The 143,309-nt window shown below is 47.5% G+C and overlaps 1 protein-coding gene and 1 pseudogene across 4 annotated transcripts; both read left to right on the top strand.

The window, feature by feature from the left end:
* The first annotated feature begins 5,405 nt into the window (after window positions 1-5,405).
* On the top strand, window positions 5,406-119,870 carry NCK2 (NCK adaptor protein 2). 4 transcript variants are annotated; one of them, XM_065929187.1, is made up of 6 exons: window positions 5,591-5,827; window positions 28,283-28,393; window positions 68,362-68,538; window positions 93,491-93,732; window positions 106,959-107,668; window positions 118,637-119,870. In XM_065929187.1, exons 4-6 carry the CDS (start codon window positions 93,507-93,509, stop codon window positions 118,829-118,831), a joined length of 1,131 nt encoding a protein of 376 aa, XP_065785259.1. In that variant the 5' UTR covers window positions 5,591-5,827; window positions 28,283-28,393; window positions 68,362-68,538; window positions 93,491-93,506; the 3' UTR covers window positions 118,832-119,870. The 4 variants fall into 4 exon arrangements, with proteins under 4 accessions (XP_065785260.1, XP_065785261.1, XP_065785259.1 ...); XM_065929188.1 differs by lacking the exons at window positions 5,591-5,827; window positions 28,283-28,393 and adding an exon at window positions 5,406-5,489; XM_065929189.1 differs by lacking the exon at window positions 28,283-28,393 and having other exon boundaries at window positions 5,590-5,827; window positions 93,494-93,732.
* Window positions 71,322-73,593, top strand: LOC136162881 (putative monooxygenase p33MONOX pseudogene; annotated as a pseudogene).
* Window positions 119,871-143,309: the final 23,439 nt, after the last annotated feature.

Consider the following 143,309-nt stretch of genomic DNA (forward strand, 5'->3'; position numbering starts at 1 on the left):
TTCTCAGCTGGTAAGTGGGGAGAATACACTGGTCAGGGACCCACCACAGTGACTCCTGGGTGAAGGCAAGCCTCAGGCTCAAAGGGGGCCATGTGAGGAGGGCCCTGAAAGGCCTACCACGGCACTGCCTTAGACATGCATCCACTGGGCTTCCCCCAGTGGGTTGTGAGGATCAGACAAAGGACTTGGCAAGTGGTAAGAACACAGTGAATGAGCAACTACAGCGTCAATAATAACTTAAGCAATATAAACAGCTAAAGATATATTACATTTAAAAAACACTATTTCCAAATTTGTTGTTGTTCAGTCTCTGAGTCGCTAACTCCGTCTCCTGCTTTGCAGGTGGATTCTTTACCATCTGATCCACCAGGAAGCCCCTTCATTTACTATAGTGCATTTTAAAGATGAGATATCAACTTGCAATATTTTTTTTTTAAATTTCAACTTATGTTCAAGCTAAAGGGGCTTTCTGGTTAATCCTCACCCAAAATGAAAATTTAATTTAGCAGAACAGCCTTATTCCTGAGGCACCCTGATTAACTGAGGTTTTATTATGAAACACAGAAATGTTTCATGTGTGATGTTCGTTCACCTAAAGGCAGATTTCAAAATGGAAATGTCAGTAAAATCCTCTTAGTTTTTCTAAAGTTATGGAGCTCCTGTTAAAATTTTTCCCATCTAAAATTAATTCCACTCTGCTGCTAATAATAAAAAAAATTTTTTTGAAGTTTGATCATTTTACTATCTCAAAGGAAGCTTGCTTCAAATTTTAAAGTTCTGATCTGTGTGTTTATAACCACAGGAAGTATTCCTTGGCAAAACACATCCATTGATGGAGGAATGCATAAAGAAGATGTGGTACATATATACAAAGGAATACTACTCAGTCATAAAAAATAACGTCATTTCCAGCAACATGGATGGACCTAGAGATCGTCATACAGAGTGAAGTCAGACAGAGAAGGACAAATATCATATGATATCATTTATATGTAGAATCTGAAAAAACAAATGAACTTGTGTGTAAAACAGACATAGGATCATGGATGTAGAAAATAACCTTATGGTTACCAGGCAGGGAAAAGGGGATGGGTAAATTAGGAGACTGGGTTTGACACACTACTAAATATAAAACAGATAATTAATAGGAACCTACTGTATAGCACGAGTAGCTCTACATAATGTTTTGTAATAACCTATATGGGGAAAGAATCTAAAAAAGAGTGGATATATATATATATATATATATATATATATATATATATATATATATATATGTATAACTGATTCACTTCACTGTACTCCTGAAACTAACACAACATTACATAAATTATAGTCCAAGAAAAAAAAAGATTGCACAGCACACTAATTTTCCTCTAATTTATTTTAATCCTAAATTGCAGTTGACTTTATGGTGTTGTTTTATCTGTTTTTCTTTAAACAATTAGATAATGCATATCTGTTTCCTGAAGTCCTGATCATTATTCAAAGCTAGAAGCAGGAGAATTATATTGATCAGATGGGGAATACAGCTTACTTTATTTGGTTTATATGAAATTGATTCTGTATTTGTGTGTGTGTTGTTTTTAAAGCTTAATCGTGTCTGTCCCTAAGAGATGGATTTCATGGGTTTCCAGCCAATCCTTTCTCGAATCTGAAGAGATAATGGAGATGTACTTGAGACTTTTGGTGAGAAATAGACAGAATGTGGATAAAATGAAGCACTGAAATCTGTAAGTCCATCAGCATTTATTTTGAAACTCCTTTTTTTTAAAAGTTTTTTTTTAACCTGGACCATTAAAAACAACTCTTTATTGAATTTGTTACAATGTTGCTTCTGTTTTGGTTTATTGGCCAAGAGGCATGTGGGACCTTAGCTCTCCAACCAGGGATGACCACGAATTAAACTCACACCCCTTGTATTGCAAGGCAAGTCTTAACCACTAGACAACCAGGGAAGTTCCTGAAATTCTGATAGTGAGTTCATCCAGTTTCAGTTCAGTAGCTCAGTTGTGTCTGACTCTTTGTGACCCCATGAACTGCAGCACGCCAGGCCTCCCTGTCCATCACCAACTCCCGGAGTCCACCCAAACCCATGTCCATTGAGTCAGTGATGCCATCTAACCATCTCATCCTCTGTTGTCCCCTTCTCCTCCTGCCTTCAATCTTTCCCGGCATCAGGGTCTTTTCCAATGAGTCAGTTCTTCGCATCAGGTGGCCAAAGTATTGGAGTTTAAACTTCAACATCAGTCCTTCCAATGAACACCCAGGACTGATCTCCTTTAGGATGGACTGGTTGGATCTTCTTGCAGTCCAAGGGACTCTCAAGTGTCTTCTCCAACACCACAGTTCAAAAGCATCAATTCTTTGGTGCTCAGCTTTTTTTATACTCCAACTCTCATATCCATACATGATTACTGGAAAAACCATAGCCTTGACTAGATGAACCTTTGTTGGCAAAGTAATGTCTCTGCTTTTTACTATGCTGTCTAGGTTGGTCATAACTTTCCTTCCAAGGAGCAAGCGTCTTTTAATTTCATGGCTGCAGTCACCATCTGCAATGATTTTGGAGCCCCCCAAAATAAAGTCAGCCACTGTTCCCACTGTTTCCCCTTCTATTTGCCACGAAGTGATGGGACCGGATGCCATGATCTTCGTTTTCTGAATGTTGAGCTTTAAGTCAACTTTTTCACTCTCCTCTTTCACGTTCATCAAGAGGCTCATTTAGTTCCTCTTCACTTTCTGCCCTAAGGGCGGTATCATCTGCATATCTGAGGTTATTGATATAAAGGCCTCTTTTCAGTCCTCTTTGCTAACGCTCACAGCTCTCTGTTCTCGTGGCAAACTCACAAAGGTCTGGCATTTCCATCCATCATTAAAGATGTATTAAGTGTCTGCCTTGTCCTAGGTCCAAGGGAAAAGGTGCTGGAGCCACAGAAGAGAATCTGACATGGTCCTGCCCTCAGGCTGTTTACATCTCAGCCAAGATGGATGACACAATGCAAGGGCAATAAAGCTCATTATACAGGTGGAAGACCCACAGCACTAAGGCTAGTTTTATAGCCAAACGTCACTTGAGGGCAAATACTATGACTTGCTCATTTCTGGCCTCCTATGGAGCACTCTCCCATTTAGTAAGTCGGCAATAAATATTAATTAAATGTAACCGAATGACCAAAAATAGAATTGTTTATCCCAAACAAACTAATTTACCCAACTTTTATGTTTCTGATATGGGCACTTTCTCTCTGCCGATACCCACATCTGAACACCTCGACACTGGAAGCCTGCTCTTTTCTGCCCCCACATCCAGTACTGTCCATTCCTTTTGAGCTTCTTCTCTCAACCTTCCTAGACCTGTTCCCATCCAGTCACACCATCCCAGTTTGAGTTATTACCTTTCTAAGTGTTCCAAACTTCTATTTTTATTAAAAAAAATTTTTTTTAAGTGTTGTAAACTTCTGACAGCTCAGCATTTTTTGGCACAAGCACCAAATGAGTTGTCCTGCCACCACGATGATGCCCACATTTAATTCCTGCTACTCTGGAGTTTAGAACCCTGAGGATAGATCCCATGCTGGGTCCTGCCAAGGCCAAGCTTGGGGAGAGGGAAGGAAGAAGTCGGATTGCAACAAGGTCTCTCTTTGGAGCTGTGTGATGCATGATGGCCTCTTGGCCCTGCCTGTGATCACTGGAGGAGGAGCTCGGTTAGGAAGTGTCATTCTGAACCTGATGAAACTCAAGAGATGATGATTCACCTAGAGGGATGGCAGACGAGCTGGGAGCTCCCTAGCGCTCCAGGTTTGAGAGTTAATCCCCGAACATCAGACCAGAAATATACAAAAAATGATAGAGCCTCTCTAAAAAGAAAGGTACATAATAATAAAAACAAATGGCCAAGGTTTGTTTTGGGTGTATGACTGTTGGAGGTTGGGAGAACTTGCCAGATAAGGACAGACGTGGGCAGGTCAGAAAGGTAGTGATATTAGATAAATGAACAGATAGATGACTGCATTTCAGGAAACAGCAGAAATGTTGAGTGCACAGAAAACTGCGTGGGATAAAGACTGAAAAAGAGATGTTGGGTTTTAGACAGGGAATGTCCTTGGTGAGTTTACAAAGACCCAGAGAAGGAAGAGGAGTTCAACTCCTGATTCAGTGAAGGTTATAAAGCAGAGGAGTAGCAAAAACTGGGTCAATGTTGTTATACCTATTTTGAGTAAACTAATTTAAAACTGGACCAGACCATTTACTATAAACTCTGCTTTCCTTCCTTAGGAAGACAAAGTTTTCACAAAACAACGGACTGAGGGAGCTTCTTTCTCAAGGATGTAGAACAGGTGGCTGTCTCTGACACCCTGACTTTGGACTGATGGTGGCTCAGTGCCCTGATCCCCTCCAGCCACTTACCACTGAGTGCTTCCTACTGCCTGGAAGTATGCCAGGGGCTTCCAGAGGAGCTGGGCAAATATCTCCATGTTGGATAGATTTTAGATAGGTTAAGAAACCCTTGTTCCACAGTTGAAGAAGCAGACAGTCAAACACTCAACTAGGACTTCAAAGCTATACTGGCTCCAGGGTACTTGTGTTAGGGAAGAGGCATTCATTCAGTGACATCACCTTGTCACCTGAGGAAAACTATGATTGCTTTAATGTAACGAGAGGCCAGGAGCCTAAGGAAGACCCTCATTAACATGGATCCGGGCTATTCCACCAGGATATCAGAATCATTTGAATTGTAGAATTTCCTTTGGGGAAACCACATGGGGGGAGATTGATGACAGACATCTGGATACCTGTGCCCGTTTAAGGAATCCTGTGTCTTGCCCTTCCTCTTGGGTTTCAATCTTCCAAGTGTGTTTACAGGTAAGCATGTGGCCAGGCGGCTGGACGGTCCCACCACCAGTGACAACTCCTGGGACCTACATTCCTGCAGTTCCATCCAGGATTTCGCCCCATGGGCGGGTTCGAGCTGGACACAGGGCACAAACATCGTGGTTTCCTCTTCTACTTTTAAGAACTGCTTCCGACGATAATGAGGGAATCAAAAAGTGTCTGGTTGGGAAAGTAAATAGATATGAGGCAAATAAATAAAAATGCCCAGAAGCAACTACACAGAGGAAGTGACATTTTTCTGTAAGTCACTTTTCTGATGGACCGCAGGCCTGCTCCGGCGCGGGTGCCGTGGGAAGGCTTCCGGGAGAGGGGGCGGTGGCCAAGCCCCAGGGCGTCCTGATAAGAAAATCAAACAAAAAGGGGATGGACAGACCACCCGCCGGTCCTTCGAGGCCGGATTGCTGCTGTTCTCGCCTCTCCCGTCTTCCTATTCGCTCCCGGGCGCGCAGGGTCGGACCCGGGCCTCCCCTCCCCTCGGCGCCCGGCACGGCCCGGCCCGGCCCCGCGCAGGCTTCTCCGGGCCGGGCGGCGCCCGCGTTTGAGCCTCGAGCCAGTCCCGGCGCCTCCCGAGCCGGGCCGCCGTGCGCGCCCAGGTGGGTCCCGGGCGGCGGGCGCGCGGGCCTGGGCGGCCCCGGCGGCGTCACTGGGCGGAGCGGAGGAGGACGAGGAGGAGGAGGAAGGGCGCGCGGCGGGCGCAGCCGGGAGGGGCGGGGGCGCAGCGGCGGGAGCGAGGCCGGAGCCGAGCGGGCCGGCGGGCGCGGGGCTCGGCGGCTGGGGTCGGCCGGGCCCGCGGGGTCCGCCCGGGCCGGAGCGTCGGGCGAGCGGCGGGAGGAGCGAGCGGCGCAGACAAAGAGCGGCGCCTGGGCGGGCGCAGGGCGGCCGCCGCCCGGGACCCGCGCCGCTGCCCCGGCCTCGGCGGGCGGCACGCGAGGTAAGCGGGGGGCGGGGGCTGGGGCCCGGGGGTCGGGGCCCGGGGGTTGTGGCCCGGGCGGAGGCCGCCAACTTGGGCGCCTCGCGGAGTTGCGGGGCAGCCGGGGCGGGGCGCGCCGGGGCCGGAGCCGGGGCTGGGGGCCGGGTCCCTTGCGCGGCCTGGCCTCGCGGCTGCTGGCACCTCCGGCTCGCCCCCTCCCCGGGTCCGGCGGGCGGGGCAGGCCTGCGCGGTGAGCGGGGAGCGGGGACCGGGGAGGCCGGGCGCGCCCCCGGTAAGGACCGCGTGGATCGCCGGCCCCGCGCAGGCTGGACCGGGAGGCGAGCGCGGCCCGCACAACTTCTGCGATCGGGACTGTTGGCGACCCCGCGCGGAGCCGCTGTCACTTGGCGTCCGGGAGGCTTCCCGCAGCCCGGGGCGCTTCGTGCCGGGCTCCGCGTCCGGCCAGGAATCGCCGGCCCCGGAAACAAAGTTTCTCACGATCGCGCTGCCCTGGTAGCTTATTCTGGGCGATCGAACCACCCAGAGGTTCTGGAAGAATTCGGTGTGTGATTGTAGGCGTAGACGGTAACTCCCCCGTGAGCGCATTCGGCGTGGAGCGAGTGGGGGGCGTGATTGCAAAGCGCTTTCGTGTGTGGACCGTGGCGGTCGCCCTGAAAGGGCTGCGCGCGTGCCGGGGCTCTAGGCTCACTGGCAGCTCGTCCGCGTGGCGACAAAGCGGGAGCCGGCGCGGGGCGGCCTCTGGCACTCAGGCCAGGTCGGGTCCCCTGTGTTTGCCTTTGTTTATTTTGCCAACAGGTTTGGGGCTGAGCCTGGCAAATTTGGGTCTGAGCAGGGGATGAGCAGGCCTCAGCGCTGGGCCCGTGCAGGCCCACTCCTGCCCTTGACCCCAAAGAAAGTGAACCCCCGAGAGGCTACGGGGTGTGGCCTGGGGGTGGGGAACCCAAAGGTATGGGAGTCCCCGCCTGGTCCCGGCCCGACTTCCTCCTCGGCCAAGCCGAAGGGATTTGGCAGGAATGAGAGTAATTTGGGGCGTGTTTTGTCCCTCTGCATCAGGTATCGTTAGCAACAGGGCTTTTCAAGGCTAAAAGCGACTGAAAATGAAATCAATCTGGGTGCTTTGAGTTGTCACAGCAGACCTAAACTTTGTTTCCAAACACTGCGCTTAATTCATTTACCGGTGTCCCCAGACATTATTAAACTGGTAAATTAATAACAGGCATCGAGCCTGGGCCAAGGGTTTAGTAAATAGGAGGGCAGTCGTGAACAGGAGGAGATGAAGTGAGTTCAGTTGGGAGACTGAGCTGTCCATGTAGGTTTTTAGATGGTGGGAACAGGGATTTCCCCAGATGTGGGTGTTAACCATGATTCTGAAGCATTGACCAGAGGGGAAATCCTACATTGATGTTTCTCCTCTCCAGGTTGATTAGATGTAGTATTGATTGATGGAGAAGGCAATGGCAACCCACTCCAGTACTCTTGCCTGGAGAATCCCAGGGACAGAGGAGCCTGGTGGGCTGCTGTTTATGGGGTCGCACAGGGTCAGACACAACTGAAGCGACTTAGCAGCAGCAGTGTTGATTGAAGAAAGTGGCCAGATCTTAGTGGTCCTCTGGCTGCAGCTAGCTGAGGCTGAAATTGGAAACTTAAAGCAGTGGTAAGCTGGTGGTAACAAAGAGGCATCATCTGGGCTCCAAGCTTCTCAGCTGCTCCCTAGACACGCTGCGGGATTGGTCCTGGAACATGGGATGAAGTTGGGTGGTGAATTGCGTCCAGAGAACAGGCTGACCCAGCACCTTCTCTCCCCACTTAAGGTGGGGCCCGACTAAGGTGATTTCAAGTAGCTGTGCTCACTTGTCAGGCTTTGAGGTTTTCTTTCTCACATGCCCTGCACTTCAGGTCTCTCCATCCCTCATCTCTTGGAAGCTGTGATGTTTCCCAGCCTCTGTTGTTTGCATCAGGCGATGACTGAGATTTTCCAGCAAACGCATCATATGTACACAGTATTTGAGAAGTGCACTATTATCCATGTTAAACATACTCAAAATCTTTCTTGTGTGTATACATACTGAATAACTTTTCATTTTTTTAATTTATTTTTCATTGTTCTGGGTCTCTGTTGCCACCCACTGCTTCCTCTTGTTGCGGAGCATGGGCTCTAGGCACACAGGCTTCAGTAGTTGTGTATGTGGGCTCAGAAGTTGCCGCTCCTGGGCTGTAGAGCGCAGGCTCAGTAGTTGTGGCACGCGGGCTTAGTTGCTCCACGGCATGTAGGATCTTCCTGAACCAGGGATCAAACCTGTGTCTCCTCCATTGGCAGGCAGACTCTTCACCTCTGAGCCACCAGGGAAGCCCTGGATTACCTTTTAAAATACCCTAAAGTCTTCTCGATTGTCTGGAATGACCAGATCCTCTTCCTTAGTCACTTAAGTTGCCCCAACTGGACGAGGCTGTGTTACACAATTCTCCAGGATGTGCTTGCTTGTAACTACCCAGCATGGCCAACAGTGAGAACCGAGGGCGAGGGCCACACATGTTTGTCCCACACGAAGAATGGAACTGAAGGCTGCTCCCTAGAACTGCATGGCAGGGCAGTGGACCATGTTTGGAAATCTAGTAAGCTGACTTTTCAAAAATGGACAGGAAACTCCCCACAGCTCAACCCCAAGGCTTACGAAATTAATTTTCCCATCCAGATGAGTGGCAAATGGCACTTCCAAATGGTTTCTCTTTCCTCAAATGAGTGATGGAAACCCCATGTTTTCAGAGACTCAAAGTGATACTGCGATGATACTGTTAAATGCTTGAGTTAAGGCAGCTTAGAAGGAGGTCAGGACAGCCTTTTAACAGTTTTGAAAGTATGCAGCCAAAGTAAAAATAGTTTATTTCTTTAGGCCATGTTAGTGGCACTGTTGAAAATTAGACTGTTTTCTTCTCCTGCATTTCCCTTTGAATGGATCTCCAAAGTATGTCAGTTTCTGAAGGTATAATCGACATTTGTCAATCATAACTGCTTCTTTCTCCCTGCCCTAACAACACACACACAAACACATTTGTCACAGTCGGCCCTGTGGATTCTTTGTGTTCTTTCCAGAAAATACTGACTGAGCACATGTATGTTGAATTCTGAGTCTGTCAGTCAGTCACTAAGTCTCTAGGTTCATAAGGTTTTGTTCCCAGTGCATCCAGGTCCAGACAATGGGAGGATTTGGTCTGGTGGCCTCTCTATTTGCGAAGTTCTCTGTCCAATGAATCATTTATAGTCCTGAACCTAAAACTAAAAAAAAAAAAAAGAGAGAGAAAAGGCAAGATGAAAAACAAACCCAAATGCATAACCCCCTGGTGGGATGACTGAATATTTAACTTTTCAATAGAGTGTCTGTGCATATTAACCTGAACTGGAAACTCTGGGCAGAGCGTTTGTTATCCTGACAGGGGAAGCTGGTCATTTAGTGTCCTTTTACTTCTTTTTATACCATTTGTGTCTTTAAACGTTTTTAAGAAAAGAAGCTTCATGTGCACTCAGAAGGGAAATACTGCAGTTTCTCTTTTTGAAACAGTTTTGTAAAGTGGGATGTTTTTGCTGTTTGGTGGTTAATGTAGATCTGAAATGCCGAAGTTGGATAAAAATAATAGATGCTCATGTTCCAATGATAGATTACAGTTTACCAATTACTTTCCCATTCACCACCATATTTAGTATTAAAAGAACGTGGTGACCTGGGCTCTGGCCTTGACATCAGTGTGAGTACCCCAGAGCCCAGGGACAGTGGCAGGGTGACAGAGCCCCCTGCCCTGCTCAGGAGGAGGAGGTAACCCCAAAGGTGCTGGGTGAGGTGGTCCTGGGGAGGCTGTGGATCTGCCAGCAGGTCCCAATGGGGCCAAGCATGTGGCCCCTGCCAGGCCTGCTGGTGGGACCAGGGTCAGTAGGTGACCTCATGTTCTGGTTTCAGTGTCTGAGCCTCTTTGGTCTGGATGGTTTCTGTGGGTTGAAGGGCACTTGTCCCGGTTTAGCATATGCATGTCCACTCAGACTGTCCTCACAGATCCACAGACTGAGCGTCAAAAGGAAGCTGATTTCTTGCCGTTCTGGAGGCTGCAAAGTGATCATCAAGGTGCGGGCAGATTAGGTTCTCAGTGAGGCTCTCTTCCAGGCTCCGCTGGCCGCCTTCACTCTGTGTCCTCAGGTGCCTGGTGTGTTTGTCCCTCTTCCTAGGAGGTCACTGGTCCTCTTGGGTTAGGGCCCCACCCTTCTAACCTTGTTGAACTTCAGTTGCTGCAGAGGTTCTGTCTCCAGATGAGTCACTTGGGTGGTGAGGGCTTCAACACTTGAGTACGGGGACAGTTCTGTCCACAACAGTCACTCTTCAAAACCAGGCTGATGCTTTTAGGGCATCTCATGGCTTCTGTCTCCCAAGTGCTTGCAGACACCACTGGGGCAGGAGGGGAGGGGTGACAGCTCAGTCCCTCACAGAGCCTCATACACCTGTGATAGGTGGACGCTGGGACCAGATGCTTCAGGTCTCGAGGAGAGAGGACAGCCCTGACTGATGCCCTTTGTGGAGATTTCCCCTTAGCCCATGTTGGCTCAGCTGCAGCATGGTTTTGGGACCAGGATCAGCATCAAATAGGAGCTATATGCAAGTGTGGAATTTTGTGTGGAGACAAAGGTGTTTCCTGTGGATGGAACCCATGGCCGGGAGCATCACTTGGACTGCCCTCTGACTGTGGGTCCACTGGGAGCCAGGCAGGTGCAGGTGGGTTTGGTAATGTCCACCCCGATCACATGTGTGTTTCTGGCCAGGGCCAGCATGAGCTGTTCCAGGTGGTCACCTGTGTGAGCACAACTGCAAACCTGTCCATTCATGACTCACTCGGTCATTCAAGTGAATCATGCGACTTCTCCCTGCTCATTTGCACCGGAAACTCTGAACATCTAGGCTGTGAATACTACCTCCTGACCTGCTGGCCTTTGGGTTAATGTCCCAGCATTGCCTCACTGTGTCATCCTGGATTCTCCCTCACCTCCTAGATCCCATATCTTATCAGTTTTACCTCTGAGGAGCTCTTCCATCTGAGCCTGAGGTACTTACTCCTCTCTTGCTGGCGCTGGCAGACCCCTCTGTTATTACCACCCTCGCCTGGTCACTGTGCCCTGGCACCCAAACCCAGCCGTGGTCCCAGTGTTGGCTCTCCATTGCCCTCACGTCAGTGTCACCGGTGCTCAGCATGGGCCTGCACCATGGGCTCCTCCCTGCTCCCCCAGCCTCTGCGTACACCTCCCACCCCTGTACACACTGAGTGAAAACCTGCTAGTTGTGATAACAGAATACCAGCGTTTATCGTCAGCTTATTTTTAAAGACTTGTGTACTTCGGGGCTGATTCATTGCTGCCCTTGTAATAACAGCCTCATGACACACAGCAGCTTTGTACCCCAAAACTATGCTGGACCCTTAAGGAGGGAGGAGAAGCTGGTGCCAAAAATGCTATGTCTTTTTTTAACATAGGGTATTTCCTGCAAACACCCCTTGAAGAAATCAATTGTTAAGAGCAGTGCTGTCCCCTTCAAATATACACATGTGAGTCACAGATGGGATTTCAAATGTCTGATAGCCACATTGGACTCCCCAGGTGGCTCAGTGGGAAAGAATCTGCCTGCCAGTACAGGAGACAGGGGTTGGATCCCTGGGTTGGGCAGATCCCCTGGAGAAGGAAATGGCAATTCCACTCCAGTATTCTTGCCTAGAGAATCCCATGGACAGAGGAGCCTGGGACAGTCCACGGGATCACAAAGAGTGGGACATGAATAAGTGCATAAACAACAACAGCAGTAACCACATTAAAGATTTAAGAAACAAGCAAAATTAATTTTCACAATGTATTCTTTTACCCAGTAGAGCCACAGTACTTTTATTGCCAGTGTTCAACGTAAAACCCTCTTAATGAGATGATGCACATTCTTCTGTTCATGTGCAGCCTGTGAAAGCCTGTATGCATTCTTCATCCGTGGCATGCCTCTTCCCTCCCCACATTGGGGTGTTCCTTGGCCCCTTGAGGCCGGTGACTCTATGTGGGAGAGCACAGGTCTGTACACTTTCATGATTCAAGCTTCATTTAGTCTGTGTTTTCCTAAGTTGAGATAGCTAAGAAGATGTGGTGAGAGCAACCTGGAATCATAATCATGGTAATTATTATTCTTTAGCGGAAAGGTATAATCTCTGTCGTGCTAAGGTAGACTGTAATATTCCATGTACTCAGGCAAGTTTAGAATACTAGAACCTGATTTGCTTACCTGTAATCAGAATGCTTGTATATTTTACAAATGTTTTAAAATGTATTTTGACTTCTAGAGGTTAAATTACCAATGTGAAATAACTGTTTTGGGGTGATAGTTTTCAGTGTACTTCTGATATATGTTAAGTACTTAATTTCTAAGTACAGAATCTAAAGTCATAGTTTTTTTTTTTAATATTTATTTGTGTGTTTATTTTTGGCTGTCCTGGGTCTTTGTTGGTTCTCCAGCTTTCTCTGTCTTTGGTGCAAGGGTTTCTCATTGCGGCAGCTTCTCTAGTTGCAAAGCACGGGCTCTCGGGCTCTCGGGCTCTCGGACTTAGTAGCTGCAGCGCACGGGCTCAGTAATTGCAGCTCCCAGGCTCTAGAGCACAGGCTCAGTAGTTGTGGCTCATGGGCTTAGTTGTTCCGAGGCATGTGGGATCTTCCTGGACCAGAGATCGAACCTGTGTCTCCTGCATTGGCAGGTGGACTCCTCACCACTGAGCCACCAGGGACATCCTAAAATAATAGTACTTTAGGAATCATTGGCTTCTTCCCTAACACACACACATCACACACATTGTAGTGATGGTAGTAATCATATTACACACAATATTAGCTCATTCAGTGCTCACAGAAGTTGAGTGTGGTTGCTTGCTGTGTTTCTCTTCAGAGATGAGAGTAGAGAGACCTAGCAGGTTAGGCTGCATAAGGTCCCAGAGCTGGTCAGCAGATCTGGAATTCAAATACACCCTGTCTGACTGCTGAGGCTCTGCTTCTATCCCATAAGCCAGGCCACCATCTCTTCATTAAAAGAAAAGACATAAACAGAGCTGTAAACTTTTATGATGGTGTAGGATTGGAGAAACATAATGGAGAATCACAGCAGTGGGTGGAGCTTAGGTGTCACTCATTCTGGACCTCTTATCAGCCCTGGACTCTGGAAGGACATACGAGCAACCTCGGCTGCTCCAGTGGTCCTGGCGGGTGTGCTCTGGAGGCGGTGCGGTGGTGAGCTTCCCCAGCCTTGCTGCTCCTCCCCCAGCCTGCCTCCTGAGCACCACAGGCCAGGGAGCCCCAGATGGACCCAGCTCAGAGCTGGGCCTCAGCAGTTCCATCACACCCCCCCAGCCCCCACCCCAGAAAGCTTCCAACTCAGATGGCTGGACCCACCCCCCAGAGTGTCTTCAGGGGTGCCTGAGAATTTGCTTTTCTCATGAGTTCTCAGGTGCTCTGGAGTTTTGGAAGACTGCTGTTCCAAGGTCTTGGTAGGAACCTTGACATTGACTGCCATCCTAGCCGAGGCTTGTAGTACCAGACCATCCTAAACTTCCCCTTCTGTTTTCGGAAGACCCTTGTGGCCCTGTGTGCTGGGCAGCCTCCCCTCGGGGCAGACGGAACTGAGGTATAACTGAGAGTCTGGTTCTGTGTGTGTTCGCACGTTGGAAATGCCGTGGTCTCCAATGGGCTGTAAGGCAGGCAGGCGCTCTTAATTCACAGGCTTAGATTTGCAGTCCAGCTGCTGCTCCTGTGGCATGTTCCAGGAGGAGTAGCAGCAAAGATTTATTTACTTAAACAAGCTTAATAATTCTCCCAGCTGCGGTGGGGGCGGCCAGCTGGGGAGGAACCTTCCAAGAGGGAGAGATGGGCGTGAGATGCTTAGTAAGGCACCAGTGGCTGACTCCTTGGACAAGCCCTTCAGCATCTGCATCCATCTTCCTTAAAGGATGTGCTTTAGTTTTGTAAGCCTGTGAGTTTTGGCTGAGCATTTAAGGATGTCTGCAAGTCAACAGGTATTTTAATGATGTTACTTGTGAGTCTGGGTGAAGAAGAAAAGAACAGTTCTCCATCCCTTTTTCCAGCTGGGTTTGTTTTTGTTGTTGTTAGACTTTTCTTTTTTTTTAAGAATTAATACAAGAGTTTAATAAGGTCACTAGATACAGACCTAAGTTATACAAATCAATAGCCTATCAGTTATACAACTAATTATAAAATATGATAGATGAAAAGTATTCATTTTCATTAGAAACATGTGTCTAATAAAATATATATTATGCTTCATTAGAATACCAGCTGTATTCATTTTGAGGACAGTCCCTTTAAAAACTCATGTCCCTGTTTTCAAATCTGTGTGTGTTGGGGGCAGGGACACGCCGGATTGGTGATGAAGAGCTCTCTTGTTGCTCTGAGTGATGGGAATCAGCTTGGAGACATGGGTGTTAAAAACCACAAGCTGCTTGAGTATTTTTAAGAGACCAAAAAATACCAAGGGATTCAGGGAGTTACTTTAGAAACAGTTTCTGGACATTGGATCTAGGTGAATAGTGAGTTTTCATCAAACTGCTTTTTTTTTAAGGAACATATTTAGGAACAGAATCTAGCAAGACAGATATAAGAAGACTTTTCCTTTCTTTTGATTCTTCTCTGTGTATTTTATGTTTGTGTGTGACTTCCCCACCCTGACTTCAGTCATCTGCCTTCCTTACCCACACTCAGATGGTTTTTCTTTAGGAGTACAGTTACCGCCTTCCATGGACCAGCCTGGATTGTATGTACAAGCTCTCTTCCCTTTATTAAGCCATCTCTGCTGCTTCATTTCCCTTCTTAGAGTCTCCTTCGTAGGTCTGTTTCATGTGGTTCAGGAGATAAGACTCAGAAGTGACTATAGAGAAATTATCCTCTTTAAAAAAAAAAAGAAGTAGGGGAAGGACAGCAGACCCTCTGCGGTTGTCATTGTCATGCTGAGGGGGACCGTCGTGGAACTGAGGCTCTGTTGAGGATCCCAGGTGAGGGCTCTGGTGTTTAATTGTTGCTGCTTGAACTTGTCTGTGCCTTGCACCCCCAAGCTCAGGGCTGAGTGGGGGGAGGGGAGGGAAGGGTGCCCTGCTTTCTGGAGGAAGGAGATCCTCTTTTTCTTCACGTCTCAGATCAGAGAGGGTTGTGATCATCAAGAGCAGAAAGTGTTTTCAACATAGTGCATCTTTCCATCTGTGTTTGGATTTTCTTAGCTGTTAGATTTGGTTTGAGAAATAAGTGATTCGCTTTTGCAAATACAAAATAAAAATACCTTCTCAAATGTTGATATTGAAAAAAGAAACTTGAGACCTGACCCACTACTCTTCTATATAAATTAGTGGTTCTCAGCTGGGGGTGGTTCTGCCCTTCTGGACAATTGGCAGTGTCTGGGGATATTTTCCAGTTGTCCAGACTTTCGAGTGGTCCTGGGGTCCAGTGGATCAGGGCCAGGGATACTGGCCCATCTTGGCAATGCACCCTACAGTCCCGACTTCAAAGGGTTAACTGTCCAAAGATGTCAGTATTTCAGCAGCCTTATTTTAAGTGACTACTGCTGTACTTGGCTTAAACCTCTTAGTTAATGGCCCATGTATTCTTTCATACAGTTGCCCTCTTGGAGATCATCCCCATCCCACCATCCCCGGAATTTTTATAAACATGAAAAATAATGCCTGTTTAGAAAGCTGAAGGCAAAAGGAGAAGGGGCGGCAGAAGAGATGGATAGATAGCATCATTGACTCAACAGACATGAATTTGAGCAAATGCTGGGAGATAATGAAGGACAGGGAAGCCTGGCGTGCTGCAGTTTACTGGGTCGCAAAGAGTCAGACACAACCTAGCAATTGAACAACAACAACAACAGAAAGCTGAAAAGTATTTATGCATTTCTGCAGTTAAATAGAAAAAGGAGAAACTTTAATTGACATATTATGGTTTATCTGTTGGTGGAAAAGTAGGGCGTGCATTGTTTTTTAAATGTTCTACTTCCATTTGGACCATAGAAATATGAAATGCTGATTTTGTAGGACACATTAGGAAATCTAGCTGAACTGTGGTGACAACTCATTCTCCTTAGACTATCCACTAACAGGAAAGTAATGGGGTCCCTTATTGATTGCTTATAGTAAGTAATTGATTTTCAGAGTTTGGTTTGGTGAAATATATCTATTTACTTAGGCTCAGCATCCTTAAAATTGGTGATGGTCTATAGAAAAAAAATTCTTTTGTTATTACTAAAGTTTATTAGGTTCTAGGTTCAGCTTACTCTTCTTCGAGCGAGTCACATCTGTTAGCTTTTGAGTGCTTTATTTCCTTTTTTGTAAGGTCTAAAATAAACTCTTCAGGGGAGAGAGAACGAAAATATCACAAATTAGACGTTATCCAGGGAAAAGGAAGGGGAAAATGATAATTTGGCTGTTAGTTTCTGAGTCTCAGGGTCTGGCTCAGGGCAGAGCTGCTTAGCTGCCTGGTCTGGACTGTGATATTCTGTGTACATTTTCTTTTTTTCCCTTATGAGCAGGTCCTGACTTGAGAAAGTCAGAGAAGCCTAGATATCCAGAGGGCGGCCAGTTAGAAGTTTTCTTGGCTTAATCTTGATCTGTTTTCTGTAAATCATTTCCTGTTGCCTTGCTCTTCCTTTTTGCTTGGTCGCCTCTTATCTGCTGTCTTCCTGTTCTGTTACCAGGATAAACACAGAATCAGCACTCAGGGCGTTTTTGAACTTTTCTTGGTGGAGGTGGTTAAAAGTACAATCAGTCTTTTCTGTCCTTAGCCTCCCATCCTTGTGGGCACCGAGAAAGACCTGTGAGAGAGTCGTAGTAACTCTTTGGAAAGACCTCTTAGACAGTCATAGTAATAAGTCTTTGGACAAGCTTGGAAATTTTGCAGTGGTGTGCTGGCTGGCTGGGTAACACTGTGTGTATCTAATTGTTGTGTGTCATTGTATCATTCAGTTCTGACACTGGTGGAGGGAGCAAGTGTTGTTACTTGGCCACTGTGGAGAGGGGAAGGTGAGGGGCACCGGCCTCAGGGACTGGCTGCAGGAGTCCTGCTGTCAGGTGATGCCCCAGCTCTAGAACTACGGATGCAGGACTTTTGTAGGGCTTTGCATTTACAGTATTGAAATCCCCTCCTTCCTCACAATAAACCATTTGCCTGAATGCAGTAACATCTTGACTTTTGATTACAACAGTGTGTGCCATGCCAAGTCGCTTTAGTGGTATCCGACTCTATGGACTGTAGTCCACCAGGCTTCTCTGTCCTTGGGATTCTCCAGACAAGAATACTGGAGTGGGTTGCCATGCCCTCCTCCAGGGGATTTTCCCAACCCAGGGATCAAACCTGTGTCTCCTAGGTCTCCTGCTTTGGCAGTCAGGTTCTTTACCACTAGCGCTACCTGGGAAGCCCAATTATAACAGGGGCTGGATTAAAACAGCCTCATCCTGAACTTCATAAATAGCTGGTCTAAATGTGAACTTGAAAGGTCTGGCTTCCTGTGGGCAGTAGAGGTATGCATGCTCTTTTCCACCTGCTAGTAGCTTTTTAAAAAAATTTATTTGGCTGCATTGGGTCTCAGTTGTGGGACTTAGGATCTTTCGTTGTGGTGCACAGACCCTAGCTGTGGTGCTGCATGGGCTTAGGTACCCCTCGGCCTGTGGGATCTTAGTTCCTCCACCAGGGATTGAACCCCTGTCTCCTAGAATACTCGAATACTTAACCACTGGACCATCAGGGAAGCTGCCCCGCCCCCCTTACACACACGGCTAGTTTGTCCAAGGTGCACAGCTCTTTCTAACTCCTCTGCACCTCTCTTTTGTGTTTTGGGAAGCAGAGGCTTAGTTCTGATGTCTTTTGTGTGTGTGTGTGCCTCTGCATACCCTGTTTAGGAATTGCAACTGTGCAGTTCCTTTTTCAAGAAGGGTCTTCAGAGCAGCCAGCCTGCGTGGTAAACTGAAGATGCTGTTCCTTTTTTGTGAATCTGGCTGGAGGACCACGTGTGTTGAGGACAAAGCTGCCTTCTCCCTCCTCATCTGACTCACAGATCAGATTACCCCCTAGTTAGCTGTCACTAAGTTGTTGAGTGGTGGCAGAGAGGAGCTGTGGCAGGAGCTACAGAAACACACAGAGGGACCAGACAGACCTGCCCTCAGGGAGCTTGTCAGCCAGCCTGGGTAACTTTACACGTTCATGATTGACACTCATTTCAGTTAACATGTATCCAAGATGAGTGTCTGTGCCTCTATGTGGGGTTCTGTGGGAGGTGCAAGGAAGACCCATGCAAAGTCCCCAGGCCAGTTAGAATTCATTTCAGATACCCCAGGGAGGGACTTCCCTGGTGGTCCAGTGGTTAAGGCTCCATGCTTCCACCACAAGGATTGCAGGTTCAATCAACAGTGGGGGAACTAAGACCTCACATGTCTCAAAGTGCAGCAGAAAAATTAAAAAAAAATTTTTTTTAAATAAAAAATCAAGTATTTCAGGGGGAGTGAGACAGTCCTGAGACTATAGGGTGTCTGCTGAGCAGGGATTGTTTCACTTGCTGGTGGTAAAGCTCTGTGGTTGCTGTAGCTGGTCAGCACCTGCCCTCCACCGACTCCCCCCTCCACCCACCCTTCCCAGGATAGTGCTGCCATCCAGAGTCTGCTTGAGGCCGTACTATCGGTTTACTTAGGATAAACAGATGGTTTTGGAGTCAACTAGTTTATAATTTGCAGATTATATAAACTCTGCTTACATGTGATTTATTTGCTGAAGACGTTTATCTAAAAAAATAGCAAAACTACTTATTGCTGCTTTTAGTGGAATGCTGGGGTCAGGAAGCCCAGTGATACTTCTAATTCCCTTTTTTAAGTTGATAATGTTGTAAATGCAGTATGCCATTACATTTTAACCTAGGACAGATTTATTTAGTCAAATAACTCCTCTGCCTGGATATGTAATGAGTACTGTAAGTCAGCCCGGGTCAGGCATTTTGCAGGTTTGTTTTTTATCCTGATAGTTTGTTCAAAGTGTTTCTTTAGTTTCTGTTGAAATGTAAACTGTGTTTTACTTCCTTATAGATGTTGGTTTTTTAAAATCTTTTTCAAATGCATTGTTTCTATTTGTTGACCTCTGCTGCATCTAGTACCAGATTGTTGTGCCCTGTTGACATTAAGGTGGTGGACCAGTCTCTGTGTGTCTGTTTAGCATCCGGAAATAATTGAATCCTTAGCATTCAAAACAATTCAAGTCATAATTAGTGATTTGTCCTTTTATTTCACACTGAACCCGTTTACAGTTCCTTTCACTTTTGATGACGTGGATTAGTGTAAAATAGTTTTTGTGATATACCGTAATTAATTTGTGATACACTGTAATGGTTAGTGTTTAAATAAACATAATTTGAGAATAAAGAGAATTTAATTTGCAATACACATTTTATGTTGCAATTTTAAAAATTGATTGGAATATATTGATTCCTGGCTCTGAGAGCCCTTAATAGGAGAGAATTTAATACATGCCAAATAAGTTTTTTTGAGTCTTGTTCAAGGGAGCAAGATCTCTTGTTTATCAGTTCGTGTATTTATTATTTTACACTTTGTGGTCCATTTATTGTTTTATTTATAGAAGTACACACAGGTATTCTCTGAAGAACAACAAGAGTTGTACAAAAATTCAACCATATAATTATTCTGTTGTGTTAAGCTAATCAGTGTTTATCTCCTTCTGTTGAGTACAGTTTTTATTAACTTTTCCAAAGTACATTTTGTAATTGTTAAAACGTATTCATGTTATGCTTTGCATGTATGGATTTATATATAGTATGTGTAGTTGTTTAGTTGCTCAGTCGTGTCTGACTCTTTACAACCCCACGGACTGTAGCCCGCCAGGCTCCTCTGTCCAGGGGATTTTCCAGGCAAGAATACTGGAGTGGGTTGCCATCTCCTTCTCCAATAATATGTACAGTACATATATATTTAAAAATAACCCTTTAATTTTAGAAAAGACTTAGATTTATAGAAAAATGCCAAAGAGAGTACAGAGTTTCCACAACCACCATCCCGTCCCCACTGTAAGTAGCATCTTCCATTACTCTGGTACATTGGTTACAACTCATGAACCGAGATTGGTACTTTGTTGTTAACCGAAGTCCATACTTTTTTAGATTTTCTTAATTTTTCCTTGATGTCCTCTCATGCCCCAGAATCCCATCTTGGAAACCAAGCTGCTTTTACTCATGGTGTGTCCTGAGGCTCCCTTGGCCGTGACAGTTTCTAGATTTAACTTGTTCCGATGGCCTTTTCAGTGCTGAGGGGGACCAGTTAGGTGTTTGATGGAATGCTCCTCAGTTGGGGTCTGTCCAGTGTTTTTCTCATGATTGGACTGGGCTGTGGGCTATTGCGTCCTGTCAGGGTGCATGGTATCATCGAGGCTTATCCCCACTGACCCTGAACCCCAGGCTGAGGTTGTGTCTGCCAGGCTGTCTACTGTGGGTCCTCTGAGGGGTGACCGGGTACTGCCCTGTCTATATTGAAGCCTTGGGAAGGAAGCCTGATGCCCTCGGAGGTCTGGTGGAGGGAAGTGGGGTCACATCCATGAACCCTGCCCTGGACATGTCAGTCAGGGCCAGAGGAAGGAGGTCCTTTGGGGCCAGGTTCATCTGAAATGTTTTTTTTCCCCATGTTGTTGTAATAGATATTTTCTTTTCTATTATTAGAGGAAAATTGCTTTACAGTGTTGTAGTGGTTTCTGCCGTATGACAATATGAACCAGCCATAATTAAACATATATCCCCTCCCTCTTGAGCACCCTCCCTTCCCCCATCCCACCCCTCTAGGTTGCCACAGAGCCCCAGGCTGGGCTCCCTGCACATGTGTAAGAGCAAGTGAGAGCGTGTGTGACAGAATGTCTGTGGACTTTGTCCAATTTGGGCAAATAAAAACCAGCAGATCTTCCTGGTTTTGGCACACGCCCGATCCTTGGTGCCCTGAGACGGACTCTTGGGTCCTTTGGGTCGATCCTGTGCTCGGGCGGACCCCTGTTGGGATGGGGGCCTGAGATCATTTTTCCAAGGGAGGAAGTGCTCTGTGGTGATGGAGCTCCCGCCGAGGTCTCAGCCCAGGGAAGGTGTGCTCCCTCTGTGGACTCAGCCTCTCTGGTGGCCCCTACCACCTGCCCAGTTGCTCTGACAGAGCTCCAAGTGTGCGTGCCAGTAGGTGTGGACCTGGGAACTGACTTGGGGAGGGCTGATCAGGGGAATAACCTTTCTCTTGGGTACAGAAAAGGTCAGGGTTGAAGGCAGCATCCTATTTCACTTTCCTGTTTGCCCCTCCCCTGCCCCCTAGTGATGGTATGATTCTGGGGAGGGCTGGTGGAAGGCCCCTTGTGGGGAGTCTACTTAACCGTTCTGCCCTCCCTAGAGTTACTCTGATTAGAGAGAATCACTTACATTTATTCACATAAATATAACCTGTATTGGTGCATTTTGTTCATTAAAATTGACTACAAATAAGCATCTATAGTGACCTTTTTTGGGTGTTATTTTCTTTAAGCCCATGCCTCTGTGTTAAAGTATAATTTACAATTTCCATTTTGACCTGTGGGTTTCTGAAAATTTTTTAAACCCTTTTTCTGAGTTTTTGCTTTGACCGACGTTATTTCTGTGAGTGTCGGCAGTCTGTGCGCAGAAGAATCATGTCCATGAGCACTCCCACTTTGTTGGAAACATTTAAGGAACTGGCTGGTCTTGGTTTTCTTCCTGGCAAGTCTGCTGGAAGCATCCTTCCTGTGTAAGAGCAGGGGTGCACAAGGTGATCTCTTCCGCTTGGTGGAAGAAGCCTTGCCAGATTCCGGAAGCAGGCAGCAGGTGGGTGGCAGAGCGTTAGCCCCAGGGGGCTGGTCCAGCTGCCTCCGCACCTCCTGTTACAGCAGCACAGGGGCCCCTGCTCTGATGGGTCCCGCTACAGCCCCACCTGAGTCTGAAATCTAGGAATTTGTTGAATCTGACGGCCCCAGTTCACCACATCCTGTGACATTCTGAGTGGTTCTCCAAAGTCGTTCTTAACCCAGGGGCCCTGCCCAGAGAGGGTGAACTTCAGGAAGCCTATGACCTTGGGGTGAAAAACTCACATTTCTCTCTTCATTGGGTATTAGCTGAAATTGTGTTTCCTTCCATTGGGATTGTACACAGTACAATCTCAGTTCACGGCCTTCTGAGAAAGAACTGGGGCTTTTCTATCACCTTGTGGTGGGTGCAGACAGGGTGGGATTCAGGCTGCTCTCATCATCCTTTATTACACCGGCCAGACCCTCTGGTCAGTGTACTAATGAAGGAGCACATGTTACTATAAGGGCTTCCCCAGTGACTCAGTGGTAAAGAATCTGCCTGCAATGCGGGAAATGCAGGTTCCATCCTGGATTGGGAAAATATCCTGGAGAAGGGAATGACAATCCACTCCAGTATTCTTGCCTGGAGAGTCCCATGAGCAGAGGAGCCTGGTGGGCCCGTCCCTGGGGTTGCAAAGAGTCAGACGCGACTAAGCCCACACGCATGTGTTTCTGTCTCCAGTTCTTCTTTTAAATAATACTTCAGTAACTGTCTTTTAATACAGTTGCATAAAATGAAAACCATTTCAAAGCATCCTGAGAAGGAGGGCCTGAGCCTCCCCTCCTGATGTGGGATGGGGTGTGTGCAGGGGGAGGGGCCAGGCTGATGGGTCTTGGGTGCTGTCTTGTCTGATGTTGGAACTGCTGGGACCCAGGCCTTGGGCCAGAGATGTTCCACATGGGCATCGTAGAATGTAATTTAAATTTACTGCCTCATGGAACTTCCTCTAGTCATGCAGTGCATAGCTAGAATCTGCCTGCAATGCAGGAGATGCAGGTTTGATTTCCCCCCCAGTGCATGTCATAAAATCCATTGCCTATAAGAAAAATCCAAAAATAATTTTAAATTCAATAAAAAGCCTAATCATTGCTTTTGTAAATTTATTTAAATTGTTATAGTGGGAAGGTATATATCAGTTTATTATCTAAAAAAGCTAAAGTAACTAATGTTGTGAGATTTGTGTTGATTTACTATTATAGTGTTTGGTTTGAATTGTGGATTTGGGACTTAGGGATTTGTAGTAACTTCTGGTATCAGGAAAATGTCAGTGACTTTTAAAAATCTTTTGCATGAAAGAGTTTGACTTCCTGGTTCTCAGGGGTTACAGCAAAATGGTCCTTGGAGTTTTTGACCTCATATTTAGAAGAAATATGTTATAAAATTAGAAATAGTTTGGGAAAAGTTTGGGCTTCCCTGGTGGCTCAGACAGGAAAGAATCTACCTGCAGTGCAGGAGACCTGGGTTCAATCCTGGGTTGGGAAGATCCTCTGAAGGAGAAAATGGCTACTTACTCCAGTATTCTTGCCTGAAGAATTTCATGGACAGAGGATTCTGTAGCTACAGCCCGTGGAGTTGCAAAGAGTGGGACACGACTGTGCAATGAACACTTTAACTTTCATGTTACAAAATTGGAAAGAGTTGGAGCATGGAGCTGTAAATGCCAGCTGCTGGGTGGTGTGGAGGAACCTTCTTCAAGCCTGAACAAGGCAGTGACAACCACTGATATTTACCTAACATTCCATCTGTTGTGTCTGATGTGATCTTCTCTGCGCCCCTGCAGGCTGCCTCATCCCTGTGTAAACAGGGAATTTATCCGAGCGCAGTCCTGGCAGACTCTCTGGAGCATTTTCCTATGTGGGTGTGTTATACTTGAACGCGTGTGTGGTGACCCTTGGCGGTGGCTGGCTGGGCATCTTCACTGGGCAGGTGAGTGGGGGTTCAGACACCTGGATCCCTAATGCACCCCCAGGGCTTGGTGGGCTGTGGGCTGCCAGGACCGCATCCCCGAAGGCACCACCCTGTTGTGCCTCCAGCTCCTGGCTGCTCCCTCCCTGGGAGCTGGATTATCATGGTCAGTTGCTCTGGTCTCCCCAGGGGGATTTGTGACACTGACAGGTAACAATCTGAAAGTGCAGGCTGAACACACACATGCTGAGTAAGATCTGACATTTGCAAACTTATCTTTTCTGGTACTCCTCTTTTTTGTGGGATTTCTTTTATTAATCAAGGCAACATACTAACTCGTTTTTTAAAAAAATTGTTTTCATTTATTTATTTGGCTGTGCCAGGTCTTAGTTGTGGGACACGGCCTCTTTAGTTGCAGTATATGGGATCTAGTTCCCTGACCAGGAGTTGAACCCAGGCCCCCTGCATTTCTTGGGTTCCAAAATCACTGCAGATGGTGACTGCAACCATGAAATTAAAAGACACTTGCTCCTTGGAAGGAAAGCTATGGCAAACCTAGATGGTGTATTAAAAATCAGGCACATCACTTTGCTGACAAAGGTTTGTTTAGTCATGTGCGAATGTGCAAGTGTAAAAGTTGGACCATAAAGAAAGCTGAGTGCCAGAGAACTGATGCTTTCAAACTGTGGTGCTGGAGAAGACTCTTTAGAGTCCCTTGGACTGTAAGAAGATCAAACCAGTCAACCCTAAAGGAAATCAACCTTGAATATTCATTGGAAGGACAGAAGCTGAAGCCCCAATACTTTGGCCACCTGATGTGAAGAGCCGACTCATTGGAAAAGACCCTGTTGCTGGGAAAGACTGAGGACAGGAGAGGAGGGTGACAGAGGATGAGACGGTTGGATGATGGCATCATCTACACAATGGACATGAGTTTGAACAAATCTTGGGAGGTAGTGAAGGACAGGGGAGTCTGGCGTGTGCCAGTCCATGGAGTCGCAAGGAATTGGACATGATGAACAACAACAGCAATAAGTGTTAATGATCCTATTGGCTTTATTCACTGATTCATGTGTCAGGCAGCTTTCCATCAACAGACAGAGAGGAGTCCTGGGGAGCTGGACAGAATGAAGGACTTTATGGGCAGAAGGGAGTAGAGACCAGGAGGTCAATTTGGATAGAGCGGGTTGGTTATTAAGGTCACTTTCCTGTGGGGGACGGACAGCAGGGGTCTGCCAGGCAGGTGACCTCATCAGTGCTGGTCACGTGATCCCTGATGGACTGAGTTCAGATTCTGTTTCTGGGATAGTGGAAACTGTAGTAAGTCTCTGTTTGGTCATGTGGGGCTTACACTAGGTGATTCCACTTCAGGGCCATGGCCCTGCTTTTAACAGCATAGAGCAGGGGTTGGCAAACTCTGGCCCTGGTGCCAAACCCACTCCCCACCTGGTCTTGTAAGTGGTCATATTAGGACCTGTCCGGGTTTGGCCATTTACACGTGGTCTGTGGTTGTCTTCCTGATTCCAGGCAGGGCTGAGTCATTGCCTTAGAAACTCGCTCCAAAGCCTGAGATATTTATCTGGTCCTTTTCCAGAAAAAGTCCACCCACCCTATGTGCAGGGAGACAGGGAGGTGAGGTGAGATCGGAGGTCTTCCTCCGTCACTTTGCTGGTTGGAGCCCAGAGCTTTTTCCTGTGATAAGAGACAGGGATGCTTGTCACTGGGGGTTGGGGGGTGGGGTTGGGGTGAAACTGCCCCACAACCCTGGGTGGTTCCAGCACATCACCTACAAACACTGAGTCTGTATCAGCTCCTTCTCCCTGTGTTATGCAGAGCCTCCCATCCTAGTAGCCACTTTCTTTCTACATGTGAAGATTGGAGATGCCCAGAGGATTCCAGGCCCTGAATTTTCAGAAATGAAGGCATTTAAAAATAGCACTCCACACACATACACACACACTCACTCACTCACTCACTAGAACTGTAATATTAGCTGCAAACACAAGCTAAATACCTGTGCTTAGTCATGTCCGACTCTTTGCAACCCCATGGACTGTAGCCCACCAGCCTCCTCTGTCCATGGGATTTTCCAGGCAAGAGTACTGGAGTGGGTTGCGTTTTCCTCCTCCAGGGGATCTTCCAAACTCAGGAATGGAACTCAGGTTTCTTGCATCTCCTGCATTGGAAAGCAGGTTCTTTACCACTGTGCCACCTGGGAACTCTAAGTTTTTAGTAATCCCATTAAGAAAGCAGAAAGAGATTAATTTTTGTAATGTATTAATTTAGCTAACACAGTATTTCAGCTTATAAAAATGACTAGTGGGATTGGTGATTTTTACATTTTTGTGTGTGTGTATGTGTGTTTTCTCTTTCAATCTTGTCTCTGGGACCTGGTGAGTCCCTAGAACAGGACACTGCAGACAGGCTACATCTTAGCATTCAGTAGCCATGTGGCCAGATGCTAGAGAATGGACTGGTCTCAGGGTTTCTGACACCAGCTGTATGTCATGTAATTTAGTTGAATTCTGATACCAGCTAATATCAGTTCAGTTCAATCACTCAGTCGTGTCTGATTCTTTGCAATCCCATGAACTACAGCATGCCAGGCTTCCCTGTCTATCACCAACTCCTGGAGTTGCTCAAATTCATGTCCGTCATGTCGGTGATGCCATCCAACCATCTCATCCTCTGTCGTCCCCTTCTCCTCCCACTTTCAATCTTTCCCATCATCAGGGTCTTTTCCAGTGAGTCAGTTCTTCGCATCAGGTGGCCAGAGTATTGGAGCTTCAGCTTCAACATTGGTCCTTACAATGAATATTCAGGACCAATTTCCTTTGGGATGGACTGGTTGGATTTCCTTGCAGTCCGAGGGACTCTGAAGAGTCCTCTCCATCACCACAGTTCAAAAACATCAATTCTTCGGCACTCAGCTTTCTTTATGGTCCAATTCTCACACCCATACATAACTACTGGAAAAACCATAGCTTTAACTAGATGGACCTTTGCTGGCGAAGTAATATTTCTGCTCTTTAATATGCTGTCTAAGTTGGTCATAGCTTTTCTTCCAAGGAACAAGCTTCTTTTAATTTCATGGCTGCACTCACCATCTGCAGTGATTTTGGAGCCCAAAAAATAGTCTGTCACTGTTTCCATTGTTTCTTCATCTATTTGCCATGAAGTGATGGGGCTGGATGCCATGATCTTAATTTTTGAATGTTGAGTTTTAACCCAGCTTTTACACTGTCCTCTTTCACTTTCATCAAGAGGCTCTTTAGTTCTTCTTTGCTTTCTGCCATAAGGGTGGTGTCACATCTGCATATCTGAGGTTATTGATATTTCTCCCAGCAATCTTGATTCCAGCTTGTGCTTCGTCCAGCCCAGCGTTTCTCATGATGTACTCTGCATATAAGTTAAATAAGCACGGTGACAATGTATAGCCTTGATGTACTCCTTTCCCAATTTGGAAGCAGTCCGTCGTTCCATGTCCAGTTCTAACTGTTGCTTCTTGACCTGCACATAGATTTCTCAGGAGGCAGGTAAGGTGGTCTGGTATTCCCATCTCTTGAAGAATTTTCCACAGTTTGTGGTGGAAAAGGTCAAAGGTCTTAGCATAGTCAATGAAGGAGAAGTAGATGTTTTTCTGGAATTTTCTTGCTTTTTCTATGATCCAGCGGATGTTGACAATTTGATCTCTGGTTATTCTGCCTTTTCTGAATCCAACTTGAACATCTGGAAGTTCTTGGTTCATGTTCTGTTGAAAGCTAACTTGGAGAATTTTGAGCATTACCTTGCTAGTGTGTGAGATGAGTGCAGTTGTGTGGTAGTTTGAACATTCTTTGACATTGCTTTTCTTTGGGATTGGAATGAAAATTGACCTTTTCCAGTCCTGCGGCCACTTCTGAGTTTTCCAAATTTGCTGGCATATCGAGTGCAGCACTTTCACAGCATCATCTTTTAGGATTTGAAATAGCTCAACTGGAATTCCATCACCTCCACTAGCTTTGTTCGTAGTGATGCTTCTTAAGGCCTACTTGACCTCACGCTTCAGGATGTATGCCTTAGGTGAGTGATTGCACCATCATGGTTGTCTGGGTCAGTAATCTTTTTTGTATAGTTCTGTGTATTTTTGCCACCTCTTCTTAATCTCTTCTGCTTCTGTTAGGTCCATACTGTTTCTGTCCTTTATTGTGCCCATCTTTGCATGAAATGTTCCCTTGGTGTCTCTAATTTTCTTGAAGAGATCTTTAGTCTTTCCCATTCTATTGTCTTCCTCTTTCTTTGCAGTGATCACTGAGGAAGGCTTTCTTATCTCGTCTTGTTATTCTTTGGAACTCTGCATTAAGATGAGTGTATCTTTCCTTTTCTCCTTTGCCTTTAGCTTATCTTCTTTTCTCAGCTATTTGTAAGGCCTCCTCAGACAATCATTTTGCATTTCTTTATCTTGGGGATGGTTTTGATCTTGGCCTCTTGTACAAAGCTCTGTCCGTAGTTCTTCAGGCACTCTGTCGGATCTAATCCCTTGAATCTATTTGTCATTTCCACTGTATAATTGTAAGGGATTTAATATAGATCATACCTGAATGATCTAGTGATTTTCCCTACTTTCTTCAATTTATAGGTCGACCCTATAGATGAAGGGCTTAGTAGATGCCAGATGTTGAGTCTGTACCCTCCTATGCTTCTGATCCACTGGCTATAATTTCGGAGTTCCCATGACCCTCTTCTTCAGGTTTGAGAATTTACTATAATGACTCTGGGCCAGGGAGGCACTTTATTATCAATGGTTTATTGCAAAAATGCATCTCAGCAGAAGCCAGAGGGAAGAGGGACATGGAGCCAGGTGTTGTGGTGCTGGTTGGGGTGGGCAGCGATGGTGGGGCAGAGTGTAGGCACCCTCTCTGGGCACACAGCCCTCCCAGCACATCAGGGTGTTGGCCAACCCATGGGCACCTAACTCTGGTTCTGGAGTATTCATAGCCCAATCTCAAGCCCCCTCCTCATCCTGGTGACCCACCTTCCAATCTCAAGGTTGGTTTTTCCTGGCCAGGCCCCATGCTCAACTATGGGTGGTGGGAGCGGGCAGCTCTGGGCCACTTCATTAGCATCAGCTTGGGTGTGGCATAGGGGCTGGTTACCAGTAACCAGAGACACCCCCATGACTGAGGCTGTGCCCACCTTCAGGGACTCTGTGTGGGACCAGGCCACGCATGTGTTTGAGTGACGTGGAGATGCCCTGCACTGCTTCCCGTCTCTCCTCCCTGGGGCCGTGCCCCCTCAGAGAACACCCCTCCTCCGTGGGACAGCTGACATGGCATATGTCACATTCCTCTCTACCCTCTGAACTAACCGTGCCTCTCACTCCCCCAGTTCTTGGTTCTCAGGAAGCAGAGGCAAGAAAAGATACAGTAACATTTCTAGGGAAGCTCAGAGATAAGTACAGCGCAGGAATTGTGACTCTGCTTTAATCACTTGAAGAATCATTCAACTGTGAAGGGGCTGTGGCTGCAGGTTTTCTGAGACATGGGAGGTATGGAGAAGCTGCCACGCCATGCGCTGCGTGTGGAACCCCGGGGTCGATTAGATCTCAGTCTGGGCAGCTCCTGTCCCAGGAGCTGGGCAGTCAGTCTCCTCCCTGGGTGGGAGGACTGTGTGCATGGAGGCACTGCCGGGAAAACTGGTTTAGGAGGAAAAGCAGAGAAAAGCTGGGATTTTTATTCCTCATGTAGGCTTCGGTCTGCCTTCCTTGTGTGACGTGTCCGCATTCTTAATGTTTACTTCTTAGCTCTTCCTTATGGTCTTTAAATCCAGGATTCGGGAAACAGTTCATATCTTCGTCTCCCAGGAGGACTGTGTCTCAGGCCTGTGGTCTTGCCTCTCGAGGCCTCGGTTGCCTGCACTGGAAAATGGGTTGTTGTGACTACGAAAATGAGGCTAAATGAGTAAAAGTGGAAGTCCAGGAGCTGTGTGAGTTGAACATAATTGCTAAAGAAATTTCTAAGAATCAGCATTTTTAAAAAATGTAATGTTTTACATGTGACCTGGGTGAAATTCCTTAAGCCTTAAGGGCATGATTAAAATTTCTGTTATTGGGGCTTGAGTTAGAAGTGGACCTAGTACTAAGCTCTAATGTTGAAGATCTTTAAAGAGTGGTATTTGTAACTGGCTTTTATTTTTCTGAGAGTTACAGCTACATCAGTGATCAAATGCAGTGTTTTTCCATAGCTAAGAAGTACTGAAACTGACTGTAAAATGTATGTGTGTGATCAAAATCACATCTAAAATAATTTCCTTGTTGATAGAAGGCTACAGAATGTCTATTATTTCCAAAGAGTGTGCTCCAGAAACAAGGGCTGCTGATTGGTAAAATGGGGAGGACCTGCTTTAGTGTTTGAGTCGTCTGTCACATCATAGAGGGCTGCCTGCCTAGGATATGGATGGTGATATTTAGGAGTCTGAGTTCATTATTTTACATTCAGACATCTTAATTTTAACAGGTCAAGAAAAATATGTTTGAAGAACATATTTTTAGCCTTTTTATTTGTTCAGATATTCAAGAAAGTCATTTTGGGGAAGTAAGCTATAGCGCTCGTCACTCAGTCGTGTCTGACCCTTTGCCGCCCACAGCCCAGCAGGCTCCTCTGTCCATGGGCTTCTCCAGGCACGAATACTGGAGTGCGTTGCCATTTACTTCTCCAGGGGATCGTCCCAACCCAGGGATTGAACCTGTGCCTCCTGCATTGCAGGTGGATTCTTTACTGTCTGAAGCACCAGATGGTTGGATGGCGACACTGACTCAACCGACTTGAATTTCAGCAGACTCTGGGAGGTAGTGAAGGACAGGGAAGCCTGGCGTGCTGCAATTCATCTTTGGGGTCACGAAGACTCAGACATGACTTAGGGACTGAACAACAACAGCAAAACCATAGTGCCTTAAGTAGATTTTTAGATGGCTGATAATTTCGGTTTTCTGTGTTGACAGTCCTGCTGTTAATATCACTGTCTCTATCCTCCTCCACAGTTTTCGTTCTGACTCTATAGGAAGAAACACAAAACTGAGTTATATTTCGGGTGGATATTTTAAGAGCAGTTTCCCATTCTTTCTCATCACATGGCTTCGGTGATTTATTTTAAATGTTATTTTCTTGTGAGGCAAGGATAATTTTTTAAAAGCTAGTGTTTCTTTTTTTTTTTTTAAAAGCTAGTGTTTCTTAAATAGAGGCTGTCTTAACTGGAACAGCTATCACAAAATAACACAGATTAGTGGAGTGGGGGGGGTGCTGAAGCAGTACACCTTTGTTTCTTGCCGTTCTGGAAGGAGACTGGGAGCCACAGTCAGGGGAACAGCTGATTTAACTCCTGGTGGGACCCACTTCCTAGTCTGTGAAAAGTGAAAGTGTTCGTTGCTAAGTCCCGTTCGACTGTTTGCAACCCAATGGATTGTAGCCCGCCAGGCTCCTCTGTCCATGGGGATTCTCCCGGCAAGAACACTGGAGTGGGTTGCCATTTCCTCCTCTAGGGGATCTTCCCGACACAGTTCAATTCAGTCACTCAGTCATTTCCGACTCTTTGCAACCCTATGGACTGCAGCACGCCAGGCTTCCCTGTCCATCACCCACTTCCTGAGCGTGCTCAAGCTCATGTCCATCGATTTGGTGATGTCATCCAACCATCTCACCTCTGTCACCCCCTTCTCCTCCACCTTCAATCTTTCCCAGCATCAGGGTCTTTTCAAATGAGTTAGTACTTTATATTAGGTGGCCAAAGTATTGGAGCTTCAGCTTCAGCATCAGTCCTTCCAATGAATATTCAGGACTGATTTCCTTTAGGATGGATTGGTTGGATCTCCTTGCAGTCCAAGGGACTCTCAAGAGTCTTCTCCAACACCACAGTTCAGAAGCATCAATTCTTTGGCACTCAGCTTTCTTTATGGCCCAACTCTCACATCCACGCATAACTATTGGAAAAACCATAGCTTTGACTAGACGGACCTTTGCTGGCAAAGTAATATTTCTGCTTTTTAATATGCTGTCTAGGTTGGTCATAGCTTTTCTTCCAAAGAACAAGTGTCTTAATTTCATGGTTGCAGTTACCATCTGAAGTGATTTTGTAGCCCAAAAAATAGTCTGTCACTGTTTCCATTGTTTCCCCATCTATTTGCCATGAAGCAATGGGGCTGGATGCCATGATCTTAGGTTTTTGAATGTTGAGTTTTAAGCCAGCTTTTTCACTCTCCTCTTTCACTTTCATCAAGAGGCTCTTTTGTTCTTTTTTGCTTTCTGCCATAAGGGTGGTGTCATCTGCATGTCTGAGGTTATTGATATTTCTCCCGGCAACCTTGATTCCAGCTTGTGCTTCATCTAACCCGGCATTTCACATCATGTACTCTACATGTAAGTTAAATAAGCAGGGTGACAATATACAGCCATGACATACTCCTTTCCCAATTTGGAGCCAGTCTATTGTTCCACATCTGATTCTAACTGTTGCTTCTTGACCTGCATACAGATTTATCGGGAGGTGGTCTGGTATTCCCATCTCTTTCAGAATTTTTCAGAGTTTGTTGTCACCCACACAGTCAAAGGCTTTGGTGTAGTCAATAAAGCAGAAGTAGATATTTTTCTGGAATTTTCTTGCTTTTTCTATGATCCAGTGGGTATTGGCAACTTGAGCTCTGGTTACTTTGCCTTTTCTAAATCCAGCTTGAACATCTGGACGTCCTTGGTTCACTCTTGAAGCCTGGCTTGGAGAATTTTGAACATTACCTTGCAATTGAGTGGTAGTTTGAATATTCTTTGGCATCGTCTTTCTTTGGGATTGGAATGAAAACTGACCTTTTCCAGTCCTGTGGCCACTGCTGAGTTTTCCAAATTTGCTGGCATATTGAGTGCAGCACTTTCACAGCATCATCTTTTTAGGATTTGAAATAGCTCAACTGGAATCCCATCACCTCCACCAGCTGGGATTAAACCCGCATCTCCTGCACTGCAGGCAAATACTTTACTGTCTGAGCCAGCAGCGTAGTCGCTTCCTTCTTGCTGTGTCCTTCTAAGGTAGAGGGAGGGCTTTGGCCTAGTCCCCTTCCTCTGAGAACATTTATCCTGTCGGGGGCCTCCCCCTCATGACCTCATCTAGACCTGGAATCACCTCCACAGGCCATCACCCTAGTGCTTAGGTCTTCAGCGTTTGCATTTTGGGGAGACATAAGCATTCAGTCTTAACAGGAGCTACTGAGACTTGCTGTGACTTCATAACCCTTTCTAGAAAAAGCATGGGCCTTGGTTTAACAAAAGCTAGACATGGCTCAGATGGTAAAGAATCTGCCTGCAATGTAAGAGACTCAGCTTCGATCCCTGGGTCAGGAAGATCCCCTGGAGAAGGAAACGGCCACCCACTCCAGTATTCTTGTCAGGTGGATCCCATGGACAGAGGAGCCTGGCGGGCTACAGTCCATGAGTTCACGAAGAGTCAGACACAACTGAGTGACTAACACTTTACACACTTGGTTTAACACAGTTCGCCACTGCTCCCAACGTTGCTTTCTTCCATCTCAAGTGAAAGCCCTTCTGCTGTCAGAGGCTCCCTTCTCCTGTGAGGCCCACCCACGCTCTCAACTCTGTGCCTCTCCTGCAGCTGTTGCCAGGGTTTCTGGCAGACTTGCTCCCTCCTGGGGCAGCTGGAGGGCCTAATTTTCCATCCCCTCCCTGCTGCCTTCCAGACACCCACTGCTGCGGAAGCGTCCAGGACTTCAGCTTGAAGCCTTGGGGAGATCAAGCAGGTGCACCATCCCCTGTTTGAAGCCTCGCTTGGAAGACCTGTTCACCGGCAGCAGGTGTCTGGTGGGGAGGTGTCCTGCTGGGAATGCTAATGCGGCTTGTAGAGCAGTTTCTCCTCAGCCTGTTGGAGATGCTTGTCTTTTCTGGCCCCAAGTTGGAGAACCTTGAGTGAGACTGTTGATTTTAATGTTCTGAAGGCCCAGCAAATACTCTGCCTAGTCCCCAGAGAGAACCTTTGGTCTGTTGACATGAACACAACTGTGTCGCACCCATCTGTTCGTGGTCAGTGAGTGTGACGCCTAGAAACAGGAAGATTCCTGCTCTCTCCCATGAGTGTGGGCAGTGTCGTGGTTCTCAGTTGTATTCGTCATGCAGTCAGCCATCCATCCCAGACTTTCCAGGAGGGCCTGATCTCCAGGCGTGAACCACCCACCCCCGCTCAGGGCAGCCTCATGTTTGGATGCCCGGCCACCCTGAGCCTGGATGTGTCACTGGGGGCTCCAATTTGGTCCCTCCCTGCAGAGGACACGGCAGGAGATGGCACAGCTGTGGGGCCTCTGAGTTCTGTTGTCTGAGTCCTCCTTTCTGGAGTCAGCTCCTCAGCCCCTCCTGTGGTCACAGAGAGGTCATCTTGGGGGTGCAGCCTCCCTTCTCTGCACCTCCATCTGTGGGCCCGCAGACCCCCTGAAACAACTTTCATTTCGGCATGTCCATCTCCAGGGATGCACTCGGTCCTTGCGTCCCCCATGTCTGGGGAACGGCCAGGGCCCATCCTGCCTCACTCACCCCACCCCTCCTCGGACGGCAGCCCCTCATCTCTGGTGCTCTGCTCGTGACCCCCCATGATGTATGTGCGGCCCGCAGAGCAGGTGTGTGCAGCCAGGTCCAGTGGAAAGGTCTACCCTGTCCCAGGTACAGCTCCCGCTGCTTCCTGGTCCTGTGATAGCGTCCCAGTCTCAGCATCTGGCTCAGCTCATGCAGGTATCATGAGTTGCCACACACTGGGTGCTTATAAACATGGGCGTTTACTTCTCACAATCCTGGGGGCTGCATGAGATCCCGGGGCCAGCTGTTCAGCAAGGCCTCACCCTATGTCCACTTGGTGGCGGGCGCTGGCAGCCCTTGGGGCCTCCTTTTAAGGCACTAAACCCCTTCATGAGGCTCCACGCTCACCACCTGATTGCCTCCCAAAGCCACCCCCCCCCCCAGGAATTTGGGGGGCACATCAGGGTTCATGAATCATACACTATGGCTTCCGAGCATGTGGTTATCTTTCCCTTGAAAGATTTCATGCGTCAGTCTCCTGTTCGACGCGTATGTGAGCATCTGCTCTCTGCTGAGCCCTGTTCTAGCTCTGGCGTCCTGTGAGGGGAGGAGATGCCCTGCTCCCCAGGCCCGTGCCCGACTCCTCCGAGGGTGGGTGGTGTTGTGGACTTCTCTGGGTAGTTCGATGATCTTTTGTTTAACTGGTTCAGTTTGTTTAGAAAAAAGAACCCTGGTTTGTATCATAAGAAAAGTACCAGAGACCCGAAATGAACCCCATGTCCAGGAACCCTAACTGACAGGTGTCTGTGTGAAGGCGGCTTCAGGTGTGGGGTCCTCCCCACAGCAACCCTCTATCTGCCCTGTGTGGTGATGTTCTGACCGACACTCAGTCTTTTCTGTTTGAATAAAAATAAGGCTGACGATGAATCAGAATCTGGTGGCCTGTCTGGGTAGGATGTATTGAAAGTGAAAATGAAGTTGCTCAGTCGTGTCCCACTCTTTGCGACTCCATGGACTGGGGCTTACCACGCTCCTCTGTCCATGGGATTTTCCAGGCAAGAGTACTAGAGTGAGTTGCCATTTCCTTCTCCAGGGGATCTTCGCAACCCAGGGATCGAACCTGGGTCTCCTGCGTTGCAGACAGACGCTTTACCCTCTGAGCCGCCAGAGAATCCCTAGGATGCTTGAGTGCTTGCTAAATGCCAGCTACAGGCCAAGCACTTGACTTATTTGATCCTATGTGTGTGTGTTTAATTGCTCAGTCATGTCCAACTCTTTGTGACCCCCATGGACAGCAGCCTGCCAGGCTCCTCTGTCCATGGAATTCTGCAAGCAGGAATACTGGAGTGGGTGGCCATTTCTATCTCTAGGAGATCTTTCTGACCCAGGGATCAATCCCAAGTCTCTGGCATCACAGGTGGATTCTTTATAGCTGAGCCAGCCTGGAAACCCCATGATTGATACACAGTATATAATCAGTAAAGCAACTTTTCTTTGGAATTGTGTGATTATCTAATGTAACACAGTTACAAAGTTTTATATGATGTGTAATTGAAAAAAGTACTTTCTGAAATTGCTACCAGATGAAACTGTTTAGAAATTAAGTTATGTCCCACTGTGCCGATATCCTGTGGTCTGATTTTGACTTAACTATATTTCATGAAAATACTAATCAGTGATGTTCACGTGCAGGGTGGGAGTGTGTATGTACCATCCTGCACTAAGTGATTTGCACTGTGTGTGGTGCAGGGGTGCCCGGTACCCAGTGGATGAGAATTTGGTTGGTTTTTAGATTCCTAAGAGAGAGTTTTGAACTACAGAGAGTGGTAAACCCCAGCAATCACTCAACCCCAGTGGTCATCTTCTGGGAACCAGTCTTGTCCCATTTTTGCCACCTCCTGCCCCTCCCCACCATCATGTTCCTATTACTTTATTGTAAAGTGGATTCCAGGCACATATCCATTTCTTGATACATTTTTAACCAGACTGCAATTTTTAATTTCAAATTGGTCTGTTTGAAATTAATTCTATTTCCTCCCACTTGTTTATTTTTCTCACATGTCAGGATGGTCCCTTTATATTATGTTCTTCATTGTCTCCTTTGGGTTTTAAACATTATTTATGGGTTTACAGCTTAATTTAAATAGCTTCTTCTGTAGACAAAGGAGCTGTCTATCTCAGGCTACCTTTCAGCTGAAGAATAATCAGTTAATTACACCCTGTTGAAAATTAGTTCTTTTCCCTCTGTGACCCTCATGCCTGGTTGGCCTAACCAGAGCACCACCCCCTCCCCATATATGAGCTTTATGAGCTGCACTGATTCACTGGAACTCTTTAATGTGAATGTTTTTTCTTTGTACGCTTGTCATGCTCATAATCTCCTTATCTGTGAGTGAGGTGGGCTAGCTGGTTGTCAAAAGTTCCCGTTTGGTTTTGTGGTCACAACAACAAAAACCAGTATGAGGCATGATTCCCCCCCACCCCCCACCGCTCCACGTTGCTTGGGGAGTTGATGACACCCACCCAGGATGTAGTTTGAGGAGAGTGGGCCCGTGGTGTTTTGCTTTGGCCTGTTTGGCACAGTACTGCGGGTGTCCCTGGCCCTGGGCAAGGTGGGCGTGGGGGCGGAGGCCACATGTGGCCCACCTCCCCTGGGAGTCCCGGGGTCTGCCCTGTTGTCTGGTGTCACCCGGAGCTCTCACTTCCCCTTCCTGTCCTGGGTGTGGGTGGGAGTGGGAGACGCCCTGCTTCTGTTCCAGCTATAACGGCCACACCTCCTGGATTTTCTGTAACAAACTCCCTTCCTACTGTTTTCTCTTCTTTCTGTAAGCATTCCAAATATCTTGCAATTTCAGCCTCCTCTGGAAGCAGCCAGAGAAATTTTGAGGGCGGGTCAGGACCTTCTGTCACTGGGCATTTGGCCGGTGGGCCATCCGTATGGTTGGGGCAGGGCCACCCAGCTGTGATCGCCGGCTGCTTCCTGCGCCTGCCCTCCCCTCCCCACCCACCGAGCATGTGGGTGTCCTTGCTGTCCTCTGGCCCAGAGAGGGAACTTTGATACTTGGAACTTGACAAGGGAAGGGAACTTGCGAATTTTCTCCACGTTTGGCCACTGAGTGACTGATGCAGTTTGGCTGCCTCCCTCTCACAGTCCCCTCTTGCAGGCCCCCTCAACCACCCAAGCTGGTTCTGGCACCCCTGTCCTGTAGGGCGACATCAGCTTTTCCCAGTTTCCAGGGATCTTAACCTTCAGATCACAGGTGACAGGTGCAGAGTGATGCACCTTCCTGGTCTCTTTCTGTTTCAACTCCACTGGGAGTCACCACTGCTGTCTGCCTTTTCCAGGTGACTTCTGCTCTACCCAGGCTCTGGGGGTTCCCCTAGGAAACGGGAATCTCTTGGGTATTTTGGACGGGGGATGTGTATGAACTGTGTATAGGACCGCAGCAACCATAGGGCAGGAAGAGTCACCCAGAGATGGAAACCAGAAGCTGCTGCTGTCCCTAGTCTGGGAGCAAGTCTAGGACCCCTGCCCTGGGTCACCAAGCAGGAAGCAGAGCTGTGGGCCACCCAGCCCCCACGACCCCAGCCCTGGAAGCAGCTGGAGCCTTTCTAAGTGGCAGTGGGGGCGGGGATGGCAAATGTGCCCTTCCTCTGGCCGTGTTGCACCAGGGCTGCTGTCCCACAGGACTAACCAGAATCCGGCTGGCAGGGACCTGGGGAACACAGCTTTCTGGTTTTCTGCCCTGGCAGCACAGAATGTGGCAGATGACCGCGTCCTGACACCAGCAGGCCACGCATGACTGGGGGGACACTCGAGGTGTGGGTGGAGCGAGTGAGTCAATGCACCTGCCTGTGGTGGGCGAGGGTGGCAGCCTCTGTGTGTCTCCCCCATGGGGTCATCTCCCCGAGAGATGGTGGAGGGTCCACTTATCCGCAGACCCTGCCCACCGGCTGGTGTGGACTCGTGAGCCAAAGCAGGGCTGGCACAGCCAGCCTGGGCTCACAGGTGACTACATGCTGCTCCAGTGTGGCTGGGCTTGGGGAGCTGGTCCTGGGAGCTGGTGTGCATGTTTCTCAGCTGGGTGCCAAGTGTGAAGACTCGGGGGCCTGTGGTTCCCCTGGCATGTCACATGATAGGTGGAGGGACAAGCTAGTCTTTGAAACCTTGGTGCAGACAGTTCACCAGCGACAGACAGGAAACAGCTTCAGGTGCCCAGAGGATGCTGAGGCCCCAGTTCTCAGCGAAGGGAAGGGGTTGGGGTGAGGGGTCATGAGGATCAAACCAGGGCAGGGGGCTTTCCTCATCCATCCACCTCTGGGTCCCCTCTGACTTGAGCAGCTGGCTCATTTCAGGCCAGACTCTGTGAGGCTCCCAGCTCGTGGGCACCTGCACCTCTGTCCTCCCCAGCAAGCTTGGGGAGGTGACAGCTGCTTTCTCCCACTCCCTGAGCAAGACAGGAAGTTGTCGGGGGGGCAGGTGTCTTGTGAAAGGATGTTGGCAGGGGACCCAGTGCAGGGCACGGCTTGTAGGGGCGAGGTAAGCTCCTGCCTCGGTCCCCCTCCCCGTGTGTATGGTGGGAAGGCCTCCACTGGCCACGAGGGGTGTGTGTCTGGCACTGACCCTGCTCTGAAGTCTGCCTCTCAGGCAGGGCAGTCAGCAGACCATCCTCCTCAAGGTGGAGAGTGCAGTCTGACCGGATGATTGTCCAGGTCCTAACCATGTGCAGGGGATGGGGAGAAGAGCAGCCCAGGGCAGGGGGCAGCGTGGGCTTGGGCAGCCTCCCGGTAGAGTCTGCATGCTCGGCTGGAGTCCTTGTACCGGGCTGCTGGATGGGAGGGAAGGATGCCCTTGTAACTGGTTGTGCACATAAACTGGGATAAAGATTATTTTTAAAAGAGCTTTATGAATATGCTCTAAGAATATAGTCTTCTAAATGTGGAAGTCTGGTTTTAGAATATTTGAATTGAGCAATTTTTGAGAAGAATTTTATTAGGAACAGTTAGTGTTTATCAGAATATCTCCTGAAGAGACAAAAATGCCAGCATTCAGGACTTTTTCATCTTTGCTAGTGCTAAGTTGCTTCAGTCATGTCCAACTTTTTGTGACGCTATGGACCATAGCCTGCCAGGCTCTGTCCAAGGGATTCTCCAGGCAAGAATAAGAGAGTAGGTTGCCATTTCCTTCTCCAGGGGATTTTCTCAGCCCAGGAATTGAACCCTCCTTTCCTGCCTTGGCAGCCGGACTCTACTCCTGAGCCACCAGAGAAGCCTGCTTTAGGATACTTCTTTTCTAATCACTGTATCGTCCTTTGTCAGAGTGTGGCAGCATCCCCTCTACCCCCTGCCAGGGGAGGATGCAGCGTCACAGCCCAACTAGGCGTCCTGGACAGTTTCGTCCCAGAGTCCAGATGCTGTGGAGCACAACGCTGCGAGCTGTCAGCCAGCTCGCAATGGAGGAGGCGGGGGTGGGGTGGGGGTAGGAGGTGGGGGCGGATCTCACCCCTACCCTAGGGGAGGGGGGATGCAGGAGGAAGAAGGCGGAGAACTAACCAGCTTTGATGGGCTTCCCTGCTGGCTCAGCAGTAGAGAACCCGCCTGCCAGTGCAGCAGACTTGGGTTCAATCCCTGGATTGAAAAGGTCCCCTGGAAAAGGAAATGGCCACCATTCTAGTATTCTCGCCTGGGAAATCCCGTGGACAGAGGAGCCTGGAGGGCTGTAGTCCGTGGGGTCACAGAGTCGAACACGACTGAGCGAGCTTGAGCATGAACCAGTTTTGGCTGCAGATCTCTTGATGAGTCCATGAAGTAAAACACACACACATCCTGGGCAGAATGTTTATTTCGGGGAGCTCGTAAATCTGTATCATGGGGTTAATTTTCTTTGCTGTAGAAAATGAGGAACTGATGTGAGAAAAATAGCACATGAAGACTACTGTCCAGGGGACCGTGTGTGATCAGACCCCCCTTGCCTCCTCATATCACATGTGTACCCACATACTTGGTGCTTGAGAACTCTCTGGGCTTTGTGTGTTTGCTATCCTGAAATGATTTAATTCGATTCTACTCTGACTTCCATAAATGACTCCTTCTGTTTATTTACTTTTGCCTTTCCCATATGACATGACATTATTTTAACCAAGCATGTTTTGAATGCACGAGAAATGAGGTGTACTTTGTTTTTTTTGAGGTATATGTTTTTTAATAGAAAAAATGTTCTGATTGCATGATTAATCAAGAAGAATCTTGAGTTTTACTGTAGAATATTTGGTAAGTTTCAGAAGTGAAATTTTCAGTATTTTAAACATTTGCTTCTCAGCCTCTAGGTAAGTTGGGGCCTCGTGTCATAAACTTGTAGATACCCATCACCGTGGTTTTATACTTTGGCTTCGTATGTGTGAATTTATGTAAAGGATGGTGCGCACACACACACGCATGCACACACACCCTTATTTTCATTTGGTCTCTGGTTTTAAACTCCTATGTCCATCCACATACCCTGCTTCTCCCGTGCCCCTCAACCTGTCCAAATGGGATTGGTAAGAGACCATGTTTCTGTCTACATGGGGACCCTTTGCGAGTGGAAGGGTGCTGAGCCTGCAGTCGCAGAGCAGAGGTGGCTGAGGTCACCAGCGTCTTGAGAAGCCGGGCCCTCCCTTCATCATCCACACGGGGCCTTTGTCTCTTGACAGCTGTGTTCGTGTGTCTTCCTGCTCCAGACCTTTCTCCCTCTCATCAGCCTCTTCACTGGGGTCGACCTTCTGATACATACACTTACTTCACCGTTCCATTTCTCTCCTGGAAGCCCTTGGGTCCCCAAGTCAAGGGGCTCCATACGCATCTGATTCTGCCTTATCGCCCACCAGGTAGCACCTGTATGGTGGGGTTCCACAGTGGTCATTCCCAGCCAGGAGGCGTCTGCCGACCCCTGACCACTGCAGATGCAGTTCCCGATACCTTGCCCACCTCCACTGCCTCCCTGTGAGCCTAAAATGGCATCTCCCCTTGGAAGGCTCTGCATGACCCCTGGGCCTTCCTTCTCCGGTTAATACACGTCATCTCCTAATGCCCCCACTCCGTCCCTGGGAAGTGGGCACCAGTGTGCTGAGGTCTGGTCCCCTGACCTGGAGCCTGGCCCTCTTCTTGGCACTGACTTTGGGCTGGTAAGGGTCTCAGTGCCTCAGTTTTCTCATCTGAGAAAGGGGCACAATAGTAGTAGTTAGTTCCTGGGATAGTTGTGAGGTTTATACAGAGCAGGGCCTCAGAGAGCCTGCTGCTCGGCAGGTGGTAACCCTGCAGTTGGTGCTGTCCGTGGCCAGCGGTGGCCGTGCCCTGGCTGCAGTGCTCGTCCTGCATACGTGTGTTTCTCCAGCTGCTGTCTGTGTGAGTGTGGGGACACTGGGAGCATCATCAGGCTCGAAGGCTTTGCTGAGTCACTTTGTGACTGTGCATATATATATATAGTTTCATCACCCTGTCGTGTCTGTTTTGAGACACCATGGACTGTAGCGCACCAGGCTCCTCTCTCTGTGGGATTTCCCAGGCAAGAGTACTGGAGTGGGTTGCCATTTCCTCCTCCAGGGGATCTTTTCGACCCAGGAATCAAACCCTTATCTCCTGCATTGCCAGACGGGTTCTTTACCACTGTGCCACCTGGGAAGCCCCGTATATATATGTACACGTATATTATTCCCTGTTTGTTCCTTACTGCAAATACCTTGAATTGAGATTCCACACTTGCAGCTAAGGATGTGAGCATACCTGAGTGACCTAACGACTTGAGGCCACCTGATCCCTTGAGCAGAGGGAGGGTTTCTGACGAGACAGCTGCTTTCCCAGGTTGGACGTGTGTCCCCTTCTCCTTGTGTCCTTTGTCCTGGAAGCTGGGGGCAGGAGTGGGAGGGGCAAGGAAAGATGACCTCATGCTAGCCAGTGACGTGACTGACTTGTAAGGAAGAGCCTCATCCGATGTAGAGTGAGCTGTGAGCTGGGGATGGGCTGTTGGGGGCCCACTTGATGGTCTCTTCCTCTGCCTCCCTCATCAGCATTTCTTAAAAACTTAATTTAAAAAATTGGAGTATAGTTGGTTTACAGTGTTGGGCAGTTTCAGATGTACAGCACAGGGATCCAGTGATGCATCACTGGTTTGGGATAGTTTGAGTGGGAAGGTTGCCTTCCTGCACTGGTTGTGGCAGGCAGGCTGGACGCACCTGGGCCCTTGTGCTGGGCCCTCCTGCTCGGCTCCCCAGGCACAACCACGAGGGGCCAGTCCCTCTGCCACACCAGTTCCCAGTGCCACGTCTCCCACTCCGGTGATGGTTGGGAAGAAGGCTTCTTGAGGACTCAGGAAGGAAAAAGCAGTCTTTTCCTAACTATTGAACTTAATGCAAATCCTACTTGAAATCTTCCTTGGGAGTGCCTGCTGCATGTAACATCCCGTGTTCCTGTCTGCCCACTCCTGACTTTATTAGTAGGCAGTGTCTGCTTTCCATACCTCTCTTTCTTTTTGCTTCCTTAGAATAGTTTCGTTTTCACGGCCAATTCAGCTCAACTCATATGATGTCTAATGTTAAAACCTGGTAACTTCTTAGCATTGGAGGATCCTGCCCATTGAAATTGTCTGGTTGCAGCTGTCCTGTCTGTGGAGAAGCAGCAACCAGGGCTCAGGGTTGGTGGGGGTGGGGAGGTATACAAGTTATGCCTCTTTTCAGCACTACTGGCCACAGAACACGCGTCCCCAGAGCTGACCTCAGGTCACCTGGGCTAACACAGCATCCCTGACATTCCTCATTGGAAGGCTCTTTTCCACGGGAGATGGGGCAGTATGCTGACCGCTGTGCTGCATCCATGGGTGGGGTATAAGCTGACCCTTTATTTCAAGGCATAACAAGCCCCACTTGCAACTGGATCTGTGAGCACAGGCAGCGAGCTGCTCCAGGGCAGGCCCTGTGGTGGGTGCCTCTGATCCATGGATGGAAAGCTGCCTTCCTGAGTTTTGTTGGCCAGTGTGTGTCAGTGGAAGGCAGAACCCTGAGAGGTGGTTGTCACCCTTCTGCGGTCTTCCCCGACACACTCTAGGAAGGATAAGCCTGGGTCTCGGTGGCTGCTGAACTTGGACCCAAAAGACGGCAGCAAGTCTTCACGTTGGGCTCTCTGTTCTTTAAGTTTTTTATGATTTTTATTTATTTATTTTTGGCTGCACTGGGTTTTCGTTGCTGGGCACTGGCTTTCTCTAGTTATGATGAGCGGGGACTACTCTTTAGCTGTGGTGTGCAGGCTCCTCATTGTGTGGCTTCTCTTGTTGGGGGAGCACAGGCTCAGCATTTGTGCATGGGCTTAGTTGCTCCATGGCATGTGGGATCTTCCCAGGCCAGAGATTGAATCCATGTCTCCTGCACTGGCATGTGGATTCTAATCCACTGCACCACCAGGGAAGTCCTGGGCTCTCTTTCAACTATGTTCTTTGAGAAAGAACAAGCAGGGTGGCGAGAGTGTGTCGAGTGCTGTTTAGAAGCCTCCAGGGTTCTCTGTCAGCTGCCTGAGCCTTCCTGGCCCCCAGTTCCCTCCCCTCCCCAGCCCCCCTAGGGAGCCTGTTCTCTATCACTCACTGGAGGAGGCTTCCCTAAGTCCCTTCTTGCAGGTGGGTTTGTTGTGAATGAACAAGGGTGTCCCAAGTCCAGGGGCATGGATGGCATGGCGTACAGTGTCTCCAGCTCCTGGTCAGCCCCTGCTCGAGGGAGGCTGTGCTCAGAAATGCCAGTGGTCACTGCAGGGATCAACTGCCCGGGGACTCAGATCCTTTCTAAACTGAGAGCCTGAGTTTGTGTTTTATGGGAACATCTTGTTACTGTTTAATGAGTAGGCACGTGCGGGTACATTTCTGTCTGCCAAGGATGGAGGCAGAGGGAGATGGTAAAATAAGATCTGCTCATCCTGGGATGTCTCCCTCTCCATAGGCATCTCTTCTCCCACAGGTGGGTGGAGATGGCTCGGGTAGGAAGGGGAAGAACACAGCGTCCCCTGTGATGCTGTTGGCTGATGGTCATTCAGGACCGCTGGGGCATGGGATTTGCCTGAACCCTGATCACTTCTGAAGGGTGCTTGGTAATCTGTGAAGTGCTTTGTTTTCTGTCTGCTCTGTGTATAAGAAGATGTAGGTTAGCAACTGCTGGTCCTGGCAACATTACTGTTTGGTCAATGTTGATACCTGGTTTTTCATACATACCCCCTGGAGGTGCTTTTCTGGACTCGCTCCTATTAAAGCTTTTATTTTGTGGGAGTGAATGATCAAACACTTCTTTTGGTGTTGCCTCAGAGCATTATAAATTCCAAAGAGCTTTGTTTTGTGGTCACTGAGTTGAGTGGTTATTGCAGTGGTTTTCTTTCCTTGGATATTTGAGATCACTGTCTGGTCCCAGGTGTTTTTAATTTCTTTGATCCATCTCTAAAAGAGACTGCTTCGTGTTTTATGTATGGCTTTACAGCTTTTTTTTTTTTTTTTTTTTTTTTTTACACTATTTATTTATTTGGCTGCTTCCAGTCTTAGTTCTGTCACTTGGGATATTTCCTTGCAGCACAGACTTAGTTGCTCCAAGGCACGTGGGATCCTAGTTTCCCAACCAGGGGTCAAACCTGTGTCACCTGCATTGTAAGGCAGATTCTTAAACCACTGGACCACCAGGGAAGCCCCTTACAGCCATTTTCAGAGCCCTCAAATGATTAAACCTGAAGAGAAAATCATTTGGTTCTTTATCAAATTTGACTCCTTGGTGCCACTTAATTGTCACTGGACTGTGGGGTGTCAGCCATTGAGATGGAATTCCATCATTCATTTATTTAAAATAAATAAAATTTATTAAAATTTATTTTATTTAAAGTAAACATATAAAAGAGTCCAGCTGAGCTATTTCAAATCCTAAAAGTTAATGCTGTGAAAGTGGTGTACTCAATATGCTAGCAAATTTGGAAAACTCAGCAGTGGCCACAGGACTGGAAAAGGTCAGTTTTCATTCCAATCCCAAAGAAAGGCAATGCCAAAGAATGCTCAAACTACCACACAACTGTACTCATCTCACACACTAGTGAAGTAATGCTCAAATATTCTCCAAGCCAGGTTCAATAGTATGTGAACCATGAACTTCCAGATGTTTAAGCTGGACTTAGAAGAACCAGAGGAACCAGAGATCAAGTTGCCAAAATCCATTGAATCATAGAAAAAGCAAGAGAGTTGCAGAAAAACATCTGCCTCATTGACTACGCTAAAGCCTTTCACTGTGTGGTTCACCACAGACTGTAGAAAATTCTTAAAGAGATGGGAATACCAGACCATTTGACCTGCCTCGTGAGAAACCTGTATGCAGGTCAAGAAGCAACAGTTAGAACCAGACATGGAACGATGGACTGCTTCCAAATTGGGAAAGGAGTACGTTAAGCCTGTATATTGTCACCCTACTTATTTAACTTGTATGCAGAGTACATCGTGAGAAACACTGGGCTGGATGAAGCACAAGCTGGAATCAAGATTGCTGGGAGAAATATCAATAACCTCATATATGCAGATGATACCACCCAAATAGCAGAAAGTGAAGAAGAACTAAAGTGCTTCTTGATGAACGTGAAAGAGGAGAGTGAAAAAGCTGGCTTAAAACTCAACATTCAAAAAACTAAGATTATGGCAATTCGGTCCCATCACTTCATGGCAAATAGATGGGGGAATAATAGAAACAGTTACAGACTTTATTTTGGGGGGCTCCAATATCACTGCAGATGATGACTGCAGCCATGAAATTAAAAGACGCTTGCTCCTTGGAAGAAAAGCTGTGACCAACCTAGACAGCATATTGAAAAGCAGGGACATTACTTTGCCGACAAAGGTCCATCTAGTCAAAGCTATGGTTTTTCCAGTAGTCATGTATGGATATGAGAGTTGGACCGTAGAGAAAGCTGAGAGCCAAAGAACTGATGCTTTTTTTTTTTTTTTTTTTTAATTGATGCTTTTGAACTGTGGTGTTGGAGAAGACTCTTGAGAGTCCCTTGGATTGAAACTACCATTGGTCGTCCTCATCTCTTGTCAAGCAAGAGCAGGAACATGCTGTTTCACATTTCTATGTATTTAAATGGCTGCAGCATGGATCACAGTTTGCGTAGCTCATGTCAGACTCTTCTGTTGACCAGTACAGAGCCTACTAACCTCCCCCAAAGTGTCTTCTTCTCGGGCTTTCTTTTTTTTTGTTGTCTTTCAGTGTTCTTTTTTTTTTTAAGATGTTTTTGATGTGGGTCGTTTTTTAAGTCTTTACTGAATTTGTTACAATATTAATTCTGTTTTAATTTTTTGAGTTTTTTGGGCCCCGAAGCATGTGGGATCTTAGCTCCCCAACCAGGGATCGAACCCATACCCCCACAAAGGAAGGCAAAGTCTTAACCACTGGACCACCAGGGAAGTCCGTCTTTCAATATTCTTTTCCCATAAAATGCATACTCTTCCCCCATTAGTTTCCCATTTCCTCTTCTTTATTCTAAAGTAGCTTACATCAGTCATAAACCATTGCCATTCAAGTGCTCTGTGCTTTGAGACAAAAGCCATCTGTACTAATTCTGTGTGTGTTTGATGGAGGAGAAGTGGGGAGGAGCCTGTGGATCTCTTGGATCTCTTGGTTACTGGTTTGCATTCTTAAAAGTGTGTTCAAGTTCCTTTTCATCATTTCAGAATTCTCAATGGGTAGTGACAAATTCCTATGTAGTACACGATGAATGTGAACTATTTAATGTATGTTCTCTGCCTGTCTGCCCCTCCTCCAGGCCTCCAGGCTTCTGTGCTCGGGCTGGTCCAAGGGCTGAAATTGTCCCACTTCATCAGCTGATTGACTGGCACCCCCTTCCCCCCAACCCTCTATGGGGTGATGACCAAGCCAAGGGTGCACTTGATCTCAGGTGTTCAATAACTTCTTTCATTTAAAAAAAATTAACCTATTAATATTTCTTTCAACTCAGATAAGAGAGTTCTTTTCCACTGAAGAAGTTTCCCAGGGTCAGGCTGATAAAGGTGATTCTTCTGCCAGAATTTGTTAATGCCATCCTATTAATATGGCCAATAGAAAGGTCTGAGAAACAACAGGTAAAGCATTATTGCCCATCAGTCTCTTCTGAGGATCAGGCTCTGAGGTTCTTAAATTTGTCCCAATTTAACCAGAGAGCTTTTTAAGACAGAAAGTCACCCCCCCAGCTCCCACCCTGCTTGGTTTCTGTCTCAGGAGTCCAGAGTGGCCCCAGTTATTTGCATTTCTAAGAAACTCCCAGGTGATGCTGCTGCTGCTGCTGCTACTGGTCTGGGCGTGGGTGGAGCCCCTAGATAAGGAGGAAGAGCCAACTTTGCACAGGTGGCTGTCGGCTCTGCCTTCTCCCTGCTCTGATGGGGGGAGTGTCTGCTCGGAGTCTAAATCATAATGTCCTCAGGCGTCCCTTAAATGCACAGAAACAGAGCTGGCTGGCCTTCAGACACCTCGGCATTCATTGCCTTTGCTGCGTGAAATGTTATCTCCTGTTGGTGTGGTGGGAGGAGTTAAGAGTTGATTTTTGAGCTAAATACATGACACCCAGTTCTTCTTCCTTGGAACCCAGAGGAGGGCCTGCATGAATTGATAAAAGTAGCTGTTAGGAAACTGTGCTCTGTCATGAAAACTGGTTGATCCTATGACAGTGACAGGCTCTCATCTCCTCACTTCCTATAGCTTGTATAATCGCTCACCTCCTATTTTTAGTGGCACTGCTGACTCAAAATGGGAACCGATGCCAGGCTCTGCCTCTCAGTGCCCTGTCTGCAGGGGGCTGGGCTCTTAGGCGGGTGAGGCCAGGGGCTGGCATGGGCGAGGTGGAAAGTGGATCCCTGGGCAGGGGGCCTGGGAACCCCACCACTTCCGCTGGCCCCCTGGGCCGCCACCCAGAGGAGCCCTCTGGGGCCCCTGTTTTAGGGCAAGGCTGCATGGAGTGTCTCACCATTGATGGGGGTCTCGCTGCCTCCCCCTCCTGTCTTCACTCTTAGGGGACAGCTCAGCACCAGGTGGGCTGCTGGTGCCTTTGGCCTCTGTTCTGGGCATAGCTGATGGAGGTGGAACCAGGTGGAGTTTGTCTTCAGCTGCTTGGCCCCTTTCTTTAAATCCAGGTGACTTGTGCTGCCAGCTGGTATGCAGTCAGGGCGTGGGTGGAGGATTGGCTGTTCAACTTTGGCCTCTTGAGTCGTGACCCAGGAGGGGTCTAGCCAGCTAGCTCATGCCCACGTGTCCACAGGAGTTCACAAAGAATCGGCTAGAACCCAACGATCCTGCTTTTGCATCAACACAATTATGAACCTGAGGATGGTTCTCTTGTCACTGGAGCTTGGCAAGTGGTGGAGGACTCTGCCTTGGTGCTGCCCCTCCAGCTCAGGACACCTGGGGCTCTAGAAATATACTGGGCCAAAGTGACGATAACTGGAAGGTGCTTGATACCGTGTGAGCCACCCTGAAACCCTGTGGCCTAGGGCTCACCTGTCCTGCACCTCCCTTTTCTCCTGGGTTAAAAGAAGGGCTTAGAGCAGAAGAGTTTTCATCCTTTCCTTTAGGATTTAAATCTAGTAATTTGTTAAGAGCGATGGCTCAGTGGTAAAGAATTCACCGGTCAATACAGGACATGCAAGAGACACTGGTTCCATCCCTGGGTCAGGAAGATCCCTGGAGGAAGAAAATGGCAACCTACTCCAGTATTCTTACCTGGGAGATCCCATGAACAGAGGAGCCTGGTGGGCTGCAGCCCATGGGATCACAAAGAGTCAGACACGACTGAGTGACTGAGCATGCACACACATGCACAGTTTGTAAGAGAACGTTGATTTCGTCTGGAGGAGCCTGGGGAGGTAATGTCAGTTACAGCCATGCTGTAAGGAGTTGGCCATTTTTCCTCTCCTCCCTATAACCTCGTCTGCCTTTGTACCCCAGACTAGTAGCGAGCTATGTGGACTTCAGGATGCCTGTCCTGAGGGACCGGCAGGAGCTGAGGGTGTGTGGGGTGTGGACTTAGAGATTGCACTTTATCCTTTTCATGTCCTTACCAGCCTGCACTTCCATCAGTAGTATCTTGAGTCACTGGGATGTCCTTACACTACTTGTACGATCATGTGTATTGTTTATTGTATGTTTTTATTGCTTTGTTTTATAAAGTGAACGTCTCCAGAGTAAGGAACGTGTGTGATTAGTTCACTTAAAGTTTGAGCTGATCACAGTGACCTCTGTAAGGAAGGGCTTCATGTAGGTTTTCATCTTTGTAATTTTATAATTCAGAGAAGTCAGAGCCTGGCATCCTTCCTGCAGCCTGTGACTGGGAGGAGCGTGCAGAGTCTGATCGGTGTGAATGTGACACAGCTGCTGTTAGTCACTGTTTTCGTAGGACACTAAATGTTTTTAAAAATTTTTTATTTTTTAATTGGAGGGTAATTGCTTTACAGTGTTGTGTTGGTTTAAGCCATACATCAACATGAATCAGCCATAGGTGCACATATGTTTCCTCCCTCTTGAACCTCCCTCCCACTTCCTGTCCCATCCTACCCCTCTAGGTTGTCACAGAACACCAGGTTGCGTTCCCTGTGTCACAGAGCCAATTATCACTGCTGCTGCTGCTAAGTCGCTTCAGTCATTTCCGACTCTGTGCGACCCCATAGACGGCAGCCCACCAGGCTCCCCAGTCCCTGGCATTCTCCAGGCAAGAACACTGGAGTGGGTTGCCATTTCCTTCTCCAATGCATGAAAGGGAAAAGTGAAAGTGAAGTCGCTCAGTCGTGTCCGACTCTGTGCGACCCCATGGACTGCATGCAGCCCGCCAGGCTCCCCCATCCATGGGATTCTCCAGGCAAGAGTACTGGAATTACCACTAGCGATCTAATTTACATATGATAGTGTATATGTTTCAGTGCTGCTCCCTCCATTTGTCCCACCCTCTCCTTCTCCTGGGCTTCCCTGTGGCTCAGTGGTAAAGAATCTGTCTGCAACGCAGGAGACGGGGGTTTGATCCCTGGGTTGGGAAGATCCCTTGGAGAAGGGAATGGCAACCCACTCCAGCATTCTTGCCCGGAGAATTCATAGACAGAAGAGCCTGGTGGGCTGCAGTCCATGGGGTCACAAGGAGTTGGACACAACCGAACGACTAACACACACACACTCCTTCCCTTACTGTGTCTACATCTCTGTGTCTCTTGCTGCTCTGCAGATGGGTACCTTTTTTCTAGATTCCACATACATGTGTTAACATATGATATTTGTTTTTCTCTTTTTGACTTACTTCAGTCTGTATAATGGGCTCTAGGTTCATTCACCTCCCTAGAACTAACTTAAATTTGTTCTTTTTATGGCTGAGTACTGTTCCGTTGTGTATGTGCACCACAACACCTTTATCCATTCCTCTGTCGATGGCCATATAGGTTATTTCCATGTCCTGTTAACGAGATGTTTTAATATCTGTTGTATATTCAGCCTTTGAGTAAATTCTTAAGGCTGTTGAATGAACTAATTTCACTTTGGGCGGGGGTTCAACCTGTTAAAAAGACTTTTTTTTTTCTTTTGGAAGTATGTTCAGCAGCAGACAGAAAGGCCTTAGTGTCTTAGCAGTTGACTGTAAACAGCAAGCTTCCGAGTCTGTGCAAGGTTCTGAGATTCCTCTGCAGCCTCCCCAGCCCCTTCCTCTTCCCAGTGAGGCCTTGACACCTGGAGGGAGAGGAGGTTCCCCTCGTGGCCCCCCCAGCAGCACAGTCTCTGTCTGAGCTTTGAGGGCCTTCGTGTATAGAGAGTATCCTGGAAGTTTCTGAAGGCCCTTCAAGCTCTCGCATTTTCAGATTCTCTTCATTCTCTCTCATTGCAGCATGGGATTTCTTAGTTAACAGGATAATCAATTCAGTGTCATTTTCTTAAGGTAGAATCAAAGAGGGAATCATGAATATGTCAGCTTCAGGACTCATCAGTTAATGGCTAGTCTCCTTTCATCTAAACTGCTGCCCTCTCCAGCGACTTTTATTTAAAGCAGACCCCAGATATCCTTTCATCTGAAACTATAGCAAATGTTCCACCAACAAAAATTCCTTAATCATACCAAGTAGGCAGTCGGTGTTCAAATTTTCTAGCTATCTCAAATATTTTATTGAAAATTCGCTTGTTCAATCCAAGATCCAAATAAGGTCTATATATCATTGTTGTTCAGTCACTAAATTGTGTCCAACTCTTTGCAACCCCATGGACTGCAGCACGCCAGGCCTTCCTGTCCCTCATTATCTTCTGGAGCTTGCCAAAGTTCATGTCCATTGAATTGGTTTTGCCATCCAACCATCTCATACTCTGCTGCCCCCTTCTTTTGCTTTCAACCTTTCCCAGCATTAGGTCTTTTCCCATGAGTTGCCTCTTCTCGTGGAGCTTCAGCTTCAGCGTCAGTCCTTCGAGTGAGTATTCAGAGTTGGTTTCCTTTAGGGTTGACTGGTCTGATCTCCTTGCTGTCCAGAGGACTCTCAAGAGTCTTCTCCAGCACCACAATTCAAAAGCATCAATTCTTCAGCATTCATGTCCGTACATTACAGTGGAATTATTTATTGATTTCTCTGCCTTCTCTCTCTCTCTCTCTTTTTTTTTTTTTCATTGTGGTTTGATTGGTTGGGGAAAATGGGTCTTTTGTCCCCACTTTGGGTTTCCTACCTGTGGTTTGGCATAGATGCACCCGGTTAGTGTTCTGTGCGCCCTTGTGTCCTGGAAGCTGCTGGCCACACGGAGAGCCGATTTTGGCAAGATGACTCTGTGATGTCGTGTGTGCTCCTGTGGAGTGAAGCTGAATCCGGCCTCTGTACCCTGATACAGAGTTAAATCTTGGAGACAGAGTTTTGGGTGAAGTGGAAAAAAATAGCTTTATTGCTTTACCAGACAAAGAGGGCCACAGCAGGCTAAAGTCCGCAAAACTGTGTGTCCTGCCTTGGAGCAGGTAGTGAGAAGTGTTGTGATCCTAGTTCAAAGAGGGTGTGATCAGCTCTGGACTTTCTTCTGATTGGCAGGTGGTGAGGTAAGTAGGAGTCAGCATTGTGTGGTTCCAAAAGGTGTGGGGTCTCCTTGTTTGTGGGCCACAGACAGTTAACCTCTCCCAGCTGGTGGGGGTTTCAGTGTCTGCAGAGCAGCTCTAAGGTACTGTTGTGTGTGTCCCTTGAGGAGAATCAGGACCTGCCCCAAGGCTGAACTATTGTTTCTTGACTGCTCCTCCCTTGTCTCTGCATCCCCTCGCTTCCCTGATTAGCAACTGTTTGAGCTTGCCCATTGGAACTCAGGGAGACCTGGAGGCTGAATGAAGCCTATTTCCTGTAATCAAGAATCAAGAAAGGGGGGGACGCAGAAGGCTTTCCTGCCCAGAAGTCCTGCAGGGTCCTGCTGGGTGTCGGGTAAATGGGAGAAGGCAGGTGTGGCGGTCTGTGCTCAAGCCATGATTCATCATTCCCATGGGATGCTGGCACTCAGCCCAGACTCCCATGCACACACACCAGCCCGTCTGGACAGCACAAAGCTGTGTCTAGGGGCCTGTTATACAGGGAGGTTGGCCCTTTATTTGGCAGTGTTCACAAGTAGTGTTGTTTCCCCAGTATTGTCATGAGCGAGGTTTCTGTTTGGTTTTAGAGAAATCAGGAGCTGTGGTTTCAGGAGCTGACCTCCTTGCTACTATGAGAACACCCAGCCGTGGCCAGTGCCTGCTGCCCAGGGTTGGTGGGGGAGGAGTTGAGGGGCTCCAGGCCCCTTCCTCTAGTGCCTCCCCTCCTAGCTGGGCTCCCTTCAGCAGAATATGGAATTTGGGGACCCTAGTCTAGAGACATGGATGTTCAGTGCTCCTGAGTTGGGCATTTTATCTGGGCCTTTTCAGTGGCTACAGGTGTAGACTTAAAAAATAGTCACAACCTAAAAGTTGAGAGTTATGTTTTATTCTGGGGGGAATTTTTAGGACTTCAGGAGCCAGCACCTCACGTGACCCTGAGAGAACTGCTCCAAGGAGGTGCGGTAGGAGTCAGGTGATAGAGAAGTTTGCAACAAAGGGCAGGTAGTCTGCACATCAAAACTATTTTTGTGAATTAAAGAAAACCAGGTATCTCCTGTTAAGGAATTTAGTGCTTTTCTGTGTATGGGAGGATGTAAGATTCTGGGCTAACTGAAATCTTTCCTTTCATATGCATCTCAGCTATCTGGGGCCAGCATCCTTCGTTTTTCACAACTTGAGTTCTTCAGAGCCTGTAGGGAGTGGCTGCAGCCTGGTAGCTGCTGGATAGCAGGTATCGTCCTCCTTCCTGGGCACCCTCCAGGCTCAGGAATTTGCGTTTGGAGGGCTGGAATCGCTGGTGGCTGTGACATCCTGGTTTACTGATATGGCAGGAAATACTTAAATTTCTCAAAGGTGGTTTCATTTACTTGTTTGTTTTGATTTTTTTTTAAACATAACCTATTGTAAATTCACACTTTTTCTAGTTCAAAATTAGAATTACAAGGTGTTTTAGTTCTTTGATTTTATACTTATATTTCTTTTCTCTTAGGCTGAAAATTTTTGTCGCTGGGAACATGAACATAATTACCTATTTGCTTGATTATCCCACTTTATTTATACACAACCCATAGAAATGTTTAGAATAGCTCCACCAATATTTTTACCCACACTGTGAGTAGTGAAAACAGCTGAAGATGTTTTTGTCCTCAGGGTTTATCCCACTAGGAAACTGCAGCCAAATGACTGTGTTTCAGAGTCTTCCGGAACAATTCCCCTGTGTGTTCATGCCACCACTTCAGTATATCATTTGGTTAATTTGTTTCCATTTTGCTTTTGATTTTTAGAACTTAAAAAATTAATATCAGTTTATAATTATATAAACCATTTTCATGGTTCCAGAGCCAAAAGAGGTGTCTGCAGAGAGGTCTGCTTTGGGTTCCTGTCTTCTCTTCTTATTCCTTCCATCACTGTTTTTAAAAGGGTTATTTTTCTTTTCCTCCTTTTATTTATAGCCTTGTAATGCAAAGTATGTACATGTCTTCATAAGTTAGATATTTGTTTTTAAATTCTTATTGGTGTTTAGCTGCTTTACAAGCTCTGTTAGTTTCTACTGTAGAGCCAAGTGAATCAGCTGTAGGTATACAAATATCCCCTCTGTTTTGAATTTCCTTCCCATTGAGGTCACCACAGAGCACAGAGTTGATTGCTCTGTGCTCTATAGTAGGTTCTTATTAGTTATTTATTTTATACATAGGATCAGTAGTGTTTATTTTTAATACTTGATGTTTTCTTAGATAAACAATAGCACAGTCTACACACTTACCCCAAACTGGAATTGGAAGATTGTCTTCTAATGACGAGGCAAGTTGTAGCTTAGTCAGTCATGACCTTGAGTTAAACTGAGTATGCCTGTTGATTCGGTTATTTTGGACTGGGTAATTAAAGCAACTAGGGCTTCCCAGGTGGTTCAGTGGTAAAGAATCTGCCTACCAATGCAGGAGACACTAGAGATGCAGGTTGGATCCCTGAGTGGGAAAGATCCCCTGGAGAATGAAATGGCAACCCACTCCAGTGTTCTTGCCTGGAGAATCCCATGGACAGAGGAGCCTGGTGGGCTGCAGTCCATGGGGTCACAAAAAGAGTTGGACATGACTGACCGACTGAGCATACACAATTACAGCAACTGCCGCCCAAACATTCTAATCATATTCCAAAATATTAATAGTTAGAAAATACATGAATATTTCTGTCTTGTTTTTGCTGTTGAAGAAAAAAAAAGGAAACTTGGTCTGTTTAATTTACATATATTCTAGTTCAGTGGGTCTCGGCCCAGTGATTTCATCCCCAGGGGACGTGTGGCAGCTTCTCAGATGTCTGGGGATGTTTTTGATCATTGCAACTTCAGGCGGGGGGAGCCCTCAGCTCCTGCAGTGAATGGGGAGCCCCCCAAGCCGAGAAGTATCAGCCCTGTGTCTGCCTCTGGTCAGAGCCCTGCACGATGGAAGGGGCCTCGAGACATTGGGTCACCCCCTACCCTCCCTCCCTCTCTCTCTGTCCCTCGTCCCTCTACCCTTTCCTTCTCCCTTCCCCCTTCCCTCCCCACTTCCTCCCTCTCCCTCTCTTCCTTTTCCTCCCCTTTCTCCCTTCTTTCCCAGTAAAAGTAGATTTTTACATCTAGGAGTATAGGAAGACCGTTCACAAAGAAAAGCCAGGAGGACACCAACGACTGTGCTTTACCGCCTCGTGTGCAGAGTCCAGCACAGCAAGCCCTGTTCCATTCAGTCTGGTGAAAATCACATGTGCACCCACGTGCTTTGAGGGAAGCTGATTCTGCTTCAGGACGGGTCTCAGGAAGACGGGATGTCTTGTTTGGTGCAGGCGCACGGACCACCACCTGTAGGAGAGTAGGGCTTGAAGTTGAGGTTGTGATGTGCTGACAGCACTGTGACTGCACGGTGGATCCTGACGTGCTGCCCGCTTAGAAAGATGACCATTCAGAGGCACATGTGGGTGTGGGCGGCAGTGGGCAGCTGGCAGTTCTGTGCCTCTTAGGACATTCTCTTGTCATTGACAACATTCCGCATTCCTCTGGGGTCGCTTTCCCATCTCTCAACTTTCCATGCCAGAGTCCTGTGAGATGCTCATTTTCACCTAACAAAGAGGGTGAGTGGTCCTGTCTCTGTGTTGTTTAGCGTGATGTGGATGGGGGGCTCACTCCTTTTCTCACATCGGGGACCCTGAGGAGTATCAACAAGGTGCCTGGCTGTCCCCAATCATTACCAGAGGGGAGCACCTGGCATGTGATCACAGGGCGTTGGAAGCAGGTGTTGGAGGCAGTCGTGTCTGGTCCAGTGATGGACTCGCTGGCCTCGGGTCTTAGCGTCCCTTCTGCCTGGGGTGATAGAGGAGGCAGGTGGGTGGTGCCCTTCCTCTAGTTTCTACATCGCTGCTCTTCCCCAGGTACTACCCAGGTTCCAGCAGGTCAGTTCACCCAGCTGCACAGGTCACTGGTCAGCATGTGTCTGTGGCATAAGAGCGCAGTATACAGGTTGATTCTGTGGAAAGAAATTAGTGTCTTTAGGAAAGTCAGACACTAAGGTGACAGCTCACAGGTTTTTAGCCCCGGGGAGCTGGGTTTATCTGATCATTTTGTTAAACCTTTGCCTGTGAATTTCAACTCTTGTGACTGCTCTGAGGGGACCCATGGGGGTGCAGAGCACGCTGTGATGGTTACGGGGTGGTCCTGCAGAAATAGCCCAAGTCACCAAAACTCCTTTTGATTATAACTTCATGGCCCAAAGGCACAATATTTATTGTCCTTTTTAGGCCCTTGACTGGAGTCTTATACAGCCGCCTCCCCTCCTCGTTCGGCATTTCCCCTGCCTCCCAAGGAGAGTCTTAACAAGCCTTGGACTCCGAGAACCTGAAGGGCTCACTTCTATTTCAGCATTTATACTAGCTCTGGGGGAGGCCCTTAAATATTGACAGGGGTCTGAAGCCATGGTTGATTTTTAAAAATTTTTTTGGCACAGAAATAAATAGTTTTTGCTGTTTTTGAGTGGTGGATATTGAACTCGGGTTGTAGGGCAAAGTGGTTTCCATGTCTTTCTAAAGAGGAGAAGCACGCACCTCTAGCAGCAGGTGGCTTTCTGATGGGGACAGGTGGGAGGCAGTTCTTAACCATTCCTGGGCAGGTGTGGGCAGCCACGCTCTGGACAGCCAGCCTCTCGGGCTTCAGGATTGCCAGGGGTGGTGGTCCTGGCCTTGCAGGATTCCTGCCCGGTGGTGGTGGGGGCATCTACTAGCAGTGAAGGAAGACATCATGGGTTCACCATCAGCCTCCTGTGATCAGACTTACGGGCAAGTGCCAAGCCTTTTGTAACCCTGATCAGTTAAGACAAAGCAAAGGGCTGTAAACGGCAGAATTCTGTTGGCGTCTGCCTTCCCGTAGAAACAAGATGCTTCTGGGATTTCCCTGGTGGTGCAGTGGATAAGATTCTGCCTGCCAGTGCAGGGGACTCCGGATTGATCCCTGGTCTGGGAGGATCCCACATGCCATGGAGCAGCTAAGCCTGTCCAACCCCTGGGTGTGCCCCAGAGCCCGTGCTCCACAAGAGAAGTCACCGCAATGAGAAGCCTGAGCACTGCAATGAAGAGTAGCTCCCCCACCAAAACAGAACAACACAACAAAAAAGAAACAGGATCATTCTAGAAGAGGAAACCAGCTCAGAAATCTGACACTGAAAACCTTTCAGTGTTGTAGTGTGGACGCGTTAGTTTATGGTTTTATAACTGGCTGAAGGTTCTGGCATAAACTAGAGGTTTCTGAGTGGTTTCATCGCCCTCGGTCAGGGCTGCCTGCAGGGTGACTAGTTGTGTTCATCTGATTCAGTTCATTTCCTAGGAAGAACCCATTACAACCCCATTTTCACTAATTTACGGTTGTAATCCATCTATTTCAGAGCCAGGATTAAATTATCGCCTACCTTCAGAAGATGTATATTTGAACTTAAGTATCTGTGGGATTTTCATATTCTGCGAAAGACAAAGGGGTGAAAGTTAGCTCCTTGTTAAGTTTTGTTTTCTTCTATTTACTGTTATTATTTTGTTAGAAAATTTTTACTGCATGTATTTTTTTTTAAAAGACAACTGAAACCTAACATCAAGGGAAACCTTCCTCCTGTCTCAGATACCCACATGACCTTACTGGAGCAAGACTGCTGCTGCTTGTGTGTACATCCAGTGTTCTGGAAATAGCTAACTACCAGCTTAACTACAGCTCCTCTGTCCATGGGATTCTCCAGGCAAGAATACTGGCGTGGGTTGCTATTCCCTTCTCCAGGAGATCTTCACGACCCAGGGATTGAACCTGTGTCTCTTGGCATCTAATGCATTGGCAGGCGGATTCTTTACCATTGAGCCAGCTGGGACTTTCCTGTGATTCAGTGTCTGGTGCTGTTTAATCAAGCTGTTCCTCTCCGATAGCATCTCAGCCATGTCCTTTCTGTCCATTTGACATGTACTGCCTGCATTCCCGGTGGAGCCGTGCCCATCCCCTTGGGTGGAGGACCATTGTGGGGAGTGATCGCTGGGAGTATGGGTGTCCCCAATGTGGGCTGTTAGTTTGATTCTCCCGAGGAAGGTGTCAGGTGCGTCCTGCCCTTGGTCACGGTCTATACCATGGCGTGGATGGTGGCCTGGAGACAGGTGTGTGGGGTTTGCAGGTGAGGAGTGGATGGAGGGGGGCGGGTTGTCCAGGCCTGAAGCAGAATGAGAATTCTTAAGAACCTGCAGCGCTGGACTGCAGGTGATGTGGAGGAGTGGACCAGGAGGGTCAGCAGGGGCACGTGTCTCTGCTTCCTCTCAGAAAGCCACCTGCCAAGTGTAGTGTGAGGGGCCAGGTGGGCTGTGCAGGTGTGAGGCTGCCTGTGGGGGATGCAGTCTCAGCCGGTGTTCTCACATCCAGAGCATCATCGGCATGTCCACTCTCTGCGGTGGACATCCCTGCTGAGGCCACATGTCATGTGCGGAGGCGATGGAGGATGACCCACAGGGGCCTGAGGTCCCCGCTTGGGCCCCTAGCATCTGCTCAGAGGGCTTCAGATATACTTGCAGAGTGATTTGTCTTGAAGTCTGTCCAGAAGAGAGAACTTTTAGGAAACTTGTCATTTTTTGACTTAGGAAGGATTTGCTTGCTGAAGAGGCCCTACAGGACCTTGCAGCTCCTCTCACTGTTGGGAGGTTAGTCTCAGGAAGGAGAGATGAGACCTGCTTTCTAGTCCATCATAAACCACCTTTATGTAAAACTATTATGTTCATATAAGACACTACTCACTTGTCTCCTTTAGAGATTTTAAAATTCTGCAGCAGATACCAATGGGTACTTTGGATGAGACACATCTACTTTAGAAGTTACCTAGAAAAGTTGAACTGAATGTTTTTTAAGCAAGTTTTCTTGCAGCAGATAAAGCAGCACTGCCGTGTCACCTCATGTCTGACCTCAGTCCCTCCCTGGACTGAATCCCCTAAGAAGGATGGCATCTGTGTTGTGCCTTATTTATATACAGTGTCTGCACAGAGCAGATATGTGTCACATTTCCATTGAATAAGTGCGACTTCCATTTATCTGTATCAACAAGGTGACTGATACTCTCTCCAAGGAAACCCGGTGTCTGAGGCTAAATGGCAGTCTCTACAGTGCCCAGCTGGAGAAGGAAATGGCAACCAACTCCAATACTCTTGCCTGGAAAATCCCATGGATGGAGGAGCCTGGTGGGCTACAGTCCATAGGGTCACAAAGAGTCGGCCATGACTCAGCGGCTTCCCTTCACTCACTTCATACTTTATCACTGGAGAAGGAAATGGCAACCCACTCCAGTATTCTTGCCCGGAGAATCCCATGGACAGAGGAGCCTGGCGGACCGTGGTCCATGGGGTCGCAGAGAGTTGGACATGACTGATGTGACTAAGCACGCACACACAGTGCCCAGCTGCTAAGATGTACACTGGGCTGTGCGTCTCCTGGAAGAGAGTCCTTGTGTCCTTTGTCACATGTGAAGGCATGGCCAGCCTCATCACTTGGGTGCCCCTTCTTTCAGACAGGCCTGGTGTTCAGATGCTGAGGGTTTGGAGATAAGTGTTCTTGATTCTGTCCTCCTCACTTTCTCTTCTTCTCTTTGCATCCCTTTGTTCTTACCTGGGGCTGATGTCATAAACAGCTGCAGGTGGTCTGATTAAGCAGGTCTCAGGGGGTTCTGTGTGCAGTGAACAGGCTGTAGGGAAGGGGAGCCCTTCCATTTCTGAAATGTTTGGTTAGAACACTCCTATTTCAGCTCTTCCACATCATCTGAAGATAATTTTTGTCTTTTTGTTCAGTCATTAGGTCATGTCTGACTTTTTGTGACCCCATACACTGTAGCACTCCAGGCTTCCCTGTCTTCCACTCACTCCCAGGGTTGGCTCAGATTCATGGTCCATTGAGTCAGTGATGCCATCCTGCCCTCAATCTTTCCCAGCATCAGGGTCTTTTCCAGTGAGTCAGCTCTTGGCATCAAGTGGCCAAAGTATTGGAGCTTCAAGATCAGTCCTTCTGTTGACTATTCAGGGTTGATTTCCTTTAAGATTGACTGGTTTGATCTCTTTGCTGTCCAAAGGACTTTCAAGAATCTTCTCCAGCACCACAGATCAAAAGCTTCAATTCTTCGGTGCTCAGCCTTCTTTATGACTCAGTTCTCACGTCTGTACATGACCACTGGAAAAACCATAGCTTTGACTATGCTGACTTGTGTCAGCAAAGTGATGTCTCTGCTTTTTACTACACTGTCTTTTGCTGAGCTATAAATTTGAATAATGAATCACAAGGTGCAGTGGAGGTTTAACTCATTCCCTAACTTTGTTCTGTCTTTGTGTCCACGTTTTCACAGAACAAGTTACATGCATGGAGACAGTGATGAATTTCAGGATTTACTGATTTCAAAGCATCCTCCTTAAGGAGTAGGCCAGGGAAACTGAATTCTGAGAGGGCTTGAAATCATGTCCTGTCTGTTTCCTCTGCACAGAATGGCATCATGGAGCCCAGTTGGTCGTTTCTCTGTGCATGTAAATGAATGGATCTCGGCCTTTCTTTGATGTGTACAGTGGATGAGGGTTGTTGGGGGAAACCTGGCTGCATGAGGAAGTGGGTTTTCTTTTTGCCAGGTGGCCGTTGAAATGTGTTTCCTCTGTGCCCAGTTGAAAGGCCGGGCATGTAGATTTTCATGCTCTTGTTTTAGCTCTGAAAGTGCTTACACAGCTAATCTGGCTTTTATGTTTATTTCCACTTGGAGCTCAGCGGGAGGCTCTTTGGAGATATTCGGACAGAAATGACTTAATTGGATTTCAGCCCAGATACAGCATTTGAATGGCTTTATGGATGGCATTAATTGGGCCGTTGCCATGGGAAGTCATCTATACATTTTTGAGCTTGAGAGTTTAGAAGTCCTCTTTGATTCATTCAGTCTCTCTCATTGGCTTTTTGCTAGTTTATTTGATCAATGACATACTCAAGAAAAATAAATTTATAGCAATAAAATGAAGACATATGGTTCGTTAGCAGAACCATCATTCGGTTTTGGCACGGGTGCACTGATTTGTGTTGAAGGCTCCGTGTTGACACTCAAGAGCTGGATCAGGCTGCGTGTAAGGAATTCAGGGTCTCTTGGTTTGAAATTTGGGAGAAGAGGATTCTAAACGCTAGAGCACTGAATGGTGCCATTGTTGTTCAGCCGCTAAGTCATGTCTGACTCTGCAACCCCATGCACTGCAGCACGCCAGGCTTCGCTGTCCTTCACTATCTCCCGGAGTTTGCTCAAATTCTTGTCTGTTAAGTCAGTGATGCAATCCAGCAGTCTCACCCTCTGCTGCCCCCTTCTCCTTTTGTCTTCAATATTTCCCAGAATTAGAGTCGTTTCCAGTGAGTTGGCTATTGGCTCTTCACCTCAGGTGACCAAAGTATTGGAGCTTCAGCGTCAGTCCTTCCAATGAATATTCAGGGTTGATTTCCTTTAGGTTTGACAGGTTTGATTTCCTTGCAGTCCAAGGGACTCTCAAGAGTCTTCTCCAGCACCACAGTTTGAAAGCATCAATTTTTTTGTGTTCAGCCTTCTTTAAGGTTCAACTCTCACATCTGTACATGACTACTGGAAAAACCGTAGCTTTGACTGTACAGGCCTTTGAGGGCAAAGTCATGTCTTTGCCTTTTAATACACTGTCTAGGTTTGTCATAGCTTTCTTTCCAAGGAGCAAGTGTTTTCATTGCTGCAGAGATTTTTTAGCCCAAGAAGGTAGTTTTTCCACTGTTTTCCACTTTATCCCCATCTATTTGCCATGAAGTAATGGGACTGCATGCCATGATCTTAGGTTTTTGCACCATTGTGTCAGATTCTATAGAAATCACTGAGGAAGTGTAAGTTTATTGGATGATGAATGTCTAATAAGAGTCATTCTGTCTAGAACCTGCCAGGTGGCTGAGCCATATGGACGGCAGCATGTGGAGGTCCCTTCCTGGAGGCACTTCTGTTGCCTTTGAATGGGGACGGTTTGATTATAAAAGAGCAATTGCTGCAGGAATGGAGGACATTCCTGTAGAATGTTCCAGAAGAGGGGACATTTGGGTTCATCCCTCCTGGACGATGAGTTGGTTTTGGCTGGATAAACTGCAGGTATGAATCTCTTCCTGGATGGTGGAGGAAATAGACATACAGGCACAAAAGTGGGAAAGTATCTGGCATTTGGGGAAAATGTGGGTGAGTCATGTTGACCATTTTCAGAATATTCAAAAGCAGCTAAATATACTTTAAAAACACAATGATATTAAAATTCATATTCAATTGGCATGATCATGAATTTGTTCTCTGAAAGTATTTCTTTTAACCATTAGCCACATACAGTTAGAAATGTCGTTTAGATCACCTGTGTGTCTAAGTTATCTCAGATGAGAATTCAGTGTCTATATCTTCCTTCTTTCCTGTCTTTCCTTCCTTCTGTCTTTTTCAACAAAAGAGGTTTTATTCAATAGTGTGATTTTGTGTTTAAGGTTTATCTTGGTCAACATGCTTTTTATTTGTGGTGTAATTACCTGGACAACAATGAAATCCTGTGGACACTTTGTAAAGAATGCAGGTGACCCTTTGCAAAATATTTTGTGTAATTGGACTATCCAGTTACGGCAATGAGATGTGTATATATACACAGGTATGTATATATAGGATTGTATACACACACCTACATGTATGCTGATTCTGAAAACCGTGGTTTGGATCAGTGGAAATGGCTTCAGAGAAACACCTATGATGCCTTTTGGAGGGTGGGGACTGTTGTATTAAGAGGCTAGCATCAAATATATACACAGAATCTTACAAAGCGTTAGAACAGGTGTTACTAATGTCGTTCCTATCTGTGAGAATTCTGAGGCAGTAACCGTAAAATTTAAATTCATATTAAGATTTGCCTTATGACTTCCTTGTCATGGTGTTTTAGATAAGTGTATTGATACATTTTTGGTCCCACATCATCAATTTTGGGCAATTCTCAAATCCACTCCTATGTGCTGAGCTCATGGCTACAAATTAGGGGCATCGAGACCTCATTACAACCGAGGACATGGAGGAATAGGACCAAGGTGGGAGGGGCGTGTGGGGGCTGAGCCGGTCTGGGACCCACGACCCCTGCCACTTTTTCTGGTCATGGGGTGTGTGGTCAACCCACTGCCGGCAGTTTTGTTCTCTTCTCAGTTCTAGAAGACTTGAAGGCAGATGTCTGCATTATTTCAGAACACAGAACCCTCAGAGCTCAGCATCTGACCAGTGACCCTGCTCCCCACACCTCCCCAGCCACGTGGCTGTTCAGAGTTAGAAATTCATGCTCTTTCTGCCCCATTTTCATTAATCAACTTGTGATCCTAAAACAGATGCAGTCCACTGATAACCAGTGTTATCATTTAAATCGATTCCAGCCCATGGCAGAAAAATCTGGTGGTTTCCTTTTCAGGACAGTTTTATCTTGAGTAAAAGTCCAAATTCGGTGGGACTTTCTGAAATGTGGACCCTGCATCTGGCTGCCAGCACTGAGCACTGGCAGGGCCACTGTGCAGGGGCTAATAAGAAGCAAGTGCTGTCCTGTCCCTGGAAGCATTAGTGTTGTTTTCTTCTTTTTAGTAAAAGGAAAAAGACAATTGCCTTTAGCTTGTCCTGCAGATTAGGAGTCTGGGCAGTTCACTGGGTGTGTTTTGCATGTTTATCTCACATACTCATGTACTATGAGGTTTGGTCATGATACTCATCTGGCATAATCCAAGAGTCTTGAGCTTATGTGTAGTGTTCCACAGTCAAACAGTGTAACTCAGTAATGTTTTTTTGCATTGACATCTAAGAGAAATAGTGCCTTTGTTTTTATTTATGTATGTATTTTATTTATTAATTTAACAATGTTTTGTTAATTTCTGCTGTATAGCAAAGTGACTCAGTTTTACACATATATATGTTATTTTTTATGTTCATTTCCATTATGGTTTATCATAGGTTTTTTTTAACTTTTTATTTTATATTGGAGTAGAGCTGATTAACAATGTCATGATAGTTTCAGGTGGACAGTGAAGGGACTCAGCCATACATATACATGTATGCTTTCTCCCCCAAACTCCCCTCCCATCCAGGCTGCCACATAACACTGAGCAGAGTTCCTTGTACTATACAGTAGGTCCTTGTTGGTTATCCATTTTAAATACAGCAGTGTGACATTTCCATCCCCAACTCCCTACCTATCCCTTCCCCCCATCCCTCCCTCCAGCAGCCATGAGTTCATTCTCTAAGTGTGAATCACAGGATGTTGAATATAATTCCCTGTGTTATACAGTAGGACCTTGTTGTTTATCCATCCTATAGATAATAGCTTATGTCTGCTAACCCCAGCCTCCCCATCTACCCCCATCCCACCCCTTGGTAACCACAAGTTTGTTCTCAGATTAAGGTGGCGTGTGTGGTCATGGACTTGCGTCTTAGAGACTATGACACTATCCTTCCCTGATTTGAGAGGCAGAAGCTGGGCTTCCATCGTGGCAGACACTCCAGACTGCTGGTGGTGACAGATGACCTTTGCCCCGGTTTGGAGGTTCTGGCCCTTTAGTGGTGATCTATGTGGGGAGGAAGAGTCCAGTGGGGCTCTGCAGTCAAGCGGGCCTGGGTTTGAATCCTGGCTCTGGGCCTGAGGGTCTGGTGGTTTGGTTCCTGAGCTGACAATGAGGTGTGTCGCCTGGGCTGCCATGAAGTTGGATGAGGCTTTGGTGAAGGTGGAGCAACAAACACAGTGTCCCTGGGACCTGTCCAGTAACTTCTGTGCTTCTGCGGGTTGGGAGGTAGAGTGCTGGTCTTCACAGGAAGCCTTTAGGAGACTCACGTCATCTGGGCAGTAGGCAGGGCTGCATGTCCATCCTGCCCAAAGCAGGGGGGTGCCCAGCCTTCAGCCTCAGAAGGTCATGAGCCTCTCATTAATCCTAAAGACTCTACTGCAGGGAAGGCTGTCAGTGATGGACACCAGCCCTGAATGGCCACGTCCACTGAGGTTTGGAGGAAACTGCGCAGGTGGCCCAGAAAAATAGCTGGGGCAGGTGCCATGGGGCACCCGGAGTTCAGGCAGGGCTGGGACAGCTGGTTTGGGTGTCTGGAGGCCAGGCCCGTGGGGACAGGCAGGGCTGCTTGGGGCCAGCCACCTGACCCTAGCACCCTCGCTGGTGTCCCAGCTGAATGCCACCTGAGACTGGGGAGAACCCCAGGTTGGGCCCAGGCTTTTCAAAATACACTCAAGAGAAAGAAAACCTCAGTATTGCAGAGAATTCAGATAGTCCTTTGGTTTTGCCATGGTAGAATGATTGGGGTCCAGATCATTGTGGAGAAAGGGGTGCATTTAGTATTTGTGTTAATTTCCTTCTACTCTGTCCTCATCTCTTTAATTCCTATGGGGAGATGCAAGTGGTGCTTGTGGGGAAATGCCTTTAAAGACAAGCTTGCACTGTCCCCTCCTGCCTGAGCAGGCTGTGAAATGTCCCCCAGTGACCACCTTGGCTCCAGTTACCTTAAACCTGGCAGTGTTTGCAGTCAGAGGTGATTTTCTACAAAATGTGTGCTTTCCTGGTGGGTTCTATCACAGGTTGTACTGAAGACCTGATCTGAAGTGCTTGTCCTTAACAGAGGCTTTGAATAGTCCACATTAAACATGGCAGTGGGTGGACTTCATAGAAACCCAGCAAGGGAGCAGTTTTGTCTGTGTTCACTTCTGAGGAAGGTGTGTGGTTCATGCACTGACACTTGGTCAATGGGATGCTTTTCTTGAAGAAAACACCACCCCTCCATCTCACACACTCGGATCTCAGGTGACCAGGCCATCTTTGTTGTTGTTCAGTTGCATCTGACTCTTTGCGACTCCGTGGACTGCAGCACTCCAGGCTCCTCCACTGCCCGGAGTTGGCTCAAATTCATGTCCTTTGAGTCAGTGATGCCATCCAACCATCTCATCCTCCGCTACCCTCTTCTCCTCCTGCCCTCAATCTTTCCCAGGGAGGCTCTGGTTGGAACCCCTTCACTGGCTAAGATCCTGGTTATCCACCTGGATGGCCACAGCGAGTGTCAGAGGACAAGACTTCCAGACCCAGGCTGTGGCGCTGGTGAGCTGGGAGGGAAGATAAATTCTCTGGCACTAGGCTTGCTGCTGGTGTGGTAGGTTCAGCTTTGATGCCTGTGTTCCTCACTCCAAGCCTGCTGTGGAGAGTCTCTGCCTCTCTGAGAACATTAAGTCCTGTGGCAAAGTGAATGTTAGTATCTATCCCGGGAGGTTGTTGGGAGGATTAAATCACACACACCATGAGAGCACCATGCACATGGGCAACTCAGCCAGCCCCCCCAGACGCCCAAGGGCCTTGGCTTGAGCTCTGACTCCAGGCACATTCACTTTTCAATGAAAATTTTAAAGCTACAACTTATGTCCAGAAGAACCCCTGAAAATACTAATAAAGAGGTGGTGTTTGTAGACACAGCTGTGTTTAGCCAGTGGGTTTCCCCAGTAAGTGGCATGTGTCAGGCCCACAGTGAGAAACTGGAATCCTTGGTCAGGTCTGAAGTCCAGATAGCAAAGCATCTGTTTTCTGTCTTGTTTCTGAAAACACTCGGCAGAGGGAAGGCCGCCATTCTGGTGCACATCTAAGCTCTCATCCGAGTCTCATATCCCCGGTATGTCGGCCCAGCACCTTTTCCTTGCGTTAAATCATACGTTAAAACAAAACAAAAGTCATTCAAACCCTTGAAATAATACCAGAGAATGCATAAGTGGAATTCATTTTTTAATCAACATTTATGAACTTGCCTTATAACATTTTTATGAAAGCCCTCCCTGAATTATCCTTTTCTATTTGACTAAAATAGAACTCGACTCTTCTGTGGTGTGTTTAATGATGTTATGAGTCATCATCATGGTTTGATGAATTAATAGATCTAATCCAAGTGAATGGTCAGGACAGATCCCTTCTGGGTTTGAAGCATAATTAAAGATGCCAGTGGACCCCCTTGGAGTCCACAGTGCCTCAGGGTCCCCTCAAAGGACAGATCAGGACTGAAAATAGGTACCCAGGTGTGGGGGCCATGAGGCCACAGCCAAGTCCCATAGCCGGGAGGGAGGGGGCTGCGGGTCCCCTCTATCGGCTCCTCCTCTGTAGTTTCCAGGATGCTGTCTTCAGATTCCTGTAGCGATATTTTCTTTTTAAAAATTTTTATTGGCGTCGAGCTGATGTACAATGTTGTGTTAGCTTCCGTTGTATAGCAAAGTGACTCAGTCATACATACGACATATGCATACAGTATAGCCTCTCTTTTTCAGATTCTTTTCCCAGATATGTCATTAGAGTATTGAGTAGAGTTCCTTGTGCTATACAGTAGGTCCTTGTTAGTATCTATTTTATGTACAGTAGTGAGAGAGAGAGTGTGTGTGTGTGTTCATCCCGATAAGGATGAAACTGTGGATCTGGCGGGGCCTTTCTCAGTGAATGGTCCGCGCAGGAGATGAAATCTCTATGTGGTATCCATGCTCTGCAATTCTTCTCCCTAATTAGGCTCCCAGATGGGCTTTTTGAATTTCCACTTGGCAGCTGCTCTTTTGTTTTCAGCAGGCTTGGAGGGCATGGGCAGCGGTATTGTGGGGAGGGGGCTAGAAGAGATCTGGGAGCGTGGGTCCCTCGGTTATCCCCAAAGGGGTCCCCACCTGCCCTCTGCCTCCATGTTGACCCAGGGTCTGGAAGGTAGAGCAGGGCAAAGGAGTTTTTGTTTGGGTCAAGGTCAGTAAATATAAAGCACATTTTTTCCTGGGGTCTATTAAAGATATTTGGAGAAGGAAATGGCAACCCACTCTGTTATTCTTGCCTGAGAAATCCCATGGACAGAGGAGCCTAGCAGGCTACAGCCCATGGGGTCACAAAGAGTTGGACACAACCGAGTGACTAAACAACAGCAACAACAAGTAAAAGTATTGGTTTCAGGCAAGCAAATAATCAGTTATTTCTCAAGCAGTAACTTAAAATCCAACAAGCAAGCTGCCCTGATAAACGGTCTTTTCTGTCTCTTTTCAGATTTCCTACGTTCCCTTTCTTCGAGCAACTTCCTGGATCGTCACCCTCTGCTGAGATTTGAGTTAGGAGAATTTGGAGAACTCTGGCAGCTTGGTGACTTCAGGTGCAGTCAGCTGAGGAGCTCACCCCTTGAGGAGCTCTGCGTTGCGTGTCACCTCTCGTAACTGGGCGCCGAAGGTGAGTGTGGTTTTCTGCCTGAGACAGGCAGGACGAGTGACTGCTTTCGCCTTAGATGCCCATGTTGCGCTTTATGTTAATAAAACGGCAGTAAATGTAGCTCTGATTTGTTGAGCCTTGTAAAATGTAAGTTGCCAAGGGATGCGGTTCAGAAATTAGACTCACTGTTCCTGCCTTGGTGCCTGGTGGCAGCAGCTAAGCTAGGAGGCAGGACCGTGAGTTCCTCCAACCTGTGAGATGCCTGGTGCCTGAGCTCCTGGCTGGACAGGCAGTCTTGTGTTTGTAGGAGATGGACCTTCTCTGTGTCACGTGGAATGGGTGTCCGGGATACATAGGAGCTGTCTTTAGGGTGAACTCCATCTCGTGAGGCTTCATCCTAGCTTGGGTGCTGGGAAGATAAGATTGCATCAGGGCATCAAATGGATAAGGGTTCCGAGGGAGGGTTTATGTGTTCCTATGAGAAATCTTCTTGTGTGTTAAAATCGTACTTGTGACACAGCTTGTGGCTTGAGATTCAGGGCTCCCAGAATAACAGGTACTGGACAAACAGATGTCTCTACAATAGGCGTTTCTCAGCCCTAACATGATTTTGGACCATTTGATTTAGATGATACAAGATGTTGGCTGGCGCTCAGTTCCTCTGGGGTCCTGGCTCTGACTGGGCTTTATGAGAAGGTTCAATTCACCTTCAGAATGTTGTCTCCTAAGTGGACGTTTGTTGTTCACTCACTCAGTCATGTCCAACTCTTTGCAACCCTGTGGATTGCAGCACACCAGGCTTCCCTGTCTTTCACCATCTCCCGGAATTTTGCTTAAACTCATGTCTATTGAGTTGGTGATACCATCCAACCATCTCATCCTTTGTCACCCTCTTCTTCTTTTGCCTTCCGTCTTTCCCAACATCAGAGTCTTTTCCAGTAAGTTCGCTTTTCTCATCAGGTGGTCAAAATATTGGAGTTTAAACTTCAGCATCAGTCCTTCCAGTGAATCTTCAGAATTGATTTCCTTTAGGCTTAACTGGACTTCCCTGGTGGCTTAGATGGTAAAGAATCTGCCGGCAATGCAGGAGACCTGGGTTCAATCCCTGGGTTGGGAAGATCCCCTGGAGGAGGGCATGGCAACCCACTCCAGTATTCTTCCCTGGAGAACCCCATGGACAGAGGAGTCCATGGCGTCGCAAAGAGTTGAACATAACTGAAGTGGCTCAGCACAGCACAGGATTGACTGCTTTGATCTCCTTGCTGTCCAAGGGGCTCTCAAGAGTCTTCTCTAGCACCACCGTTTGAAAGCATCAGTTCTGCAGTGCTCAGCCTTCACTGTGGTCCAATGCTCACACCCATACGTGACTACTGGGAAAACCATAGCTTCGACAATACAGACCTTTGTCAGCAAACTGATGTCTCTGCTTTTCACCACACTGTCTAGGTTTGTGGAGGAATAATACCCAGTTTATGAGCTTTTCTTCCAAGTCTTATTTTGCTTCTATTATTCACAAATTCCTTTATACTATTCTTTTTTTTTAAAAATTTGCTTTACATTAGAGAGTATAATTGATTTGCAATGCTGTGTTTCAGGTGTACAGCAAAGTGATTCAGTCTTACATAAATACACACATACACTTCTTCAAATTCTTTTCCTTGTTAGGTTATTACAGAATATTGAGTAAAGTTTCCTGTGCTATACAGCAGGTCCTTGTTAATTATCTGTTTTTATATTAAGTAGTGTATACATGTCAACCCCAGACTCCTAATTTATTTCTCCCCCTGACCTTTCCTCTTTGGTATTTGGGTTTAAACTATTCTTGGACCACAAAATCTCTTGGTTTGAGTGTTGTAGATTTCTTACTTTAATATAAATTAGAATTTATGTTTGGTCTAAAACTGCTACTCAACTTTTTGTTTGGTCTAAAACTTTCACTTGGTCTAAAACTGCTACTAAACTTTTTGTAAATCAGGTTTTTCTCCTCAACCCCCTTTTTGTTTTTGAACCACCTGGATTTCAGTTATGTTCCCCTTTGATGTGTGGCCAGCAGAAGGGAGTGGAGTCAATATGCTGTGTTTCTTAGAGTAAGATGGTGAATTCTGCTTTATTATTTCCTTGGAGCAAGCGACTCTCCCACCTATTTGGGGAAGAGGCAGGGCATCTGTTATCATTTCCAGGTCAGGTCCTGATTTGGAATTGAGAACCTGGAGCCCATCTCAGCAGCTGATCCAAACCCTCCTCCTTTCTGTGTCCCCATAAGTGACCCCAAGACTCCCTCTTCCAAACCACAGGACATTGCTGGCTCTCTCTGGCTTTGCGTCCTCCTGGGCAGTGGACAGCCATTCCCAGGTTTCTCTTCCAGACCTTATGTGAGTGGACGGCATTGGATGTTTCATGTCCAATCCTGGGAGGTTTCCTTTTCATAAAAAAATCTTAAAAAAAAAAATTTTAAAAATCTTAGCTATGACCACTCAATTTTTTAAATAGTCATTGAAGGGAAACCTATTAAAATTTGTTCATTTAGGTTCTGCCTCCCAGGTTGGCGTCTGGGACGTTCTGTGTCGCTTCAGGCACAGCGCCGCTCACACCATGGCTTGGATCCGGACTGCACAAAAACCTTTCGAGAGACGTAGGTCTTTGGAGCCTCTTTAGTCCCGGAGCTCGGGCTGCAGGCAGCTCCGCGGCGGCGGACGGAAAGTATCTCTTTCTAGGTTGTTATGGCAAAAACATGAAATACAGGGCGATGTTTGGCAGACTCTGCAGGGCTGTGCCAACGCTAGTTGTCTGTTGTTCTCAGAACCTCTGGAGTGGATGGACTCTTCCTGAGCAGTTTTGCTAATTTGCAGCAGCTGGACAATGCTCCTCACTGATAGCTGTCTGTCAGCCTAATCGTCACATCTTCTCTCTGGTGGCGGGGACTTGGCTCAAAATCTGTGTAGGAAAAACACCTGGATCCCAGTCTCTCAATGGCTTCAAGACAACCAGAAGTGCCTGCTCTTGAGCCTAGTGGGCCTCTAGGCAAGATGTCCCTGCCCATCGGGATGTACCGCCGGGCATTCAGCTATGATGATGCCCTCGAGGACCCGACACCCATGACTCCTCCTCCATCGGACATGGGCAGCATCCCCTGGAAGCCAGTGTTTCCAGAGCGCAAGTATCAGCACCTCGCCAAGCAGGTGGAGGAGGGAGAGCCCGGCGTCTCCCCGCGGGCCCTGGCCCCGCCGGCGGCCAGCGACATTGAGAAGGCCCCTGTGGTGAAGGCCAAAGCTACCCACGTCATCATGAGCTCTTTGATCACAAAACAGACCCAGGAGAGCATTCAGCGTTTTGAGCAACAGGCAGGGCTGCGAAATGCTGGCTACACCCCTCACAAGGGCCTCACCACTGAGGAAACCAAGTACCTTTGAGTGGGAGAAGCACTCCACAAACTAAAGCTCCAGAGTGGAGAGACAGCAAGAGAGGAGAGGCAGCCAGCCTCCACGCAGTCCACCCCGAGCAGCAGTCCCCAGTCCTCTCCTAAGCAGAAGACCAGAGGCTGGTTCACTTCTGGTTCTTCCACAGCCTTACCTGGCCCCAGTCTTAGCACCACGGATTCTGGAAGCGGGGATAAAGACAGAAGCTCGACCGATAAATGGAGCCTCTTTGGACCAAGATCGCTCCAGAAGTCTGAGTCAGGAGGCTTTGCCATCCAAGCCTACCGAGGAGCTCAGAAGCCTTCTCCAATGGAAGTAATGCGCGCACAGGCCGCCCGAAGGGCAGAGGAGCCAGCAGCGTCCAAGCCGCCCAAGATGGACATCCCAGCGACGGAAGGGATGAGACAGCTGCCGCGGGCCCACAGCCTCAAGCCCCGTGACCTGAATGTTCTCACACCCACTGGCTTCTAGAGCTTTCTGTCCCAGGGGCGCTGCATTGAGGGTGTTGAGCCCAGCTCCCTTTACCGTGGCTCTGACATAGGAAAAGTTTTGTCTTTGTGAAAATCAAACTGAGGCTAGGTGGAGACACAATTGGTTTTTGTGAAACATTAGTGCAAAGCTTGTCCTTGTGTGGAAAAGCCATTTTTGTATTGCTCTAGCTTTAGACTAAACTTGAGCAGTGATGTATGGGGACCTCCCTAGAACTTGGGCCACCACTTACTAGGTGACTGTCTGCGGTGTTCCAAAACCAAGGCTTCAGGATTCCTTCAGCATTGTCCAGGTGTGCATGGACAGACCACGGCGTAGGGACGTCCACGGACTAGTGCAGGCGGCTTCGGCCCTCGCAGCCGTGCTGGCGCTGGGTGCTCCGGTCTGCTGTTAGGGAACCCTAGACCCGCTGGAGATGTGGGTGCAGCTAGGAGCCAGCCCGGCAGGGACCCCCGTTTGTGCTGGCAGCAGCCTCCTCGCGTTCTGGGGGACCTCATGGGCCCCTGAGTCCCGCAGCCAGCCCTTCCTCTGGGACCTCTGGGGCCTGTGCTACGGGAGGGGTGCTTCTCTTCTGCATGTCACAGAACAAACACTAGTCTTAACATATCCTTTGTTGCACTTTACAGTGAGATTAATTTAACTTCCATTTGGTCGAAAACTTCCTAAGGAGAAAATTTAGTCTACTGGCTTGCTATAGATAAATGGATGTTAAACTTTAAAAAAAGAGGTGGCAACTGCGGTTTGGATATAGTCTTGAGGTTCATGTGAAACTAGAGTCACTCTATTTTGATTTTCTTGTTCAGGCTAGGGCTTTAAAATTTTTTTCCTGGGAGATAGAAGAATTAAAACATTTCTATATGCAATCATTTCCCCTCAAATGAGCCTCATACCTTTATAAACATGTACCTCACTGAGGAAAGGAACTGGGGAAGCCACTTTTTCACTTCTCTTCACTGTGTACATGTACAACCACTGTCTTGAACGCTGTCTCCCATTCCTGCTGTCTTTTGCTTTGGACGTTATTGTGTCTACTCAAGGAGCCGAGCTGACCTTCCCCCAGAGGCACCCTGGAGTCTCAAATGATCAGAATTAATTTATTTGTGTCTTCTGTTATGCTTGTATCTCTTACCTGTTTTGACAATAAAAATCCTTACTACTTTCTCAAATGTAAAAAAAAATAAAATACAAAAATAAAATAAAATTTGTTCATTTATAAGTATAGTCATGTATCAATCGGTTTGTTAGATTTCATGTGAATATAAGCTAGAAATTAGTGTAAATCCTTGAATCTGGTCAACAGAATTCATTAGTGATTCATCAGTAATGGAGTCTTGACATGAATTCTTTAGAAGGTCGGTCATGGGTGACATTAGCAGACTGTCTGGGTCCTCTTCCAGAAGGTCACAAGTCAGGGGGAGATCACAGGCTTAACTGACGAAGTGTTGATGTGTCCTGCATAAGTGCCCAGCAAGAGTCTGTTACCATCACGCAAACAAGAGGTGATGCCCGGTATCATGCAAAGGTACTTACAAAAATATTTGTATGCGTGTAATTTTAAATAGACTTTTAAGTTTATGAGAGACACAGCAAAACCCTGATTTTCTTATTAAGAATCACTTTTGTGGTTTTGAAAATGGTTCAGTGGGAAAATCAGTAGATCTGTCCTTTCACGTAATAAATATTGACTGTGAGCACAGCTGGATTCTAGGCTACTCTTCTTGCAGTGACTGTTTTAGCAGCTACAAAAATAGATGGAATACAGTTGTTTCTGACTCTCTTTCTCGTGGCCTATGGGGTGGGTGTGACCCTGCCAGCTCTGGGGTTGGGATGACCGCTATGCTAGGTTCTTACAGCAAGTCTCGGGTGCCCAAGGCAGGGAAACCGAGTGAATTTTACAGAAGGGCACTTGGAGCAGGGGCCTCATGGGGCTTAAGGCACAGGGCTGCTGCTACTGCTGCTGATTAGTTGCTAAGTCAGGTCGGACTCTTTGCAACCCCAGGGACTGTAGCCTGCCAGGCTCCTCTGTCCATGGGATTCTCCAGGCAAGAATACTGGATCGGGTTGCAATTTCCTACTCCTGGGGGTCTTCTGACTCAGGGATCAAGCCCACTTGCATGGCAGGCAAGTTCTTTACCATTGAGCCACCTGGGAAGCCCACGGTAATCAGTCTGCACATCATTTAAGCAGTAACAGGTGGGGACTGGCATATGCTGTTGGGTCAGTGGTCTTTGATGTGCCCACGGGAAAGGTGATGGTTTGGTCAGCCTGTCACTTACCTTGTCCTGGAGAGCAAAAAAACAGTGCCAACCAGGTAAGGTGCTAAGTGAGGAGTCAACCTCAGATACATTTCCACATTACTGGGCACCCCAAGTTGGTGCCGTCTCAGCTAGCCTTCCCTGGGGCTGGACCGAGGGGAGCAGTCTTGAGGAGGGATGTCAGCTGCATCTCTGGGTGACCTGAGGGGGCCCCCGAACCCCCTGTATCCAGGGCCTATAGTCCTTGCGCTGTATTCTTTTCTCCCCTGGACCATCCCTCCCATGTTGAAATTAAGGAGCCAGGTCCTGAGAACTCCCTGGCCTTGACTTTGCCTGATTTGAGGGGAGTGGAGATCATGGGAGGAGCGTGGAGACAAACCCCTTCCATTTCCACTGGAGTGAACTTAACAATATAGAGTCTGCCCTTGATTATTCCCTGGATAACTCAGCACTGACAGTGACTCACTATTGTTGGAAGCTGGCTGGTATTTCCTGGAGATGGAGGATGTGAATAGTTCATAAGTTGTGCTGAAGACTGTTTGAAAATCTACTTGAGGACTTTTTCAGGAGATCAGTCTAATGGGTGGAAGGACGTGGGTGTTATGCGGGAAGACGGTGCGTAGATGACAAGACATATGGGTACAGAAAGATAATCCAGACTGGATTTCACGCTGTGGCAGTTGCTGATGTGAATACCCAAGGTGTAAATGTCAGCATAGGCATCATTGTACTGACCTTTTCTGTTATCTTTTTAGTCTTTATTTCATTTATTTTTTCTCTGATTACTATCCTTCCTGCTACTAACTATGGGCTTCACTTGGTCTTCTTTTTCTGGTTCCTTGAGGTGTAAAGTTTTCTTTATTTGGATCTTGGGTTTTTTTAATGTGAGTTTTTATCACTCTGAACTTCCCTGCTAGAACTACTTTTAATGCATCCCATTAGTTTTGATCTATTGTGTTTCCATTTTAATTTGTCTCAAGATTTTTTTTTATTGAAATAGAGTTATTTACAATGTTATATTAGTTTCACATGTACAACATAGTGATCAATGTTGTTTTTTATGTGTTGTGAAAGTGAAATTGAAAGTCGCTCAGTCGGTCCAACTCTTTGCGACCCCCATGAACTATACAGTTCATGGAATTCTCCAGGCCAGAATATTGGAGTGGGTAGCCGTTCCCTTCTCCAGGGGAATCTTTCCAACCCAGGTATCCAACTGAGGCCTCCCGCAATGCAGGCAGATTCTTTACCAGCTGAGCCCTAAGGGAAGCCCCAAAATACTAGAGTGGGTAGCCTATCCCTTCTCCAGCGGATCTTCCCAACCCAGGAATCGAACCAGGGTCCCCTGCATTGCAGGTGGATTCTTTACCAACTGAGCTATCAGTGAAGCCCTTTATACACTGTACTTCATTTAAAATTATTACAGAATAATGGCTATATTTTCTTGTGCTATAGAATATATCCTTGTTGCTTGTTCATGGTAGTTTGTTTCTTAATGTCTCATATATTTTTTTATTTCTGCTTTGACCCCTTGGTTGTTCAGTAACCTGCTATTTGATTTTCATATATTTATGAATTTTCCAATTTTCTTCTTATAACTGATTTCTAGTTTCACACTACTGTGATGGAAAGAGATGTAATTTCATTCTTAATTTTATTAATACTTGTTTCTGGCCTCACATGTGATATTGTATATCCTGGAGAATGTTCCATGTGTTCTTCATAAAAATATGTATTCTGCCTGCCCCTATTGGGTGAAATGCTTTGTCAGTGTCAAGTCCATCTGGTCTAGTGTGTGTTTAAGTACAAATTTTCTTATTGATTTTCTGTCTGGATGATCTATCCATTGTTGAAAGTGGTATATTGAAGTGCCCCACTATTACTGTATTGTCTATTTCTCCCTTTAGGTCTGCTAATATTTGCTTGAGATATTTGTTGTCATTCAGTCACTAAGTCATGTCCAACTCTTTGTGACCCCATGGACTGTAGCACTCCAAGCTTCTCTACCCTTCACTATCTCCCAGAGTCTGCTCAAATTCATGTCCATTGAGTCAGTGATGCCATCTAGCCATCTCATTCTCCGTTGCCTCCTTCTCCTGTTGCCTTCAGTCTTTCCCAGCATCAGAGTCTTTTGCAATGAGTTGGCTCTTGGAATCAGGGGCTGAAGTATTGGAGCTTCAGCTTCAGCATCAGTTCTTTCAATGAATATTCAAGGTTGATTTCCTTTAGGACTGACTGGTTTGATCTCCTTGCAGTCCAAGGGGCTCTCAAGAATCTTCTCCAGCACCACAATTTGAAAGCATCAGGGGTTACTCAGTGTCTAGGGTTGGCTGTAGCCTTTGATGTTTTAGTAGATGTAGTGGCTAGAGCTGCAATAATTGGTTTAAATAATTGCCCAGTAAGTACTGAATGTTGCTTAAAAAAAAAAAAATTATCGTAGTGTTGATTCTACCACAGTTAACCTGCTTGTGAATCAGTGGAGGCAGATGTAAAGTACCAGGCACTTACCAGGGGCTTGACTCAGGCTTGGCCCCTCCAGGACACTATTTGTGACTGAAATACAGGTCTTATTACCCCCTATTGTATAGGCAGAGACACTGAGCGAAGATGGTTCCCAGGGTCGCAGAGTAGAACTCACAGCAGCATTCTGCCTTGCCCATGGTCCACTGCTTCCAAGCTGGTATTCCTTCTGCTTCCTGTCTCTGACATCCCACAGAAGTGACATGGCGGAGACTGGTATCGGAGTGCCTTCTTTAAACCAGGGACCCCTCACCGCTCTGAGAGATGAAACAACTTGGCCACAACCCAGTGCCCATAGGACAAAGTGGGCTGTGCACCCACATCTTTCTGACCCAGAGCCTTTCATTCTTGCTCAACAGTGAATTTTATTTATTTTCCCTCGCAAAATCTCCAGCAACAAAGGTTGGTTTGGAAGCCAGTCCCTTTGGAATCTCAAGGAATGCATGAAGGAAGCCTTTGGAAGGGGTCGAGGGTGGGAGCCAAGACATGAATCCCCCAGAGGCTTCCATTCCTCCTGAAGACCCCAGGGCCAGCTCAGCAGTCCTCGGACTTGCACTTGTGTCCATCCCAGGTGTGGCTGTGTGTTTGTGGCTCCCAGCTGACCATCTCACCTCTGAGAGAAGTCATTTGTAGAGGCAGAGGGACCTCCTACCCTTCCTATGTGCGTAATCATCCCAGGTGTCCGCTGCGTTTCCCATAGTACCTGTGTCAAGAGCAAAGCCACAGAAAATCAAGATTGATCATTTCTTTGTGCAGCCATGAAATCATCCTTTTCTGCTGGTTGAGGTGACAGTCAAAGCTTAGGCAAGCTTTGACCACAGTTTCCCTTTTTTGTCACAGCCAGTATGCCCCGGCAGTGTGACTTGCTCGAAGGCTGGACACAAATTGTTGCTGTTCAGTCTCTAAATCATATCTGACTCTTTGCAACTCCATGGACTGCATCTCGCCAGGCTTCTCTGTCTTCCACCATCTCCCGGAGTTTACTCAAGCTCACATCCGTTGAGTTAGTGATGCCATCCAGTCATCTCATCCTCTGCTGCCCACTTTTCCTCCTGCTCTCCATCTTTCTCAGCATCAGGATCTTTTCCAGTGAGTCAGTTCTTCACATCAAAGTTGGCCAAATTAAAAACACAAAAAGCAAACCCTTACCCCTGCCACCTCCATTCTTTTCCTTAGGAAAGATTATAGCAATGAATTCATAGCTTTGCAGTCATGTCTTCACTACTCTCTGAATTGTACCTTATAGTTTGCAAATGAATTTTCATATAAATTCTAAGATCAGGTGATGTGGCTATCTCCCCCCATTTTATAAAAGGTGGAAAAGAGCCTGAAGAGTTCACTTATTTGCCAGGACAGCCCAGCAGATGGTGACCCCTGACTCAGGGCTGCATGGGGGCTACGGGGTGCTGACAACACACGCGCTGTCTTGATCTCAGCGTCCCTGGACTGCATGTGTACAGTTCTAAGAAACAGGCCACTCCAGCCACTCAGAGCTTTAAATAGAGTGCTGCTGCACTTGAGTTTCCAAAATTAGGAGAGGTGAAGAGTTTTTCTTGGCATCCTTCCTCCAGAAAAGCAAAACATATTCGTCCTGTGTCTGTGTGTGTTGCCGGGTAGGGGAGTCAGCTTTTCAAAAGCAAACTAGACCTCAAATGGATAAATCTTTTGGAGGTAATGGGTGTGTTTATTACCTTGTTTGTGGGATCAAGGGTGTATGCATATGTCCAAGCTCATCCACCTATACACATTTAATACGTATCACTTCTAAGTGTACATCAGTGAAGCTGAGAAACGCTGAACTGCCATGGCAGGATGAGAATTCCTGTATGGACCCACTGCAGTGTGCCAGTCTGGAGGGTTTTTTGTTTTTTTTTGCTTTTCCTACACTTTTTCTGAAGTGTAAAAAACCGTTATGAGCAGCCTGATGGTCCAGGAACACAGTTGGAGGGTCACTGGTGGCTCCGGGGATCCTACCTTCTCCTGTTGCTGGCCTGTCTCAGTGCAGAGAGTGGAAAAGCACCTTGAGTTTTAGGTTTTTGCTGATCAGAATCGACTTTGCTGTTGGCTCTTATGGAAACTGGTTCCAAGATGTTGAGATGGTTATAAAATCATATTGAGTGGTATGGTATGAATCGAATGAGTAACTGGTATGAAAGGTGTAAATAACATGGTATGAATAACTAAGACCATGAAAGATCAGTTTAAGGGGAGCGGTTTTTGGTGCTGTGTTAACAAGCAAGACGGTAGCAGAAGCAGTTTTGAATGGAGTCCAGTAGCCCTCAGTGCTTGTTGAGGGGGGTGACTGTGTCTACCTGCTGGTCCCCGACTGGGGGCCAACCCTGCATCTCACTGTGAAATGACATCTGCCTTCTGAGCCTCTCGGAGTCGACTTTGACTGACAGTCACATTGACACCTGAATTGATGGAATTGGTGGAGGCTCTCTGGCCTGCCCTGGCTCTCCCACCTAACTGTGTGCAGACCTCCCCAGGCACAAGTGGGCAGGCCATGGTCAGGGGCAGCCCCCAGCTCACCAGGGGAAGTGGAATGCTTCATCCACAGGGGGCTGTTTTTGTAGAATGCTGCTTTCTTTCTGGCGCCCCCCCCCCCCACCTCGCCCACCACCCCACTGCCCAGGACTCAGGGAATGAGTGGGAAATGCAGGGAATCTGAGGACTGCCCCCAAGTCAGCCTCACTTTGGTTGGAGGGATTGGGCACAAAGAGCCTGTGCTCTTAATCTGAGTTCTTGGAGTAGATTTTGTGATGCCTACAGAGATAACTTGGTAGCTCAAGTAAAGCATCTGCCTGCAATGCTGGAGACCCGGGTTCGATCCCTGGGTTGGGAAGATCTAGAGAAGGAAATGGCGACCCACTCTAGTACTCTTGCCTGGAAAATTCCATGGATAGAGGAACCTGGTAGGCTACAGTCCAAAGGGTCCCAAAGAGTTGGACAAGACTGAGCAACTTCACTTTCTTTCTCTACACACAGATTTAATTTGCCAATGGAAAGTCTCAGTTTTTGATTCTCCAATGTTAGCTTCCCTGGTAGCTCAGATGGTAAAACGTCTGCCTACAATGTGGGAGACCCAGGTTTGGTCCCTGGGTCAGGAAGATCCCCTGGAGAAGGAAATGGCAACCCACTCCAGTATTCTTGCCTGGAAAATCCCATGGACTGAGGACCCTGGTAGGCTACAGTCCATGGGGTTGCAAAGAGTCGGACACTACTGAGCGGCTTCACTTTCACATAGATAACAGTTTGCCAACAAAGGTCTAGATAGTCAAAGCTAATGGTTTTTCCAGGGGGTCATGTACAGATATGAGGGTTGGGCCATAGAGAAAGCTGAATGCTGAAGAACTGACACTTTTGAACTGTGGTTCTGGAGAAGACTCTTGAGAGTCCCTTGGTCAGCAGGGACATCAAACCAGTCTATCCTACAGGAAATCAACCCTGAATATTCATTGAAAGGACTGATGCTAAACTCCAATACTTTGGTCACTGACAGGAGTTGACGACTCATTGGAAAAGACCCTGATGCTGGGAGAGATTGAATGCAGGAGGAGAAGGGGACAACAGAGGATGACATGATTGGATGGCATCACCGACTCAATGGACATAAGTGACTAAGTCGTGTCTGACTCTCTGCGATCCCATGGACTTAATTACTAAACAATAACAACAACAAGCAATTCAGTATCAAAAATACATATAACCCAAGAAAAACAGGGACCAAAATCAAAATGGATATTTGGCACCCACCCCCAGTTGTGGTGGGCTTCCCTGGTGGCCCAGACTGTAAAGAATCCGTCTGCCAGTGCAGGAGACTCAGGCTCAATCCCTGGGTTGGGAAGATCCCCTGGAGAAGGGAATGCCTACCCACTCCAGTTTTCTTGCCTGGAAAATGCTGTGGACAGAGGAGCCTGGCTAGCTTCAGTCCATGGGGTTGCAAAGAGACAGACATGACAGAGCGACTGACACTTGCACTTTTTCAAAGCCCCTCTTTAACTGTCAGAAGCAGGGCTGCTCTGAATCGAGCACAATTTCTGTGCTGCGGATGAGGCGTGGAGATGCCTCCTGGTACTGTGTCAGCATCCAGCTTTCCAGCCAACCCCACATCTTCCCAGGCAGAACTGCCTTCCTCCTGTCCTGGCACAATAGGAGGATCTCCACTGCCTCCCAGCCTCCCTGATGCTCACGTCATCGACCTGGCCCATTTCTGTCCATCTAGTGTTAAAAGGCATCCCCCTGTGGTCTTGAATCATGGACGCAGTGAGTTTTTCTGAGTTGATTCATCATCTGTGCTGTCCTTCTGGACAATGAATGACTTTGTCTCCACTTGCTTTCAACTGAGTTGTTCTGTTTCTTCTTGAACTGCCGGACTCTTTATATATTCTGGGAACCAGTCTTTTGTCTTTGTATGTAGTGGTTTCTTTACAAGTGTCCTATTTTTTAAATATTTTTTTCATGTGGATCATTTTTTGAAGTCTTTATTGGATTTGCTACAATATTGCTTCTGTTTTATGTTTTGGTTTTTGGGCCTCGAGGCATGTGGGATCTTAGTTCCCCAATCAGGGATCAAACCTGTACCCACTGCATTGGAAAGTGAAATCTTAACTACTGGACCGTCAAGAAAGTTCCAATTTCATCATATTTTTTTCTGTTTCTTTTTTCTATTTATTTATTTTTAATTGGATAATTGCTTTACAACATTGTGTTGGTTTCTGCCACACATCAGTGTGAATCAACCATAGGAATACATTTATTCCCTCCCTCTTGAACCTCTCTCCCACCTCCCTCCCCGCCCCACCCCTCTAGATTGTCACAGAGCACTGGATTGAGTTCCCTGTTTCACAGAGCAAATTCCCACTGGCTGTCTGTTTTACATATGGCAGTGTATATGTTTCAGTGCTACCCATCCAGTTCGTCCCACCCTTTTCTTCCCCCACTGTGTCCCCAAGTCTGTTCTCTCTGTCTGTGTCTCCATTGCTGCCCTGTAAATAGGCTCATCAGTACCATCTTTCTAGAGTCCACTTATATGGGTTAATATACGATATTTTTTTAAATCTTTCTGACTTATTTCACTCTGTATAATAGGCTCTCGGTTCATCTGCTTCACTAAAATTGACTCACATGCATTCCTTTTTATAGCCAATATTCCATTGTATATATGTATACCACTACCTCTTATCCATTCATCTGTTGATGGACAGCAGGTTGCTTCCTTGTCCTAGCTATTGTAAATAGTGCTTCAGTGAACATTGAGGTACATGTGTCTTTTTCAATTAGGTTTCCTCAGGGTATGTGCCCAGTAGTGGGATTGCTGGGTCATATGGTAGTTTTATTCCTAGTTTTTTAGGAAATCTTCTCCAATCTACATCCATAGTGGCTGTATCAGTTTGCATTCCCACCAACAGTGCAAGAGGGTTTCCTTTTCTTCACACCCTCTCCAGCATTTATTGTTTGTAGATTTTTTGATGATGGCCATTCTGACCGGAACAAAGTGATAACCTCATTGTAGTTTTGATTTGCTTTTCTCTAATTATGAATGATGTTGAGCATCTTTCCAAGTGTTCATTAGCCATCTGTATGTCTTCTTTGGAGAAATGTCTATTTAGATCATCTGCCCACTTTTTGATTGGGTTGTTTGTTTTTCTGGTATTGAGCTGCATGAACTGCTTATATATTTTGGAGACTAATTCTTTGTCAGTTGTTTCATTTGCTGTCATTTTCTTCCATTCTGAGGGTTGCCTTTTTACCTTGTTTATAGTTTCTGTTGCTGTGCAAAAGCTTTTAAGTTTAATTAGGTCCCATTTGTTTATTTTTGTTATAATTTCCATTACTCTAGGAGGTGGGTCATAGAGGATCTTGCTGTGATTTATGTCAGAGAGTGTTCTATGTTTTCTTCTAAGAGTCTTATAGTTTCTGACCTTACATTTAGGTCTTTAATCCATTTTGAGTTTATCTTTGTATATGGTGTCAGGAAGTGTTCTGATTTAATCCTTTTATAGTAGCTGTCCAGTTTTCCCAGCACCACTTATTGAAGAGGCTGTCTTTGCCCCATTGTACATTCTTGCTTCCTTTGTCAAAGATAAGGTGGTGTCCATAGGTGTGTGGGTTTATCCCTAGGCTTTCTATTTGTTCCGTTGGTCTGTATTTCTGTTTTTGTGCCAGTACCATACTGTCTGTATGTTACATAGTGATGACTGTAACTTTGTAGTATAGTCTGAATGAGGAAGGTTGATGCCTCCAGCTCCATTCTTCTTTCCCAAGATTGCTTTGGCTGTTCGGAGTCTTTTGTGTTTCCATATACATTGCCAGTTTCATCATATTTTGATCTGGGAGGATTGGTAATGCTGCTTAGAGAATCGAGATTTATTTGAACTAGAATGATCTTTTACTGCGCCAGCTATGCATACCACTATTTATACACTTTCATGCTTTCCTATAAAAGGGAGTCTTATATTCTTACAGCTCTGCTGGAAGGATTATGTGTCTGCTTTGTGTTGCTTCGGTGTTCAACATCCTGTTTTTAAATTTGGGGACTGATAAATGCAAAGTTTTCAAATGCTATCATTTTATTGACAGGTATATCTCCAGATGCGAGACAGTGCCTCCTCAGTAGTTTAATGAGCTTTGCTGAACTTTCATCTTTCCTCTTCTGTTGCTGCTCTCATCAGTTGTCAGGAAAAGTTGGAATTTTGCCCTTCATTATTGATCTGTATTTCATGAATATTTATGTATATTCTGTGTACTTTCCCCCTTTTACTCAAAGTAGCTGAATGACACAAAATTTTAAATTTTAATTGAAATTATTCCATGGCTTCCCTCATGAATGAAGAGCCCTTATTATGTAGAATAACAATGACGGTATCAAAGGTGAGTGTGAAAGTATGTGTTAGTCATTCAGTTGTGTCTGACTCTCTGCGACCCCATGGACTGTAGTCCACCAGGCTCCTCTCTCCATGGGATTTCCCAGGCAAGAATACTGGAGTGGGTTGCCATCCCCTTCTCCAGGGGACCTTCCCTACCCAGGAATCAGACCTGGGTCTCCTGCACTGCAGGCAGATTCTTTACCACCGAGCCACCAGGGAAGCCCCTACCTAAGGTGAGACTGTTTTAAATAAAGTTCCTTAAGTGTGAATCCAGCTGCACATCAGGACTTGAGCACAGGAAGCAGCATCTCAGTGTCCTGTGTCCATGAGAGGTCTGGTGGTGGAGGCCACACAGCTGCTGGCAAAGAGCATCCATGCTGCTGTCCACGTGCTCGCTGGGGACGTGGGCTCAGGCCCTTCTAAGTGCCTGGTTTATGAGGAGACACAATCCTTGTGTGCGAGGCATCTTATTCAGCGAGAAAACAGACAATAAAAATGTGTGTGAGGTCCCAGTAAGTGCCAGGGAGAGAGAAAGCAGAGCAGGGAAATGGCGGGGGCAGGTGGGGAGGGGGAGTGTGGTGGATGCAGCAGTTGTGATGCAGCAGTTCTTTCAGGTGAGCTGGGTGGAGACGTGGTTTCATCAGGGTGGGCTGTGAATTTGGGAAGGGGGAGAGGGGGCAGGGGAGGCAAGAGGAGCAGGGAGTGTGAGCTTGGAGGAAGAGCTGGCCTCAGATTGCGTTCTCCTGTGATGGGAAGGGCGCGAGGCTTGAACGGAGGAGACACAACCTACTGTCCGTTTACTGCCCTGCCAGGGAGGCAGACCGTGAGGGCAGAGACGGACCAGCGAGGGGAGAAAACCGTGTGGTCTGGGCCCAGGTGGGGCTGGCTTGGAGCTGGGCAGTGGAGGGTCCGATGGTGGTAAAATTTGAGAAGTATTTTGAAGGTGAACTGACGGGTTTGCTGATGAAATGAATGGGGTGCGCGTATTCTGTGAGACGTGCCAAGATTTTTGCCTTGTGGGCACCTGGACAGATGCTCATCTTATGCTCATAGACTCAGAGGGGGCCTGGGGAGGCGGAGGGGGTGGATTTTTGTGTCACCCTCTGATTGGTTTTCTTTTGCTGTTGTTTGATGTAAATGGTGAAGAGTTCTGTTTGGGTGAGTTTGGAGAACAGTTGGAGGTGTCTCAGAGGTGGGGGAGGAGTCTGCATCTGGGGGAGCAGGGCTGGAGGCCACACTTAGGACCAGCTTGTTTAGAGAGGGGGCAAAAGGATGGAGTCAAGGCCCCCAGACAGCCTAGGTCAGAAGCACGAGGAGGGGCCTGTAAGAGAGGAGGGGAGGACGTGAAGCAGGGCTGGGTGCTCCAGGGAGCGGAGCGGAGGGCGGCCCTTCAGTGACTAATGGACAGAGTCTGCTGTCAGCAGGCAGGAAAGACAATCCAGGAGAGAGAGGAATGACCCAGCCAAGAGAATTGGGAGTGACCACAGGATGGGCTCCTGCATGAAGAACAGGGTGGGCCCTCTTTAGCGCAGATGAGGCTTTCCTTCCCCAGGATCACCTGCATCACCTGAGGTTACCTGCTCACCTGTTCACTGTGTGGGAGAGCCCGTTATGTGTTGACAGCGGCTGCTGAGGCTACAGCCGCCTGGCCTAATGGGAAGGTCAAGGAAAGGCACTGATGATTCAAGGTTAATATGTACCTGCCTCATCACCCTTTTATAGGATGACTGATCTAGCCAGCCTCAGAGAAGAGCAGGGTCATAAACAGCTTTAAAATGTTGCCAGTCCCATTGTGTAATATAAACCTTACATGGATGGAATATGATTTATTGAATTCAATTCAAAACAGAGACAGAAGGACCAACAAAACAAGTGTAATATTTTACCACTAGCATATTAACCTGTAATTTCAGAAAAATACCTGTGTGCACACATAGATAGAGATATATCCAAATATAGAGCTATGAGCAGATAATTGGTTTAGAGAGCAACCGGTAAGAAAAGAGACTGACTACATGGGGGGAAAAAAGTCATCCTTACCTTGATTTTCAACATACATTCTGAATTAGTCCAATAAGGTAATCTATTTCAATATGGGTCTTAAGCTTTTTCTTTATAAGAGCTCATGCCTGCAGTGTGGTCAACCAATTATTATAGAAATTCATTCAAATAGAGGTTTTCAGTATGGCAACCCACTCCAGTATACTTTCCTGGAGAATGCCATGGACAGAGGAGCCTGGAGGGCTACAATCCATGGGGTCGCAAAGTCAGACACAACTTAGCAACTAAACAAGTAGGAAGAATATTAGCCCGGCCTCCAAATATGTCCACATCCTCCTCCTTGAAACCTGTGACTATGTCAGGCTACGTGGGGAAACACGGGGGAGAGAAGGTTCAGCAGATCAGCTCATCTTGAGGGAGCACCCTTGCAGGCCTTTGTGACCACAGAGGCCCTGTGAGCAGGAGAGGAGGCAGAAGAATAAAAGAAGAACCTGCCTGGACCAGGGCAGTGCCCAGAAGCTGGAAGGCGTAAGGACCACTCTTCCCTGGACCATCCAGAAGGAACATGGCCCTGCCCATAGCTTGACTCAGCCCCAGGGAGACCCAGGTGGGACTTCTGCCCCACAGAACTGTAAGGCAATGAACTTGGGCTGGTTCAAGCCACTAAGTCTATGCAAGTGCCTACAGCAGCCCACGGAAAAAGAATGCCATGAGTAACCATGCCAAGGTCAGTCCAAACAAAAATAACACTTTCATTGTTTTCTCTCATTTATCACACTGTTTTCCTCCCTCTGTTTATTTTGCAAATGCTTTAAAATAGTAACTTGCTTTGAGGAGACCCACTCAGAGAAACGGTGTCAGAAGCAACTTTAAAAGACGTTATAAATTCTTTATTAAAGTTTCAGGTTGCGTGGTAGATAAGACTTGCCAGATGCCAGCTCATTTGACAGGAGTTGGCTGGAGCCTGTGATGCCCTGGGGGGAACAGAAAGGCCAGTTGGTGGCTTTCTGCAAGCGTATCGCTAATTACAACTGCTAGACTTCAACTTCAAGTAAGACACGATATGGAATCTCATGCTGCTCCAGCTCTCAGCAAGTTAATTAAGCCATGACGAGAGTCAAGGTATTACCGCTTCCCTAAGGCACAAAAATACACCACATGTAAAAGAGAAAATAAAGAACAGAATGGGCTTGGCACACCTTCCTCCATGGGGAGGGGCACACGGTCAAAGATTGTTGTTTTTAGTTGCTAAATTGTGTCCAACTCTGCGACCCCATGTACTGTACCCCGCCATGGACAGACTCCTCTGTCCATGGGATTCTCCAGGCAAGAATAGTGGAGTAGGTTGCTATTTCCTCCTCCAGGGGATCTTCCTGACCCAGGGATTGGAACCCATATCTCCTGCCTTGGCAGACGAATTCTTTACTGCCAAGTTACCAGGGAAGCCCAGTCATAGGAGGAGCTGCTAGCATCCCCCTGGTGCCCATGGGGTTGTTTCCTAACTGTGAGCTCATCCCAGGTCTGCAGTCACCCTGTGAAGCAGAGATGATGGATCTACAGAGACAATGAATGAATGATGAAACTGGGGCTTAGAGATGTAAGATAACCTGTCCACATCCACAGGCTGGAAAGTGCCTGAGTCAGGATTCAGACCCACGAGAGTGGTCTCATCCCAAAGCCTGAGCGTGCTCCACTGTCCTCTCTTACATGCTAGAGTACTGGGCAGGAGGTTTTGGCAGCCTGGCCCCCTGACACTAACCATCAGTGCTATGGCATGCACAGTGCTTTCATGCTGACTGGGATTCCTGTTCTAAGTCTGTGTGTGGGCAGGGGGCTCAGAGCTGTTTTCACAAACTCCTGGAGGAGGTGTTCTTCTTGCCCTACACGACAGAAGGGCAGCTGGCCTGAGGTGCACAGACGACTCCAGCCCAGGCCTGTATGACCCTCTCCCCTTAATCACGACATCACTGGGCTGCTTCCAGGGGTCTGGGTACCTCCTGAAGCGAGGCAGGTACTGCTGTCTCATCCTACAGAATGAGAGGAAGGCCGGGGAATGCACAGAAGGCCCAGCTAAGCCTTGAACCCAGATTTTTTTTTTTTAATGTTTATTTTTATTTGCTTGATCGCGTGGGTCTTAGTTGTGGGGTCTTTGATCTTCATTGTGGCAGGTGGGATCTTTAGTTGCAGCATGTGAACTCAGGGTTGCTGCATATGGGATCTAGCTCCCCATCCGGGGATCAAACCCAGATCCCCTGCAAGAAATCTTAGCCACTGGACCACCTGGGAAATCCGGAACCCCAGTCTCTTTATTCAGGTTTTCTGTTTGCAGTTATGACCAAGTGGTTCAGCTTGGCCCCCGAGACCCCTTTGGGAGTGTCTGTGAGCATTTTGGGGTGTTGGTTGTTCTGAGAATTATGTAACCCAGCCCTAACGCAGCAAGCCACAGTTAACAGGCTCCTTTTTAGAGAGTCCCAGAATAGGATTGATATTATTTTAGGAGTTAGTGACAACTGCCGGGCCAAGAAAGTTTTATAACCATTCCAGTCTGTTTGGGGTTTTGTTGTTTTTTTTTTAATCTTCTTCCACCCAAGACTTGAAAAAGCAGCTTAGCATGTTAGATTTTCTGAGTTTCTTTAATTCAGTATAAAATAGGGTTTTTCTTGCTAATCTCTATCACTAACTCCTAAAATTATATGACTGGTCACATGACATGAAACATGATCTGGCTGCACAATATTAACTTTGTGGCTCTTCTTTCTGTTGGCTATAGGGTGGGTGAATACTAGCTTTGTGAATGTAGGCAAAAATTTGATTTTCTTTACCTGCCCAAGCTGAAGGGGTAAATGTGCACTATGCTTTATATCTGACCTCGGTAAGTCCTAGACCACATCAGAGTCCCATTTCTGATTTAAAATTTCTGTAGTCAATTAGAAGGTACTTCCTCAGACTTTCTTCTGTTGGATGGCTTTTCCGTATTAGGAATTTAAGTCAATTTGTACATCTGGTTTATATTGGGGAATAATCTTAATTCAGCACCAGCCTCTTCTTACTACACAGTTCATCCTACACTCATAGCAGACTTTTCATCACTGGAAGCACTGGCTCCTCCTGGCCTCCTAGAGCAGTTTCCCAGGACCTCGGGTGGAACCCCCACTCTCGCCCCTCTTACCCTTACCAACAGCTCCTTCCAGGATGGCCATCCAGAAGCGGCCTCTATAGCCCGAATGGCCAAGGGAAGGCAAAATGGGGTCTGTGGCCTGGGTGCTGGTGGGCGGGGTGGGTAGACCTGTGCATTGACTGTGATTGGTTGTTGATGGGGGGTGTGGTTATTGTTGTGGTTATTGATGGGGGAGTGTTGTCATTGGGGTGAGGTGCTTGTTGATGGAGAGCTGTGATTGCTAGGGTGAGATGGTTGTTGATGGTGGGCTGTGATCACTCACCCAAGAAGTGAGCACAGGAGCACAACCTTGGGCTCAAGTCCTGGCTCTGTTGTTCAGCAAGTCTCTGAATCTCTGATCTTCTCTCTCCTTAAAGTTCACACTTCCCGGAGAGGTGGGTGTTTGGAGATTGAACGAACACCCTGTGCACACCAATGTCCTCCCCTAGACTGAGCACTCACTTCCAACAGTCCCTGCTCTGGACCCAGGAGGAGCACCTTCAAGGAGGGCTGTCGGAGTCACCTGAGGCCTGTGATATGCTAAGGATGTTCAGCCCCCACTCCTAGGGGTCCCAGGTGACCAATGGGGGTGGAGCCAGGCACAGAGTGTTCCAGGCTCCTTTCCCTGCAGTTGTCAACCTGCACTGAAACCTACCATGCCTGTCAGAGCCTAACTTACCAGCTTTTTCACGCAGCTAAATTGTGCAGAAAATTTATAGATTGCTTTGATTGGTCTTAAGTGATGTGCTGTTCTTGTTCAAATCTCTCTTTAAAACAACTGTAATTAAGATACAAACCTGGTATCCCAATAAAATACTCTCTGAACCCCATTCCTGTTACTGCTCGGGCCCCTCCCCTCATGACTGAAAAAAGAGAAACAGCCTCCATGACCTTCAAAAATCAAACCTGACAGTGAGTTCAGTACGTATGGAGATACCCATGGACTTGAGATTTTCTGAAAGTAGATAACGGTATTGCCTACAGTTTGGAAATGAGCTTTGTTTAAACTGTCTTCCTGGATATTGTGTACATTATGCATAAGGTTTGTTAATCATCTCCTCCTTCCCCAAAGGTTTGTTATCTGTAAGTTTGGAAGTTAATTCATGAAGGAGCAGAACATGTATTATTTATAAGTGTCTTTAGCATCTAGTAGCAGAGAGTGTCATGTTATTTAAAAATGGGATTCATTCTTCTGCGGAGTCAGTGCGCTAGGTCCCCTCTGTCATCCTGAAGTCGCCCCTATAAATAATGAGAACTCTTCTCTGTCAGAAGAGGGTTTGAGTCAAGTCTTTCCATTATTCATATCTTCCTAGTTTTGAGTAAATGTGTAGTCATTTAAAGGACTGAATGTTGAATTTTTCTGTTGCAAACATACTGGCCCATCTTCTACCTGAGAAGTTATGAAATAGCTCATAACTATAATCATTGTTGAGCTTTTCCAGTAGCTGAGTGGTAAAGAATCTGCATGCCAATGCAGGAGATGCGGGTTTGATCCTTGGGTTGGGATCCCCTGGAGGAGGAAGTGGCAACCCACTCCAGTATTCTTGCCTGGAGAATTACATGGACAGAGGAGCCTGGTGGGTTCATGGGGGTCACAAAGAGTTAGATATGACTGAAGAACTAAATACAGTAAATACATACAATAAATAAATAAAATAAATACAATAGTTATTGTATTCATTCAGATATATTTTTACTAGTTGCTACTTCCAAAACTGACTTGTTGAGGTATATAATATACTGAATTCTTTGTTGTTTTAATAAACTTCTAATTTTGAAGTAATTTTGTATTATGGTTCACTCTTGGTATTGCACATTTTGTGGTTCTTGACACGTGTCATGACATGTGTCCACTATTACTATATTGTGCAGAATTGTTGGACTGCTCTAAAGATCCCTGTGTTCCACCTAGTCATCTCTTCCCATCTCTGATTTTTGCAATGTCTCCATAGTTTTGCCATTCCCGGAATGTTATGTTCTTGGAATTATTGAAGAAAACATGACATTTCCTAAAGCATGGTTTAGCTGATTTTACTCAGGGAAGTACTTTGAGTTACTTTTGCCATAGTGGGCAGAGACTGGCCTCACATCCATCTGCAGGAGGGAAGAGGGGGGAGTTTGTAGTCCAGGAGTGAGGGGCTGGGGAGCAGGAGAGAGGAAGCATCAGAGGTGAGAGGGCATTCTGGCTGCACTGACCTCACAGGATGCCTCCTGAGAACAGGCATCACCTCGGTAAGGGTCCAGCAACTCAGCAGGATTCTTGCTAGAATGCAGAGAGAGACACAGAAGTACACAAATTGATATCTAGTCTGCACAGAGGAGTCTGACTCAAGTGTGGTCAAGGAGAGAGTCTTTGTGAGAATCATACAGTCTGCAGCCTTCTGAGACGGGCTTCTTCCACGTAGTCTTATGCATCTGAAGTTCCTCCATGTCTTTCATGGCTTGGCAGCTCATTTCTTTTTATCACTGAGTAGTATTTCACTGGGGCTTCCCTGGTGGCTCAGTTGTAGAGAAACTGCCTGCCAGTGCAGGAGACACAGGTTCAATCCTTGGATTGGGAAGATCCCTTGGAGAAGGAAATGGCAACCCATTCCAGTATTCTTGTCTGGGAAAATCTCATGGACAGAGTAGCCTGGCAGGTCTCAGAGAGTCAGACACAACTCAGGGACTAAGCAATAACAACAATAATATTCCATTATTTGGATGGACCACAGTTGATTTACCCATCTCCTACTGATGGACAGCTGGATGGCTCCCAAATCTTGGCAGTTATGAATGAAGCCACTATAAACATCTGTGTTTCAGGTTCCAAGAATGATTTCCTATTTATGGAAAAGCTGCAAAGATAGTGCAAAGCATTCCAAATATCCCTCACTCAGTTTTCCTAAGTGCTAACATCTTACCTGACCAGGGACATTTGTCAAAAGTAAGAGTTGGTTGGTGGTCAACTATTGACTGACTTCACTTTATTGCTGTTGTTATTTAGTCACTCAGCCATGTCCGACTCTTTGTGACCCTATGGACTGTAGCCCACCAGGCTCCTCTGTCCATGGAATTTCCCAGGCAAGAATACTAGAGTGGGCTGCCATTTCCTCCTCCAGGGGATCTTCTTGACCCAGGGATCAAACCTATGTCTCCTGCATTGGCAGGCGGCTTCTTTACCTCTGAGCCACCAGGGAAGCCCCAGACGTCACTTGGATTTCACTGGTTTTCATATTTGAGGATTCAGTCCAGGATACCGCACTTCAGTTTGGATGTGTCACAGTCATTAAATTCAGAAAATTCACCTTATCCTGAGAAAATGGATGTAACGATGTCAGCCACAGGAATCTGGTGTTGCTTAACCAATGAACAGAGGATGAGATGGTTGGATGGCATCACCGACTCAATGGACATGAGTTTGAGTAAACTCTGGGAGTTGGCAATGAACAGGGGGACATGTCGTGCTGCAGTCCATGGGGTCGCAAAGAGTTGGACACGACTGAGTGACTGAACTGAACATATTTAATTATGATACGGTTATTTTATGTAGAAGGTTTTGGAAAGTTTTTGTTGTTGTTTTAAGCAAAGCATACAGTTCCCACTGTGCAAAATTAAGATTTGCTTGATAAGGTCACCATTTGTAAACAAAATACTAAAACTTGTTGATGAAAGGGCATCTTAGGGTTTTTTCAAGACCCCAGAGACAGCCAGTTTCAGGCTTGTTTTTTAAACCTTTTATTTTGTATTGGAGTATAGCTGCTTAACAATGTTGGGATAGTTTCAGGTGAACAACAAAGGGACTCAGCCATACATACACATGTATCCATTCTCACCCAAACTGCCTTCTCATCCAGGCTGCCATATGATATTGAGCAGAGTGCTCTACAGTGAGTCCTTGTTGGCTATCCATTTTATATATAGCAGTGTGTACCTGTCCATCCCATGCTCCCTAACTATCCCTTCCCCCAGCCTTCCTCCTGGCCACCATAAGTTTGTTCTCTAAGTCTCTGAGTCTGTTTCTGTTTTGTAATTAAGACTCATTTGTATCATGTCCTTTTAGATGCCACATATAAGGGATGTCATACAATATTTCCCCTTCTCTGTCTGACTTACCTCACTCAGTATGATAATCTCTAGGTCCGTCCATGTTGCTGGAAATGGCACCACTTCATTCTTTTTGATGGTTGCCAAGTTGTAATAAAAGCTGTCAGGGCGTAGTTTTCCAAGTGGATGCAGTGGTGTTTGGCCAGGGCTCTAATAACTCTCTTACAAATGTTTTGCTGGCAGAAGGACTCCATGAAAGATGACAGAGGAGGTCATCGTCATAGCCAAGTGGGACTACACGGCCCAGCAGGATCAGGAGCTGGACATCAAGAAGAACGAGCGCCTGTGGCTACTGGACGACTCCAAGACGTGGTGGCGGGTGCGCAACGCAGCCAACCGGACAGGCTATGTGCCGTCCAACTACGTGGAGAGGAAGAACAGCCTGAAGAAGGGCTCCCTGGTGAAGAACATCAAGGACACGCTCGGTGAGTGGTGGGCGTGGCGGGACCCTGGGCTGAATCCCAGCCCGTCCCATCCTGGAGGGTGGGCACTCAGGGCGGGGCGTGGGTGGGTGGGTAGGAGGAGTTGTCACTTTCATTTGTGTTTGAGGAAAAAAGGCATCTTTCTACTTCTCAAGTCTCTGGACTTTGAGAGATGCAGTGCAGAAATGGTCTGTTTGTCGTTTCCTCAAGGTTTTCAAGTTTGGAGGTTTCTGAAGCTGACCCTTCTGTGTGTTTTGAACCTCCACTTCCCGCCCTGCACATCTCAGTCTCCTGGCATCAATGTTCTGGAGGGGCCTGAGATGGGCATTAGCCCCTGCAGGCACATCTACAGCTCCGCCTGGGTCATTCCCTCCAGTCTTCTCCCACAAAATACTGTGCATGGGACGTTTGCAAGTAGAGGAGGAGATGGTGAAAAGCACCTGGAACCTGGTGAATTGTTTCTCCCTGTTGAATTGGTGGCATTTCATGCCACAGTTGCACACGGTGGCAGCTAAGGTGGGGACTCGGAGGGGGCGGTATGATGCTGAGGCTGCTGGGGTGACTCACAGGAGGCCAGCTGGGTACCTGGCTTTCTTCCCATGCGTCTGTCCCCTTCCCTGGTGTCTGGACATGAGAGAGGCCACCTGGGTCCACTGGAGTTGATGGTGTCTGGTCTCGCCTTCATGTGGGCATCAGGCTTCCTTGCAGTAGTCACAGCTGCAGAGGGAGTAAGTTACTTCCTGAAGGTCAGGTCCATGGTGTCTCCTTCCGTGAGCACCATACAGTGGCCCCTGAGACCACTGGCTGTCACGGAGAGTTTGCTCTCAAAATAGGTCGGTGTTATCACCCATGTTACACATCCTTGAAGTTTTCCTTTTTATCTCTAACCTGAAAATTAGTTTCATTTGAGGAAGGGGAACGCGTAGGAAAACTGAAAGGAAAATTAAGCTCTGAGTGTGATGAGTGTTGCAAAGTATTCATCTTTCATTTTCTGCAATCTTGAGAAGTCAACTGACTTTCTTTGAAACCATACAAAACCTTCACCCACTGGGGAATAATTTTGTGTCATGGGTTAGGTTATTTCCATACTCTGAAAGAGAAATGAGACACTGCCTGCGTGTGGGTCACATCAGCTACTGTAGACCCTGCCCGATGGAGAAATTCTGCTTTTCATGAGCAATCTGATTCTTTTCCATGAAAGTGACACCCGTTTGTCTTTTTTTTCCAAGCTTGTCACTTGAAAGAAACACTGTTGTCTTGTGCGTATAACTCTCCGTTAACTGTGATCTAGAATTTCGGAAAGCGTGACTATGTAAATACTTTAGGAGTGCCCTGAACTTAGTTTTATTTCTTCTTTTCCTCATCCACTCAAGTCCCTTTTTTTGGGAGATGCTCAACATTGTTGATTTGTTTTGTCTTCTTTCTTATCATTTTAAAAAAATATATTCTCAAGATTCTAGTAAAGAATGATGTTGTTTAGTCGCTAAGTCATGTTTGACTCTTTGTGACCCCATGGACTGTGGCCTGCCAGGCTCCTCTGTCCATGGGATTTTCCAGGCAAGAAACCTGGAGTGGGTTGCCTTTTCCTCCTTCAGGGAATCTTCCCTACCCAGGGATCAAACACGCATCTCCTGCATTGGCAGGTGGATTCTTTACTGCTGAGCTATCAGGGAAGTCCAATAAAGAATGAAACACCCAGAAATGGGATGGATTGCCGGGGAGTGAAATAAGGTGAAGGTAGACCTCCAAATTACCTACAAATCCCCTTGAACAGCTTGTCCTTCCTCCCTTCAGCTTTTAGAACGAGAAGACAGCTGAGCTGTGAAGCACATCTGTGCTCTGGTTCGGTTTTCCATGAGCCATGGTCAGTCTCTGGGACTCCCAGGACTCAGGGAGCATCACTCAGACAGCTTGTCCACGTGTGGAGTGCCAGGCTTTCTCCCCCGCCCCAACAGATGGCCACCCAGCTCTGCAGGCTCATGTCTCCTTCCACGGAGCCAGCTAGTTCCATTTTGGGAGAACACAGATTGCTAGAAAGCTCTTCCTTAAATAGAATCAACATTCGCTCCTCTGTAACTCTCTCTGTGCAGCTCTCCTTGGCACTCGAGAGCTGTGCTGGGGAACCGTGCTCCTTTTCTGGGGACTAACCACCCTTTTCCACCCTTCCTCCCCTGTCAGGCCTTGGAAGCGTTTGCACCAACCGTTATTTACTGTAAAAACACCGACAAAGTTATGTTCTGAACATCCGTATCTATCCACAGCAGTTAATATTTATAGTCTAAGCAGTGGTCCTCAACCTTTTTGGCACCAGGGACTGTTTTCGTGGAAGACAGTTTTCCACAAGACTGGAGGGGAGAGGATGGTTCCAGGATGATTCAAACACGTTACATTTATTGTGCATGTTATTTCTATCATTCTCACATCATCTCCACCTCAGATCATTAGGCGTTAGATCCCGGAGATTAGGGACCCCTGCTCTAAAGGCTCATGGGGCTCAGTATTCCCATCGCCTGGGAGAAACGCCCCCCTTCGTGGTTGGTCTTTTTCACTTTGATGCGTTTACCCTGCTCACCCAAAGCCTTGCTTTTCTTGGACAAAGAGACCTTGTTAATCTGGGCTTGAGTCCTCCATCGACCCCTCAGGCAGTGTGACTGAAAAGGGAGGTACCCAACTAGAGGTCACTGTGGTGGAGTGACTTATCTCTCCATCATCATACCTGGCACAGTATCAGTGTTGAGAAGGAAAGTGCGAAGACTTTCCCCATCCTCTCCTGCCTCCTGCTGTCTTTGGAGCTAAGCCTTCCAAGGCTTCCTGTTTAAATCGCTGTGACCTGCGTGTTGTTGGAATTCCAGTGTGATCCTAGATGGATTACGGAGCCAGTGTATTTTCTCTCCACCATGCATCAGAAATAGTGAAAACAGGCTCAGAAACCACACCACATGTGTCAACCTTCTAATAGCTACTCATGACATCATCCATGTTTGTGATTCTACTGCTGTGGTTAAAGTCAGATTAAGATTTCCCCGGCAGACACCTGGCTTGGGACAAAACAGCACAGATTTTCCAGCAAAGTCCCTGTGTACCACATACGTGTTGAGATCTCTAGCTGCAGACACCTGTGATCCACAGAGCCTCTCCTGCTTTTTTACATTCCTGCACTGGGTTGAGGTTGGTCGCCAGTTTAATTCAATCACTTCTCATCCTTTGTTAGACAGAAAGCAGTGCTTGTAGGCATGCTCAGTCGTGTCCAAGTCTTTACAACCACATGGGCTGTAGCCCGCCAGGCTCCTCTGTCCATGGCATTTTCTAGGCAAGAATACTAGGTTGCCATGCCCTCCTTCAGAGGATCTTCCCGACCCAGGGATCAAACCTGACTCTCTTCTGTCTCCTTCATTGGCAGGCAGACTCTTTACCATTAGTGCCGTTTGGGAAGCCCCCAGACAAAAAGCAGTGCCTTCCCCCCGAAGAGCTCTCTGTTAGGAAACAAATAACATTCTTTTTTTTCTTTTAATAATTTATAATTAAGTAAAACAACATGAGTACTTCTTTGCATGCAGGCTGTGCACTGATGCATACATGCAACCATAGATTTCTCCTATTCAGCTCATGGCCATGAACAGTCAAAGAGAACTTTTCCAGTGATAACAAGGAACCGTCCTTATGAATTGCTTCTCCTGGCAGAGTGCAGATAATGTTTTAAAGGCTCAGCACATCCCTGGGCTCTGACCTGGCCTTGGTATTTCCATGACCTGACTCCTAAAACCATGCAGGTGAGGTGTTGTCAAGCCATGTGCTAAATCTTCTTAGCTGGGGAGGTATTTTACCAAAGACCTATCTTTCTTGCTACTTCTCGACAGCAGCTGGAACCTGCTGCAGCCCCAAAGGTTAACTGTCTTCTCAGTGGTCACCTTAGGCCCAGGTACTGACCAGGCTGCCTAGAGAACCACGGCTCCATTAGAACCTGCTAGTAGCCACCAGTGGCGGGTTGGCTCCAAGGCCCACATGTCCACTGCTGACTGCCCTCCATGGTGTCTTGAACCAGCAGTGGGCTGCCACCAGGACTGTTCTTAGCCTTGGCCTCTATGTGACCTGACCTGAGGCCAGTTAGTCACCTGCCGGTGGTTAGCACCACGACTCCACCTCTCTGAGTTCACGCCAGACCCGGGAGCAGAGAGAGGGTGCTGAAGGACCACTGCTCACTCTTTGAAGTATACCTCGTGCTGTCTGGTTTGAGACTTGTGGTTGGAGCGGGGCTGGTCCTGGGAGTGAAATTCCCCAGGTTCCTCATAGCATATCCATGTGGGGTTGACTGAGCGACTTAACTTCTGCAAGAAAACACACAGACGGGACAACTTGGGATTTTTTTTTTTAATTTTTTTATTTTATATTGGAGTATAACAGATTAACAACGTTGTAGTAGTTTCAGGGGTGAACAGCAGTGGGACTGAGTCATACATATACATATATCCATTCTCCTCCACCTAATTCTCCTCCCATCCAGGCTGCCACATAACATTGAATAGAGTTACCTGTGCTGTATGTAGGTACTTTTTTTTTTAACCAACTTGAATATCAGGCTTTAACTGGGTGGGCATTTGACAGGACTTTATAGCAAAGATAAGCAGCTAGGATGTTAAAAGGAAATTCTAGTGGTATGAAGTTCTCTATTTTAGAGACCAGGGTCTTATTCATAAAGCTTGAGTAGTGTGTGAGTATGACAGTGAACATGTGTGAGTGTTAACACCCTGATTTTGATGATAGGGTTGTGTTGAGGAGGAGTCTGTCTTTGTGTATGGAAATGCACTCCACGTATTGAGGTAATGGGACAGGACACTGGCAGCTTGCTCTCAGAGAGCTCAAGAAAACAGACATCTTTTGTGCTTTTCTTACAACTTTCAGTTCAGTTCTGTTTAGTCGCTCAGTCGTGTCCGACTCTTTGTGACCCCATGAATTGTAGCATGCCAGTCCTCCCTGTCCATCACCAACTCCCGGAGTTTACCCAAACTCATGTCCATTGAGTCAGTGATGCCATCTAGCCATCTCCTCCTCTGTCGTCCCCTTCTCCTCCTGCCCCCAATCCCTCCCAGCATCAGGGTCTTTTCCAGTGAGTCAGCTCTTCACATGAGGTGGCCAGAGTTTCACCTTCAGCATCAGTCCTTCCAGTGAACACCCAGGACTGGTCTCCTTTAGGATGGACTGGTTGGATCTCCTTGCAGTCCAAGGGACTCTCAAGAGTCTTCTCCAATACCACAGTTCAAAAGCATCAATTCTTCAGCACTCAGCTTTCTTCACAGTCCAACTCTCACATCCATACATGACCACTGGAAAAACCATATAGCCTTGACTAGACGGACCTTTGCTGTCAAAGCAATGTCTCTGCTTTTTAATATGCTATCTAGGTTGGTCATAACTTTCCTTCCAAGGAATAAGTGTCTTTTAATTTCATGGCTGCATTCACCATCTGCAGTGATTTTGGAACCCAAAAAATAAAGTCTACCACTGTTTCCACTGTTTCCCCATCTATTTGCCATGAAGTGATGGGACCAGATACCATGATCTTTGTTTTCTGAATGTTGAGTTTTAAGCCAACTTTTTCATTCTCCTCTTTCACTTTCATCAAGAGGCTTTTTACCAAACATTAAACCAAATGGGCAGATATAAAGTGGCCTAGGTTCAATTCCTGGATCTGGAAGATCCCCTGGAGAAGGAAATGGCAACTCACTCCAGTATTCTTGCCTGGAAAATCCCATGGACAGAGGAGCCTGGCAGGCTGCAGTCCATGGGTCGCGAGAGTGAGTCGGACATGACTGAGGGACTAAACCACCACAACCATTCAGAGATCAGAGGATCACTGAGCACCTGCTGAGATTGGACCTGAAAATGAGGCTGCCACTGGACGTGAACATGCCGACTGACTCTTCCCCAGAACATCCCCAGGCCGTGGCTTAGAACTTTCTGTAATCATTCAGCAGTCCTTTTTGGGTCTACAGCAGGCAGGGGAGGGAATCTTACTTCTTGCTGGACCAGTCCAGGCTGCTTCAGCCAGTTCAATAAGCACATCTTTGTTACAACAGAGACGGAAGAGAAAGATGGTCAGAAAGCCCCTCGGGGCCCCACCTCTGTGATGCTGCAGCCTTGGGGTGCCCTCTCAGGCCCCACAGATCTGTGGGTCTCTGCTGTGGTCACAGGCATCCTCGGCGGACCTGAGCAAGGCAGGCAGCAGGCGGTCTGTCCAAATGAGCCCAGGGCGAGGAATGCCTCGGTCCGTGATTATCTCAGGCAGAGCTCGAGTTGTCCCTCCCTCTCTCTGTCCGTTGGAAGTCCCTCTGAGCTCCTTGGTTCCTGCTGAGTCACCTCTGGGAACAATAGCCAAAGGCTTTGAGATGGGTGTAGACGTGCTGTGGGACCAGCCCGTGTCCTTGGCTGTGTGTGCATCAGGAGTGGAGCCTGGTGGGACAGAAGAAGGGGTAGCACTCAGCCCCTGGGTCTTGAGTGTGGGTGGACCGGAGGAGCAACCCTGGCCCAGATGCCTGGGGCTCGTTGGAACAGTGGTGCTGTCCCCCATGGGCCACTGGAAAAGACTGGACAGTACCCCTCGGCTCCTCTTTTATCCTTCTGGAAGCATTGGTGCATCCAGTCACTCCTGGCCTCACCTGCAAGGCTGTGTTGGTTTTCTCCCACCCGTGCTGTCCCCTGGGACCGTAGAGGACTAGCTACTCATGAGCATCCTTTACTCTGGGCCCCGAGTGACTCACTTATCAATAACTCAGCCCGGTTCCTTTAATGTTGCGGGGAGCAGGAGCTGTTAATGAAAATGATTGAGAAGTCAAATGTCCCAGGAGTATACCTCCTCCTCTTCTGTAAATTCTTTTCCATTTTGGCAGCAGTCTCATTGGCAGCAAGCACATTCTCTTGTCTTTGCCATTCACAGGCTTTGGTATGACACTGTTTCTGCACTCAGATAGCCCTCAGAATTGTCATCTCTTTGAAACACCTGTCTTTTATCAAGCTGTTCATTGAAAGAAGGCATACTTATTTAAAAAACTTTTGGAAAATAGGATAAAACAGAAATCACCTGTGATCTTATCACCCAGAAGTAATGGCTGTTGGCATTTGCATCTGTTTGCTCAGTACACACATAGAATCAAAATAAGATTGTGGAGGGGACTTCCTGCTGGAGTCAGTACTGGCTGTCACCAGGCAGCTGGTGCTCAAGTATCTGCCCTTTCTGCCGAAGCCTGATTTCAACACATGCTGGAAAGGAGGTTTACTGTGTGAGTTTGGTCCATGCCTCCTTGCTTGGTCAGTGGTCAGGATGCTCAGTGTTTTTGTATTTTCTACAAACAACCTAAGAGGAGAAGCTGATTCCTTACATTTGTCTTATAAGTAGTTTGGTTTTCTAGGTTGAATGTCCATAAAGGATAAGGAAATCACTGATAGTCTTTCTACATGTCACTTAAACATAACTTCCTAAATGAAGTCATCGTCTAAGGAACCAGTACAAAAAAGTACTTTTTTTTTTTTTTCCATTTCAAAAAAGTACAAAACCAAACCACTCCCCTGATGCTGAAGCTCCACTACTTTGGCCACCTGATGCAAAGAGCCGACTCATTGGAAAAGACCCTGATGCTGGGGAAGATTGAAGGCAAAAGGAGAAGAGGGCGACAGGATGAGATGGTTGGATGGCATCACAGACTCAATGCACATGAGTTTGAGCAAGCTCCAGGAAATGGTGAAGGACAGGGGAGCCTGACATACTGCAGTTCATGGGGTCACACAGAGTCAGACATGACTAAGGGATTGCACAACAGCAAACCACCCCCTAAGTTTTTATGCAGCGCATGCAAAGAATATTGAGAGATCTCAGTTTGATTTTAAACATCTAGCTTCTCCAATTATCATCTCTTTACCATGTTATAGCAAGGACTCTGGGTTTTCAGAGCCACTTTTAACACTTGAGGTTTACCTCTTCAGTTTCTGCTGTATAATCTATACAGTTGTACGAACCTGAATTACATATAACATGCCATGATTTAGAACTCTCTAGATTTCTGTCTCACGAGATCATTCATAGTATAGACGACCTGCCAAATGCAGTGCCCACAGACAGTGGAGACGTCTACAGAAACTGTGGTGCCAGCACCCAAAATAAACTTGGATTTGTCTCCGTGTATCATGAGCGTCCAAGTATTTAGAACAAAAAATGTAAAACAACTCACAACAGATCAGTGGGTGGATAATTAGAGAGAAAATAGAGACAGATTGTTCAGAAGAATGCTAATGGGAGAAAAGCCAGGAGGGGCCATGGGAAGGAGGAGGGGCTGCCCCCTGGAGAAGCCGGGGGGGGAAGCAGGTATGCAGTGAGTGACACGGGGGTTGTGAAACCAGATGCGTCATCCCCTGGCCCCTTGTGCCCCGGGGAAGGACGAGGACAGCAGGTAAGGTATTTCCCAGTTTCTTTCCCAGCAACTGGCACCTAAGTTGCTTCTTATTAAAATAATCATTTTTCTAAAGAACACCCTTTCTTGACTCAAGTTACTCAAGTGGGAGCCTTCAGTTTTAGAAGAAACGTGGACTAAAAATGTTGAGAGTTTAAGTAAAGCCTTCTTACCGTGTTTCTAACTGTGCTTTCCCATATGGCCTGGCTCATTTTTAGACCCGATGCATATGTCTCAAACGTTCCTTTCCCCGATTACACATTCACGCCTGTCCCCGGGGGCCAGTGTGGGTGCGGGGGACATTGTTCAGGGCTGGTGCCATGGAACTGACTGCAGAGCCCCTCAGGCTGCTGGCCAAGCAGACCCCTTCTCTCCTGCACCCCCGGCCCTGTGCCCACCACTGCTCTAGGTATGGAGGGCAGGTGGGCATCTGGAGGGCCCCAGCTGACCAGAGCTGGCCAGGGTCTGATTGTAGAGCATCAGCAGTTTTGGGCAGGCTGGATGTTCCTTTGTTCCTCACTGAGCATTTGTTCACGTCATGTTTGTCTCCAAGTCGTTCCCTGATCTCTCCAGGCTGCTGTCGCTTTCTCTCAACTCTCAGCTTCCTTTCTCTGCTTCTGAACTCATGGATTCTGTGAGCATGCGGATTGTCCCAGTGGTTCTCACAGCTGGGAAGCTTCTGGAGGTCAGGTCTTGGGGAGTGTTCAGGCTGGGGCTATGCCTCCATTTCCTCCTGGAAGCCAGCTGTCCTGGGGTGGCTGTTTGCAGGGAACCTTCATCAGTTTTGTGTTTTTGATTTTTCAGGAGCAAAACAGTTGAGTGTCTGACTTGGGAAATTTACAAGTGGGCATTTCTAGTGGAGCGTGAATTGGTGGTGAAGTGGTCGGGGTGTCCTTCTGCACTGATGTGAGGTAATGGTCCTGTCATGTTAGCCCATGTGCTCAGCCAAACGCTAGTGACAAGGGTTGGCCGTAGGAGCCAGGTGGACCACTTCCAGTTCTCCTGTGGTTGTTTCTTATAGCCTAGTGTGTACAGTCGAGTTTGAAAAGTGAGGTTCATTTGACAGCTTGGTGTCTCTGTAGAGTCCTGGCAAGACCCTGGAGATGACCTGGCCCAGAGGTCTTCTGTGACAATCAGGCAGGTTGACATACTTGTCCAGGGTAACAAAGTGCTTCGCAGCACAGCTGGGAGCAACCCCAGGCCACGCTGGGTGGCGGGAATTGGGGTCTGGAGTCCAGCCCCTTAGTACCTCTCTTGGAGCCCGCATGTGCCTTGTTACCAGCGTGTGCCTCATCCAGAGTGGCATGTGGTCCTAGAGCCTTGGGAGATGGGGCGTCTCTTTCACTCCCTCCCTGAAGGCCCACTTTGCATTGAGGAGCATCTTCTCCTGGGACACTTCAGAGGGGCCCTTGTGTCTCAGCAGCTCCCAACCCATCAGGCAGGACTGGTCAGCTGGGCACACTCCACCCACCCAAGCCCCGCAGGAGCATTTTAGGGAAAAAACAGACACATGCACGTCTCTGGAGAAAGCACCATCTGTTGTTTTCTCCACTGGACCTTTGTCCTCACCCAGAAAGGAAAACAACGTATGGACTGATAATAGCGGTAAACACCATGACCACAGTTGTACAGCTCCTGCTGTGAGTTGGACACTACACACGTCCTTTCCTCAGGCTTCGGACCCTCACGATTGCCTCACCCACCCCCGCAGGGCTACTGACATCCTTGTGTTACAGATGCAGAAACCCAGTAGAGAGAGTGCAGAACCGCCAGGCCACAGGCCAGTGGGGCAGGAGCCAAGCTTGAAGCCTGGTCAGAACTGGGGTTCAGTTGTCCACCAGCCATTCACCTCACAAATGTGTTGACCCTGTGTGCACTCTGTTGTTCGTTATTGTATTTCATTTTACTGAGCAGGTGTGGGCTCAAAAAGTTGCTCCTGTGAGCTTCTGCCAGTGACAGATGCTAAGTGATGCTTCAGAAGGTCATAGTGAATGCTTGCCACCTCCCAACCACCGCCCCACTCCCCCAGGCACATCACATTCAGAGATGCTTGTGCTGATGGATCGGGTATATGTGTTGAGAGGTACTAAATATGTATTTTTAATTACAATTTATAATGAAAACCTTTCAAAAATTCTTTTCCCTGGCATCTGTGCTACCATTTGACTTTCACATTTGGTAGAAAATCCTATGCTTCTGAACCAGTTTTTTTTTTTTCAGGCTTACACATTCAGTTATGTTATTTGCCTGCCTGTTCATGGGGGAACGGGCTCTCTTAGGAGCAAGAATGGAAGTTCTGCTTCTGGACTCGTGGACCCATGTGATGATGTGCTTTGCCCTGACACGTCTCCCTCTGCGCCAGGTCCTGGCAAGTCTGCCCACTGGAAAGGGGACTATCTGGGCACACGGATGGTGACTCGCTCCTTTGTCCCATCATCCCGACCCAGGCCATGTGGGTTTGCCACAGGGATGGGAGGTCCCATCCATCCGACAGCCATCCATTTCTCCTTCCTCCCTCTGGTCCTGGACATCCGCTTCTTGAACTTGGGGCTCCATATGGCATATAATAGCACATTTCATTGCAGGGTAAGGGATAAGCCTAAGGTGCACACGCCTAGGAATAAAAAAAGTAAAACCTCCTGGGTTTACTGCAGCTTGAGAGAGTAGGGGCACAGAGGGGTGGGTCAGGAAATGGTGCTGTCAGGTTCCAGGGACATAGCCTGGCTAGAGTAGGGCCTCCCACCCTGGCCGTGGAGTTGCTGGCTTACAGACGTGGTGCCTGGACAGGGGAGGATCTTAAGGCATGTGGAGGGTCAGCAGCATGTACTTGGAGGTGGGGGGCAGGGGTGGGTACCAGGCTGCTCCTAACTAACCTGAGCTCTGCGGGCAGCCCAGGTGTGTATCCCTGAAGAGATCAGTCTGCAAGGACTGGATGGGGCAGATGAACTTGTGATGGTGAGATAGAAGATGGAGCTTGTTGAGCAGGCAAACATGAGTTGAATGCCTGCCCTGAGCCAGGCCCCAGGCCCTGGGAAGATGAGTGCAGCAAGGGGAGAGGGCGCTGCGCAGGTGGGTGTGTGCTCGCAGGCCTGGGGGCCCCAGTCGCCCATGAGGGGAACCTCACCGTGCTGCTGGTGTTGCTGATGGGTCTGGTGCTGAGCACATCCAGGGATCAGTCCCCGTTTTCCTCTGGAGGGAAGGCATTTAGCGAGGGTGACAGTGGTGCTGAGCTGAGTACGTGTCTGGGGCAAGAATGCCAGCCTGGGCGGGTCCACTCTGGGAGCCAGCAGTGCCCAGCTCCCCGTGGTCCAGGCCATCATGACACCTACTTTTATTCCTCTGATCTCCCCACCCGACAGGGGAGTAGGAACAAAGGGAATTCTCAGGACCAAGCTGTCTGTGTGCTGTTTAGTCCCTCAGTCATGTCTGACTCTGTGCCACTCCATGGCCTGTAGCCTGCCAGGCTCCTCTGTCTGTGGGATTTCCCAGGGAAAAATACTGGGTGGGTTGCCATTTGTTCTTCCAGGGAATCTTCCCTACCCAGGGATCTAACCCTGAGTCTCCTGCATCAGCAGGTGGGTTCTTTACCACTGAGCCACCTGGGAAGCCCAAACTGTCTTTACTGCAGGGAATTAAGGGAGAGAGAAGTACAAGCTATCCATAGAAGTGCATTGGTGTCCTTTTGGGAAAAAAGCAAAAGATCTGCCAGTGGCCACAGTTTCCCTACTGTGAAAGCTCCCATGCTGGTGTACGGAGGCATGGTGGGCAAGTGGCCACCTCTCAGAAAAGCCCAAGAAGCACAGCCAACCCCACAGTCCAGGGGTCGTCCCCAACTTGGGCATCGTGTCTTCCTCCCTAGGCTCGCTTCTGCAAGGTTGCGGAATTCTGTGCATTTTAAGCAGGTTAAATAATTTTTACCCTAGGGCTTTTCAAGCTGTATTCCTCATGCACAGGAAGTAATGTTTCAGGTGACAGCTTGGCCCTGACTCACATATGTAACCGAAGCAGCAGTTCTGTTTGATGCACTCTGACATCTTCTGCTTTGTTTCCTTTTAAAAAGAAGACAGTGCGCACATACAGGCTGCTCAGACCCTCTTAAAACTGATTTTCTGATCCACTTGTGGGTTTGCCACCAGAATATGAAAAATTCTGCCTTAAATTTACTGCATGCGCTGTTTATTCTCTAAATCACTCATCGCTACTTGTGCGAAATCTGTGCAGTTTTGAAAGAAAAGAAGGGAAGGAAGGAGAAGGGTATGGGTTTCTCCCCAGTGTTGCTGCTCTGTTGCCATCCTGGAAGGGAGCCGAGTGTCCCCAGAGTGGAGGACAGGTGGTGGCCGGCAGAGCAGGACAGGCTTGAGGAGAGCTAGGGAGGGTCTTCAAGGTCATTTGGTCCAATTTCCCACCCACAACACAGAAGATACCTCTGTCCTGATGCAGAAGATGGATACCTTTTTTGTTTGTTTTGTTTTCCTCCTAGTGACATATGACTGCTCTCATCATTTTCAGACTTTACACTGTTTTATTCTCTTGGTTTGCTGGTGCTCTGGCTTTTTTTTTTTTTTTTTCTTTTTTGAGGAAAGCAGAGATCAGATATGTTAATTCCCAGCTTTCAGGCATTTGGCCACTGTTACCTCTGTTGTTGACTGGTTGGTCACCAGCCAGGGGGCCGAGTCCGTTCTGTATCCGTGTGCAGGCACTGCCCCTTGGCTGGGACCCTGCGTGGAGCCCTTGCAGGGTCCCACTCCGCTGAACCGAGTCCCTGCGCTGAGCTTTGCTGTTTCTCCACAGGCCTCGGAAGGACCCGCCGGAAGACGAGCGCACGCGATGCATCCCCCACGCCCAGCACGGACGCGGAGTTCCCCGCCAACGGGGGCGGCGCCGACCGCATCTACGACCTCAGCATCCCCGCCGTGGTCAAGTTCGCGTATGCAGCAGAGCGCGAGGACGAGCTGTCGCTGGTGAAGGGCTCACGCGTCACCGTCATGGAGAAGTGCAGCGACGGCTGGTGGCGGGGCAGCTACAACGGCCAGGTGGGCTGGTTCCCGTCCAACTACGTGCTGGAGGAGCTGGACGAGGCAGCCGGCGACGCGCCCGGGGGCTCGAGCCTGCGGCCCGGCGCCACGCTCAGCAATGGGCAGGGCGCGCGGGCGCTGCAGGTGGTGCAGACGCTGTACCCTTTCAGCTCGGTCACCGAGGAGGAGCTCAACTTCGACAAGGGCGAGACCATGGAGGTGATCGAGAAGCCCGAGAACGACCCCGAGTGGTGGCGCTGCCGCAACGCGCGTGGCCAGGTCGGCCTGGTACCCAAGAACTACGTGGTGGTGCTCAGCGAGGGCCCGGCCCCGCACGCTGGCTCCGGACCCGCGGGGCCTGCTCGTGCCGGCCGGTTTGCAGGCCGTGAGTGGTACTACGGGAACGTGACTCGCCACCAGGCCGAGTGCGCACTCAACGCGCGGGGCGTTCAGGGCGACTTCCTTGTGCGGGACAGCGAGTCCTCGGTGAGTGCAAGATGGGGTGGGTGGGCAGAGGGGTATGCGTGTGTTTGTGTCTGGGTGTGCACATATGGGGGTATCTCTGAGTGTGCACCAGGCATACAGGGCGACTTCTTCCTACCTAAGAGCGAGTCTTCAGTGAGTACAGGGTTGGGTGGGTGGAGGGGTGTGCATGTGTGCACATGTGTGTGTGTGCATCTCTGTATAGTGTGTACCAGGTGTGTAGGGCGACTCTCATCAAGACAATCATTGGTGAGCATGGGGCAGGGTGGGTGAAGGGGTGTGTACACGTGTTTGGGTGTGCACAGGTGTGCATCTCGCTATGTGTGCATGTGTGTACCCGGCATGCAGGGCAACTTCTTTGTCAAGACAGAGAGTGCTCAGTGAGTGTGGGGAGGGGTGGGTAGAGAGGTGTGCATGCGTGAGCACATCTGGGTGTGCATGTATACGCACATCTAGGTGTGTACACATGTGTGGGTATGCACTGGCCATGCAGGACAGCTTCCTCCTCAGGACAGAGAACCCTTGGTTGGTGGGTGGTGCACAGAAAGAAAGCTGAGAGCATGAAAGTGTGTGGAGGTGTGTGAATGGCCTCAGACAGCAGGGGTATGTGGGACTCATGTTAAGCAAGATGAACACAGATGCTCTATACAGCCTGTGTCCTGAGGCCCCAGCCCCACCTTATGCTGACATCCACTTGGACTGCCCAGCCTCTGCTGTACCTCTTGTTGGCAAAGTGGTTCTTGTAGGTGAGATGGCAAGTACAGAGTGTCTCAGCTTCTGTAGATTTTGCTGCCTCTTGAGTGAGGTCACCCCTGTTCTGTCCTGCAGACCCAAACTTCATTTTCTTCCCTGGTTTCCCTGTGTTGATGACCCAACGGGTCTGAGATGCATCAGATGTTCTCAGCAAGGCAGACACCCTGTTTCTGACACAATCTTTTGTTGGTTGGTGTGTTTTTCTTTTTTTAAGTGTGTAATCCTCAGTACGTCTCTGCCACAGGCACCACTGAGTTTATCTCTGAAAAGCTTTTAAAGCACTCAGGAACAGAACTGAAAAGGAAAAGGACGACTGTTAAGAGAGGGGTTTCTGTGTACAAGTTGAGTCAGCGGTGTGTGGCCTCTCAACTTGGAGCATACCTGTTTCCAGCACAGATTTGGGGTCTGTGTTTCAGATGTATGGCCAAGTCTGTCTGGGAGAACTGGGCTGTCATTCCAGGTTCCTTTTTGTGTGTTCATTGTGGAGGTACTAAGCTGGTTTTGTCAGTCCTTGCAGATACACCTGCCAGAGTGAAGCAGAAGTTTTGAGAATGGAGTCCAGTGTGAGTTTTGAGGATAGAGTCCAGTGTGATCATTTTTTGTTGGTTCCTGTAGACTTTAGTTTAATTGTCTAAATGCAACCTGTAAGACTAGTCAGCCCATGCTATGTATTGTAATTGTCCCCTGAAAAGGTTGATACTACGATTACTAAGTGCACAGTCAAGATTCCTATTGACTGATTGAGAGGGAGTTCAAGCCCACAGAAGTGGTTTCCCTTCAAACAGAGAGGGGCAGCTGTGATGCGGGTGGAAACCGGTCCCCCAGTGGTGGCAGCAGCTCATGGTGGCGAGCACACGGGACCTAGACAAGTAGCTGCATCTGAAATCTGGGCAACGAGCTTTTCTCATTCAGAGTCAATGATTTCTAGCAGGACATCACATTAAGTTGTTCTCACATGAGATCCGGTCCTGGCCCAGATCAAAAGGCTTAAGAGAATTGGGTCCAGAGTGCTTGCAACCCGCCTGAGCAGAAACTCAAAGAAAGCACCAGAAACCCTGTCACAGTAGGAGGTGATCAAGGGACAAGGATGATTCAGAGTCAAGGAGTCTCGTCCTGATTTAGGAACATTGGGTTTGAAGAGGCTTCTTAGAAAGGAGAGGGGTAAAAGCAGCCCCCCCCCCCCGAGTGGATACAGTGCCCCCAGGTTCTTCTCTATGGGGCCAGGGAAGGGGGAAGTCTTTAGCAGGAGGCAGAGAGTATCACTGTCTTAGAGAAAACCTGTGACTTGTCCATCAGACAAGTAGGCCATGGTCCCTGTCAGACCTCGGGACCAAGTCCTTTAGAGGTAGAGGAGGGTACTTTTCTTATCTGCACTCCACCCCTAGGAACTTGAAGAAGCAGCAGTGTTACATTTGTCTCGGATTATGAGAGGAGAAAGCCTTTTCTAAATAACTAAAGTATTGCTTGTTTATTTTAACCATTTTTTTTGGCGGGGAAGCCTTTCCACATTTTGTTCCCTCTGTTTTAATTTAGAAAACTGAGCTATGACAGCTCATCGTTTGCTGGGCCACTGGCTCTCGGGGTGGGTAAGAGGCCCTCTGGGACTTGCTTAGCTCTGCCCCTGCCATGGCCCCAGCTTGACCTGAAGGCTGCCATGTGGCCCAAGGGTGTGCTGGGCTGCTTGTCTGGCTGGAACCCAATGTTACGCGTGGCACTGTCTGCTGTGTGTGCGCCTATCTTGTGCCAAAGAGATGCTCAGGGACTCTCAAGCGTGCTGCTGCTCTTCTCCTGATGGCAGGGTGAGCCGGCTGCGCTGTCTTCATTCTCCTAACCAGGTCTATGTCCACCTGTCATCTGCAACTGTGAGGAACCGTTCAGATGAATAAGTCCATCACTTATCCGTTTCCTGCCTCCACTTCCTGCCAGCACCTTCTCGTCTTCTTTCTGCCTATCTGTTGTCTTTTTCCTGTTCACTCTGGCATCTCTAACGTGAGAGCCTACTGTTCAAAGCTGCATGAGCCCGGAGCGCCACAGCCTAACCTGACTCAGGGTCCGGTTTCTGCAGGACCCACAGGCATCCCCATTCAGTTTCCTTTTCTTTCCTCTAGGTCTCTGCTCAGGGCTCACCTTTGGTCACTGCAGGACCTGTGATTCCTCAGTAAGCATAGCCGCTTTTTTAGAGTGCCTCTTCAAGATGCGTTTCATTTTTTTAAATATCCCAAGCGATTTCAGTATAAATGAGCAAGATTCTTGCTTGATACTTTGCATTTAAAAATATTCCGTATTTTTCTGTATTGAAAAGTAAAAAGATCTGAGTTCTGGGAAATCTGTGCTTAGGCGAGGGGGAGGGGGGTACATATTTCAGAACAACAAGCAAAGCATTGGCATATCTTACGATATCCGGGGTCAGTAATGTGTGGGTATTTCAGAGGCGTGTGTTAGACATGGTTTATCAGCCAGTGAATAAACCAGATGACCCTGCTTTGGCCCTTTTCTATCTTGCATCTCAATATCGAGTTTTCTCTCTCCCCCTCTCTTGCTCTCATCCCTTGCCTCTAATTGCCATTTACATTTAGCAGCTAAAGATGAAACAGTGTTAGTTCTTCATATTTAATCATTATATTCCATCCATATCATTAAATCTAGAAAATTCAAAATTCCTACCTGCCTTCTCTAATGCTCATTGTAAATCCTTATGTATTTGTTCAGACTTATTCTGTGGATACAGCTAGGAAACTATATTACAGTGAAGAATAACCAGTAACTAAATTTCTGTATACTCTGTAAGCTGTCAGTATTTTATTTTTTCAATTGCTGTAGAAAGTGACAGCTTACAACTGGGTTGAGGTCTGCAAAGCATCAGCCTTTGGTGTAGGAAGCCGTTTTTCTCTGTAAGATGTTAAAGCTCCCAAAGAGATCATCTATTTCCCCCTGTTTTGTGTCCCTATGTTTTTGTGTCATTTATTACGAAGGGCTTTGGATGGAGTTTTCTCTCTGCTGTATTATGTGTAAAAGAAGGTGAAGAGTGTTGAATCCCCTCTTTTGGGGGGAGATGCTGTAGAAAGTGGAACGGAGGGCTGCTTGTTACCTGAAACCTGATCTACGGCGAGAGCAGGAAGTGGTGCAGGCAGCTGGGCGGTGTCACTGGGTGCCCCGGGGGAATCCCAGTCACCTGGCCGAGGGCGGCTCAGTGGTTCCTCCTTGTCCACGATGGGAGGAGACCTCCCATCACCCTCTCCTGCATGCTGCTCAGACGATGCTCTCTCCTCCTGTGGGCCTTCACACACATCTGGAAAACTGTAGAGTACAGCTGCCTCCATCCCCCCAACACCCTCCCTCCCCGCCCAGTCTAGGCACACACGCCGTTCACACCCCACTCCTCCTCCTTTCCATCTGGGAAGCCTCTGAGCCGTGCTCCTGGGTCCCACGATGGGGCCTGTGCTCAGAGGTGTAACCGTCTTCATACGTGGCTGTGCTGCCCCCACGGCAGCCCGCTCGGCACTGGAGTGCGTGGTGTGTCATCCTGTCGGCCGTTGAATCCCAGTACTGCGTGAGACCCTAGAAAATATTCTCCACATTCACTGATGATGCAATTGTCCAGCATGTGTGTGTAGATTCAGAGTGACTGGGAGCCAGCAGCAGCCAGAGGAGGTACCAGCATGCCCAGCCCTTCCTCTGCATCCCCTGACCCCTGGGCTTGTGAACTCGGGTCAGACTTGGTGGCCTCTGGCTCAGGATTGCTGCCACCAGGGGTCCGGACAACCTCCCTTCAGGCTGCAAGTGTAACATGGAGAGAGATGAGTGTCCAGTAAATCAGTGGGAACTGAAAAACAGCTCTTTCAAACTAGAGTGCAAGTGTGAGTGTGTGCATGCTCAGTAGCTCAGTCCTGTTCAACTATTTGCAACCTCATGGACTGTAGCCCACCAGGCTTCTCTGGTGAAATTTCCCAGGCAAGAATGCTGGAGTGGGTTGCAATTTCCTACTCCAGGGGATCTTCCCAACCCAGGGATCAAACCTGCATCTCATCTCCTGCATTGGCTGGCTGATTCTGTACCACTGAGCCACCTGAAAAGTCTGTCAAATAATTCATCTGTAACAGTATTCAGAATCATTTTCATAAAAACCCCCAGATCATTAGCTCCCTTGATGTAAATGTTTATTGATATACCTGCTGTTGTTGTTCAGTCACTCAGTTGTGTCTGACCCTTTGCGACCTCATGGACTGCAGCATGCCAGGCTTCCCTATCCTTCACCATCTCCTGGAGCATGCTCAAACTCATGTCTGTTGAGTTAATGATGCCATCCAACCATCTAATCCTCTGTCACCCTCTTCTCCTGCTCTCAATCTTTCCCAGCATCCGGGTCTTTTCCAGTGAGTCAGCTCTTCACTTCAGGGGTCCAAAGTATTGGAGCTTCAGCATCAGTACTTCCAGTGAATATTCTGGGTTGGTTTCCTTTAGGATTCACTGATTTGTTCTCCTTGCAGTCCAAGGGACTCTCAAGAGTTTTCTCTAGCACCACTGTTCGAAAGCATCAATTCTTTGATGCTCAGCCTTCTTTATGGATATACTGCTCTCATGTAAATTCACAAATACCTGTTAGAAATGTCCCCCCCCCCCCAAGAATTAAAAGCTGTAGTGGAAATTTTAAAAAAAAAACTGTATCTTGGGACTTCCCTAGTGGTCTAGTGGCTAAAACTCCGAGCTCACAATGTGGGGGACCCAGGTTCAATCCCTGGTCAGGGAACTAGATCCTGCATGCTGCAGCTAAGACCCAGAGCAACCAAATAAATCAATCAATATTTCTTTTTTTAAAAAATACATTTCTTTTTTTTAAAAAAAGAAATGGGTCTAATAAATTTTAATATATGAGAAAGGTGTGTACAGTTGGCACATGTATTAATAGCCCCAGTGTAAACCTTTCCATCTTCCTACTCCATTTCTTGTTAGCCATAACTGCAGAAGGACTGTGAACAGGCTTGTCTTCTAGGCTGGAGGGCTCCATTTTCATTTACAGAAGAGAGGTAATTCAGGCTTTGCTCCCAGTAATCTGCTGATCACTGCAGTCATTTAGCAAGGAGAAAAGATCATAGAAATTGCTAGAGGTTCTTTGAACTGTTTCCCTTGTTTTTAACAGCACACAGGCACAGGCAGACCCAGAGCAAGGGGTAGGGGGCCCACAGCCCCAGTAGGCACATTCCGGTCCTCCCAGCGAATGTTTTCTGCCCTGATTGTGGTTCCTCAGGGGCTTCCCTGGTGGCTCAGATGGTAAAGAGTCTGCCTGCAGTGTGAGAGACCCGGGTTCTATCCCTGGGTTGGGAAGATCCCCTGGAGAAGGAAATGGCAACCCACTCCAGTATTCTTGTCTGGATAATCCCATGGAGGAGGAACCTGGCAGGTTACAGTCCATGGGGTCGCAACGAATTGGACATGACTTCCCTTTTCTGTGGTTCCTCAGCCAATGAAGGGGAAACACCTTGTCTGATGAGATGAGCTGAGGAGCCCAGATGGAGGGAGGAAGGTTTACATTCTGCTCTGCTCCGCTCTCAGTAAACATTTCTTTCCTGGAGGCCGCTAAGCCCACCTCTTCTCTCCACTGCCAGGAGTCTTTACCGCCTGTCCTTTGAAAACAGTTCCTTCTTGACTTGCAGGAGAAACTCTGCAAGAAGTGTTGACATTTTGGTCTCAAGATGCGGGCGAGGAAAGTACTGGCCCACCGGAGATGGTGTCTGCGGCATCTCCCCGACCTCTAGGGGCGTGTGACTGCAAGTCAGTCCCACCCCAGATGCTGGGCTCGTGGGCTTCATTCCTCTGTTCATTCCTTCATTCTTCTGTGACATGCTTGGTTTCAGAGTGTTGCCGATTCTTCCTGCCCAGTGCCCACGGCCAGTGCAGACCAGTGTGGCTCCATCCTTCACACAACTTCCCCAAGGCTTTTGGGAAAGACAAGCCTGTAAGGACCAAGACTGGTGGTGCCAACTTCTTGGGGATCCGCTCCCCACCCCCCCACCTCTGGAGCAGCCCCTTTTCTCGTCACATCCAGGGGGCTGGGTTCTTGAGAAGGGAAGAGAATCCGGGCTGTGCCACCCAGGGGGTCCCCTGCAGGCAGTATCTAGAGCAAGGTCTGACCCCTCAGGACAGAGTCAGACAGGCTTCCCCAGCCTGGGGGTAGGCTTTGTCACAGAACCACCACCTCCAAGGTGCGTCTTAGCACATAAATCACATTCCTGTCTTGTTCTCATGGCCCTGAACACTTGAAAGCACTGTGGGTGGTTCACTCAGACCTCATCTCAAACTGCATTTGAAGCTCCTGGACGGCCCTGCCCCTGAGCTGCTCATTCAGGGGGTCTGCAGTGGGGCCTGAGAATTCGCTTTTTCTGACAAGCACCCAGGTGATGCTACTGGACTTGGAGCACAAATTGAGACGCCCTGGGCCAGTTCATCCTCAGGCTTCCTTTAGAACTTGGTGACGTGTAATAGTGCGTTTTAGCACATAGATCAGAATCACAAAGATGCTGGAATGAGTGTTCTCCGAAGGTTCGGCACCCCCCTGCTTGGTGTAAACTTAATTCCTCCCATGTCCTTAACTTCAAGGTTTCTGCTCAGGAGCCCACAAAATTAAAAATTACTGTCTCTGCTACAGCGACCAGTTTTACTGCCGTAATGCATATGTACAGGAGACACATCAGGAGGCTAAATTAAGGCACTTAAATTAAAAGCAAATTCAGAAAGTCATCTGCTGATTGTGGGGCACAAGTAAAATTGAGTCTATCACATAGTGACGCCGACTCACGCACTCCCTCCGTACGATGCCACTTTGTCTATGAACTGATTAAGAGTCTCTAAAACTAGCTCAATGCCCGGCTGGTCTTAAACGTAAAACTGAAGTTGCCTTCTATCTTTATCAGAAAGCACAGGCTTTTGGCACAGAACGTATATGCTTCTAAAAATGAACAGATCTTGAAACTACACATTGCTTCTTGAAAATCGGAGGCCCCAAGAGAGAGCTGAGTGGTCCCTAACGTGTATGTACTGCTGGACACAGGGCATGCTGACTGCTCGAGTCTTCACCCACTGGAATTGACCGCCACATGACAGGAGCCAAGGGGCTGAAGCTCAGGCCGTCCTGTGCAGAGCACCTGTCGGGCGGGACCTGTTTACTTTGTTCTGTTTTCAGAACCATACACAGCATCCCACTTGGGTGGGAATACTGATAACACTGAAGCCAGTTCTCATTCATCTTGATTAGTCTTGTGTAGACGTGAAAATAGCAGTGATTTGAGAATTGTGCAGTTGATTACTTAAAATGTCCTTCTGTGCCGTTGAGACTATTTTAACTTTTTTGTATTAAAGTATGGCCAATTAATGGCAACCCACTCCAGTACTCTTGCCTAGAAAATCCCATGGAGGAGGAGCCTGGTGCAGGCTACTGTCCATGGGGGTTGCAAAGAGTCGGACACGACTGAGCGATTTCACTTCACATGGCCAATTAATGAGGCTTTCCCGGTGGCTCAGCGGTAAAAAATCCGCCTGCCAATTCAGGAGCTGCAGGAGACTCAGATTTGATCCCTGGGTCAAGAAGGTCCCTTGGAGGAGGATATGGCAACCCATTTCAGTATTCTTGCCTGGAGAATCCCATGGACAGAGGAGCCTGGCAGCCTACAGCCCCTGGGGTCACAAAGAGTCGGACATGACTTAGCAACTAAATAACAGTGGCCAATTAACAATGTTGTGATAGTTTCAGGTGCCTGGCAGAGGGACTCAGCCATACATATACATGTATCCATTTTCCCCCAAACTCCCCTCCCTTCCAGGCTGCCACATAACACTGAGCAGAGTTTCTTGTTTTATACAGTATGTCCTTATTGGTTATCTGTTTTCAATATAGCAGTGTGCATGCTGATGGCTGGTTTATCTTTTTGGGGGGGAGGAACATAAGAGATCAAGTTGAGAAAATAATTTTCAAGTTCTGTATCCCCCTCTCCACCCCCTGTAGGCCCCTAATCCTCTAATGGCTGTAATTCTGGAAATAACACATAACCCAAGGCCTAATTGGATCTAGATCTTCCCATCTCTTCCTGAAATTTTATCCCCCCAGTGTTTCCTGCGCTTCCCCCAAGGCATTGGGCCCTGGGTTTAGTACAGGGGTAAGATGAGGTTTTCCCCTCAAAGATTTATTTGGTCTGTTTTGGGCAAAGGGATACACAGTTATTAACTAACTAACTGAATATGTCTATCTCTGTGATACTTTTTTAAAATATATTTATTTTAATTGGAGGATAATTACTTTACAATATTGTGATGATGACAGTTGTGACTGTTGAGGGCCAGCGGCCCACCACAGATCTGGGTTCTCCCAGACCCCCCTTTCCCTGAGTTGTCATTGGTTTATATGGAGTTGTCTCTCATTCTGCAAGATTTGTTCACTTTTGCTCAAACATTTATAGAGCCAGTGTAAAAACCAATGAAGGGGTGCTTGTTGGTTTTGTCCTGGTGGGAGACACGTGAGCAGGGGCTGGGTTGGTGGGTCATCACCAGCAGTGAGTTCCTGGTTTGGGGAGGGGTGGAAGTCTGGGCTCAGAATTCACTTTAGACCTGGATCATACAGCTCCCACCATCTGTAGGGCTCTCTGTGGACACAGCCATGGATTAGACGCAGCCCTGATCAACAGATGTGTCAGGATGTCTTCTGCTGGATAGTAGCCAAGGAGGTGTTTCAGTGTTAAAGAATCCACGTGCCACTGCAGGAGACGTGGATTTGATTCCTGGGTTGGGATGATTCCCTGGAGAAGAAAGTGACCACCCGCTCCAGTGTTCTTGCCTGGAGAATCTCATGGACAGAAGAGCCTGGTGGGCTGTAGTTCATGGGGTTGCAAAGAGTCAGACACGACTGAGCGACTGAGCGACAATAACGACAAAGCCAAGGACAGTGGAGCTTATCCAGTTTGGGGATGCAGAGGCATCTCCACGTGGCCATTCTGTGCTCTGAGACCCTCAGGAATGGTTGAGCAGAGGGCAGGGTGGGACATCCTTCCATCTCATTGATTGGGAATGTGTCACCCATCATGTTCCAATCTCATTCCTTACTTGTAGTAATCCACCTTTCCTAACACTGCTTATTGAAGGGACCGTCTTTTTTCTGTTGTATATTCTTGTCTCCTTTATTACAGATTAATTGACCCCGAGAGTGTGTAGATTTATTTCTGGGCTCTCTATTCTGTCCACTGACTTTTTTTTTTAATTGAAGATTATAATTGTACAATATAGAGAAGTATAGAACAAAATGCAATTATTGGAGGATAACTACCCAACAATGTTGTGTTGGCCTCTGCCACACATCAACATGAATCACCCACAGGTGTACATATGTCCCCTCCCTTCTGAAGCCCCATCCTGTTTCTCTCCCCATCCCACCCCTCTAGGTTGTCACAGAGCACTGGGTTGAGCTCCCTGTGTCATAGTGCAGATTCCCACTGGCTGCCATACACATAAGGTAATGTGTATGTTTCCCTGCTGTTCTCTCAGTTCGTCCCACTCTCCTTCCCCCACTGTGCCCAGAGGTCTGTTCTCTGTGTCTCTACTGCTGCCCTGCAGATAGATTCATAAGTACCATCTTCCTAGATTCCATACACATGTGTTAATACACAATATTTGTCTTTCTCTTTCTGACTTCACTTTGTATAATAGGCTCTAGGTTCATCCACCTCATTAGGACTCATTCGCATGCATTCTTTTTTTATAGCTGAGTAACATTCCAATTTCATATATATATACACACACACACCACAGTTTCTGTATTCATTCATCTGTCTGTTCTATTGACCTTGGTGTCTATATTTGGGCCAGCACCATGTTGTTGGCTGAGCTTCTAATAGTGGTAGGAGCCAGAGGAACTGTATTTCTAGCCGCTGCCTATGTACAGACCACTTTCTACAAATCCAAGAACTAGCTGGGGAAATGAAAAACATGCATTGGTTAGCATCGGTGCTGTGCATTTCAGAACAAGTCTCCAGTTTTCAAAGAGCGAAAGTACATTTTACACCGAAAGTGCTAAGTACAGTGTCACTTTTCTTCGAGCCAGAACGCGAGCATCTCACCAGCCTCCGGGTGGTTCTAAAGATCAGGAGGTGGCTGCCCTGGCTGTGGACTGGAGCCCGGGCTCCCCAGCCGGTGCACGGAGCCCAGTGGTAACCCGTGTGTGTTCTCTTTCCCCCACAGCCCAGTGACTTCTCCGTGTCTCTCAAAGCATCAGGGAAGAACAAGCATTTCAAGGTTCAGCTGGTGGACAACGTCTACTGCATTGGGCAGCGGCGCTTCCACACCATGGACGAGCTGGTGGAGCACTACAAGAAGGCCCCCATCTTCACCAGCGAGCACGGGGAGAAGCTCTACCTCGTCCGGGCGCTGCAGTGATGCCCCGGGAAGGCGCCCTGGCCGGGCTCTCTTGCAGGCCCCGTTCTCTCCACCTGGTCCCCTCGTTGTCCAGGTCGGTTATTTGCCACCCGCCCCACTCTTTGCCATCCCGGGCCCTCCCGGCTGGTTTTCGTGATGGGAGGTGGACAGAGCGAGTCGGTTCACTTTTTTCCTCCTCCATGGGAGACAGCCTTAGTCCATTCACACCGCTCGCGCCAGCAGACCCCCCCCTTACAGACCTCGGGCGCCGTGTGGATGCACCAGAGCTGCCCTTATGTCCATGAGCCACAGAGCAGGCGGCACCTGCCTGGGGACCCCCAGTCCTGACCCCAGCAGCCCTCCATCCGTGTCGTTTGTGCTCCCACGGCTCCCAGGCTCTCCGGGGACAACCCCGGGTGCTCTTAGCAATACTGGAACCACCGGGCAAGACGGGAGGGAAGATGCTGTCCAGTGCCTTTGGGGCTGCACTTGCAATAAAGAGAAGAGGTCCTGGAATGCCAGTTTGCAGAAGAGGGGCCAGAGACTGGGGGAGACGGTGGTTTCGGAAATTTCCCCCCGACGTGCCATCAGCAGAGTGCTCTTTCCTCTTGCCCTTCGGCTCGTTTCAATCTCACAGTGATGTATTTAATTCTCAAAGTCATATGTACCTGTAGCCATTTGTTGACACTAATGCAGATGATTAAGGAAAACAGGTGATCTTTGGGGAGGGGAGCAACCCACACTTCACACACACACACACACACACACACACACACACACACATACACGCACACACAAAATATATATATATATATATATAGTATTTGCTTTACAGGGAAATTTTTCAGGGTTTACAAAAGGATATGTGATTGGTAGTAAGAGACACAGAATGTTTATGGAGAAATTGCATTTTCTTTTCTCTTTACATCCGAACTCCTTTATAGTTCCAATATACAGTCTTGAGATGGCACATTCCTACAGTTGAGGAAGGGGTCTTGAGACCTCCTAAACTGCATACTCAATTTTTTGGATATTGTAATAAAAAAGTATTATGACGAGACCCCATGTGTGTTCATCTTTTGCCAAGCCTGGACTGAGCAATGGGGAAGGAGTTCCTATAAGCTTGAGCACTCAGTGCCCCCAGGGGAGCATTTTGAGGGAGGACTTCTAACAAACTTATTACTTGTGTGTTTTCTTTTTCTACCACCACATTTTTGTATCTTGAAATAATAAATTTTAATTAGCGTGACTCCAAGAGAAACCAGAATCTCAAGTTTGGTCTTAAAATTACTCTTTGGAAATTATATACGTCACCAGACTGTTATCAGCTAAACTTCTCTCCTCTAGCTTTCCTCTTCCCTCTCCTGCCTGCCTTTTGTGCACTGGGGAAGCTGTTGTCCAGCCCCTCTGAGCGCTGGGCCCTGGGAATACAGAGCCAGAGAGTACTGGTTTGCAGCAGACGTGTGTTCATCTCTCCCTCTCTGCTGGACTCAGCATCCTTGTCCCAGCTCCTTGAGTGGTCCTGAGATCACACCCATCACACAGATGGAGAAGGTGAGTCAACAGGTGATTGCACGAGGATGTGGCTGCTGCCTCCTGGAGCAGGTGGCAAGCCCAAGGTCTGGCTTCAGGACCACACACCCCCCAACACACAACGCCAGCCTTGGGAGGCACCTCTCTGCGAGCTCATTGTATCTTTAGTTGTTGCCTTTGTTATACGTTTGATGATAAATTAGAAATTTGGTGTCTGGTACCTGAAATTGATGGGGCTTAGATGACTCAGTGATAAAGAATCTGCCTGCCAATGCAGCAGATTTGGGTTCAATCCCTGGATCAAAAAGACCTCTTTGAGAAGGGAGTGGCAACCCACTCCAGTGTTCTTGCCTGGGACATCCCATGGACAGAGAATGACGGGCTACAGTCCATGGGGTCTCAAAAGAGTTGGACACGACTTAGGAACTAAACAAGAATCTGAGGTTGGGGGTACCTAGTTACATAAGAATGGACCTCTAGGTGAGTACAGCAAACCATCACCTTAGACAGAACAGGTAGATCCTGGGCCTTGTCGTGGAAATCCCACTTCCTCCCAACTCTGGGATCTTCTTGTTTTAAGTTCCACCTTGGCCTCATGCAGGAGTCCCTCTATGCTGAGAGTGCCTGGACACCAAAATACTGATACACACAGCCATTCAGGAAGAAATAAAGGACACACTACAAACACATGTTTTGGCTTAAGGAACTTCTTTAAGGCTTATGGTTGTAATTGAATTATTTTTAATCTCAGACAACTGAGGGGGGGATGTCTAGCTCCCTGGAGTTGATCAGGATTTGCATCTATGAGGTTCCGTGAGGGGGGGTTAGGGGTGTCCAGCAGGGTCCCCGTGTGGTTTGAGGTGTGGATCACCAGCAGTCCCTCCAGGTCACCTTTCTGCACACCCAGAGGTTCCCTGGACAAGTCTTGCAGTTCCCTTCTTCTTTGCACAGACATTGGAGGACAGTAACACTTGGTGGTTTGTGGTCTGTGTGACTCTGCTCATGTTTGCATTAAATGTGCCTTCATTTTCCTGGAAGAGCCTGTGACTTACAGTCTAGAGCCACCAGGATCCCCACACGTGGCTTCTGCAGAATGCCACAGACTCATGTTTCTTGGGCACTCAAGCTGTCCATCTTCTCTCCCAAAGTGCCTCTCAAAGGAAACTCTTAACTGGGCAAGTCTTGCAGTTCCGTTCCTTGATTTCTCCTGAAGATCTGATGTTTCCAAAGCATCTGTGGTGCTGTACCGCTGTATCTTTGGTTTCCATGTGCTGACTGGTTCATGATCTGATCTTTCACTGTTCCTACCACCCAGCACTAGAATGCCAAAATAGTAAGACCAAATTTCAGATGGAGAGTGTAACAAAGTTGGAAATTTTTCATTTAAAATTCTACTTTTCAATAAATATGGGTCTGGTTTTGGCCAACTGCTCCCTAGAATCCAGTGTTTTTCATCAGCAAGTATGTGACTTGTGTATTTAGTATTTCTGCTCTAACACCTGACCCGGGTGCCATCCGCTGTCCCAGGAAGGGCCGGGCCATCCTTACTGGCCCCGTGACTTGAAGCACAGTATCCAGCCATTCTGAGTGTCGGCTCACGAGTCAGGAGGGCTGCTTTCACCTCTGTAGTTCACAGGGTTGCACGGGGTTGACTGGCATGGCACTAGGGACAGGATTGTCCCGTGTGCCCAGGACCATGGGAGATGCCAGTCGGGCCTCCATGTGTCGAGTGGTTCATTTGACACCACCCTCGTCCTCATCCCCATTGGCTTCCTTGGGAGTTCCACCCAGAGCCCTGGCTCCAGGAGGCCCTCTGGAGCGTAGTCCTCACTCCGTGGTCTCGGAGCCAGCCCACCCCGGCTTAGAACTCAGCCTCCTCCAGTGTTCAAAGAGGTTCCAGCTGACTCTGCATCCTGGAGCCACCACCCCCCCTGCCCAGGAGCCATGCTTGATCTTGACCTCACCCTGTGTCCTCACCTCGGCTGACTGGCAAGCCCACACCCCTGGAAGTAACCCTCTCCTGAGTGGAGACCCCTCTGTTCTCTCTGTGTTATGTGGGATGAAGCCCCCCACCCTTCTCAGCCTGAGCTGATAGCACCATAGCCATCAAGGATCAGGCAAAAGTTGAAACCAACGTCCTGAAGACTTCTGCTGAGTCTCAGCTCCTGTCACTGTGGCAGAATACTGCAGCCGAGCAGCTTAGAAGTGTCGGATTTATTCCTGACAATTCTGGAGGCTGGAGGTCTGAGGTTGCCAGGTCTCATGGTCGGGCTGTGGCCAGGGCCTGCCCATTTGCAGACATCCACCCTGAACCCTTCAATAGTAGAGAGAGCCAGCTTTTCCCAGGCTGTTCTGATGAGGATGCTCGTGAGGGCTCCACCCTCCTGACACTAGTACATGGGGGTAGATGTTAACTTGAAAGTGGAAAGTGTTAGTTGCTCACTCATGTCCGACTCTTGGCAACCCCATGGAGTGTAGCCCCCAGAGGCTCCTCTGTCCTTGGAATTCTCCATGCAAGAATACGGGAGTGGGTTGCCATCTCCTTCTCCAGGATCTTCCTGACCTGGGATCAAACCTGGGTCTCCCACATTGCAGGCAGATTCTTTACCATCTGAGCCACCATAAAAGTGGGGGTGATGAACCCTCTCCCGGCAGACAGTAGCCTTGGCCAGATATGGACCTGATATGGACTCAGACCTGGAGAGTGACAGCTCCAGCCAGGAGAACAGGCTCCTCAAGGGCTCAGGTTCCAACCTGGAGGGCAGGGGTTCCCGGACCTTCCCAGGGGGTGGGGCCTTGCAGGGCCGGTACTGTCCTGACCTTCGACCCTGTGTGCACACCTGCTGCCTTACAGCCTGCCCTTTCTGTGGTCGTCTAGAGAGAAACGTCTGATCATCAGGACTAGAATGGGCCTTTTCTTTTAACTGTGTATATTTATTTACACGTTTATATGGATTGTAGAATATTGAATAATATTGGTAAAAATAGCAAACAACACTAAATATTAGTACAACTAAGTTTTTCTTTTTGTGTAATTAAAAAATAGAAGTTCTGATATGCTTTTCCTACACACCCCCTGGGATGGATGCCTAACCCCAGCCCCACAAAGTAAATTGACAGATCAGTCCAGTGAGGACAGTTGACACAAGTCATGGCCCATGATTAGGCCAGTGGACTTGAGAATGAGCTTGCAGAAAAAAATTCTCTTTGCCTGCACCTTCACTTGCATTTCTCCAGCTCGGCTCTGAGCTTCACAAGTGAACTAGAGAGTCTGTGTTCCTTCCTTGGGGGATCCTGTGACATGACTGTAAGTCACTGCTGAAGATGGATGAGCCCTACAATTATATAAAAGCTCGCTGTGACAGCGTCTTAAAATGCATGGCCTCCTTGGCCAGGGGTGGGCATTTGAAAAGCCTGGCAGGCTGCAGTCCATGGAGTCGCAGAGTCAGACACAACTGAGTGACTAAGCAATGTCACCTCAGCTTGAGGACTGGGTTTTACAACCGAAGTTGGGAACAAGAGGATCAGAGCCTGTACTTGAGTTCCCATTGATGGCTGAGGACCTGGGACTTTCCAAGAACAGGTCAGGACCTGCAGAAGCCTCAAGGCCAAGAAGAAGTGGTCCTCCCTCCCTGCTCTTCGACCCTGCGACCTTGGTGTCCACACTGGATGTAAGCCTGTGCCTGACCCAGATCACTCCAGCGGTGTGATCTTTGAGAAGTCCTGAAATCTTTGCACCTTCACGGCCTCAGATGCACACATACAGAGCTGCTGTCAGTCATTTAGGGATGATCTTATAACTGATAAACATTGTTCTTGTAGAGAAGGTGAGCTGCTTTGCACAATAATGTAAAATGCTTAGAACCTTTGTATAACCTCCTTAATGGTCCTAACGAAAGAGGACATTGGTGGCTCAGTGGTAGTAGTTGGACGTGACTAAGCACAACCCAGCCCTACCTCCATCTGCTCCCATCCTCCTCCTCCTCACTTGAATCACTTGCTCCTGCCTTTCTCGGGCAGTACGCCATCCCCACTCCAGTCCGCACCCCCTCTTTCTCCCCTACCCTTGGTACGTGATGCTCTGTTCCCTGTTTCCCCTGTGCTCTGCTGCACTAAGTGGGAACTGCTAGCCTCCCTGACTTCCCTAATTCCTTTCCTCAACCACCCATCCCTCCTGGACATCGGCTTCCACGTCCTCACTTCACTCCTGGGTCTACCCACTCCCTCCTCTCCGTGGAGCCGTGGCTGTCCAGACTCTAGATCCAGGTGTGCTCCCACCGCCCTCGACTCTCTGCTCCTCAGCATCTCCTGATCCAAACTGCATTCTCACAATTCCACACACAGCCTGAACCTGGCACTCTACCTCCTTCTGCGGCCGTTTTTTGTAACTCAAGTGACTCTGCCCATCAGACCCATGTCCCAACCTCACCTGGTTTCCTTGTCAAAAAACCCCTCTCGGAAGACCTCAGATTTGTCTGTGTGGACTGCTAGCCAGCCTTTCTGTGTCTTTGTATCGGTTCTCTCCCATCGGACTAGTTTAGGTTGAACAATATGAAATTGCCTTCCTTCCCCATAGGTCAAAATGGTTGAATGTTGGCAGTGTCTTAAGGTTGAACCTAAAAACTTTTCTCAAAGCTCTTAGCACTGTGCTCTTTGTATGTCATAGGTTCTTAGCAAATATCTGTTGATTAACAACAGAAAAAGAGAACCTATAAAATACAATGGACATGAGTTTGAGCAAACTCCGGGAGATAGTGAAGAACAGGGAAGCCTGGCATGCTGCAGTCCATGGGGTCGCAAAGAGTCAGACAGGACTTAGCTACTGAACAACAAGGATAAAACACAAAGGTCACGTCCTTCTCTCTGGTGTAATGAGAGTTAAACCAAGCGCACCTTGAAAATACTCGAAGGGAGGACTTGGCACAGTCACTTGCTGGCCAGAGAGTGTATTCTAGGTCCCAGGTGTACTTTGGTTTCATGCAAAGCTTGGATGGGGCAAATCATCAGGCCCCTGTGTCTCCAAATGAGCCAGGGTCTCATTCAGTAGAGCAATTATTTCATATCTGTCTAATCTTCACAGAATCTCTGGAAAATTCTTTAAGTGTGTGTTAGTCACTCAGTCGTGTCTAACTCTTTGTGACCCCATGGACTGTCGCCCGCCAGGCTCTGTCCACCGAATTCTCTAGGCAAGAATACTGGAGTGGATTGTCATTCTCTTCTCCAGGGGATCTTCCTTACCCAGGGATGGAACCCGAGTCTCCTGCATTGTGGGCAGATTCTTTACCAGCTGAGCCACCAGGGAAGCCCCAGAAAATCGTTTAAAAACTAGGCACTAAATGTGGCCTGTGACCATTGTGAGTTTTTTTTAAAATTGTGGTAAAATACTGATGATTTTACCAGCCTCACAATTTTTAAGTGTTTGGCTCAGTGACACTAAATGCATTCACATTGTTGTATAGCCATTCCCACCGTCATCTCCAGAACTTCTTTTTCATGTAAAATTGAAACTCTCCCCCAACTCCTGGCCCTCACCATCTACTTTCTGTCTCTTTGTATTTGATTACCCTGGGGACCTCATAAGAATGAAATCATGCTGTATTTGTCCTTTTATGAGCTTATTTTGCTCAGCATAATGTCCTCGAAATTCATTAATCTTATAGCAGGTGTCAGAAATTCCTTCCTTTCAAAGGCTGCGTAATAGCATCACCGACTGAATGGACATGAATTTAAGCAAACTCCAGGAGATAGTGAAGGACAGGGAAGCCTGGTGTGCTGCAGTCCTTGGGGTCGCAAAGAGTTAGACACAACTGAACGCCTGAACAACAGCAACAATATTCCACTGTGTGTATATACTACATTTTATTTGTTTACCTGTTGATGGACACTTGGGTGGCTTCCACCTTTGGGATATTGTGAATAGTGTTGCTACAAACATGGGTGTGCGATATCCCATTTTTAATTCTCTGGGGCACATACCCAGATATGAAACTGTCAGATCATGTGGTCAGATAGTTTTCTAATTTTAATTTGGCAGGGAACCTGCATACTATTTCCACAGTGACTGTACCATTTTATATTCTCATCAGCATGGCAAAAGTCTTTCTATTTCTCCACATTCTCGTCAACACTTGTAGTTTTCTGTTTTTTTGATAGCAGCCGTCCTAATCCATATGGCAGTTGTGACATTTTTATAAGGCTTGGAAAAAAATGCCACATCATTAGAACTCAGTCTCACGTCCACAACTGCGTGTGGAAGCTTACATTTCAGTGTCCACATATCCTCATTGGCAATTACAAGAACACTCAGCACTATACTATCTTGAAAGATTAATTTTTAAGTATCTTAATCCACGGGTGTAATGCACAGAGTACAGTTTACCAATTATTGCATGCTGGCCCCTGTGGTGGCTTGTGTACAGACTAGCGCAGAGTTGGTGGTGTGGGGAAGGTCCCCCCAGTGGAGAGAGGGTAACGGGAGCGGGGGAGGGGGACTGCACAGTGATGAGGGAACCAGACTCTGTTGGTGCCTGGAAAGAGGAGGGAACAGTGGATACATCTGGTACATAGATTTGGTGACCCAAATAGCAGGAGGATATCTGCATGGTGGCTCCCCGTCTCCCTAAGAAGTATGAGGCTCACAGTGGGAGATTTTTGTGTTCTTAAGGCTTTTGAATATAGAAAAGAAAGATTACTCAAAAGGAAGTTAGTTCAGTTAAAAAAAATAGTTACCAAATCCTGATTCTTCCTTAAATTTTAAAATCCAACTTACAAATCTTATTCTACTTTCAAACTCAACATTGAGCAATTCCTTTTAATTACTTTGATTAATGCCTATTTTCATTTAAAAAATGGAATTAAATAAACTTTAAGTATTTTAAATTGCATTTATATGTTTATTAATTAAATTTCCTTTTCTAAATGCTTAAGTTATATAATTAGCAAATCTTTTCAAGTACTTAAGTAATCCTTTAAAATCCAGTTATTTAAACTTACAAATATGGCTAAGCCCTCAGCTCTCTTAAATGCTCTGTTTATATATTTACTGACTCCAACCTAAATTCAAAAGTCTAAAATCAATTATACATTTTAAATCTACAGGCCAAATTCTCAAATTTTGTAAATACATAAATCCAGTATGTACAGATGTTATTTCAAAAATAGTAATGCTATATTTTAATTCACTTAAACAGCTATATATTGGGGCTTCTCTGGTGGTCTAGTGGTTGGGAGTCAGCCTGCCAATGCAGGAGACACAGGTTCGATCCCTGGTCCAGGAGCATCCCACATGTTGCAGAGCAACTAAGCCCATGAGTCACAACACTGAGCCTGCTGACCTAGAGCCCATGCTCTGCAACAAAAGTAGCTACCGAAATGAGAAGCCTGCGCACTGCAATGAAGAGTAGTCCCCGCTCACCCAACTAGAGAAAGCCAGTGTGCAGCAATGAAGACTCAGCACAGCCAAAATAAATAAAAATAAACAAATACACATATTTAATTAAAAAATCTTCCTAGGCTTAAGAAAAGAAACCGTTGTCATCACCAAGAATGCTGCCATGACTTTCCTAAGAGGAATATGGGTTCACCGTTTGGACTGGGGGATTTTTATGATGGGGGAAGTCCCGGCCCAGACATCCACTGACTAGGTTCCGCTGAGATCCCCCCCTCCCAGGGTGGGTAGATCTAAGCTCTGCCTCTGCTATGCCGTTGTCCCCTTCTAGGCAGTGCTCCTAGGGACTCCAGGGGCCCAGTGGCTGTTTCTCTGCTCCTGGAGGCCAGTAGTGGCTTCCACCTTCTTAGATGCCACCAACCTCCAAGGTGGCCCGTTCTGCAGGGGCTTCTTCCTACACGTGTCCTGCCAGGGCCACACCTTTAAATGGGCATCTTGTACCTTGTACTTACGTTTAGTCGCTCAGTCATGTTTGATTCTTTTTGACCCTACAGAGCAAATATTCAAAATGGACAACTAACAAAGACCTACTGTACAGCACAGGGAACTCTGGTCCATGTTATGTGGCAGCCTGGATGGGAGCGAAGTGTGGGAGAGAATGGATACATGTACATGTATGGTTGTGTCCCTTCGCTGTTCACCTGAAATTACCACAGCGTTGTTAATCGGCTGTATCCCAATACAAAATTAGAAGTTTAAAGTAAATTTTAAAAATTGGAAAAAATTAAAACAGAGCAAGATCCTGCAGGGTTTCCCAGGGGCAGTCTCAAGTAGGTCTTTGCACATAACAATGGGGTTGGGGGAAAAAAAATGGAAAATACATTCAAATTATCCACTAGGTTAAAAATCATTGCAGTATCTTAGGACCTTGCTAACCCCTCTTAGACTTCAGATTTTAAGGTCCTTTGTCTGAAAACCCGGTTAAAATGTACAGCTGATCCACACCGGTTGGAAGAGCTTTCCGGGTCACTTTGGACACCCACAGACCAGTCGTCAGACCCGCTTCTCTTCCTCCCGGCCTCCCTGCTCTCCATGACCCCGAGTCCTTCCTGAGGACAGATTTACACAAAGGCTTCTCTCACAGCCGTCTCTCTGTCCCTCGAGGTCCCCGGGCTGAGTCCCTGGGTAGCAATGGAAGTGGCAGTTAAAGGCAGTGACACAATCGGTCTATTGTGTGAGCTGAAAGTCATCCAGAGGGCAGTGGGGCCCGGGCTGAGTCACCAGGCACACCTGCCTGGCCCCGCCCTCAGAGCTTGGGTGGGCGGGGCTTCCTGGATGCCTGGCCTGGGGCCATCTTCTCCCGCCTCCTGCTGCGGCTTTCCTCCAGACTGTGCCTTCTCTGCACGCACCAAGGGGCAGAGTGCAGGCCCTGGACACAACAACCTCCAGCCCACCCCAGTTCTTGAGCCATTTGTGACCAGAACTGGGAGACCCCACACTAGAGTTAGAGGCTGGGCAGAAACTGGTCACCTGCCAGGTCCAGGCTTGGGATACTAAGGCTGAGCCCCATCCGGCCTTTTTTGAAACCTTCAGGCCACAGCATTTCTAGCCAGACTGAGCAACTGGGCAGCTGGGCAGCAGCGCAGGGTCTGGAGGCTGGGTCGTACAGGGAACCCAAGGATGACAGTCAGAACCAGACCTGGGTGAGCCCTGGGCAATCAGCACCTTCAAAGGGTTTAAACATGGAGCAAATGCACTGATGCAGATGGTATCCAAGGCAGGGCCAGCAGGCCCAACTGACAGGGATCTGGGAAGGAGTGATAGTCCAAGAGGGTGGTCAGAGCTGGGGGTAAATTCCACAAAGACAGGACGGCATTCTGGGGGAGCCTGGGCAGCTTTGAAGTGAGCCTGCAGCTGACCTGAGCTGCCCAGCCCGGCCCGCACTAGCCTTGTGCAGCTCCTGGGCACTGGAAATGTGATGGGTCTACACAGACAAAGTGAATGAACTTACGGTTCCCAGGGGGAATGATGGAGGGAAGGGATAGCTAGGGAGTTTGGGATGGATATGTGCACACTGCTAAAATGGGTGACAACAAGGACCTACTGTATACCACAGGGAACTCTGCTCAATGTTATATAGAAGCCTGGATGGGAGGAGAGTTTGGGGGAGAATGGATACATGTATACATATGGCTGAGTCCCTTTGCTGTATGCCTGAAACTATCACAACATTGTTAATCAGCTATACGCCAATATAAAATAAAAAGTTTAAAACAAAAGAAATATGGCGAGTCCAGATGTGCTGAAGTGTAAATTACACACCCAGTTGTGAAGACACACTGAGAAATGGGGAAGAGCTCATTAATATGTTTCTTTATCAATAATATATATTGAAATTCTTCTAGGTAATATTATAATATGTTGAAATGAAATGTATTGGATATAGTGGGTTAAAGAAAATGCTATATTGAAGTAAATTCCAACCTCTTCCTTTTCCCCTTTTAAACTGTATCTATGAAAGAATTTAAAATGACATAATTGGGTCGCATTGTATCTTATGGAACAGTTGCTCTGGGCTGTTTATCTGCCTGAATTCCCCAGGTCCCCCAGATGGGTCCCTCTGTCTCCTTCCAGCCTCTGCCCCGCTGTCACTCCTGAACAATTCTGTCCTCGGAGTGCAGTGTGGCCTTGACAGGGACAGGACGCTCCAGAACAGGAATGGAGAGAAAACAACAAAGCTCCTAGAAAGTAAAAAATGAGGCATCCTTATTAATAAATTTATCAGAGGGGTTGGGCAGTAGTTTGAGAAAATCTTCTAGAATGGAGAAAAGAGATAAGAAAACTATAGGATGTACAAGAGGAACTAGCAGTAAACTATGAAAAGGGGAGAAAAAAGGCCCCAAGTTCAGATGGAGGAGAGGGTGCTGGTCTGTTGCCACAGGAAGTTGATAGAAAATATAGAAAACTGAACACCCAGAATAGAGCGGTCTTACCACATTATGCAGATATTAGGTCCAGAAGAGCTGCTAGGGTCTCGTCTCGAGAGAAGATGGAGGGGGCATTGCAAATCCAGAAGGGGACAGACCAGCCAGCCCACCACCCCAGACCCCTATCCTTTTCTTGTAACAGGAAGTATGATCCCAGACAAAATAAAGACAAAAATGTGAAAGGCAAAGCTTTTAGAGGATGCCTTTGCCTTAAACAATATTTTTGTGAATTTGAACTGGAAAAAAATTTGCAAAATGTGGAAATCTTAAAGTAAATAGTAGACAAATGCAACTCCATTAAAAAGGAATTTCCATTTCTCAAAAGCAGTTTGTCAGCATTTTCTGAGCTGGGTTTTATAACCACATTAATGTAGGTTGTATTTGCCCCTTTGTGAAGATTATTAATAAGGTGTCTGTATATGGTGGGTCTATTCTGAACTCTATTCTGTTTGCTAATGTTTATGCCAGTAACACACGGTCTCGATAATAATTTACTATAGTAATTAGTATGCTGTGCTGGGCTCTGTGCTCAGTCATGTCTGACTCTTTGTGACCCTGTGGACTATAGCCCACCAGGCTCCTCCATCCATGGACTTCTCCAGGCTAGAATACTGGAGTGGGTTGCAGTTTCCTCCTCTAGGGGATCTAGTAGCTCTGTAACAATTATTGACACCAGGTAGCATTAATCTGGGCTTCTCTGGTAGCTCAGCTGGTAGAGAATCCACCAGCAATGCAGGAAACCCTGGTTTGATTCCTGGGTTGGGAAGATCCCCTGGAGGAGGGCATGACAATCCACTCTAGTATTCTCATCTGGGGAGTCCACTTGGACAGAGGAGCCTGGTGGGCTACAGACCATGGGGTCACAAAGAGTCGGACATGACTAAGCGACTAAGCACAGCTCAGCGGCATTAATTCTCTAAGTTTGTTCTAAGTTGTTCTCCCTATTCTAGGTCCTTTGTGTTTCCATTCAGATTTTAGAAGCACCTGGTTAACTTCTACAAAAATAAAAAAAGGTTTGTTTGGATTTTGATTGGGTCTGTTTTGAATATATAGACCGATTGAAAATAATCAAGCCTTCTAGCCTATGAATAAGGTCTATATTTCCATCAATTTAAATCTTCTTTAATTTCCCTCAGCAGGTTTTGCAGTTTTCAGGGCACAGATCTTTTGCATCTTCAGTCAAATGTATTGGTAATTACTTTATATAGTTAACGTGGTATTAAATGAAATTGATTTTCATTTCAATTTCCAATCGTTTGTTCCTAGGATATAGGTACGTAAGATTTTTGTGTCTGGATTTTGTATGCTGCAGCTTCCCTAAACTTATCAATTCTAACAGCTTTTTTGTGATTCCCATCAGGTTTTCTGGTGAGACAATTCCATTATCTGGGATCCAAGAGGAGGAAGTGTTACAGAACGAGGGGACTGCGCTCACCTGGAAGGCTTCTAGGAGGTGGTGACAGAGCAAGTGAAGCCGCTGCTGGAGGCAGGCCTGGGGCTCCCTCCTCTGCCTCCCCCAGTGCCTCCTGTTGGCCACATCCGGCCAGAAGCTGACATCACTTCAGGTCTACCCTCTGATGCAAAGCAGGGAGATATCATCTGGAACCAGTCATGTGGCCACAACGCCTGCGTGGCTGTGTGAGGAGAGTGAGTGGGTGGACTGACAGCAGCAGGTGTGGGCTGAGCACTGGCCCTGCAGCCCCACCTGGTCACCATGGGTGCAGCTGGGTCTGCTCCTCCTGGAGTCTGCTCCTGCTCTCCTTAACATCCTGAAAGCCACCTCACAGCCTGTCATAACCCCCTCTTGCTTCAACCAGTTCATGTGGGCTCCGTCTTGCAGCAAACCCTGAAGAATATGGCCGCAGCATGGGCATCATCTCAAAAAGCGAGGGCAGAAGCTATTGTCCAGATGCAGCTGAGTGGTGAGGCTAGACCACAGGGGCAGTGGGATGCTGACCGCAGAGGTGTTCCACCTCAGGCCTGGCCTAACCTGGGGTCCTGGTAAACATGGGCCTGGTCGAGACCAACATTTGGGCAAAAAGACATGAATTAGCCTCCTCTGAACTTCCAGAGAGTCAATTCTAGTTGGTTAGGCCTGGCCGGAATCCAGCATCCCCACTTTGCAGCAGAAGAAAGTGAATGGTGCATAAATACAATGGGATACTACTCAGCCATTAAAAAGAATGAAATAATGCCATTTGTAGTGACATGGATGGACCTAGAGAGAGTCATCCTGAGTGAAGTAAGACAGAGGGAGAAATACCATATGACATCCTTTATATGGGGAATATAAAAAGAAATAATACAAATGAACTTACTTACAAAACAGATACAGACTCACAGAGAATGAATTTATGGTTACCATGGGAGAATGATGTGAGGAACGGATAGTTAGGGAGTTTGGGATGGACATGTACACTCTGCTGTATTTAAAGTGGATAACCAGCAAGGACCTGCTGTATAGCACACAGAACTCTGCTCAGTGTTATGTGGAAGCCTGGATGGGAGGGGGCTTTGGAGGAGAATCAATGCACAGGTATTTATGACTGAGTCCCTTTACTATCCACCTGAAACTATCGCAACATTGTAAATCAGCTATGCGTGCATGCGGGCTCAGTCTCTTCATTCATGTCCAACTCTTTGTGACCCTATAGACTGTAGCCCACCAGGCTCCTCTGTCCATGGGATTCTCCAGGCAAGAATACTAGAGTGGGTTGCCATGCCCTCCTCCAGGGGATCTTCCTGGCCCAGGGATCAAACCCGTATTGCTTATGTTTCCTGCATTGGCAGACAGGTTATTTACCACCAGCGCCACCTGGGAAGCCCCATCTGCTATACTCCAGTATAAAATAAAAAGTTAAAAAGAAAGAAGTAGATGATAGAAAACATATTTAGAATAACAGGAAGTCACATCTTAAACACTGGGCAGCTTCTGGTACATATGTGGCTCTTAGTCAATTGTGCCCAGGATGGTGTGACAGAAGAACAGAGTGGAATCTGCTATTTTATCCAAATTGGAGACTCGTCTTGATGCCCATGTGCCCTGGGCCGTCACTGGACGTGGCCATCACCGCACAACCAGCAAGAAGCAGTAGTTACTGGAACTTGGAGGCAGGGAGGAACAGGCACCAAGAAATCCAAACAAAGGCCCGTGACCATTTTCTCTTGTGTCAAACTCACATAAAAGCAGCTTCCCAAGGACCCCGTATATACCGATCCATGAAGTACTTCTCCAATTAAAGCAGTGAGAGGCTGCTTAATTATAATAATTATATTAATAATTATAATTATTTTGTATTGATAATACACAATACATCAGACATTTGTTTCACATCCAAAAACCCTAGAAACAGAAATCAATAACTTCACGCAGGAACACACTTACTTGTGGGGGCTAGCCATGCCAAGCACACCCGCAACAACTCATTTTCCTTCTAATTCATTTCTGGGATGGAAACATGAAAAGTGATTTCAAGAAGGAAAACGATTGGGTGGAAATCTGGCCAGTTTTCGCAAGAACTGAATCATTCTTTTGTTTCCTGCCCTGCAGAATGAGACTGTCAGCTGAAACCGGGTCTCTGCTGCATCCACACGGCCACAGGCCCACTCACAAGTGGAGGAAGCTGCGTGTCTGGCCATGGCCCTGCTCTGGGACTGAACACTGAGGAGAAGGAAGGGCAGACCCTCCAAAGCCGGGTGCCACCATCTCAGGACCGTGGGGGAAGATTCCAAAGTGATGTGGTGCTGGAGGCAGATGAGGTCCAGCATGAATTAGGACTGGACTTGCACTCAGTCATCATGAAGATGAAAGAAACAAAAAGGAACAATGAATTCAACCAATGAGGGCTTTTATTAAAAATCCAAATCAACCAATTTTGTCCACATGTACAGACCCAGAAGAAGCTTGCCTTCCTGGCTCACACTTAGCCCTAAGCCTGGCACATGTACCTGCTCTTTTATTTTATTTATTTAATTTTTTAGGTGAGGAGTGGATTTAATTAGAGAGAAATAGTGTGGACCATCTCAGAAGGTGAGTGCAGATCGTGCGTGCTAAGTCACTTTAGTCGTTTCCGACTCTGTGTGACCCCATGGACTGTAGCCTGTCAGGCTCCTCTGTCCATGGGATTCTCCAGGCAAGAACACAGGAGTGGGTGCAGACTGTGCCTGCTCTTTTAATAAACGATTGTTAAGTGATGATGAAACCAAAGCTGAGAGTAACAAACTAAGAGTAACAAAATGCCTGGGTTGGCAAGGTCAGCCTACTGGTGGCATTTGTTTTATGAAAAAATGAGCCAGATGTGGAATCCTGGTTATAGAAGCTGGGAGCAGAAGCTGTAAGCATCTCTGAGCCCAAAGGGAATCTTTCGGAGGGATCTCAGAGTGGCAGGGGGTGCAGAGAGCAGGGACTCGGGTGGAACATCATAGCAGCCACTGTTAGCAAAATGGATGCAAGGAAATGAACTTCTTGGCTCCCTTCCAGCCAAACAGCCCCAGTCCACTGGCAGCCCCCTGCCACCAGCCACAGACCTTATCCTCCCCACCCTCCAACTCTGGAAGGCCCAGAGCCCAGATATGACATAATACAGATGATTGCTGAGTAAGATCCTCAGTCCAACACTTTGCAAGTCTTAAAGCTGCCTATTAGAAGTTGATTTTATTTTTCCGAGTTAAATGAATTAGGCATCTTGCTATAAGGCTGCCTCTCGCACTCCCGGTACACAAATTACACATATTTTTTGACATCTCCCATGATCATGTACATCCTGTATATTGTCACCCTGCTTATTCGACTTCTATGCAGAGTACATCATGTGAAATGCCGGGCTGGATGAAGCTCAAGCTGGAATCAAGGTTGTTGGAAAAAACAGTAATAACCTCAGATACGCAGATGACACCACCCTAATGGCTGAAAGAAAAGAAGAACTAAAGAGCCTCTTGATGAAAGTCAAAGAGGAGAGTGAAAAAGTTGGCTTAAAACTCAACATTCAAAAAACACAGATCATGGCATCTGGTCCCATCACTTCACAGCAAATAGATGGGGAAACAATGGAAACACTGACAGACTATTTTTTTAGGCTCCAAAATCGCTGTGGACAGTGACTGTGGCCATTAAATTAAAGGACACTTGGAAGAAAAGCTATGACAAACCTGGGCAGCATTTTAAAAAGCAGAGACATTACTTTGTTAACAAAGGTCCGTATAGTCGAAGCTATGGTTTTTCCAGTAGTCCTATTCTAATGTGAGAGTTGGACCATAAGGAAGCATGAGCACTGAAGAATTGATGCTTTCAAAATGTGGTGCTGGAGAAGACTCTTAACAGTCCCTCAGAGAGCAAGCAGATCAAACCAGTCAGTCCTAAAGAAAATCAACCCTGGATATTCACTGGAAGGACAGATGCTAAAGCTGAAGCTCCAGTAGTTTGGCCACCTGATGCAAAGAGCTGACTCATTGGAAAAGACCCTGATGCTGAGAAAGATTGAGGATAGGAGGAGAAGGGAGTGACAGGTGAAATAGTTGGATGGCATCACGGATTCAATGGACATGAGTTTGAGCAAACTCAGGAAGATAGTGAAGGACAGGGGAGCCTGGTGTGTTGCAGTCCATATGGTCACAGAGAGTTGGACACGATGGAAAGACTGAACAACAATAACAGTGGATGTACAAAAGCTCTGAGGATTCCTGCACCAGGAAAAGCCCCCTCGGAGCTTGCTAGCACAGTTTTGCAGGACACACCGCAGAGCACAAGGAGAACCAGGCATCGGAAGGCAGGCTCGAGGCTTTGTGAGGGGGCCTTGTCCAAGGCCTTTCTGAGAGCGGCCCCTGTGGGAGGCACATTTTTGAGTCGAGGAGCACCTGCTTGGGTATCTCTGACTCTGGACAACCAGGAGGACCTGACAGTTCCCTTGGAAACTCTGGAAGCCCCCCAGGGCCTTTCCTTGCTGGAGTCTTGGACTCAAAAAAGGTGTGAATGGGGATCTCCAGTTTCTTTCTAGATCAGGGCCAGTTTAATAGACAACAGTGCAACTCATATATGTCATTTTAAATTTCCCAGTAGCCATGGGCATTTGACATTAATTTCAATAATATATTTAACACAGTAGACCAATATAATTTTATCTCAACATGTAGTCGAAAAATTATTATTGAAATATTTTCTTTTTTAAAACCTAGTTTCTTTTTAATTTTTTTGCTTAATTTATTTCTTTATTTTGCTCTTTTGGCAGCATGTGGAATCTTAGTTCTCTGACCAGGGATTGAGCTCACAACCCCTGCATTGGAAGCAAAGAGTCTTAACCATTGGCCCACCAAGGAAATCCCCAATATTTTCTTTTTTTGAGATTTTCTAAGCTTATTTAACTTATATGCGGAGTACATCATGAGAAACACTGGGCTGGAAGAAGCACAAGCTGGAATCAAGATTGCCGGGAGAAATATCAATAACCTCCAATATGCAGATGACACCACCCTTCTGGCAGAAAGTGAAGAAGAACTAAAGCCCTCTTGAGGAAAGTGAAAAAGTTGGCTTAAAGCTCAACATTCAGAAAACTAAGATCACGGCATCTGGTCCCATCACTTCACGGCAAATAGATGGGAAATCAGTGGAAACAGTGGCAGACTTCATTTTGGGGGGCTCCAAAATCACTGCAGATGGTGATTGCAGCCATGAAATTAAAAGACACTTACTCCTTGGAAAGAAAGTTATGACCAACCTAGATAGCATATTAAAAAGCAGAGACATTACTTTGCCAACAAAGGTCCGTCTGGTCAAGGCTATGGTTTTTCCAATGGTCATGTATGGATGTGAGAGTTGGATTGTGAAGAAAGCTGAGCACCGAAAAATTGATGCTTTTGAACTGTGGTGTTGGAGGAGACTTTTGATAGTCCCTTGGACCGCAAGGAGATCCAACTAGTCCATCCTAAAGGAAATCAGTCCTGGGTGTTCACTGGAAGGACTGATATTAAAGCTGAAACTCCAATACTTTGGCCACCTCATGAGAAGAGCTGACTCACTGGAAAAGACCCTGATGCTGGGAGGGATTGGGGGCAGAAGGAGAAGGGGACGACAGAGGATGAGATGGCTGGATGGCATCACCGACTCAATGGACATGAGTTTGAGTAAACTCTGGGAGTTGGTGATGGACAGGGAGGCCTGGCGTGCTGTGATTCATGGGGTCGCAAAGAGTCAGACACGACTGAGAGACTGAACTGAATTGATATATGGAATAGATAAGCAACAAGGATCTTCTGTATAGCACAGGGAACCATGCTTAGTATCTTGTAATAACATATAAGAGAAAAGAATGAGTTCTGCCCCCACGCCTCCTTCTGTATTTCTGCCTTCTTCCCACTCACTGTCTCCTCTTGGGGGCTGGAGTTCTTACGAGTGGTGGGTGGTGGTCACCCAGCCACACTCCCCGCTCCCCACCCACTGCTCTTTGTCATTTTCACTGGGAAGCCCCCTCCCCCAAGATCCTACAAGACCAAGCTGCTGATCAATTTATCCTGATTTCCTTTTGCAGCAGAAGGTCCCAACCTTCCAGGGCTGTCTGGAGAAAAACAAGCAAAGTTCCAGAAGAAGTCACTTCAGGGCAGTGTGGGATGGTAGGTATCAGGCCAGGCCTGATGGCAGGTATCATGACCTGGGCAGTCAGGTCCTGGCTGCATGACCTCCAACAAGTCCTTCCTGATCTATGTTCCAGAATGAAAGCACCATGTGTACATGCTCAGTCGTGTCTGACTCTGCGAACCCCTGAAATGTAACCTGCCAGGCTCCTCTGTCCATGGGATTTTCCAAGCAAGAATACTGGAGTGGGTTACCATGCCCTCCTCCAGGGGATCTTCCCAACCTAAGAATCAAACCTGCATCTTCTGGGTCTCCTGCATTGGCAGGCGAATTTTTTTACCACAGTGCCACCTTGGAAGCCCTAAAGTGCCATGGGATGGACTTAAAGGTGTTCCCTTTACAAGGCCAGATGTCCAAGCAGCCAGAGAAGCCCAACCAGGCGCCTACGATTCTGAGCTCCCACAGGTCTGAGCTCGACTTGCTATGCGATCTGGTTCCCCACTGAGGCATAAGGATCCACCGCCCAGGGACTTCAAAGCACTGAGAACATTCGCAGCTCATGGGACGGGTCCCCAAAGCCCTGGGAGCCTGGTCCTCCTGCTCTGCCCTAGGCATGCCAGCCCCAGGCTGCCCACTCTGCTCACACCCTGCCTCATTTACCACTTTTCCCTTATTCTTGTTGGTTTTTTTCGAGCCTTCTCGAAATAGTCTGAGGAAAAGGAGGCAAGGGCGACTCAGCATCATGGCTGCCTTCTGACAGGCTTAAAGAGATTGCTAGGTGACGAGTCTCAAATTAACATCTGAAAAAAAACTTTATTTCAGCAGAAGTGGACTTAGATGAGTCAAAGTCGTAGCTGGACCCTAGAAGGGGGCTCCGTGCCTTTTGGGGGGCAACCCACTGGTGACTGGTGACAGGCTGAGTGGGGCGGGGAGATGGCAACTGAGGCCCCCACCCTCCACTATCTGTCTTATCTTCTCATCAAACATTCATACTTTCGATATGACAGGTCGCTATTTCCATGGGGTTTTTTAAACACAATATCCAGCATTCTGTGACTTCCTGTCTTCTAAGAGCGTGGGGTTGAGGAGCTGCCCCCTCACCGTAGTGAGCACCGACTCTGCCTGGTTGGGTGGAGGCCTGGATCCACGGCTGAGCTGCACAAACCTCGGGTTGAGCAAGGATCTTTAGGGCTCCCCTCTCCACTCTCACTTCGAGGATTCACAGGGGCCCTTGTCTCTGCAAACAGAGCCTTGCTGGGTGCAGGGAGGGGGGCTCAGAGGGGAGACCCAGCCACCTGCTCACTGTAGGGAGGGAAAGCCTGTGACTCCCCACACGAGGGGCCAGACCGGCTGCTGTATCTTTCAGTTCTCATCCCAGAGCATCACCTCCCTTCCCTCCCCTGACTTTACATCCTGGAGGAGCATGTGGCCCGAAAAGCGCGTCTCATCCTTTCTCCTTCCTCCTGCTCCAAACTGGCTTTGTCCATCTCTGCACTCCTTCCCGCTGCCCAGGGGCTGGCAAGGTGTCAGCGTGTCCCCGAGGTTCCCACAGACCCAGGCACCTGCTGATGTCACCAGGGAACTGTGTGATCTGCAAGCTCCCTTCTCTCAAGCTCAATGGGAATGTCGCTGGGAAGCAAGGATAAGGTCAAGAACACTTAAAAAACAAACAAACAAAAATGGAAGGAATAAGGCGGTGTATTCTGGAAGACAGAATGGAAACACCCTGAGCAGGAAGTAAAAGATGCCAAGGGCGACCAGCCCCTGGGGCTTGTGAGCAAGGTCAAGGTTAGAGAGACTGCAGGAGAACAAGTAGGGCTTTTCCAGACCCTGATTTGTCCCGGTGAAACTAGGAAACCCCGAGTTGTGGGCTTTGACAGAACCCAGCCTCAGGAGCTCCAGGGGGCTCACTCTCCAGAGTTGCCAGATGTGCCCATCCTCACCTTGAGGATGGAGGTGACTCAGACAAGGAGCAGAAGGACAGGAGGATTTAACTGGTGACAATGGAAATACAGAAGTTGTTCTTTATTTCCTGGACTTGGAGACATGCTAAGGAGTTCAGGAAAGACGCCTGGATGGAGCAGTAGTGGGGTAAGGGGTGGCAGGTCATTTGAACACTACTCTAGAACGTTGACTGAATGAACGCCTAGCCAGGCTGAGTACTGAGACTCAGAACGCGATGTGGACAGGGCCAAACTCCAGACCTCCTTCCCTCTGACATTTATGCTCTGGGAAGGGAGGTGAGGAACAGTGCCAACCTCCAGCTCTGTTCTGCAGGGAGCAGCCTGGGGACAGACGCTCCAGAACTTGTGAAGCTGGGAGGACAACGGGGGTCTCCATCACCCCACAAGGAGAAGATGCAGGACATAGTGATTCTAGGCTGTGCACGGCTGGCATCTGATTTTGGGTAAACACTCGGAGCAAGCAAGCGGCACAGGGGAAACCCATCTCTCCAACCACACCTGCTGGCCTGTCTATGAGGTGCAATGTGCTCACAGATTCATCTGCTTTAACAATTCTAGACAAATTCTGGAGTGATGGATCCATAAGAAGGAACTAAGAAAATTAGGGATTCCAGGAGAGGCTTTTTTTCTTAAATTTTTTGATGTGGACCATTTTTCAAGTCTTTTTTGAATTTGTTATGATATTACTTCTGGTTTTTTATGTTTTGGTTTTTTGGCCTTAAGGTGTTCAGATCGTAGCTCCCTGACCAGGGATCAGACCTGCACGCCTTGCACTGGAAGGTGAAGCCCTAACCACTGGACCACCGGGAAATCCCAGGATAGTTTTTAACTTGTCTAGCTTGTTGCTCAGTTCAGTCGTTCAGTCATGTCTGACTCTTTGCAACCCCATTTAACAATATTGGTCTTATATCCTGAGATGTGAAAAATGCCTAATCACTTGTTCAGTAGTATAAGGATTATTTAGAATCAGAAAGCTAGGAAAATGCAGTCTGCATATAACACTGCACATAGGACACCCCACCAGGCTCCTGCTTCACATCTGGGGTCCCTGAGTGGAAGCTGGTCTCTGCCTTTCAGGAAAGCACAGGTAGTTTCGTCAGACCCAAGAACATTTGTGGGTACTGGCCAGGCATCAGGATGGACCATCCTCACCTCACACCGACGCTGGTGTGAAGGGGCCCCTGAGGCACTGGGTCAAGCAGAGAAGCTGTGAGGGTGTCTGGCCTTCCCGCCGCCTAGCTGTGTGGGTCTTGCATTTGGAGACTGGACTTTGGACTCCAAAGTGAGCTTTCAGAATCCAGAGGGTTTTCCTTGATGACCTTAGAGAAACGAAATCAGCCTGGGGGCGGGAGGAAAGAATAAAGATCTTTTTAAGATGATAAGAAAGAACAGAGTATCTTAAAAATACTATTTTTCCTTAAAATACAGGTAAGTCAGAAATGTGAGCAGCTACAAAGGCACTCAAAAGCTTAGAAATGTGGTAGAAAGTTGTTAAGTAGCTAGTGATGCAAGTGTGGTGTTTAAAATGCCTTTGGATCTTGGAGTTACTCAGAATCAACTTAGACTGTATCTACCCTGAATCAGCATTTCCTCCTGAGGTCAACGATCTGCACATCTCTAACCTATAAGCAGAGGCTTTAGGTGTTCTCAGGAAATGATGTCTAAGTGATTAACTGCCACTCTTAGTAACACATCTGCTCCTCTCAACCAGTTTCTTGTATTTGATAAAAAAAAAAAAAAAAAAAATTTTTCTCTCTCCACCCAAAATTCGTGGCCAGCCTCAGGAAGGTTTCATTTGCATTTGTCAAACCTTTCAAAATTGCACCTAAGTCTTCTTTTGCCTGTGTCGAGCGTGTGTACATGTGTGTGCTCAGATGCTCTGTTGTGTCCCACTCTTTGCAACCCCATGGACTATAGCCCGCCAGGCTCCTCTATCCATGGGATTTCCCAGGCAGAAATACCAGAGTGGGTTGTCATTTCCTTCTCCAGGGGACCTTCACGACCCAGGAATCGAATCTGAGTCTCTGGTGTCTCCTGCATTGGCAAGCGGATGCTTTACCACTGCGCCAGAGAAGGTTTCTCTTGCCTGTGTCAAGGGCACCCACCAAGACTTTGACTGCCAGTTTCCTGTTTTCTGAAACGGTGTGAATCATGCCCCCTATACCTCACCCAACCACGCTTTGGGCTCACCAGGACATCAGAGACGGCAGAGAAATGGCCCCATTGTCCTCACAGCCTAGGACACAAGGTCTGAGTTACTTTTACATTTCAAGAATTTGGGGGACAGGTTTTTCAGCATCTGTCTGTCCTCAGCAAAAAACTGTGGTAAAATAGAAAAGTTTGTCATGTTCACCTGGGATTAGGAATGGAAATACTTAGTTTTATTGTCTCTTTCCTAGACCGATCCACAGAGAGGGCTCCCTCTTGTTGTTCCCCGACATCCATTTTCATCACGTCACCTCCAACCTCGATTGTCTTTATGGCATAAACACTGCCTCCCAGAGCCCTGGCTCCCCAGCCAACCTCTGAGTAAAGAGTCTCAGATCCTGGTGACAGAGGAAGAGCTCTGGGGAGAGCGTTCAGGATGTGAGGAGTGCCCTCGGCTGGCCCTTCTGAAACGAGCACCTGGGCAGAGGAGCTCTGGGCATCTGTGCCTCCTGTGTCCCTGACTCTTCCTGTTGTGACCAGACCTGGACAGCAGGTCTGGGACCTGGGGCCACCCAGACATACCCTGGCCACCTCCTTGATGTGTGGTCAGAGTGTTCACAAGAACTTGGCGTCTGAAAGGAGCCCAGCCTGACTGAGACTCTGTTCCAATGTGTCTGGTTTTGATGGGAGCTGCCTTGCCACAGGAGAAGAACCGCAGGAATGTTGCTCTAATTACCCGGCCCCACACCTGGATCCAGATCCAGTATCAGGAGGGGCCTTGCTCTTTGCTTTTGAGCTCATGCCAGGGGCTCGCCTCCAGCTGCCGGAAAACAAAGCCATCCAAATAGCCTCTGACATCAGCAGCCCTTGCATCATGGAAGAATCATATGCACAGAAGAAGTTACACCTTTTTTTT

Source organism: Muntiacus reevesi, chromosome 3 (assembly GCF_963930625.1).
Source record: "Muntiacus reevesi chromosome 3, mMunRee1.1, whole genome shotgun sequence".
NCBI lineage: Eukaryota > Metazoa > Chordata > Mammalia > Artiodactyla > Cervidae > Muntiacus > Muntiacus reevesi.

Excerpts from the sequence above, each read along its gene's own strand:
- NCK2 (XM_065929188.1), top strand. The coding sequence starts at position 93,507 with ATGACAGAGGAGGTCATCGTCATAGCCAAGTGGGACTACACGGCCCAG. Across the intron at positions 93,733-106,958 it reads GAACATCAAGGACACGCTCG|GCCTCGGAAGGACCCGCCGG; the intron begins GTGAGTGGTGGG and ends GTTTCTCCACAG. Across the intron at positions 107,669-118,636 it reads TGCGGGACAGCGAGTCCTCG|CCCAGTGACTTCTCCGTGTC; the intron begins GTGAGTGCAAGA and ends TTTCCCCCACAG.